The sequence below is a fragment of the Capricornis sumatraensis genome, chromosome 19, assembly GCF_032405125.1.
Source record: "Capricornis sumatraensis isolate serow.1 chromosome 19, serow.2, whole genome shotgun sequence".
NCBI classification, from domain to species: Eukaryota; Metazoa; Chordata; class Mammalia; order Artiodactyla; family Bovidae; genus Capricornis; species Capricornis sumatraensis.
In genome coordinates, this window is record NC_091087.1 from 33,362,705 (window position 1) to 33,506,883 (window position 144,179).

The 144,179-nt window shown below is 43.3% G+C and overlaps 3 protein-coding genes across 5 annotated transcripts; 2 read left to right on the forward strand and 1 right to left on the reverse strand.

Annotated features, from left to right (window-relative positions):
• Positions 1-9,738: 9,738 nt before the first annotated feature.
• On the forward strand, positions 9,739-65,728 carry ZFAND6 (zinc finger AN1-type containing 6). 3 transcript variants are annotated; one of them, XM_068991008.1, is made up of 7 exons: positions 9,745-9,873; positions 42,110-42,243; positions 56,024-56,194; positions 57,414-57,522; positions 58,426-58,526; positions 62,186-62,299; positions 64,542-65,728. In XM_068991008.1, the coding sequence occupies exons 3-7, from the start codon at positions 56,041-56,043 to the stop codon at positions 64,688-64,690; spliced, it is 627 nt and encodes a 208-aa protein (XP_068847109.1). In that variant the 5' UTR covers positions 9,745-9,873; positions 42,110-42,243; positions 56,024-56,040; the 3' UTR covers positions 64,691-65,728. The 3 variants fall into 3 exon arrangements, with proteins under 3 accessions (XP_068847108.1, XP_068847109.1, XP_068847110.1); XM_068991007.1 differs by lacking the exon at positions 42,110-42,243 and having other exon boundaries at positions 9,739-9,873; XM_068991009.1 differs by lacking the exons at positions 9,745-9,873; positions 42,110-42,243 and adding an exon at positions 49,150-49,168.
• An 11,632-nt stretch (positions 65,729-77,360) lies between these two features.
• Positions 77,361-109,823, forward strand: FAH (fumarylacetoacetate hydrolase). The gene is made up of 14 exons (XM_068991180.1): positions 77,361-77,482; positions 81,226-81,336; positions 83,016-83,137; positions 83,652-83,701; positions 90,842-90,932; positions 93,035-93,132; positions 93,237-93,289; positions 95,249-95,348; positions 96,887-97,017; positions 99,388-99,463; positions 99,894-99,940; positions 101,324-101,425; positions 102,201-102,318; positions 109,592-109,823. The coding sequence occupies exons 1-14, from the start codon at positions 77,402-77,404 to the stop codon at positions 109,669-109,671; spliced, it is 1,260 nt and encodes a 419-aa protein (XP_068847281.1). The 5' UTR covers positions 77,361-77,401; the 3' UTR covers positions 109,672-109,823.
• Positions 109,824-124,126: 14,303 nt separating this feature from the next.
• On the reverse strand, positions 124,127-124,306 carry CTXND1 (cortexin domain containing 1). The gene has a single exon (XM_068990861.1). The coding sequence runs from the start codon at positions 124,304-124,306 to the stop codon at positions 124,127-124,129; it is 180 nt and encodes a 59-aa protein (XP_068846962.1).
• Between the last annotated feature and the right edge of the window lie 19,873 nt (positions 124,307-144,179).

The following is a 144,179-nucleotide window of genomic DNA, read 5'->3' on the forward strand; positions in this document are numbered from 1 at the left end:
CAGACTCAGAGTTGGGCAGGAGGCAGGAATTGGTGCAGCAGGTGAACAAGAAGAGACGGCAGTGGGCTCCCTTGTGTGGTGGTCAACCTGGAGATGCTTTACTGACTGAGCTACTTGGGAAGCCCCTCAAGCTGGAGATGAACTTAATCATATTCCACAGCTGCATAGTCACCCACAGGATAGCTGTACAAAATGTAGTCAGCTGTTTCCTTATTGACAGATATTTAGGTGGTTTTATTTTTTTTTTTATATTTATTTTAAAAGATTTCTTTATTGGACTGAAAGGTGCTTTCCTGGTGGCTCAGATGGTAAAGAATCTGCCTGCAATGCAGGAGACTTAGGTTTGATCCCTGGGTCGGGAAGATCCGCTGGAGAAGGGAATAGCTACCCAGTCCAGTAGTCTTGCCTGAGAAATCCCACGGACAGAGGAGCCTGGTGGGCTACAGTCCATGGGGTCACAAAGAGTTGGACACAACTGAACAACTAACACTCATTGGACTGTGGTGGGTCTTAGTTGTGGCACGTAGGATCTTCTATCATCCTTGTGGTATGTGAAATCTTAACTGAGGCATGGGGAATCTAGTTCCCTGACCAGGAATGGAACCTGCGTTGGAAGCACTGAGTCTTAGCCACTGGACCACCAAGGAAGTCTTGCGTTTTAAATTGTGAAGACTATGGTGTTCTGGTATTGTGGAGGGCCCAAACTGCATGATTGAGAGTCTTGGTTATGTCCTTTTCCAGCTTTACATATTATGAAAGCAATGTCCTAATTTTGTAGGCAAGACAGAGTCTCTATTATTTGCATTTCTTCGCTTCCTGGTTAGGTTGCCTATGTTTACAGCTTTGCTGGCCAGTTCCTTCTAGTTGCTTGCTAACTGTCTGCAGGCTACTCATTTATCTATTCCAAGAGGCCGCATAATTTTAGCCATGATTGGATTTAGATAACTAATTAGACAATATTTACAACTACTGTTTACTGAATGTTTTTGTGCCAGACACTGTGCCAAGCACTTTGCATAAACTCTTTTTACATTTAATCGATGTAGTGAAGAAAATGGAATTATCTTCACTTTGAAGACAAGGAATTGAAGCTCAGAAAACTTAAATTACCCCACATCACTCAGCTGGTATGTGAAGGAGCCACAATTTAACCCCAACACTGAGTGCCCAGTGTTCTAAACACTGAGCTGCTTTTTGCCCAGGGTTTCTTATAACTTTAACACTCTGTGATTTACTGACCAATTCATTTGACAAACATATACTGAGCTTGGGGCTTACAAGGTGGCACTAGTGGTAAAGAATCTGCCTGCCCATGCAAGAGACTTAAGAGATGTGGGTTCAATCCCTGGGTGGGGAATATCCTCTGGAGGAGGAAATGCAACGCATTCCAGTATTCTTGCCTGGGAAATCCCATGCACAGAGATTACAGTCCACAGTGATGCAAACAGTCAGACAAGACTGAAGTGACTTAACAAGTACAAGCACAATATTGAGGGTGCACAAAGGGGCAAACACACATCTACCTGGTATCCAGGCACCGGAGGGGTTGCCAGGTGCTACCTCTCAGGAGAACACCCATAGTGCTGAGTGAAGGCTGTGCTACAGGCAGATAAGGGATCAGGGGATCCAGTGTTACTGGAACCTGGATAAGTAGCTGAATGGAAAAGGCCACGAGAACAGGAGCTGTGTAAGTTTCTGTGACCTGGCAGGACTAGGACCAAAAATGGGTAACCTAACTTCACGATCCTTCCTCCCTGCCACTTTCTGCCAGGGTTTCCCAAGGACCAACCCCAGATGGAAGCCGAAAGACAAGGATGCTCTCTGAGGCCATCTATGTGGGTCAGCTTCTCAGGGCACAGAGTTGGGGGTAAATAGGAAAAAAATGTATCCTAAGAGGCAGACGGAAAACAAAAATAGGAAAGGAAACTATCCAGCATCATCAATGGTGGGTTCTCAGCAACAGCTGGGCATCTGATTGTCTCACTCACTGAAGAGCACACATCGTAGAAGCGGCCAGGAGTGGGGCCTGTTGGTCCAGGGCCCGGCCAAGGCGGGTCACTGATGCGTGACAGAAAACAGGTTCTGATGGCTGTCAGGGGGGTTACAGAGAGGTGTTTTAAATAATTATTTTAGAATAGTTTTAATCTCTTTTTAAAACAATTTTTTGGAGTATAGTTGCTTTACAATGTTGTGTTAGAATAATTTTTAGATTTATAGAAAAGTTATAAAGCTAGAATGGAGCACCCAGTTTCCCCTACTATCAACTACTTACTGGACATTTGCCACAATTAATGAACCAATATTGGTACATTATTATTAACTGTAGTTCATAAATACTTTACTGAGATTTCAGTGTTGTTATGTGCTAAGTCGTGCCCGACTCTTGTGACCCTATGAACTACATGTAGCCTGTCAGGCTCCTCTGTCCACAGGGTTTCCCAGGCAAGAATACTGGAGTGGGCTACCATTTCCTTCTCCAGGGGATCTTCCCGACCCAGGGATTGAACTCACATCTCCTTCATCTCCTGCATTGGCAGGTGGATTCTTTACCACTGAACCACTTGGGAAGCCTAGTGGTTATATTCAGGTGAGAAATAACAAGGGGGTTGTATAGGACAGTGGGGGTGGAGTACATTTCAGAGATATTTCTAAGGAAGAATCAGTGAAATTTGTGACTCATTAGATGTTGGGTAAGGGAAGACTTAAGAAAAGGATGAGTCAAAATTTAAAACTTTAAAATGTTGCCACCATTAAGCAAGTGAAAGGACAATCCATAAAGGGCAGATGATATCTGCAAATTATGTTCCTGATAAAGGGTTTGTATTCAGAATATGTAAAGAACTCTCACAGCCAACAATGAGAAGATCAATAACTCAGTTTAAAAATGGGTAATGGATCTGAGTAGACTCTTTTTCGAAGATGATACACAAATGACCAATAAGTACATGGAATGATGCTCAGTAGCCACTAGGAAATGTAAATCAAAACCACAAGATATCACTTCATACTCACCAGGATGGTTACAATCAAGAAGATATGTGTTGTTAGGACTTCCCTGGTAGTCCAGTGACGAGGCCTCCACACTTCCACTGTCTGGGGCTCAAGGGTGATCCCTGGTCGAGGAATTAAGACCGCACATGATGCCCAGTGTGGCCAAATAATAACAACATTGTCAAGGGTATGGAGAAAGTGCAACTCACTCTTTGTTGATGGAAGTATAAAATGGTATAGCCCCTCTGAAAACAGTCTAGTACTTCTTCAAACGACTAGACAATAGAGTTACCATAATTCCACTCTTAGGTATATACTTAAGAGAAATGAACACATATGTCTCCATGAAAACTTGTATACAAATGCTCGGAGTAGCACCATTCAGAGCAGGCAAAAAGTAAAAACAACTCAAATATCCATGAACTGATAGATAAATAAAATAGGGTATGTCCATATAATAAAATATGATTCAGCAACAAAAAAGACTAAAGCATTGATACAACACAGATGAACCTCGAAAATACCATGCTAAGTTAAAGAAGCCAGTCATAGAAGGCCGTGTATTGTGTGATTCCATGCTGCTGCTGCTAAGTCACTTCAGTCGTGTCTGACTCTGTGTGACCCCATAGATGGCAGCCCACCAGGCTCCCCCATCCTTGGGATTCTCCAGGCAAGAACACTAGAGTGGGTTGCCCTGTCCTTTTCCAATGCATGAAAGGGAAAAGTGAAAGTGAAGTTGTTCAGTGGTGTCTGACCCTCAGCGACCCCATGGACTGCAGCTTACCAGGCTTCTCCGTCCATGGGATTTTCCAGGCAAGAGTACTGGAGTGGGGTGCCATTGCCTTATCCAGTGTGATTCCATATTTATGACTAAAATAGGCAGATCTATAGAGACACAGAATAAGTGCTTATATAGGGTTGTGGTGGGGGGGGGAGGGAAAGACAGTGACTGTTAATGGGTAGAGGGTTTTTTTGAAGGGTAATAAAATGTTCTAAAATTGATTATGGTGATATCAGTACAACTCTGTGAATATACTGAAAACTACTGTATTGTACCTTTAAAAAAAACTGGACTATAGTTGATTTACAATATTGTGTTAGGGTCAGGCGTACAGCAAAGTGATTCAGTTACCTGTAACTGAGTGTATAATATATATAACATTTCCATTATAGGTTATTCTGAGGTATTGAATAAAGTTCCCTGTGCTATACCGTAAATCTTTTTTATCTGTTTTATATATAGTCATGTTATCTGTGGATCCCATACTCCTAATTGATCCCTCCCCCTCTTCCCATCAATTTGTTTTCTATATCTGTGAGTCTGTTTCTGTTTTATAAGTTCATTTGTATTAATTTTTAGATTCCACATATAAGTGATATCATATAATATTTGTCATTCTTTAAATTGTGTCCTTTCAATGGGTGAATTCTATGGCATGTGTACTAGACCTCAATAAAGGTTTTCTTAATAAAGTTTTATAAAGACAGGAAAAGGATGAGGTTCTAGCTTTAATTACTGAAAATGAGGTATCGCCATTGGTCAAAACTGGGACCAAAAGTAAGAATGTGTTTCGAGGAAGAAAATGAACTTTGGACATATTGAATGCTTCTGATGAGCAGACACTAGATCTCATAGTCTGGAGCACAGGAAAGAGGAAGGACTGGAGACAATAAAGCAAATTATCATTTACTGAGCATCTATTAGGTGCCTGTGCTATAAAAGCTGCTTTATGTACTCCCTGCCAGTAAGTTTTATATAACCATGTCAATGAGAGGGGGGCCTTTAGCTCTCTTTCTTCCTGCTGTATCCTGGTACTTAACACAGGTTGGCAGAAAGTCAGCATACAAATGTAGTAGCTTTTAATCCACATAACAACCCTCTGAGATAGGTTTTTGACTATTTTACATGATTTGCACAAGACCACAAAGCTAATCAGCCTCCCTGGTGGTTCAGATGGTAAAGAATCTGTCTGCAATATGGGGGACCTATGTTTAATCCCTGAGTTGGAAAGATCCCTTGGAAAAGGGAATGGCTACTCACTCCAGTATTCTTTCTTGGAAAATCCCATGCACAGAGGAGCCTGGCGGGGTACAGTCCATGGGGTTGCAAAGAGTCGGATACGAACACTTTCACTTTCATAAAGCTAATTAGGGGTGGCGATCTATCTGAATTCCAAATCACTATGCAATGCTGTCATTTCTCAGTACAGATTTGGGACACAGGGGAGTGAACAGGCCACATAAACCAATTTCTGTAAATTCATAACAAATATACGTGAATACTCAACTGTGTTAGGTGCCAAGGTTAATACAAGATACACTGGGCAAGAAGTGTAATGAAATTTAAGACAAAATCCCTATGAACTTGCTCACGTCCTTGTTAGTTCACAAAGATCCTTCACAAATATTACTGTAAAAAAAGTGAAAAACTGCAAGTGTTAGTCACTCAGTCATGTCAGACTCTTTGTGACCCCATGGACTGTAGCCTACCAGGCTTCTCTGTGCATGGGATTTCCCAGGCAAGAATACTGGAGTGGCTCGCCATTCCCTTCTCCAGGGGATCTTCCCAACCCAAGTCTCTTGCATTGCAGGCAGATTCTTTACTGTTTGAATGGCCAGAGAAGCCCCAGTCCTCTACATAAACACAAGTTTCATTCTAAGAGTGAGCTGGTTAAGTCCAATTTGTTTTAAAGTCCAATAAAGTTAGCCTAGGTACCCAACAAACACAACTGGCTATATAATACTGTACTATCATAGGTTTATAGTATTTTTCACACAAATAATACAACAAACAGACACAAAAAATAAAGAAAACATTTTGAATCTTACAGTAAGATTGGAAAGTTTAGTATAACAGCTGGCACATGGGGTTGGCATGCACATTCACATCTTTGAAAGTTTGCAACATAAAGGTTCCCATGTAGGAGACTTACTGTGTTGCGTTAACTGCCTCCCCACCAAATTCCCAATAAGAAAATTTTATCACCACTCCCATCAGGTTTCTACCCTCCACCCAGGTGATATTCTCCAAGGTGAATTCCATGTCACAAAATGCAACAGTCAATTCTCAGTCCTCTTCATACTTGAATGATGAGCAGCTTTTGACACTCCCTATGTGACAATGTTTCAGTTGGCTTCCAGGACACCAAACTGTTTTCCTTCATCCTCTGATTCCTCCTTCTTGGTCTCCCCCATGAATTCCCACACTTCTCCGTGAACTCTGAGTTGTCAGAACCCCCAGGGCTCAGTCCTTGGTCTTCTGAGTACTCAATTCCTGATCCATCTCAAGGCTTTAAGTGCCATTTATGATGATGACTCCCTAACCTGTATCCCTCCGACACCCGTGCCACAAACTCCAGGGTTATACATCCAGCTGCCTGCCTGGTCCCCACTGGGATGTGTAAATAGAATCTCCAGTGCAGTGTTTGCAAGAAGAATCTCCTGATCTCCCCTCTGCCAGTTACACAAGCCCCAAACCTGGATATTACCTTTACCCCTTCTTTCTCCCATGCTCCATTCCATCTATGAGGAAATTGTTGGTTCTACCTTCAGATTATACTAGAATCTGACCACTTCTCACTGCTTCCACTATCACCTGGTCCAAGTAACCACTATCTTTCCCATTGATGCTAATGTGCGTGTGTGAGTGCTTGGTTGCTTCATTCATGTCTGACTCTGCGATCCCATAGACTGCAACCTGCCAGGCTCCTCTGTCTATGGGCTTCTTCAGGCAAAAATACTGGAGTGGGTTGCCATGCCCTTCTCCAGGGGATCTTCCTGATCTAGGGACCGAATCTGCGTCTCCTGTGTTTCTTGCATTGCAGGCGGATTCTTTACCAATGAACCAAGGGGGAAGCTGTGGATGCCGACACTCAGTCCTAAAAGATCCTGTTTCTACACTTTTTGCCATGTTGGTCTACTCTCAACACGACAGGCAGAATGATCCTTTAAAATCTAAGTCAGATCATGTGACCTTTCTGCTCAAAACCTTACAGTGGCTGCACTTCCACCTTTCACTCATAGTCAAAGCCCATGGCCCCCAAGGTCCTACGTGAGCAAGTCCTCTCAACCCCTAACTTCCTTTCCTACTCTCCCCAGTTTACCTGGTTTCAGGGTCACTTTCCTTGCCATTCCTGCCTGGGGCCCCGTGTTCTAGCAGTTCTGTTACAGGGAACACTGACTGAAACCACCCACCCTATCCAGGCACTGCAGTAACCATGTGCATGAGTTATTTCATGACAGGAGGTCCTGGTAAGAAACACAGAACAAGCCACTAGCAAACCAGAAGAATTTGGGAAAGGTCAAAAGGAGATGCCACATGTCCTGCCAACCTCCCAGAGTCCTCCACTGGAATCCATCTTGGCTGAGCGATGCACCCACCACCGGAAGGACCCTGAGTCACCAAAGACGGGCCAAGCAAGATGATTGACCAGAGACAACTCGGACTCTAACTCCATCACCATAAAACCCGAGACTGTGAGCCACACAGCAGAGCTGGTCTCCTCGGTTCCCTTACTCTTCTGCTTTCTACCTGGGTACCCCTTCCCAACAGTCTCTTGCTTTGTCAGCCTGTGTGTCTCCTCCGACAATTCATTTCCGAGTGTTAAAGAGCCTACTCTCGGGCCTGGAAGGGGGTCCCCATTCCTGCAACCGTTCTCTGTCTGGAATGTTCTTCTCCCAGGTTTTCATGACTATACCTTCATCTCTTACAATTCTGTTCAAACCTCACTTTCTCAGTGAAGCCCACCTGGACAACCCTGTTGAATATGGTGACCCACCCTCCCCCATCCACCACCCTGCTCTACTTTTTCTTCAAGCTATACTACTTACCATCTTCTTACTCACAGCAAAAAGACCTAACTGTGTTTTATATTTCCCCCATGAGAATGAAGAGTCTATAAAGGGAGTGATCATTGTTTGCTGAGGTTTCCCAAACTCATTAAAAAACTGAGACCCAAGGAGGTTATGAGTATTGATCAAGGTCACTGAGTGACCCATCTGGTTAGGAACCTGAATCCTGACCAAAATCCTAAGTTCTTTCCATATAGGAAAGAACTATTCACTGTGAATAGCAGTGAATAGCTGAAAGTACCCCAGGTGGCCCAGGCTGCAAAATTATTCCTAGTATCGGAAGAATCCACCAAATTGTTCTAATTCACCATTTTATGCTTTCTTATTTCCTACTGAGTCAAGGACTCAATGTGGCTTTGAAGATCTGTCAAATAACTGACTCTAAAATGATCCCTAATCTCCAGGTCTGCATTATCAAGGATGATGACCTTGGGCAAAATCCTCTTGTGCTGGGTGAGTCCATTGTTTGTATGTATGTTTTTACAATTAAATTTGAATGCCTTTTAAATCAACATTCCTGGGCAAGTCCCCCTTCTAATGCTCACACTAGGTTTAACTTTAATGCTCACACTAGGGGTCTTACTTGCCCCTGAAGCATGTTTGTCACCTCACAACCGTTCTCTGTCCTTCCAATTCCACACTGCATTTTCCAGCCTCTTTAGGAGAGCAAGAAAATGTTTCTCCAGGTTGCCAGCAGGCTGAGCCTTACAACACTCTCAGTGCCAAAAACCAATGCCACCTCCTCCTTGAAAACTTTCTGGCCCCTATCTCTCCTCTATAATTAACCTCTTCTTATCCCAAAGGCCTATTGCAAAATACTTTAGTCAGTCACATCAATATCTCTCTCCCCACAAGTGAGATCCAACTAGGGTGAGGATAGTGAGATTTTTGAAACGGAAAATTTTAAGGGGCACCAAAAAACCTCAGTAATCAAATAATATTTTTTACTCCATTTTTTTAACATGAAATTTTCTTCCAAAATATTCCTAAACAAAACATCAAATATAAAACTAAAAAGGACCCGCAGGACCCGGTCCACCTTCTACCTGCCAGCCCCATCTGAACCCCTCTAATTACGGCAGGACTGAATGACCTCGAACTTGTACTGCATCAGAGCCCAAGGGTGAGAAGCTGCGGGAGAGCCGTTCTGCTCAGCACGCCACGCCCCAGCGCAGTAGCTGGGAAGCCCACTCAGCTGGGAAGTGGACGTGCACTTCTGCAAAGAGTTTTGCAAAGGAGTCCGGGTGCCTGTGGGGGCGTGTGCGTCCATGCATGTGTGTGTGTTGGGGCGGGGGAGACACACCTGTGCATGCTCGCTTCTACTAGTTTTCCTTATCTTTCCAAGCAGTGGCTCAGGACCGGGCATAGTAGTGCCCCAGGCCTTGGATTCTGCGCTTGCAAAAATGGGGGGTGGGGGCACAATGTTGCACGTGGGGGAAAGCTAAGAATTCCTTCTTGCACAACTGGCAGGTGAAACGCAACTCTTTCTGGCTACTCGATCCGGCACAGGAACATGCAGCCCCCTTCGTGGTAGCAGAGGGACCTGAACCTACCGCCCCAGACTCGATGACTGCCCTCTAGACCCCAGGAAACGCCCTCCTGTTGTCGCCCCCACTACCGCCGGGAGGAAGCCCCGGCGGAGGAAGGACAGTGGAGGCGGAGAGGCTGGAGGAGAGACTCCCCTAGCTTGGCCCCGCCTCCTCTCACGCTCCAGCCAATCACCGCTTGCTCCGAGACCTGGCCCCGCCCCCCCAGCCGGCTCCGGCCTGCGGCTCCGCCCCGGCCGATAATAATTAGGTTGCGGGCGGGGGTTGCCGCGTCAGCGCCGGGCGCCGGTCAATCGCGGAGCTCTGCCCCCTAGTCGCGTCACAGGCCGAACAACCAAACAGAAAAGTTTAATAAACGGCGGACGGAGGGGCCGGCGGCGGTGGGGCCGGAGCGACCAGGGGTTTGGCGGCCTCACCTGTCCCCATTCACCGGCGGCGACCGGCGGCGGCAGGCAGCGCGTCAGGCGGAGGGAGCCGCCGCCAGGTGAGGAGCGGGGCCCGTGGGCCCCCGGCGACCGGCGCTTCCCCTCCCCCTCCCGCTCCCTTCCCCCACCGGCTCAGGCGACGCCAGGCCCGCCCCCGGCCCCTCCCGGCCCAGGGGAGCAGGAAGCGGAGGGCGGCCGGCGGGCGCAGCAGGTGGTGGGCCGGCCGCGGGCCCGGGCCGGGTATTTGCTGAGGGGTGAGGGGCTTCCTGGCCCCGGGGGTGGGGGCCGAGGTGCGGCGGAACTCCCGGACGCGCGGCGGGCCCTCGGGGTCCCGGGCTTCCCGCTGGGAGCGGGGGCGGGGGCGGCGCGCCGAGGTGAGACCCCCCCCCCCACTGCCCCCAGACCTCGGGGGGTGGGGAGCCGCTGTCCTCCCATTCCGAGTAGTTGGCGGGCGGGGGCCGGAGGGACCCCTGGCGCCCTCTGGCGCGTCCCTGTCACCGGCCCGGGTCAAGTTCCTCGCCTCACGCCTCCCAGCCCGAGCTCTTCTTGGAAGGGTTTTTCACCTGCCGTGTTTACAGCCACCGGCCAGGGGGAAAGTCTAGCAAGTCAAGACAAGGAAAGGGGGTCGGGGTGGGGGGGTGTCTCTTTCCTCCGCTTTTGTTGGGTGGACTCAGAATTTCTCAATTTTCCTCTGGAGTAGTATTTTCACGTTGCCGTCTAACTACGTAAACAAGGACAAAAGAATAATGCGTCTGAGACGATTTTAACTTTTATGTCGAAACTTTGTGCCAAACCAACCACCCGATTAAGACGCTGCGATGATTTATCTTCACACTCAGATTAGCTGTTCAGCAGTGTGAAGAAGTTACACACAGACCATGTATAAGTTGTTTGGTGGTTAAAAAACTGGTTCGTTATTAATGATTTAATGCTCCGAGCAAGAGGTTTAAAGTCCTCTGTCAAATCAAATTCGGAATTTGTTTTTTTTAATGTAAAATCCCATAGACTTTTAAGGTTAGTTACGTAATGTTTATGTTACCAATTTTAGGACATTTTGCCGAGTTACCCTTAGTCCAGGGCTTCAAGGGAAAATGTTTTCTTTCTGCAGAATATGCACATTTATATTTCCCAAACAGGCTATCTTTAAAAATTTTTTTCTTTTATGTTTTAAAATGTATTTAAGGGAAACAGGGATTGCAGAGGTGTACAGGAGGAGAATTTCGGTGTTGTTGGCTTATTGTCTCAACTGTGATAATTTCCTGTGTCAAAACAGATCACATTTTACACTTTTAAGTATATGCAGTTTATTGTATGTTAATTACAGCTTTTTAAGCGAAGTATTCAAAGTATATTTAATGCCACAAAGGTATGAACACAGACAACACTGTTAAAGTATGCTGTACACAATAGAGTATAAAGAGATAAAAATGTAATAAAAATCCATGCTTTCCATCTCTAAACCAAAAGTTGGAATATTACCAACACTTGCATATGTTTATGAGTTTCTTATCTGTCTTACACCTCTGCCTGTCCTTACCGAGGTAATCGTTTCAGTCTAGTGTATTTTGTTTACCATTCCCTTGCATTTTTTTTTAGAAGTTTGATAACATAACGTCTGAGTGCTCAAACTGTGTGTTTAGTATGTTTTTCTTTTGAGCTTTTTTATAAAAAGAATATATGGCTGTAGTTCATTCGTTTCATTGCTCTGTTAATGTAAAGATTAATATTGTGTTCATCTTCCACGACTCATGGGCCTTTAGCCCATGTCTTTGATTCTGTTTTGCTGTCACCAGCTGTGTCCCATGAACATTTCTTGTTTCCTGGCTCCTGGTACACAAGCGCAAGAGTTGCTTTAGGGTGAATGCAGATTTCACTGGGACATTTTAGGTACTCAGGGGTAAAATAGATTGAGATACTAGAAATAAATGAAAAACTTTAGGATTCTCTTTTATGTTTTAATGGCAAATTCATATCCATAGTAATTGGTTCATAGTTTTTGAACATCTGCATGAGAAACCAGGATTCCTGTCAGTCTGAATGAATGTTGTCCTTGGAAATCCCATGGTAAGAAGTCTGGCACTATTTGCTGTCAACTTTTTCACTGCAAAAATGTAAATACAGTAGAAAAAAACACTTGATTGGGTATAAAGTAAATCACTTTTCTGGGGTTCCCTTTCCCACTTTTTACTCTAGCAAGCTTCTTAAAACTTCTCTTTTGCCGTAGTACACATGTGTAAAAGAAACCTGTCCTGAGTTTATCCTATCAGTTACGCAGACTTTAGTTAAGTGAAGCACCTATCAAATGGCAGAGCTTCTAAGGAAAATGATTAGGGCCAAGGTATTATTCTCTGGAATTACATTGTATGTGTTCTTTGGAACATTTTTGAGAAAGGTGTGTGGTGAGTATTGATCAGGATATGTTAGCAACACATTTAAGTACTTTTTATGCCACCCCCCAACCCCCGCCTCAGATTTGGGATTTATTGTGTGAACAGCAACGCAAAGATAAATTATGAAGCAGTATTAACTCCCTGAAAATGGTGTGTGTATAAGTAATACGAGTTTATATATATCTTTGAGTAAACTTTTTTATAGGCATGAGAAGTGGTGTTTTTTGTTTTTTAAGGACAGTGCATGCAGCCTGCAGACAAGTGTCAGGAGGCTTTGTTTTGATAGGACTATTTTATCTTGCTTTAAAAAAACAAAAACAAACCTCAGTTTTGTATTTCATTATGAGGGCAACTTTTTTTTTCCCCTAAACCATCAGAAAAGTTAACAAAGAATGAGTAATTATTAATATTTTGGCAGGTATCCCACCAGTCTCTCTGTTTTTGTTTTTCTTATCCTAAACAATTAAACGTTGAATTCTAAACAGTACTAGGCTGCCTCTGTGTTCAAAACTTAAACCAAACATGATCCATCTCAACACCTTTGTTGTACATGGTATGGTGGTGGTAGTCACCTCACTGGTATCTTTGCTTCAAGGTTCTCTCCCTTTCCTGTGCAGAACAATCGTTCCAGTGTGTAAATTAGATTATCTTATTCTCAGACTCAAAACAAATCCAGATTTTTTTTATACTCTTGACCAACAGTGTCCAATGAAAATACAATAGGAGCTACAAATGGGAACCACATAAGTAGTTAAACATTTTCTAATAGCCACATTTACAAAGAAAAACAGGTGAAATATTTTTTAACCCAAAATACTGTGATTCAGCAAGTAGTCAGTATAAGAAATTAATGGGGTATATTTTACTTTTTTAAGACCGTCTTCACCATTGGTTGTGTGTTTTCCACTTAAGGTACCTCTTAGGCAGGACTTGTTGGTGGCTGATCTAGACTGTCGGGCCCATCAGCCTCACAGGCTTATCTTATGCTGCTCACCCTGACTCGTGTACCTCCAGCAGTGCTGTATGCCAAGCTTAGTTCTCTTAAAATTGTTCCTTCTGCCTGAACACCCAGTCGTGTTTTGCTCAAATGTCACTCCTTATGAAACGCCATCTCAGACCACTTTCCCTGTCAGCTGGCTGTGTTACGTTCTTTGTGTCCTTTGAGAACCTAACATCTGAAGTGATTTTCTGGTTATTGTCTGTATCCCCTGCTTGAAGTAAACTGCTTATGGGCAAGGATTTTCTCAGCTTTACTGTTCAGTTCAGTCCCTCAGTTGTGCCTGACTCTTGCAACCCCAAGGACTGCAGCACGCCAGGCCTCCCTGTCCATCACCAACTCCCGGAGTTTGCTCAAACTCATGTCCATTGAGTCGGTGATGCCATCCAACCATCTCATCCTCTGTCGTCCCCTTCTTCTGCTTTTTAAAAATCTTTCCCAGCATCAGGGTCTTTTCACATAGGTCAGTTCTTCACATCAGGTGGCCAAAGTATTGGAGTTTCAGCTTCAGCATCAGTCCTTCCAATGAATATTCAGGACTGATTTCTTTTAGGATGGACTGGTTGGATCTCCTTGTAGTCCAAGGGACTCTCCAGAGTCTTCTCCAACACCACACAGTTCAAAAGCATCAATTCTTTGGTGTTCAGCTTTCTTTATAGTCCAATTCTCACATCCATGCGTGACTACTGGAAAAAACAGCTTTACTGTTAGGTCCCTATATATTGAAAATAAGATTTTTAAAAGGTACATGCCATTTTGTCTTATGAAAGTACTGTTAATTTAACTAGTCACTTATTGTGTATAACTTACTTCTTTATCCTTTTTTTCACTATTACAATGTGGTGAAGAACATCTTAAGAGCTACATCTTACCATGTATTTCTTATTTCTTTAGGATTCAGCCAGTCTTAAAATTGTTTAAAGCATATGAACATTTTTTTTTACTCATGAATACTGACAAATCTTATCTTAAAAGTTTGGCTAACATTGCAGTATAAGTTGACCAAACCTGTATGAAGTTCGATGAAAAATATGAGTACACATTTCCTCCCTATCTTTACCAGAAATAATATTTTTTCTTTCTTTTTCTTTTCATAAGATTTGTAATTTATTTCTTAGATTAATGAGTTATGATAATAGAGGTATAGGTTCTGGACATCTTCTGGTTTGTCTTTGGCTCATTGGGGTGGTGTTTATATTTAGAATAGCCACCCTTTGACTCATCCTACTAACATTTTCCCTTGCTCTTCATTAGCCTTTTGTTTATTTACTTTTTTAATTAAAAATTTTTGTCTTTTAAGAAGTTTAGGTTAATAACATTGTTTTTACAGCTTCTGCTTTCATAGTTAATGCACTCTCCTACCCAGATAACTGTTTTCTTCTAGTTCTTTGTGGTTTCATTTTTCACATCTCTCTTCTGTTCATCGAAGATTTATTTTGACATAATACGTGAAGTGAAAGAATTGTCCTTAGTTTTCCTTAGTAGTTAATCAGTTATTTTAGCCCCATAAAAGAAAACTTTTTCTTTTGCCTTCAAATAAAGCTGCCTTTGTCATAAACTAAATACATTTATGTTTGGTTCTTTTTAGCTTTTATTCAGTACCAGCCAGTGCACATTGTTTTAGTAACTGGGAGTAATAATGTGTTTTCCTTTTGTTATTGTTAAGTCTTAGCATCCTCTTCCCCTCACTCCCCTTACAATTTTTAGTTGTTGCTTTGTTGGTCCTGGAGTTTTTAGTTGATTCCTCAGGGTCTTCGGGTTGTTTTTGGTCTTGAATTTTTTAATTTAGAAAATACTGTTATTTCTACTTAATGTTTTATGTTGTATAATGAAAAAAATTGAATGCCATTAAGTTTTCCTTTGAGCCTAGTTTAGGTATTTTTTTCCTTTAAATTTAACCTGTAATATCTTTATTAAAATCCCTGCTGTTGGAGTTTTCATTCAGCTGTTCTCTATGCTACTTGGGCATGGTGCTAAGTGTTGAGGAGACAGAGATGAATGATACAGGATCTTTGCTGTCATGGAGTTTACTGTCCGTTGGAAAAGCTAGGCTGTTAACAGACCACTGCATAGAGTTTTCAGATTTTGACAGCTGCTGGGAAGGAGAGAAGTAGGGTGTCCTGATAGAGATTGGAAGGTGCTAGTTGGGATGTTTGTTCTGAGAATGTAACGTTTAAAGTTAGTGATGGTGTGTGTGTTTGGGAAGTTTTCTTAACTTCCCCAGTCTTGTCACAACATTAAAAAAAAAAAAAGTGACACACTGAATTAGTTCTGTAAACATGTTTTGTAAAAATTGTTTTGCAAACAGGTTCAAGCCCCTGTCCCACCCCCTCCATGCCATATCCTCCAGTTGGATTATTGCCTCAAACCCTATCTGGAATAGAAATTTTGGAACTGTGATTCTGACTTCTAAGATCAGAAAAATACTGGGGCAAGTTTCCGGAGTAAAAGGGACAAAAAGAATCTGGCTCAATTTAGGTGACCGGAGATTGGAATGGCTGGAGTTTAGAGTGAAGAGAGTGGGGTTATTGCAAGACTTATTTCCAAGTGCTAAGGCTCCTTCTGCTTCACCACCTTCCTATCCTATTTATAGTCTGTGATCCAAATTGGTCACTAACAAATAACCTGGATTATTTTGCTCCTTGGTACTTTCCTTTATTATTTCTACTGTATTTTCACTTTCCTCCCACTCAGGATCTTTGCAAAGGCTGTCCGCATTTGCTAAATTGTGATTTCCTTTGATGAATTAACCCTTAATGCTGGCAAAACAGGTTAAGTTCTCTGTTAGCTATATTTACTCATTTCCCGTTTCCCATTGGACATTTCTTTTGTAAATACTTGTAACAACTGCAGTTCATTAAATGCATGTGATTTGTTTCAACAGTCTTTTTCTCCTAGAGCTGTGCTTTTCAGTCTTGTAGTTACTAGCCACTTGTGGCTATTTAAATTAATTAAAATTAAATAATGTAAAAATTCATATTCTCAGTTTTACTAGTCACATTTCAGGGGCTCTGTATCTATATGCAACTAGTGGCTATTACAGTGGACAGCAGAGATAGAGTCTTGTGCAGTAATGAAAATTTATCTTAATTTCTGAATAATCATGTGGCTAAAAGCTACAATATTTAAGTTTAAGTAGCCACATCTGGCTATTGAAATATGGCAAGTCTGAATTGAGATGTGCTGTAAGTATGAAATATAAGCTTGATTTCTAGCACAAAAAAGGGAAAAGAGCTCAATTTTTAAGATATTGATTACATATTGAAGTAATGCTACCTTACATATTTCCTGTTAAAGAAAATATTTATGACAGTTAATTTAACTTTATTGTAGTATTTTAATGTGGCTACCAGAAAGTTGAAGATTGCATGTGACTCGCATTATTTTCTAGGTGGTCAGCACTGGTCTGACTCTAGACCGTAAGTTTCTAGAATGGAGGGACAGTTCACTGTGGCGTTTACAGCAGCCAGTGGTGCCCAGCATATATATAGTAGGTGTTCAAAATGTTTGATGAATGAATAAGCTTTTCAATAGGTAGAACACATTACCTATTCAACTTTTGCTTTTTAAAATTGTTGGTTTTCTTCTGGACTATAATTTAAAATTTTTTCCTATGACTGTTGAGAAAAGAAGCTTTTCTTTTGATAGCTAAATAAAGAACTGTCCTTATTAAATAATTGCTGTGCATCATTCATCTTTTGGTTATGTTTTTCTGGCTTTAGGCTGCTAGCCAGAGAGGGAATTTAAAGTCTGCCAACCTGTTTTCTGTCATTTTTCTTTGTGTAGCAGCTTACTTAGATGATCAATGGTGTGTTGTTTGGCACATGAAAATTCATGACTATTAAATCTAAATAATTGGGGACTATGAATGCATTTCTTTTACTTATACTTTGGTCTCCATATTATGATCCCTGTTCCTTTTTAATTTACATTTATTGGTGACCTTGTCTGTTTCTTTAGACTTAGAACAATTTACTGTCTTACAGAAAGCTGTCTCTTTTTAAGCTTGGTTTATGCTTTTTTACCTGTTTACTTCCTAAATGTTTCCTTTGTGTTTGGTAGTCTGCTGAATGGGCCTTCAGTGCTCCCTCTTTCTCCCCCATGCTCACTTTGTATTTTTTTCTCTTAATGAGAAGATAGTCATCAGGAGTTGCAAACTCAAATACATACCTCACTTCTGTAGACACTGTGTATTTGTCAGGGAAATATTTCTTAAATATTTTTTCCCTCCATCAGTTGATGGTTTTCAGACTTTATCCTTAGTGACCTTAGTCTTATTTTGCTATTGTCACCAGCTACCTTTCACCAGCTGCTGCCTTAACTACCTGTAGCACTCAGGGATATTACTGCCAAGGAATAATTTCTGTTGTAGGAAGAATATTTTGAGCCATTCTCAGTCCCTAAAAATTCCATGGAAGTTTTCCCCCTGCTCTGAATGTACCGAAGGCTATTCCTAATAGTCTAGGTATTGCCTTTTTATATAGGGTCTTTTTAATAGTAAGTGAAATGAGACCAAGCTGTTTAGTGGCTTGGTCTCTTCTAAACTGTTTTCAGTTGATAGATTTGTGAAAACCTCTGAACTCTCACAAAGAGTACACCCTTTGAATATTTGATGTTGGAAAAGTGATGTCACAAGCAATCAGGGAGCCTTGAGGAAGCCTTGACCCTTTTGCCGCCTTCCTGTTCCCAGGAAGCAGAGTTACTTTCAGATAACTTCAGTTGTGGTATCGCTCTCTTTTTAGTTATTTTGTCTGTTGTTTTCTTCTATTGCAGATTTAGAAGAGGAATACAATACTTTTACTCTGTAAGCCACCTAAAATGATATTTGTCAACTTGCAGTTCTTTTAAATAGGTCCTAGTGATCTTTGAACCATCTGAATAGTTCAGTCTATATTTCAATCTATATTTTCTTTTGGTTATAAATGGAGAGGATTTTGGTGTTAGATTAGTGTATGTTCTGTGTCTTTGTTGTACACAAATAGTTAACTTTGATGTGAAAAATTGATGTTAGAACAAAGGTTCATTTGGTTCCCATAGCTGAAGACTAATTTTATGTTTGCCAAATTTTAAAAGTAGAATGTTCGCTGTCTCTTTTTCTATAACCCTGTAAAATTTTGGCCATCTAAAACTTGTTTTATGATGTAACTCAAGTTTGATGCTATAACTCAAATTGTGTATTTTTCCTATTGTCTGCTCCTGTACCTCTTCTCCTCCCAGGGTCTTTTTGCATGTGTCCACACAGTGGGAAGAAAACCTGAACTTGACTTGTGAAGTGCTGGGCATTCAAAGCTGTGAATCCTTGCAAAGGATCTTGGGACTGGACCTCTGTGAATTGGCTCTTTCAATTTGTCCACTTAAAAGGCATAATAGATTATGCAGCTGTTTGGGCTTCTGTGGGGTATTACTCCATATTCATGTCTAGTTGCAATTATGTGCATTTTCAGTTTCTTACAAAGACTTCCCTTTGTATTCAGAATAAGTTTGTTGGCTTTATGTTGTTTTAATGTATGAATTTTCTTTGAGGAAAAATGCTTGCAAGATTTTTAACTCAGAAAATGAAATTTAAATGAAAAATTCTTACGTAAAGTAACTGAAAGTATATTTTAAGAAGGAGCTACTCTGATTTGTTTAAATTTTGAATTTGTTTTTATAAGTTAATTTTTGGTAGAGGTGAATACTCTTTAAATTTGTCATTCAATCAGATAATGATGAATGTCAGAGTAACAGTTAACAGATCAAACTCCTAAAAACATAAATGGTTCTAATTTAAGCATACAGCAAATTTTAAAATACAGCCAATTTTGTAATGTCCAAAGTGACCAGAGATCTTTGTTCAAAAGTCAGAATCTCTTTAGAATCTCTGTAGTAAAAATAACATTTAATGTAACTTATATTTTAAGAGGAGGATACCCTTCAGCTCTCCCTTAGGGTTACTATGCCACCTTAGATTAATATCTCAGTAGGATGCAAAATAGTGTCCATTTTTCTTTTAAAAAAACTAAAAAAGAAAATGACTTGAACCATCCTGAAGTTCGTTAGAACGAGTTGTCTTTTGTTTTTGCAATGGATAAGGATTAACCTTGCAAAACATGACATCAAACCTGTAAGTGTGGTGACATAGAAATAATATTTGCCTCATTTTTCTTCAGTTTTAAATAGAAATATCAGTCTGATGTCACTGAAAATTTTACTCTATTCTTGTGATATTGTATTTGATATCTTAGAAATTTTTGCATTCAATATTTTAGTGCTATGTATTTTCATTTAAGATGTAGTTTTATGTTTTAAGTCTTAGAGAAAATACTATTTTGTTCTCATTAGCAAAATTTTTGTGGTGGATTTCTGTTGGTGTTTTAGATTTCATACCAAATGTGAACTCTATTGAAAAAGGAATCTTGTCTTTATAAAGCATAACTTCACTCTCAGGCTCTGTAAAAAAAATCAAATAATTTCGTTTAAAAGCATTGTATTTTAAATGCTTGGTCACTGAACTGCAAATTAACACTTCTTCTGTGAGATTTTCATTGCTGTTACTTGGTTTATTTATTTTTTACCTAGACAAAAGAGTAAGCAAATAGTATATGATGGGAAAACTGAAACATTACCTACTGTTTCTTTAAGAAACCAGCTTATCCAGGGGGTTTTAGTATGTTTAACCTAACCTGCTAGCAAGGAAAAGTTCTTTAAAATAATGGATATTAGCCGTATCCAATCACAATTATCAGTTTCACTAACAGGGAGGAGGTTTTACTCTTCAGCCACTAGAATTGGAGAAGGTGGAGCTTGGTATTCAGGTTTGGTTGCTTTGGAGTACAGCTTCAAGTGAAGTTAATCTGAGGTGAAGCAAACAGAAAATTGTGGAGGTTTTGTTGGTAGGATTTTTGTTCTAATCTTTCAATGATCCTTTATTTTACACTTTTGCTCCTTCGTGCTTCTGTGTATGCCAGCTTTTGTCATTGTTGCTATTTTCTGATGCAAACTGAACATTAAAATTAAGCAGGGAAGCAGAACAAAAGGGCTGTTTGGACAGGAAATAGGTGTTCAGAGAATCAAACTTGACTTTCTTTTATCATTATCTTTAGTTCAGAATTTAAGTGTCATTAAAAAATACTTGCATAAAAATCATCTCCAGTAACAGTCTTTTCTCTCAGATTGGATGTTTGAAGAGTCATTTGTCAGTTTTTATAAATGACATCTTGAGGAGGAGGTCTGTTTATGTCATTTTCCTTAAACTTAAGATGTGAAGTTGCTAAAAGACAGATATATGTGGTAGGTTTAAAGGTGTCCTTTTTAAAGAATTGAAATGCCAGCTGTTAATTTTTTTTTACCCCCCAGCATACATCCCCCCTTTTTAAACTTCAGTGTATTTTAAATCTACCAATGTGTTGGCTCTTTTTAGTATGCTCATAATTTTAGTTTTGCTTTTTTAAAAGATCATAGATTCATTTTATATAGAACAAGGTAAAACTTTGTCCTCCTTTCAAACTTCATTTCTTTCAAGGTGGACATAAAGCAATCAACACCCTTTTGAAACAGGAAATGAATGAATTTATATTTTTAAGAAGTATAAATAGGCTGCCAAAACTTAAAAAGTGTCTATAAATCTATTGACATTTCTTACTTAAGAAATAATTTTACTATGTTTCAGTACCAGAAGTTTCCCTTAGAGGCCCTTGTTTTTGTATTATTGCTCTTTGATCTCATAGAAATTAAGGTTTAGAATAATTTGAATAATTGGTCCAAATGCCACCTAAGCATTTCAGTCAGTATACTTGTATTTACTATGCTGCTGCTTTCAGATCACGCAAAAGGTTTTAAATTAATGCTTTCTGTTCCATCTATTGCATAAGCAATACTATAATAGTAATAAAATCAAGGAAAGTCACCCAGATATCCACAAGATTGTTGTGAGGTGGTCTTCTTTCCCTGTTCTATTCTGTACCTTACCATATTCTTATATTTTCCCCATGATTGTTAATAAAGACAGTTTTCTATTTTTTATCAAAATGTATCATCTATTATTAAAATTGTTTTCGTTTCATTTGCTATAGAATTCCCTTAGGTTAATGGGACCTTAATCTACCTAGTTTTTTGCCTGTTTTACATTTAGATTGTTCCTAATTTTTCACCATTTTAAATGGTATTGCTAAACAAACCTCTTTCTGTAAATTTTAAGATATTTTCTTCTATATTTCTTTTGGGAAAATCCCCTAGAGTGGGCTTACCTAGATCAAAGGCTATAAAGACTTCAGTAGCCAAATTGCTTTTGAAAAAGGTTATTCCAGTTTATATTGCCATCAGAAAAATGTGCTTTAAAATTTCTCTAATGGGTAGCCCCTAAGTGTTCTCATTAAAGTGTGCCTCTGAAGGTGTCTGACTTGTTGATTAGTTTTTGCCTAAACTAATAGGCTGTTTTAAATTCCGTTTTCCACGATGTAGATGAATCTGAATCCATTTTCTGGACATTAAAATCAGCTGAAGGAAATTGGGAGAATTTTTACCGACTTAAGTGAGCAATTATATCTTTGTTGGTTGTATTGTATGTGAAGCTATCAGTTAAGTACAGGGCTTGATGTTTTACATTGGAATTGTTGCTCACACAAATTTTCCTTAGTACATGTCTCTTCTGGTAGCACGTATCAGAGGATTTTCTTCTAAGAAAAACATCAGAAACATTTTTAGAGAGGGAGCTGTAAGTCTGAACAGATATGAATAGCCTTTGTCACTTTGTGCATTTCTGATTTTTTAAGTACAATGTAGAAACATAGATCTATGTTACAGATCTAGGTTTTAAAGTACTAGCACTTTCCTAGTGTTCCTTAGGTTTTCAGTTGAAGGTAAGATGACCATTTACACATAGTGTGTTACTAGTCCTGTGCTCTTCCTGTCTGTCTTTAAGAGTGTTCTTTGGCAGTAACTGCTGCATTGTGTATAAGCTTGGCACCTAGTCTGTTAAATAGAATAGGCTAGGATTGTCAGGATGTGACCTTGTTAACTAATGTTCCAGAATAAACTTAAAAAGTTGTTTTAAAGCAAAATTCTATAAGACATTTAAAAAATCTAATTTATAAATAGGAGTCAGTGATAAGTCATGAGTTAAGTTCTAATTCACTAGTGGAGCCAGTAGTTAAGCATGTATGTATAATCTTGAACTAAATAGTTCAGCTCATTTTTCAGTTCAAATAATTTAGTAAATAATTTAGTAAATAATTTCTGTAAATTTTTGCTGATAAACTTAAATCTTTGGCTTTTTGTATATATCTGGGGGAAGTTTCTTTTCATGGCTGTTGTGTTTGTTGTGGCTTAGGAGTGATTTTTTTTTCCCAGATATTTTGGTTTTCTTAACATTTGAAATGGAAGAGAAAAAAATTAAACCTGATGACTTTTAATTAATGAAGCAGTTGTTGTGAAATACATTTTCTCTGCATTTAAATTTGCTAGGTGTGTCAGGATTTTATACAGATAATCTAAATACTTGATTCATGAGTAGAACAATTGTTTCACCTAAATATTTAAGATTTATGTTGGTGCTTAAACATTTGTATCATATTTCCTTTGTTCTGAATTTAAGAAAATGTATTTAATTTTGTTCTTAACCGATTCATCTTATTGCTGCCAGATAGAGATGAAAGTAATTGTAAATATAACAGTTTTAGTGAAAGTCATTTCAAATTTGGCTCTAGATTATATTTTAGTGAGTAGGCAAGATACAGGTTTACCTCCTCTCCTAGAACTCTGGTAACATTAGAACTTCGGGCTTCCTTGGTGGCTCAGACAGTGGAGAATCTGCCTGCAGTGCTTTTGAGAACAGATAACCTTCCATTGTTTCTCTTCTGTACCCCTACTACTGATTTCTGGTCCACAGTTTTTGAACTAAGGAGTATCCTTTTAGTACATTAGTTTCATTCCGAGGGTAGAGGCCAATTTTCTAGAGGGAGAAGAATCTTTAAATGACTTAATATTGAGACAAGATAACAGTAGCAATAATTCTATTTTATTCTTTTAAAGTGAAGGAAAAAAGTGATCTAGAGGAAGGATAGTAAATGCATTCAGTGTCTGATGCTAGTCTTCATTCAAGGAGAATGCATTGATTTCTTTTTCTTAATGACAGAGGAAAAGGTTAATGGACAGAAAGTTGGTAAAATGTGAAAGAGCCTTGAAACTGTGGCTTAGTAGTTACAATATCTCTTTGTGTAAAAGGGGACTTTACAGTTTTGCAATGGTTTCCCTTTATGGCTTCTTAATAAAAGTAGGTAAATGTTTTAGGAGGTGTTTGTTTTTTTTTTTTTTGGTAACTTGAAAATGCTTATTTATTAACTGATAATGTATATTAACCTCTTTGGCTGAATCTGATTTTCTGTGTTTTTGTATATTGTTAGAAAAAAAATGAACTCAAAACATTATGGTTAGTACTGTTTTTGTAGAAGCGCACAGATCTTTCTATCCTTATACCCATTTTTTTCCTCCACAAATAAGCATCTTGGTTACTTCCCCTACTCCCACATTTTTTGTAGGTACGTGATTTCTTAGCAGAGCTTAGTATATTGACTGCGCCTTACTTCTCGAGACTCCTCCCCTAAGTTTAGTGATGTGCCTGGGCTTCCTTCTGTTTCTGATCTCTATCCTTGCTGTTTCCTCATTACAGCTTTTAAGTATTGGAATTTCATAGGATTCTGACCTTAACACTCTTCTCACTCTATACTTCTTGGATAATCTCCAGTCCCATATCATCAGTTAACATCTTTATATATTAATGGTTCTGAGATTAGTGTCTTAAATACGGATTTTTTGTTTGCACTTAAGACTCCTGTTCACTGAACTCTCCTTGAGCGTTTCTTCCACACCTGTGTTAAACTCACCAAAGCTAAGTGGCTTATTTTGTCCTCCCTAGCAGTGTCCTTCAAGTCCTTTTCCCCTACCCTCACAGTAAACGTGCGGTGGTGTTACCATTCATGTCAGAACCCAGGTGCCACTCTGAGTCTTCCTTCTCTTCTTCCCCAGTTAGCCACAACTTCCCATTGATTTAAAATCCATAGTAACTCTGGAATCAATCCTTTTTTTCTTCACTGTTTTAGCACGCATGACAGTGTGGTTTCTTAGATTACTAAAACAGCACCCTGACCAATCTTCACTTTTAGTTTTGGCTCTCTATGATACATTCTTCACTATTCGTTCACGTCTGTCTCTGCTTAAAATTCTATAGTGATTTCTTATTGCCTTTTGAATTTTTTACCAGCTGATTCTGTCCTAAGGGTTCTCTGAGGTAGTTACCCAATAACCTTAAGAGGAGGAAGTATTGTTACCTTCATTTAACAAGCGAGATGATTTAGAAACACTTCCTATTAATAATTTGTCTAGGGTTGCCTTAGCTTGTGAGTGGCTAGCATACTTTGAACTGAAGTTTGCCATATCAAAGTCCCTTTTAACCACCCAGCCATGTGACTTCCTAGTCTAACCTCTGCTTACTAATACATCTCCCCGGCCCCAGCTCCCCGCCACACACACCATTCTGAGCTATTAGCAGTCCCTCCTTAAAAGACAAAATCATAACCTGTTGCCTGAGGGAATTCCCTGGTGGTCCAGTGGTTAGGACTCTGTACTTCAAGGGCAGGGGGGCATGGGTTCCATCCCTGGTTAGAGAACTAAGAATCTGCATGCCATGAGGTTCAGAAAAACAACAACAACAACTTACCAGAGCTTAAAGACAAATGTTTTCAAAGACGTATTTCTGACAGTTTTTTGGAACATGCCTAAAAAGATACAGAACATTTTAGCATCCCTAGAATGTAAGAAGGTAAAAGATTGAAATATAGGAAATCTTCAGGTAGTTTTCCATGTGTGGTTAGTTTTGAATTTCATAGCTGTTGAATTCCTCACATATAATAAAAGCATGAGACCTGGTTGTATAAGAGGAAGATTAGGCAAAGTGTGAACACACTTCATCTGAGCGATTAAAAATGCTAGTAACCTCCTAAAGTAGATGTTAGCCAGAACCTTGTGTTCATTTTTGCATCCAGGTGTATAAAGAATCTACCTGTGAACCCAAGTCATATAAGCTTCTGAGTAAGTTACAGATAAGGAAATGGGCTGCATGTATTCTTTAATATCAAATATTGTATCATCAAAAAAGTTAAATACTTCAGCTAATCTTGTCTAGATTAGCTGGACATTCCAGTTTTAGAACATTTCCATCACTCCAAAAAGATTCTTTGAGTGTTTTTAAACAGGTCTCATTTCCATCCCCCGTCCTGGGTAACCAACCAATAGCCCGCTCTCTTCTCTGTAGATTTGTTCTTTCTCAGCATTTGATATAAATGGAATCATTAAATACGTGGTCTTTTGAGTTTGGCTTCTTTCACCTAGGTTGTTTTTGTGAGGTATATCCATGTAGCAATGTCTGTCATTAGCTTGGTCCTTCCCTTCTTTTTTTCTTTTTTGCCTTTTCTTTTTTTCCCTTCTTGTTTTCTCCACCGTCCCCTCTCCCTTTTTTAATCTAAGTATAATCAAACAGTGTTAATCCTTTTGCGTCTGACCCATTTCACTTAGCATAATGCCTTCAAGGTTCATTCATCTAGTAGCATATATGAGAATTTCATTCCTTTTCAAGGCAGTAATATTCCATTGTATGTATGTTTATCACATTTTTGTTTTTTTATCCATCCATGGCCATTGGGTTGTTTCTGCCTTTTGGCTATTGTGTAATGCTGGTATAAACATTGTAAATATCTGTTCTAGGTCTTGATTTCAAATGTTTTGGGTATATACCTAGAAGTGGAATTGCTGGATCATAAGTAATCCTATATTTAACTTTTTGAGGAGCTGCCAAACTTTTCCACAGAGGCTGCACTATTTTACATTCCTATCACTAATGCAGAAGAGTTCCAGTTACTCCACATCCTCAGCAAAATGTACTGATTTTTTGAGAATAGCCATCTTAATGATATGAAGTGATATCTCATTCTGGTTTTGATTTGCATTTCTTAATGATTAGTGATGTTGAGCATCTTTTCATGTGCTTATTGGCCATGCTTGGGTATACCTTCTTTGGAAATAATGTCTATTCAAGTCCTTTGCCTATTTTTGGATTAAATTGTTTGTTGAGTTGTAGGAGTTCTTTATATATTCTAGATACTAAGTATTTATATCTTTTGCCACGTGTTTCCTCCTAGAAGTTTTGTAATTTTAGCTCTTATGTTTAGATCTTTGATCCATTTTCAGTTAATTTTTGCACGTGGTATAAGGTAAAGGGTTTAGCTTCATTATTTTGCATGGATATTCTATATTCCTGGCACTATTTGTTGAAAAGACTGTCCTTTCTCCCATTGAACTGTCTTGGCTTCTGTTCAGTTCAGTCGCTCAGTCATGTCTGACTCCTTGCAACCCCATGAATCGCAGCACACCAGGCCTCCCTGTCCATCACCAATTCCCGGAGTTCACTCAGACTTGGGTCCATCGAGTCCGTGATGCCGTCCAGCCATCTCATCCTCTGTCGTCCCCTTCTCCTCCTGCCCCCAACCCCTCCCAGCATCAGAGTCTTTTCCAGTGAGTCAACTCTTCATATGAGGTGGCCAAAGTACTGGAGTTTCAGCTTTAGCATCGTTCCTTCCAAAGAAATCCCAGGGCTGATCTCCTTCAGAATGGACTGGTTGGATCTCCTTGCAGTCCAAGGGACTCTCAAGAGTCTTCTCCAACACCACAGTTCAGACCCATCAATTCTTTGGCACTCAGCTTTCTTCACAGTCCAACTCTCAAATCCATACATGACCACTGGGAAAACCATAGCCTTGACTAGACGGACCTTAGTCGGCAAAGTAATGTCTCTGCTTTTGAATATGCTGTCTAGGTTGGTCATAACTTTCCTTCCAAGGAGTAAGCGTCTTTTAATTTCATGGCTGCAGTCACCATCTGCAGTGATTTTGGAGCCCGCCAAAATAAAGTCTGACACTGTTTCCATTGTTTCCCCGTCTATTTCCGATGAAGTTCCAGGCAAGAGTACTGGAGTGGGGTGCCATTGCCTTCTCCGAATGGATTGTTTCCAATTTTCAGCTAATTTGAATAATGGTGCCAAGAACATTTATGTGTAAGTTTTTGTGTGGCATACATTTTTGTTTCTCTTAAGTAGAAACCTAGAACTGGAATTACTGGGTCATGTGATAACTGCATGTGTAACTTTGTAAGAAGTGGTTTAACTGTATTCCTAAGTTTCTGTTGGGTTCTGTGTTCCCATCAGGAATGTGTGAGTTTTTCTCTTTAACCCTGCCAACACCAACACTTGATACAGTAGTAAGTCTTTTTAAATTTAACTGCTCTAGTAGACATTATGTAGAAGGCAATGGCACCCCACTCCAGTGCTCTTGCTGGGAAAATCCCATGGACAGAGGAGCCTAGTAGGCTGCAGTCCATGGGGACGCTAAGAGTCAGACACGACTGAGTGACTTCACTTTGACTTTTCACTTTCATGCATTGGAGAAGGAAATGGCAACCCACTCCAGTGTTCTTGCGTGGAGAATCCCAGGGATGGGGGAGCCTGGTGGGTTGCCGTCTATGGGGTCGCACAGAGTCGGACACAACTGAAGCAACTTAGCAGTGGACGTGAAGTGGCATCTCTTTGTGGGGTTAAATTATGTTTCCTAAATGACAGATGTTGAATGCTACCTACTGTTCCTCTGGCTTTAGCCTCCTGTCATTCCAATTCTCACTCCCCTTTTCCCCACCAAACTTAGTCTTAAGCTCTATCAAGACCTCACTCCCAGTAGTACTTCTTTGTTTTCCTTTGCTTCAGTTCCCTCTTCAGTCATTTTCCTTCCTAGTATTCTTAGCTTCTAGTCTTGGAGCAATTCTGCCGTTTATATACGCTGCTTTTAAACCTAAGCCACTGAATGCAACCAGAGAAAGTCACAAAATTTTTTGTTTTGATACCACTGTGAGTTTTTCTGTAGCTTTTTACTTGGATTTAGTTTCAAACTTACATAGAAGCTGCATGCACAGTACAAAAAGGTCCCATCCCCTCTTCAGAGATTCTCAGTTAATTGTTATGGTTTTTCCCATCTGCTTTATCATATTATCTCTCTCTCTCTCTCTTTCTGTGTAAAAATATAGGCATATATATGTTTTCTTTTCTGAGTCATTTGAGAGTAAAGCTGGAGATTTACCCTGGCTACATAGCTATTAAGTGATAAAGTGGGGAATTAAATTCAGATCTCTTTTTTTGGTCTCCTTTGTATCTGGCACATATTTGGTGCTCTGAGAATGCTTCTTGAATTGACCAATGACTACACCTTATCTGTTAGAAACTATATATATCTCGTCTCCTTTTGGGGTTTTAAAAGTATAGGTGCTTGGGCTTTGAAGCTGGATTCAGATCCTTACAAATAGCTGTGAAAAGAAGAGAATCGAAAAGCAAAGGAGAAAAGGAAAGATATAAGCATCTGAATGCAGAGTTCCAAAGAATAGCAAGAAGAGGTAAGAAAGCCTTCCTCAGCGAACAGTGCAAAGAAATAGAGGAAAACAACGGAATGGGAAAGACTAGAGATCTCTTCAAGAAAATTAGAGATACCAAGGGAACATTTCATGCAAAGATGGGCTTGATAAAGGACAGAAATGGTATGGACCTAACAGAAGCAGAAGATATTAAGAAGAGGTGGCAAGAATACACAGAAGAACTATACAAAAAAGATGTTCACGACCCGGATAATCTCAATCGTGTGATCACTCATCTAGAGCCAGACATCCTGGAATGTGAAGTCAAGTGGTCCTTAGAAAGCGTCAGTACAAACAAACCTAGTGGAGGTGATGGAATTCCAGTTGAGCTATTTCAAATCCTGAAAGATGCTGCTGTGAAAGTGCTGCACTCAATATGCCAGCAAATTTGGAAAACTCAGCAGCTGCCACAGGACTTGGAAAGGTCAGTTTTCATTCCAATCCCAAAGAAAGGAAATGCCAAAGAATGCTCAAACTACCGCACAATTGCACTCATCTCACATGCTAGTAAAGTAATGTCCAAAATTCTCCAAGCCAGGCTTCAGCAATACGTGAACCGTGAACTCCCTGATGTTCAAGCTGGTTTTAGAAAAGGCAGAGGAACCAGAGATCAAATTGCCAACATCTACTGGAACATGGAAAGAGCATGAGAGTTCCAGAAAAACATCTATTTCTGCTTTCTTGATTATGCCAAAGCCTTTGACTTTGTGGATCACAGTAAACTGTGGAAAACTCTGAAAGAGATGGGCATACCAGACCACCTGACCTGCCTCCTGAGAAACCTGTATGCAGGTCAGGAAGCAACAGTTAGAACTGGACATGGAACCACAGACTGGTTCCAAATAGGGAAAGGAGTATGTCAAGGCGGTATATTGTCACCTTGCTTATTTAACTTACATGCAGAGTACATCATGAGAATGCTGGGCTGGAAGAAACACAAGCTGGAATCAAGATTGCCGGGAGAAATATCAGTAACCTCAGATATGCAGATGACACCACCCTTATGGCAGAAAGTGAAGAGGTACTAAAAAGCCTCTTGATGAAAGTGAAAGAGGAGAGTGGAAAACGTTGGCTTAAAGCTCAACATTCAGAAAATGAAGATCATGGCATCTGGTCCCATCACTTCATGGGAAATAGATGGGGAAACAGTGGAAACAGTGTCAGACTTTATTTTTCTGGGCTCCAAAATCACTGCAGATGGTGACTGCAGCCATGAAATTAAAAGATGCTTACTCCTTGGAAGAAAAGTAAACGACCAACCTAGATAGCATATTCAAAAGCAGAGACATTACTTTGCCAACTAAGGTCGTCTTGTCAAGGCTATGGTTTTTCCAGTAGTCATGTATGGATGTGAGAGTTGGACTGTGAAGAAAGCTGAGTGCCAAAGAATTGATGGGTTTGAACTTGGTGTTGGAGAAGACTCTTGCGAGTCCCTTGGACTGCAAGGAGATCCAACCAGTCCATTCTGAAAGAGATTAGCCCTGGGATTTCTTTGGAAGGAATGATGCTAAAACTGAAACTCCAGTACTTTAGCCACCTCATATGAAGGGTTGACTCATTGGAGAAGACTCTGATGCTGGGAGGGGTTGGGGGCAGGAGAAGAAGGGGACGACCGAGGATGAGATGGCTGGATGGCATCACGGACTCGATGGACGTGAGTCTGAGTGAACTCCGGGAATTGGTGATGGACAGGGAGGCCTGGCGTGCTGCGATTCATGGGGTCGCAAAGAGTCAGACACGACTGAGCGACTGAACTGAACTGAACTAGCCGTTTGACCTGAGCAGATTCCATCATCTCTAAGCCTCAGTTCCCTCATTCCTGAAGTGGAGATGGTAATAGTCCTATTTGTAAGGGATATTATTGTGAAGATTGGGTGAGACATTGCAGGTAAAGAATTTATCATGGACTCTCTCATTTCTGTTCTTCTCTTGTCCTACTACTCTGTTTTAGCTACAAGCTTCTGGTTTCTCCTGGCACATGATCTTTTACTGGCAGAGTTGATGAGACATCTAAGTGAATTTCTAGACAATTAGCAAAGAGAGACCTTTTAGGAGAAAGGTCTGGGCTAGACTCATGTTTTGAAGACATTTGCGCAGAGCTGCTACTTAGAGATTTGAAACTTGAACTTTGTACATAAGGAGACAAATTGCAGGCGATGAGATACAGATCCAGGACCCACACAACTTTGGACATTTCAGTTTTCAAGTCTTTTTTTTATTGGCTTCTCAACTTGTGAAATATTTCAGAAATATCAACTTTTTGGCATCCATAAAATGCAGAGTCACATACCTGGAAGTAGTATAGAAATTTCAGGTAGTCTGATATTTCTGCCCATTTCCTGCACCCTTTTTTTTTTTTGAATAAAATATTCTATCTTGTTAGATCACATATCCTAGGTTTTGATTCAGAAGATAATGGTCATCAGAAGTGTGACCCCCATTTAACATGGAGGAGGAAGAGAAATCATCAAAGGAATTAATTCCAAAGTAAGATTTGATTAATGTTGTATAGTCTTTTTAGTCAGTAAGATGTCAGACACTATTTATTAGGTGGTTGATTTATCAGAGAAGATGGGTAAAGGGAGATGCACCTGAAATCAGAGGAGTGTAAATGAGGATGAGAGAAAATGTAGAAAAATCGCAAGAATCTGTGATGAATCTAGATGTTTAATTGCTGATTTGTATATAATTAAACTCCAAGCCATATTTTATCCTTTTAATGATTTGGATAATTTTCTCGGAATAATTATCCCTTTGAAGGAAATGGGTTGCCAGGACCTCTTGTCTGATTCCTTTAACAGAATGAGTTCCATGTAGATAAAAATTTTAATATTATTCTTTATGGTGCTATCTTCCTATGAAAATCAGGAGTAAAATATTCTAGAAAAATAGCACAGAACCTTGCTGATTTGTCACCAATTTCCTTGGTTTGGTTGTCTCTCATAAGGAACAGATTCTGGGACTTTTTCTGGTGGTTCAGTGGTTAGGACTCCCGCACTTGCACTGCAAAGGGCTAGGGTTCAGTCCCTGCCTGGTTAGGGAACTGAGATCATGCATGCTTTGTGGTACAGCCCAAAAGAAAGAAACGGTCCCAATTATAGGTATCTCTTAATACCTCACTCTTAACTGTGAGCGTTAGAATTTTACATTCTAGAAATTAAAATTTTACTGTCTGATAACAGTGAGGAAGCTTACCTCTCAAGACCAAATCAATTGCAGTGATTATTCAGTTGACACTTTGGGATGGAAGCTGTTTTATATTTTCAGTACCATAATTCTTAAAATGAGAGTGCTGCATAAGTTGAGGATGTGTGTTAATAAAGAGAGAACAATATCCTGGCTTGCTGCATGTGTTTGCTTGATTTCATATTTATGGTCCATCTTAAGAGGAAACAGGGGCTTCCCAGGTGGTGCTAGTGGTAAAGAACCTCCCTGTCAATGCCGGAGACATAAGTGACTCCGGTTTGATCCTTGGAGTGGTGGATTCCCTGGAGGAGGAAATGGCAAACCACTCCAGTAGTCCTGCTTGGAGAATCCCATGGACGAGGAGCCTGACAGGCTACGGTCCATGGAGTCGCAAAGAGTTGGATACAACTGAAGTGACGTAGCACAAAGACAAAACAAAAAAATGTATGAAATAAAAATGTATGAAAAAAATATGAATAACACAGAAACAAATATATTTCATACTAACCAGAAATCTTGCATGTAAAATGAGTCTAAAGTGGCTGTCAGTTTTTTTTTCTTTTTTAAGCTGAGGGGAAGGAAACTTGAGTGTTCATTAACAGGAAAAAGAATTATTTTGTATTGCAGGTAAAATATTTTTTTCATTACCTGTCATTTGTTAGACCTAGCTCCTTAAATAGTTAGAAGAGATAAAGAGGTATTAAGTAATGTTCAAAGTACATAGGTAGCAAGATAATTGTACCCCAGAGCTTCTGTAAGGTGTTAGCCACAGCTGAACATTTTTAAATGATCATAATCCCAGGAGGTCTAATTATTTCATAATTCACATTTGCTTAATTGGAATGTGTGTATTGAATGGACATTCCTTCTTTTCAAGGGAAACCTATATTGCACAGTTAGTTGGTTTTAGAAGTTTAGAAAAAGCAGGGAAAGAAACCACATTAACCACAGAAGTTATTCTCTGCAAAATACACCCACCTTGGAATAATACTGGCATAATGGCTTAATTTGTTCTATGAAATCAGACATTTGTATGCCTGTCGCATGTGTGTGCTAGGTCGCTTCATCCGTGTCCGACTCTTTGAGACTCTGTGGACTGTAGCCCACCAGGGCTCCTCTGTCCGTGGATTCTCCAAGCAACCGTGCTGGAGTGGGTTGCCGTTTCCTTGTCCAGGAGACCCTCGTGACCCAGGGGTTGAATGCACGGCTCCTGTGTCTCCCGCATTGCAGGTGGATCCTTTACAACTGAGCCGCTCACTGGGGAAGCCCCGCAGGTTGCATATGTTACCTTTTTTATTTAAAAGCAGAACAGAGAAAAGCTCATAAACTCCTTAGTTGTTGATGAGAAATAGACATGTTGAAGGACTTGTTTTGTCTCTTCCATTAGTACAGGAGGGTAACACTGACAGTATTCTCATGTGGTTTGTTTCTCACCCTCTGGAAAGGATTGAGGCAGAGTGTGATGCCAGAGTGCTTTTTTCTCTCCAAAATATTTGTTTTCTCATTGGGGTGCCTGTATCTTTTCGAATTAGTGTTTATATGTGTATATATCCTATATAGAGTGGAGTTGCTGGATCATAGGATAGTTCTATTTTTAGTTGTTTGAGAAACCACATGTCTTCCACAGTGGCTGCATCAATTTACATTCCCACCAACAGTGTATGTATGAGGGTTCCCTTTTCTCCACATCCTCTCCAGCATTTGTTATTTGTGTCCTTTTTGTTTGAAGATGGCCATTCCTGTTGACAGGTGTAAGGTGATAATCTCATTGTGCTTTTGATTTGTGTTTCCCTGGTGATTAGTTGTATTGAGCATTTTGTCGTGCGCCTGTTGGCCATCTGCATTTCCTCTTTGGAAAAATATGTATTCAAATCCTCTGCCCATTTTTTAATCTGGTTGCTTGTTTTTTTAATGTTGAGTCATATGAACTGTTTATATTATTTGCAAATATTTTCTCCCATTCAGTGCTCTGTCTTTTCATTTGGTCAATGGTTATTTTTCCTTTGCTATCCGTAAAAGCTTTTAAATTGAATTAGGTCCCGTTTGTTTATTTTCGCTTTTATTTCCTTGGTCTTAGGGGATGGATTAAAAAAGAATTGCTAAAATTTAGGTCAGAGAGTGTTCTGACTATGAGGAAAACTCAAAACTTTTTAAACTTGCTTATCTCTTGAAATTTTGAATCATACTTTCCTTGGTCTTGGGTTTTCCTGGTCACTCAGAGGTAGAGGATCCACCTGCCAATGCAAGAGATGCAGCTTCAATCCCTGAGTCAGGAAGATCCTCTGAAGAAGAAAATGGCAACCCACTCCAGTATTCCTTCCTGGAAAGTACCATGGACAGAGGGGCCTGGTGGGCTGCAGTCCATGGAGTTACAGAGTCGGACACAGCATAGCAACTAAACAACAAAAACAACAACAAATCCTTGGTTTTTGCTTCTATATGACTTAAAGCCAGGTTCTTGGGACTTTTAACTTTGCTGGCAGTATTTTGAGGCTAATATTGAAACTAGTTGGAATTCATCCAGCAGATTTGAGACAAATAAGGAGCTGTTATAGGGCCCATTGTTGATGAAGTAGATACAATTTCAGCTGAATGCTAAATGGCTTCAAAGAGTATGGTGCCTAGCAGTTTATTTTGTGTTTTATAACTGTGCATAGAAACAGAAGAGGAAAGTCTGATCTTGGAATGGCATGTATCCTAGTAGGAACTTAAAATTATCAAAATGATCTCTATGTATTATTGAAACAAGATCCAATGCAGATTCGTGTGTTGACTTAAGTAGTTTTAAAGTTAATATGCTGCTTTTTTTCTTAATTTAGGGAGACTTGAAAATTACTGGTGGTTTTTTCAGCTTTTGAAGTAGTGAAAAAATACACGTAGGATATTTTAATGGTGTGGGAAAGGGACTACTTTGATTTTACTTGAAAGGGAAAGTTGCTCAGTCATGTCCGACTTTTTGCAACCCCATGGACTAATACATAATACAGTCCATGGGGTTCTCCAGGCCAGAATACCGGAGTGGATAGCCTTTCCCTTCTCCAGGGGATCTTCCCAATGCAGGGATCGAACCCACGTCTCCTGCATTGCAGGCAGATTCTTTACCACCTGAGCCACAAGGGAAGCCCTTCATTTTACTTATGTATAGTAGTAATATCTTTGTTAAATGACCTGTCAGTTCGGTTCAGTCGTGTCTGACTCTTTGCGATCCCGTGAATTGCAGCATGCCAGGCCTCCCTGTCCATCAGCAACTCCCGGAGTTCACTCAAACTCATGTCCATCGAGTCCGTGATGCCATCCAGCCATCTCATCCTCTGTTGTCCCCTTCTCTTCCTGCCCCCAATCCCTCCCAGCATCCGAGTCTTTTCCAATGAGTCAGCTCTTCGCATGAGGTGGCCAAAGTATTGGAGTTACAGCGTTAGCATCATTCCTTTAGAATGGACTGGTTGGATCTCCTTGCAGTCCAAGGGACTCGCAAGAGTCTTCTCCCAACACCACAGTTCAAAACCATCAATTTTTCGGCCCTCAGCTTTCTTCACAGTCCAACTCTCACATCCATACATGACTACTGGAAAAACCATAGCCTTGACTAGATGGACCTTTGTTGGCAAAGTAATGTCTCTGCTTTTGAATATGCTGTCTAGGTTGGTCATAACTTTCCTTCCAAGGAGTTAAGTGTCTTTTAATTTCATGGCTGCAGTCACCATCTGCAGTGATTTTGGAGCCCAGAAAAAAAGTCTGACACTGTTTTCCACTGTTTCCCCATCTATCTGCCATGAAGTGATGGGACCAGATGCCATGATCTTCATTTTCTGAATGTTGAGCTTTAAGCCAATTTTTTCACTCTCCTCTTTCACTTTCATCAAGAGACTCCTTAGTTCCTCCTCACTTTCTGCCATAAGGGTGGTGTCATCTGTATATCTGAGGTTACTGATATTTCTCCCGGCAGTCTTGGTTCCAGCTTGTGTTTCTTCCAGCCCAGCGTTTCTCATGATGTACTCTGCGTATAAGTTAAATAAGCAAGGTGACAATATACAGCCTTGACGTACTCTTTTCCCTATTTGGAACCAGTCTGCTGTTCCATGTCCAGTTCTAACTGTTGCTTCCTGACCTGCATACAGGTTTCTCAAGAGGCAGGTCAGGTGGTCTGGTATGTCCATCTCTTTCAGAATTTTCCACAGTTTATTGTGATCCACACAGTCAAAGGCTTTGGCATAGTCAATAAAGCAGAAATAGATGTTTTGCTGGAACTCTCTTGCTTTTTCCATGATCCAGCAGATGTTGGCAATTTGATCTCTGGTTCCTCTGCCTTTTCTAAAACCAGCTTGAACATCAGGGAGTTCATGGTTCACATACTGTTGAAGCTTGGCTTGGAGAATTTTGGACATTACTTTTACTAGCATGTGAGATGAGTGCAATTGTGCGGTAGTTTGAGCATTCTTTGGCATTGCCTTTCTTTGGGATTGGAATGAAAATTGACCTTTTCTAGTCCTGTGGCCACTGCTGAGTTTTCCAAATTTGCTGGCATATTGAGTGCAGCACTTTCACAGCAGCATCTTTCAGGATTTGAAATAGCTCAACTGGAATTCCATCACCTCCACTAGGTTTGTTTGTACTGACGCTTTCTAAGGACCACTTGACTTCACATTCCAGGATGTCTGGCTCTAGATGAGTGATCACACGATCGAGATTATCCGGGTCGTGAACATCTTTTTTGTATAGTTCTTCTGTGTATTCTTGCCACCTCTTCTTAATATCTTCTGCTTCTGTTAGGTCCATACCATTTCTGTCCTTTATCAAGCCCATCTTTGCATGAAATGTTCCCTTGGTATCTCTAATTTTCTTGAAGAGATCTCTAGTCTTTCCCATTCCGTTGTTTTCCTCTATTTCTTTGCACTGTTCGCTGAGGAAGGCTTTCTTACCTCTTCTTGCTATTCTTTGGAACTCTGCATTCAGATGCTTATATCTTTCCTTTTCTCCTTTGCTTTTCGATTCTCTTCTTTTCACAGCTATTTGTGAGGCCTCTCCAGGCAGCCGTTTTGGTTTTTTGCATTTCTTTTCCATGGGAATGGTCTTGATCCCTGTCTCCTGTACAATGTCACGAACCTCCATCCATAGTTCATCAGTCACTCTATTAGATCTAGTCCCTTAAATCTATTTCTTACTTCCACTATGAGTTACATTAAATTCTTGAAAAGAATATTATACAAACTAGAAAGTTTTAAACACAGACTTGTCATCTGGCATACTATTTTTGGATTGTCATAGATTAATCTGCTGGTTGTTTAATGGCTTGGAAAGGGGAAAGGAACTAATTTAAACTGGATTAGTGTGTTCTACACTGTTAAAGCATTCCCAGATTCTAAAAATTAAAGATGGAGATACTGGTAATTTGATTTTCACATGGGTGATTGGATTTCATATAATTGATATATAAGGGTTCAGGGCTTGTTTTTGTGATGTGGGTAAATGCAAGTCAAGTGTTAATCCATTATATAAATATTTGAGTGCCTGGAACAGCTGTTCTATGTAGATGTGCCAAATACTAGAAATAACAGAGGTTAGCAAGACTGATGGCTCCTAAAATATATCATTACCAAAATATAGTGGGCTGAATTACATGGTCTAACTTTGACCACAAAAGTGACTTGTGTATTAACATGTCTTGGAGTCTTTTTTCATTTCTTTCTATAGCACTCCCTTTCTCTTCAAAGTTGGGACCTGTATAGTACAGAAGAGCTAAGGAAAATATGGCAAATACAGATAAAGGTTCATGATTTGCCATGTCCTGTATTAGGGGTTTGCTGGAAATTCATATGAAGACCATGTTGATCTGACTTAGTAAAGCCTCTGAAGTGAGCTGCATTTTCTGACTCACATGTGTATGTGTTACAGTCTCCTTGGCAGTGTAGGTTAAGAGTTGATTTAGAAGCAGGTAGGAAAATTTGCTCCCTGTCCTCCAAAATACATACATAGGTATACATACAGGTGCCCATGTGCATGTCCCATATTTGAGCTAGAGATTTTAGGTTTAAAATTGGATTAAATTTTTAGATTTGAGTTGGTCATATTTCATTCACAGTATGAGTTGTTCTGATCCTTTTATTATAACAGTGTTTACCTGCAGCATTTAGGGAATTGGAGTTTTGAATTTAGATCAGAGGAAAAGTTTGTAGAGCTAGCAGATAGGTTTGGTAGGGGAGAGTATTTGACACATGCTACCTGAGAAAAAGGGAGAGAAGGCAGGGTTTGGGATAAAATAATTTTGCCTGTTTTATAGTTGGGTAGAATCCATACTAGAAGGGTTAGATCCCTGGGTGGGGAAAATCCCCTGGAGAAGGAAATGGCTACCCATTCCAGTATTCTCACCTGGGAAATCCCATGGACAGAGGAGCATGGTGCTCTGCAGTCCCTGAGGTCACAGAGAGTCAGGCACAACTTAGCAACTAAACAACAACAGTTCTACAAGTGCCTATTCAAATGCCTTTTTTTAGACAAGGTAGTGTTTGGTGCTATATCAAAGATTAATCTGATACAGAGCTTGCCTGAAAGAAGGCCACGGTTCAGTAACAGTGCTCCTGACTTGGAATTAGCTTAAGTACCAGTGAATATTCTACCAGTTAGGTTGCTCATACCTGACAGAGTGTGTATCCAGATTAGTACAGGAGACTAAAATTCATCCCTTCTTCTTTGTGCTGGCCCTTCAGTTTTCCCTCCAGTTCCTGCCTTTGTCTCTTTTAGGCTGTGAGCGAGGTGATGTGTTTTTCTGTTCCTTTTTGAGATGAACTGTTTGTGAGATTTCCCGCTAGAGAGACTACTGTTCTGGGCCTCCTGACAAGTAAAACAAAAATGGAGTATGGGGGTAGGATGCAAATAATGATTGTATAGTCAAAGCTGTGCTCTTCATAGCTCTTGCCGTCTTACAGAGACTGACTCTTAGTTAGTAAAAGACAATTGAAGACGAGTTAAAGTGAGGGAGAGTGTGTTACACCATTGGAGAGGAACGAGAACATGAAATCAGTGAAGTGGTATGTTACTGTCAGGATTTTCTTCTTTCTTGCCTATGTTCCTTTATTTTCTCTTTTTTTTTTCTTGCCCCTTTCCTTTTTTCCTCCCTCTCTTATTTTGTGGATTTAGACCACTGAAATGTTGTATATTATCCATTTACACCTTGGCCTCAGTGATTAACATTCTCTTGTCTTTTCCAGGTGCTCTGCAGTCATTGTGGCGTTGTCTGCTTATTGTGCACAGTGCAGGATTTGCTTGGGTGGGACGTTTGTTTTATTAACGGTATTTCCCTTGTAGGTTACTGGTCACTGATTATCTCTTGGCTTTGGTAATGCTTTGCTACTTGGCATACCCAGAAATTAACTTAATTTGGAGTTTTTAGCAAGGACACACCCACTACTGCATATCCAGCTGAAGAATAGCTGTGCTTTCTTGGAGAAGTTTGTCTCTTTAACTGCATAGAGTAACAGGGTTGAGAAGAGGCAGACATTCACTTAATCTTCAGCTCTCACATCGATATTTTAAATGAGAGCACTGCTTCTTATAATTGATTAAAATGGATAGTCACAAATCAGCTTAGACTGCTGTTGGGTTGGATTTGAGGGTGCAGAGATGGCTATAGGAAATGATGCTTCTCTTGTTGTTCGGTATCTGGTTGAACTCCTTGAGAACATCAGGTCCAAATCTTTATTTTTCTCAGGTTTAATTTTGAAATTATAGAAAATTGCAGTAATAATACAAATAGTTCCCATCTATCCCCTGGCAAGATTCACTCATTGTTAACATTTTGCTACATTTGGGCTATCATTTTATTTTTTTCTGAACTTTTTGAGAAGTTGCATGCATCCTGTCCCTTTACCATGTAGTACTGAAAGACATAAATTATCTAAGAACAGCATTCTTATAGTTTCAAGGACATTCCAGTTATCAAGGAAATTGATAGGGTACTCTTCTCTAACATACAGCCCACATTCAGATTTCTCTAGTTTCCTCAGTAACGTTCTTTAATAATTTTTTTCCAGTCTAGGATCCAATCTTCAATCATTTATTGACTTGTCATGTCTCTAGTTTCCTTTAATCAGAACCCTATCCTTAGCCTTTCTTTGTCTTTTGTGACACTTACACTTCTGAAGAGTGACAGACCGTTGATTTACAGAATCTCCCTCGATTGGGGTCTGTCTGATGTGTCCTTGTGATTGAATGTAGGAGGTGAGCAGGAATCCTGCGTTACTGCGTGTGATTCTCAGGTCCTCTCATCAGGAATATGTTCCCTTGTACTCTTTGCAGTAATACCAGCTTTGATCTTCCCATTAGTGTGGGAAAGTTACTGTTTTCCTTTCTCCAGTAAGCAATTTCTGGGGAGATACTTTGAGATTTAATATATGCTCTTCATCATCAAACTTTCATTCTCAAAAAATTTAACGTTCTTTGGCAGTTTTGCCAGAATCTATTGTTAGTATGGTGGTTGAAGTTCAAATCTTTGATTTCACAAACCCAGTAGTATAGGAGGGAGTCTGTTCCAGCTGTTGGGTTCCTTGGCTTTATAAAGTATTTTGTGTTGAACTGGATTTTCTCTTCTGAGATTTTGACACATTATTTCAAATTTTGTACTTTTATGCCACTTGTGAGATAAGCCCGCTGTTTTCTTCTTTGTAACAGCCGCTCAGAATGCATTCCACTTTTGTCTTTTCTCTCAGTTACTATGCCCATTTCTAACAGTTGTTTCTTGTGAGAGAGAGCTTTCCTGAATTTATAACCGTACTCTTGGTTTCCTGCTGACATTCATAGATCTAGCACCAAATCCAGGTACCAGTTCCAGATACGATTTATATCAGTTCCAGATATGGTTTATATCACTTCCAGATACGGTTTATTCAACACAGTAAATTGCTGTTGCTTATACTCTAGCTTGAGCACGAGGCTTTGGAGTCAGATAAATCTGGAGTCAAGTCCTGTCTCTGCCACTTAATAGCTCTGTCCTCTTCAGCAAGTTCATAACGTCTCTGATCTTCAGTTCCATAATCTGAAAAGAGTTGGTAATAATTGCACCTACCTTTTAGGGGGGAATGAGGATTAAGTGTGCATGTAAAATTATGAGAATGGTGTCTGTTGCACTGTAATCACTCATCAAATGTTTATTGTTATTATATAGAAAGGATGCTTTTATTTTTACACCCAAGATTGGTGCAGTTTATTTTTAGCTGTTGTTTTTTATTGTAGGCTCATTTAAATCTGTGGTGAAAATGAGAAAGTTTTAATAAGTGCTACTGAAGCACAGTTAGACTCTTGAATAAATATTTTAACTTATGTGAATATTATTCTATCAGTGACAACTTTGATAAAGTTTAGAGTCATTTCTTAAATTATTTATATGTCCATTATAAGTAGATTATAAAGAAACAAACATTTGAGTTACTTTGACTGAATCCTAAAACCTTTAGCCTTTTCGTGCATAGCAAATGCACAGTTTTTCAGCATTAAATAATATTTTAAAAATTAGCCAGTGAATTTTGAATGTTTGTATGCTATTTCTTACGGCATTTTAAAACCATGTTGTTAATATAAATAGTAAATTTACTTTGTGAAATCCTAAAACTTTTCTTAAAATTTACTATGGAAACTGAGTTTATTAACACACACATATTGGGGGAACATAGTTATCCAGGTATTTTAGGACATATTGATTGAACGCAATTTTATTTTCCAGATAAGCTATCTAGAACACTTGGAGAACCTGTTTCAATAATGATACTATAGGAATTTGAGTCTGTGGGGAAATGTGCTGTAACCCTTCATTGTAATGTTAGAAGTATAGCTCCTCTTTCTGTTACAACAGAACCAAGAGTCTTATTCTCCTTAGTCAGAGGGTCCCCAGGAATATTCTTGGTACACTCAGGGTACCCCATTGACTGTCTCTTTATAAAAAAAGTTCTTTCATTGGTGGCTATTTATGCTAAAGAAATAAGGTAAACTTTAGGAAAAAAAGAAAGGCCTAGTTTTGCTTACTTTGGGTATAAATGATTATAAAAGGTAGAAAAATCTATATGTTACAGTTACATATTGTTCTGTTACATACATTGGTGTCAGATACCAAGTGAGATGTTATTCTTAATTTTACGTTGCAACCCTTTTTATGTAGCTGTAAGAGTGAAAACACCTCTTAAACTTTTAGACAATTAAAGTGTGCATAGTTAATTTGAACTGTCTCAACTCTCTTTGATGTTAAATGTGTTACAGGAATGAATCTGAAGTCTGCTGTTTTCTTGCATAAAACTCAAACTTTAAGTAGCTGCTTATGAGGATAGGGAAGGGAGGAAGCTAATGTCTGTCTCAAGATACAGGACAGCTGTTTGCTCATCAACCTCAACTGTGTGAGTAGACTTAAGCCTGTAACACTGTGTACTTAGGCATAATAATAACTTACAGTTTTTAAATCTAAAGTACTTAAAGATACACTTAAGTCAGCATGATGAGGTATTTTTTAGGGTCTGTTTTTTTCTGGTGGGTAGAATGTTGAGGGTGGAGTGGGTGATAGGTTTTTATTTATAAAGTGTTTCTGAGAATAAAACTTAACAACCAAGTATCATTAGTGACCATGCATCTTTTTTCATTATTCTATTGTTGTGAAGCAAAAGAAGAAAATTCTGTAGATCACTCTATTTTATAGTTGATTTCGTCTTTTAAAAAGTAATATTTTAATCAATCATAAAATGTATTTTGAAAGTACGTTAGATACTAATATAGAAAATAGCTCTTGGAAATAATTTAATAATTTATTAAATTATAATTAATAATTTTTATAATAGTTGTGTTTATTCAGAGAGAGTATGTACTTCAAAATAAAGGAACTGTAGTTTACTGAATGCAGTTAGAAGTCTTTTACACTTGCCAACTTTGTTTTTAAAAGTGCCTTAATATAAATACCTGTGGAAAGAAGATTCTCCTTTTTCTCTTACTAAAAGCTATCACCTTAAGAAATATTTTGGGATAGAGGGGTCTGATTTTTTTTTCTACTTTCTTTTTTGTTTTTGTTTTGGGTTTTTTCCTCCTCCTCCATGGATTTAGGAGTAAGACTCTTAATTGAATGTTTCCCGCAGTAGAGAAATGCATGGTTTTATAGAAAAGATAATTAAAATATAAGACATTACCATGAGCAGTGTGATGAATGTGTAGGTTAAGATTCATCAAATCTTATTAACTATTTAGGGAAGTATGAAATAAAAGAAATGCTGTTTGCAGTAAGATGAGCTTACTTTCTCTTTCACATCAGAATGTGTTGACTGAAGGAAAATAAAAATTGACTGATTTTAGAATCAGTGAGTGAGGAGGCTCTTAGAAAGCATAATGAAGAACATGTAGTGAATATGGATATTCTTATGAAAGTAGTCAAAGAGTGCATGCCAGAAATGAGAGGAATATGGGTGCATTCAAAAGCAGTTAAAAAACTTCAAGTTTCAGTCTGGTCGATTTTTTTTCTTTTCTGGGCTGGTCAGTAAATGGGCAGTACTGTATGAATCCCCAGGGGTTACCTTAGTACTAATTGTTCAGTAGCTCTAAAGAAATCATGTTTAATGATGACAAGTCTCACTTTAGTGAGGTTTTAAGGTCTATAATATGATGTTTAACTCCAGTTTACAGTCATTTGGTATTTCCCCCATAAAGGATGAGTTTAATTTGGTACTATTTTGTGCAGTACTCTAGCACTCTATGCCCTTCTCTTTAATTAGTGTTTCTTTATTGTTGAATAAAGAAAATGTAGGTGAAGGAAGCCTTTAGTACATATTTTTTTATTGAAGGATAATTGCTTTACAGAATTTTGTTGTTTTCTGTCAGACTTCAACATGAATCAGCCATAGGCAAAAGTTTGATTTTTAAAGATGAAATTAGGCAGAAAGGACATGCAGTAGGAAATGAGAAGCTTGTATATAACTGTGGAGGGTTTGGGGGAAACTATGCCAGTAGATTGGTCCTGTTTCCATTTCTCTTTCTGTCGCTCTCAGATGATTCTTTGTGTCTGTGTTATTCTGCTGAGCAGGTAGAGCAGAGTGCTGAGAAGCTAATTAAGTTTCCTGGGCTAGGAAGTGTTTGCAGGAGAGTGTGAGCACCATTTGTAAACTCTGCTTTTGCTCTGTCCCTGGCCTGCCGCACCCTTAGCATACGACATAGGCTTCTTGTTGATCTTGCACTCACGTCTGTGACAGAGTTTTGCCTAGATCATATGCACATTTTAACTTCTTATGTTGTTGTGTCTTGCAATATTCAGTAGCATGGAGTTCCTGAGTTACACTGAAAGCCATGTAACGTGCATGGTTAAGGGCCCAGGGTGTACAGTCTGGCTGCCTGATTCAGATCCTAACGTGATAGTGAACAAATGACTTAAACCTTTCTGTGACTCACTTTTCTAATCTGTAGAATAGATACAGTAATAATTTGTTACCTGATATGGGGTATTGTGAGGTTTAAGTGAGTCATTGATTTTATTATTAATCTTTTGTTTCTTCTTTGAGAAGACTAATAGTAAATGGCCTATTCCAAGTCCTTAAAGTAATCAATTGTAAGGCTTTAGGATCTAGAATTGGAAACTCAAAAAGGAGGGTATTTTCAGTTGGGTATCATGGAAGATCTCTCTTGACCAGTAGCATAGAGAACCTTACTCTCTTGCCTTCTGTTCTCATTCTGCTGTATTAGCTAGCCAGGTTTCAGTTTTCAGTAGACATATGTGGCTAAGTGTATTGGACAGTGAGCGCTCTTCTAGATGGTTGGATTTGAATCTGTAATGTATTTACTTTAAACATGGCATGTCAGCCGTATTTGTCTAGAACATGAAAGATTGGTCTTGGCTTTAGATGTAACTCCACACAAGAGGAAGAAAGGAAGGAAAAATACTTACTGAAGAATATTGGTTAAAGTTAGGGATATTTTCTCTGAGTGTTAGGTCAAGTGATTTTTAGGCACATCAGCAAAGTCAGTATCAGTTCAGTCACTCAGTCGTGTCTGACTCTGCGACCCATGGACTGCAGCACACCAGGCTTCCCTGTCCATAATCAGCTCCTGGAGCTTGCTCAAACTCATGTCCATCGAGTCGGTGATACCATCCAACCATCTCATCCTCTGTTATCCCTTTCCCTTCCTGCCTTCAGTCTTTCCCAGTATCAGAGTCTTTTCCAGTAAATTGGTTCTTGGCATCAGGTGGCCAGAGTACTGGAGCTTCAGCATCAGTGCTTCCAATGAATATTCAGGACTGATTTCCTTTCGGATGGACTGGTTGGATCTCCTTGCAGTCCAAGGGACTCTCAAGAGTCTTCTCCAACACCACAGTTCAGAAGCATCAATTCTTTGGCACTCAGCTTTCTTTATGGTCCAGCTGTCACATCCATACATGACTACTGGAAAAATCATAGCTTTGACTAGAGTCATTATAATGATTTTTTAAAATACAGGCATGGATGGATGAACTAAGCAGTGTTGAAGGTCTTGAGTTCTGTCAGTAGAGATTGCTTCCTGGATTAAAGTGAACTACTTTTTACATTTAATGCTGGAAGAGTGCTTTCTAATATAGAAGCACCTTTGAAAGCTTGGCAGTGTAATGGATGGCAAACTTAGGTCTTTCAGGAAGGACTCAGTACCAGTGTTTTATTATAAGAGAATCTTCCTCTGTTGGAGATGGTCCTGCTAAACCTTAAAGTAGTCTGGAGTCAGCACTGGTCATCACTCATTGTGTGTGTAGAAATGTGGTGTGTGTGTGTGTGTTTCTGCTTCTTCTAATAGCAAGAAGTAGAAACGTGGTTTTATGTTCTGTAAGATCTTGCTGTTTTCTGGAATCTAATCGGGGGTCAGAACACATTGGAACAGATACCCATTCTGACTGAAAAAGGGAAATGGGGAGATTATTTTAAAAGAGATGTGAAAAATCTACGGAATTGGCTAGAGGTTTACAGCTCTGGTACCTTTTTCTGTGTTAGGTGTTCTTCCTCTTCACCACCACCTTTTCAGATTGGGTCATTGGGTCAGGTTTTCACCCCTCTCTACTTAACTTTTCTGGAAATATCCTATGGTACCAGCGGGGCAATTATAGAGTTAAGACCTGTAGGTTGTACATACTGTATTAAAAGAGAATTGAAGGAGTCAATTGGCATGCCTAACTTCAGTTTCTTTAACTGATTAAAAAGAAGGGAGAAACTCTATGAAAGTAGAGTGTTTTGGGAGCATTTTATAGTTTTGTGGCTCATAGGGATTTTTGAGATTAAAAGTGACATCTGTGTATATACATGAAAGTCACACATCTGTATTCCTGTCCTAACACTTGCACTGATCCTTACAAGCAGAGCCGTCTGTCATAACTTTCTTCTTTTATGGTACCTCGGAGAGCAGCAGGCAGCACAAGTGTATAAGCAAGGCACCTTAAATGAAGAACTGGGGTAAAAGAAAGAAAAACCTACCTATAGCCATTTAATTTTGCTGTATCTTTTCTGATCACACTCTAGATTGCATAGTTTTGAAGGCGTTTTTTTCATCTGTCTTATATTTGAGTGCCTCTTGTGTACCTGCCATTGCTCTGGAACAGAAATTGGCAAACTGAAGCCCATTACCACCTCTTTTTCTTAATAAAAGTTTTATTGGAACACAGTTACGCCCATTTATTTAGTTGTTTGGAGAAGAAAAGTAAATGAAAACACATAAATATGGGAACCAATGGGAAAATTTGAGTGGGTTCCCTATTTTGCCAAAAAAAAAAAAAAAAGGATATTGAATTGTTTTGTGCAGATAGTGACTATGTCAAATTCTTTAAGATATGCAATATGGAACCTGCAAAAAATTGAGAATATAAAATTGACTACAACTTTCATTATAACAACATGGTGTGCCAGCTTAAGCACATTGCTAAGTGAAGCCCTCTCTGAGTGAACTGAATTAGAAAAAAAATATCCTGAAGCTCAAGAGCGTGAGGCTAAGCATCTTTGTTCAGGGCACAAACTGTATAACATGTAGTGGTCCTTGCTGGCAAACCTAGATCCTGTCTTGAATAGCAAATTCAGTTTCTTTAGAAGGAGCCTATTGCAGCCTATTTGCTTTGGTGCAAATGCTTGGTTATTGCAGGTTGTAGTACAAGGCTGCTACTTTGCAACACAGTTTCATTCACGCATTCAGCAAATACTGAATATCTACCATGTGCCAAGCATTTTTGTGTTATCAGTGGACAAAATGGACAGAATTGCTGCTGTTACAGAGGTAACATTTTAGTAGAGGGAAGATAGATGAAATAAGTGTAATTTAATAGTAAAGATTAAGATAAGGGTACTGAAGAAAAATAAAACTGGATAGGGTAATAAAGGATGCTGGTGGTTATTTCAAATAGGAGGATGAGGGAAACCCTCGTTCAGAAAATGACAGGTGAGCAAAGACGTGAAGTAGATGAGGAACTCCTGTCCTCCTAGTGACTTCTGGAGGGTAGAAGTTGTAGCAGTTAAAAGGCCTTAAGACTGGAGCATACCTGGCAGTGTTATGTGATCTGGAGGAGTGGGAGGGGAGGTCAGGTAATGGGGGAACAGATGATAAAGTGCCTTTATGTCGGTAGGGAGTTTGGCTTTTACTTGGTCAGCTGGAGGATTTTGAGCAAGCATGCAGTGTGCTTTGTTTTAGATTTAACATGATCACTGGCTGCTGTGTTGAAAATACACCATAGGAAGGTAGTAAGAGAAGCAGGGAGACAGATGTATCAATAATTGTATTGGTTATCAATAGCCATATAGCACATTACCCCAAAACTTAATGGCTTAAAACAACAACATTTATTGTCTCGCATGGTTTCTGTGAAGAATAGAGAAGCTGCTTAGCTGTGTAATTTTGACTCAGGGTCTCTCATGAGGTTGCAGCTCAGATGTCAGCAGAGGTTGCAGTCATCTGAAGACTTCACCAGGACTGAAGGGTCTGCTTCCAGATTCACTCAGATGCCTCATGGCCTGAGGCCTCAGTGACTGAGCAGGTGGGGCCCTCCCTACAGCATCGTAGGGCTTTCCCGAGAGCGAGCAATCCACGAGAGAGAGCAGGGCAGCAGCCACAGTGTGCAGCGTCTGTCTTGACTAGACTCAGATACAGACCGTCACGTGCACAGCATTCTGTTGTTATCCAGACCAACACCCAGACAGTGCGGGTGGGGACTACCAAGGGCCTGAATGCCAGGAATCCTGGGGCTCTCTGGGGGTCTCCTTGGAGGCTGGCGCCTGGTTTACATGGTATTGTCTCAGTGTCATCACAGAGCAAAGCCTGCCTCTCTCCCAGCAGTACCAGTGAGATCCAGGGAGGAGTGACTGAGTCATAGGCCAGACTCGGATCACATGCCCCCCCTGAGACAGGTCCGGCTCTGAGGAGGCAGGGTTAGACCTATCTCAGCAAGTGAGAGAGAGGTTCTGCTATCTGAAAGGGTAAGGAGGAAGATGTACCAGGCAGACAGAAACTGTCAGTTCAGGATTATGATATCTTCATGTCCAGCTATTGAATGCTTTTATAATTATTAAGACACCATGGATGTTATTTATAGCCTTGGTGAATAGAAAGCAGTGTGCTAAATAGAGGACAGTTTGTACCAAGAGCATTGCTGTCATTTTTCCCATCATAGCTACAACTCTCTGTGTAAACTATACCTGCTGTTAAAGATTTGTGTGAAATACTGCCTTTCATAGTTTTTTCCCCTTATTGGGTGATGAACATATACTTAATTAAGAGATGAAGCTTAGGGAGCAAATAATACTTTAAATTTACATTGTCTGGATTAGAGAGAGTCCCACAGTTAGTAGGACCTCTGCCCCTGGGAGTCCCAGGCCCACCTAGACTCCCCACATTCTCTCCGGTGATGATTACATTAACACCATTTGCTTATTTAATCCAGGAGTTGGCACTTTTCGTTCGTCACCTATTTTTGTTCAGCACATGACCCAAGATTGGCTTTTGTATATTTAAGTGGTGAAGGTAAAAATCAAGAGGAACATTTTATAGTGTGAAAATTCTAGGAAATTCAAATTTTGGTGGTCATTAACTACAGTCTATTGGAACATTGTCGGTGGCTGCTTTGATGTGACAGTAGTGAATTGAATAATTGTAACAGGTTGCATGGCCTTGAAATCTAAAATATTTACTATTTGGTCATTTACAGAAAGCTTGCTGGCCCCTGATTTACCCATTTTTGGGTGCAGCAGAGTAGAGTCATCTAAGGTGGGAATGTCAATCAATTTTCCTGAAGCCTGTCTTCTTAACCTGGAAGAACCATAGTGGCCTCAATTTGTGAGACCTGTTGTGCTGGTCAGTGAAAACTTTATGTCAATAACCAGGGAAGTGAGGTTTGAGTATACTAGAATTGGCTCAGGGGTGTCTTATCCTTGTATAACTTAGTATGTTGAAACTGATGGATTAATTATTTGCCGGGAAGGAATATATGGTATCCCCCAAGATGTCATCCTCTTGTTAGCTGGACTCAAGCCATTTTGTCCTTCAGCCCACACAGTGGCAGGAAAGACAAGCTAACATAGGGACCTAGGAACTCCTGTACAGAGAGAGAGCTGCAGGGCACCCTCAGTACAGTAGGAACCCTAACTCAGAGTGAACAGGGTAACTCTAGACTGTCAGAGTGAACAGCATCATCACCACATCTTCTACTCTTTCATCTGTTCACTTTATGAATGTCCCTAGGTTTTCTATAACCTTTGCAGAGGTTCTGGACCCCCAGAACATATGTCTCTTGCCTACATGATAGCTGATGGAGCCAAATGCTGAGAACTCTGGGAGATTACTATATGCTCCCAGGAGACATTAATCTCAAACACCTGTGACAGAATGGGTATTCTTTTGATCAATTATTATTAATAAAACAAATTATAGAAGAATGTTCTACTTTGCTCTTTTCTGAGGTCTCCATTTGGTAAAATTGCAGAGGATTAGCCAGTTTTGAGTGGCCTGCAGTATTAGTTCAAAGTTTAGTAGGCATTCTTATGTAACTCAGCATGTGTATTTCTTTCTTCTCCTGAAATAAATAGTAATGATTCCAAGTTGAAAAGGTTGTAGGTGTTAACCTAAGAATTAAAACTCTGATGCTTATGAGTCAGGTAACTGAAAGTTAAGATAGCGTTGAGTTGGAGAGTATAGGCTCTCTCTGAGAAGGATCCCAGCTGATAGGTTTAATTTTGGGAACATCAGTCTATTGTTGTCAGGTTTTGCTATTTTCAAGAGGAGCTGAAAATCTGGGATTTTTTGTTTGACATTTCCCCAACTTTTGAAAGTTAACAACTAATTTAAAAAAATTAATATGTGCTGGCTAACCAAACATGCCTGTGGGTCAGATTTCACTTGTTTGCCAGTTCACAACTTCTGTATTTAACTCATCATTGTAAACCATAGATCCTCCCTATTTATTTCAGAAGGAGGGAGAACAATGAAATGAAAAATTATATGTGCCTTCTATAACTGGTTTGGATTACCAATCATTCTTGCTGAGTGACTGTTTCAATATATGAATCATGGGTGCTGTGGTTGAAACATTTTTCACCGGTCAGTTTTCTCCCCCTTTCAGTGGAAGATAACCCTTTTGGGGGGCCTGATGTGAATAGTCCAACAAAAATGAAATGTGTGTATTCAACAAAATACTTTGTAGTATTCATATTAGGCAAAAAGGGAATTTGAAAAAGAAACCATTTACCTGGGAAATGACTTGTATACCTGTAAAGCATTTGAGTAACAGGTGAGCTTAAGTGCCCCCAAAAGGTGATACAGAGTGTGTCTGTTGGAATTCAAAACAGGAGGATCGAGGTGGACAGAAACGAAACCAGAAGAGGTAGAATTTAAGCTGATTCCTGAATAGGATTGTTGTAGGCAAAGTGAAGCGGACAGCATTTATGAAGGAAGGAGCAGTATGAGTTAGGTTTTTGTTTCCAGCAATGAGCATGATTTGTTTCAAACAGATGGGAGCAAAGGACCCTCTACTTTTAGGCAAAGCAGAGATAGAGCAGTTACTGAGTTTCCACTGTGTGCCAGGCACTCTATGGATGCCTTCTGTATACATTGTATTACTTAATCTAGTTATATAAATATGAACACCCTTTTAAGGAGTTGAAACCTAGGGAAGTCTAGTAACATGTTCAGGCTCTTATAGGCAATAAAAACGGCAAAGCTGAGCTCTGACCCCAAGCCTATTCACTTTGCACTCAGCATTTACTTTGCAGGGAAATTGGACTGGTTACGGTAAGTTATAGGTCTAGTACTCCTTCCTGGGGCAAATATAGAGTAACTAAACTGGAAGAAATAATGATGAGAACTTGGTGTTCTAGGAGAATTTAAATAAGTGGATTTTGAGGAGAGGTAGTAAAACAGAAGGAAAAATACTATATTAAAATAACCCAGATATGAAATGATGAGAATCAGAATTGGGATGCAAAAGAAAAGAGCATGAGATATTTCCAAATGAAAATTATTGGAACTTGGTGACTGAACTCTAGGGAATGAAGCAGAGTGAAATAGGTTTGCCGTGTATTTGCAGTTATAATTGAGTCTATGTTGCATTCATTCATTGCTGTTCTTTTGTCAGAATTTTAATAATTAGTAATGAACTTTCTTTGTAGTCTTAAAAGTATTTGATCTTGAATTTTGTATGCTAATGAAAATTTCTTAGGTTAAAAGACATAAAGAAAAAAGCTTCTCAAGAACTTAGTTAAGCTAATTAAAGCTGCATAATGAAAAAATTTAAAAAGCTGCATATTCAACCTTAAAGTTGAGTAAATGAATGAAATTTTAAATTACCTTTAAATGAAAAGAATAAGAATTAATGAATGTTCACAAATTTGTAGGTTTGGCAGGACAGGATGGACTTTGAAAGTCATTCTCTTTTAATTTTGTTTTTGATTTTTTAAAAAAAGGACATTGACCTCAAAGCTTATAGATATGTGGCCTTGGGCAAGTTACTAACTTTCTTTGAATATCAATTTTCTCATTTAAAATGGGGATATCACTAATACTGACATCCTAGGGTTTTGGAGAGAATTAAGTGAGATAATACAAATAAAACAATAAAAGTGGTTTGTGGCCCATAGTAAGCTCTGAGTAACTAAGTATCCGAGGAAGGTAGAGAGGACAGTCAGATGTGGGTTTGATTATGAATGTTATTAAGAGTCAAATCACATTTTCTGAATTCTCTTTTAATTCCTACTTTTTTTTTCAATTCCACCGTGCTGATCCATTTTTCTCTGGCAATCTCAGTCTTTACCTCCTTGGATTTGTGGTTCTATAATCCCACAATACCTAGAGCAATCAAAGAATTGTTCTGCTTTCTCCTTTTCTTTCCTCTTTTCCTTCCTGAATGCCAGGTTTGTGGGCCCTTCATAGTTACCTACCAAAAAGGTACCGGAGTATGGGGACACCAGACTTTCAGTTTCTCCAGAGCCACCCCATCTTTGCCACTACACATAAAGATAAACTAGGACACCCTTTTATGGCTCTTGGTCTCTTTTTTAATCTTCATGGAAAGTTACATTTTGTGACCTAACCATGAATAAATAAAACGGATTTTTTTCCTTTTATTTCTCTCTTCTTTTCCTGTGAAATCCTTTGTGCTTTTTATCTGCCATGATAATAGTTGTTTTTGAAAGCTTTTGACTTACAAAATTACTGCTAATTTGCTACTGTGCAGGGTATTTTGGCTTGGGGAAATGGTTAACGTTTTGAATTTTAGTCTTACTGTTCAAAAGCAGAGGTTGTGATACAAAAAGCTTCGTGGTCATGTTGTGCTTCTTACCTGTGACTCTCTGCTTGAGTTTTTATAGAAATAAGATAGTTCGCTTTTCTGGATGCTTGTAATTGGCCAGCATATACTGAAAAATTTGTCAGTACTGGTAGGGAAAGTTTTTAATTCTTATATAATTTTAATGTCATTAATATGCAGTATAGAATAGTTGGTGATTTAGAACAGTGTTTCTTGGGAATTCCCTGGCTGTCCAGTGGTTAGAACCTGGCACTTTCACTGCCCGGGCCCAGGTTCGATCTGTGGTTAGGGAACTAAGATCCAGCAAGCCGTGAAAATAAATAAGGACACTGTGTCTCAATCTTTTTCCTTTATTGCCCCCTACCCCACTCCCAGGAGTCTTTTGAAATAGTTTTTTCCTTATTGGCTTCCTACCTCCATAAAATTTTAATTCCACAGATGCAGTTATCTATATATGTATTATCTGTACATCTGTTTTATACATACAGAGTAAGGGGATTTTGTATTCCCATCTCCAGGGTCAGTCTGTCTTCTTGAGCTGGTGCTGCTTGCCATGCTGGTTACAGCAGCAGGTTCTCAGAATTTTTGGTTTCAGGACCTTTGAGTTCTCAAAAGTTATTGAGTACGTTGAAGACCTTTAGCCTGTGTCTGTCATATCTTGTGAAAATTTTATCGTATTACAAATTAAAGTGAGACAGTCACAAATATTTATTAGTTATTAATTTATTTAAAAGTTATTGTGAAAAATAACTCCCCCTTCAAAGGGTTCAGTAAGAAACATGACATTGTTATGCATTTTTGCAAGTTCTTTAAGGTCTGACTTAGAACAAACAGCTGGATTCTCACAGTTGCCTCCGTATTCAGTCTGTCGGTTCATGGTGTCGCAAAGACTCGGACACGACTGAGCAACTGAACTGAACAATGTTTAAAAAAAAAAGAAGCTAGTGTCATACAGATATGTAGTTGGAAAAGGAAGGAGTATTTTGATAACCTTTTCAGATAGCAGATGTCTCTCTTCTTTGATATTACACCAAAATGTGACAATTTGTAGTTTCTTAAAGGGAAAAGTTACAGTGTAGAATCTCATACTGTGTAAAAATGTTTTGTCCTGTTACTCTGAAACCCATGGGTCTATCTTTGCCTTTGAGAGAGTGTTTTGTTCATAAATAATTTTGTACCATAGTACATTGGTCATTTTGAAAATACTGATTTCCTGGCTTATGCACATCTCCCAAATGTTGATAATAGAACCAGTACTCACATGTCATTAATATCACTACTAGTCAGCTTCCCTGGTGGCTCAGATGGTAAAGAATGCCTGCAGTGCAGGAGACACGGGCTTGATCCCTGGCTTGGGAAGATCCCCTGGAGAAAGAAGGCAACCCACTCCAGTACTCTAGCCTGGAGAATCCCATGGACAGAGGAGCCTGGTGGGCTACAGTCCATGGGCTCACGAAGACTCCAACATGGCCGAGCGATTAACGCTTTCACTTTTTTCACTAATTTCAGACACTATCTAAAAATTACTTGTCAAGCTTTTATATTTTATTATTTAAATATTGTCCTTGGCAATAAATACTATTAGTTATTTTTCTTGAAGTAACAGGCTTCATTCATTTCTGAGAAAATATCTGATATAATCAAGTCTGAATAATCAGTTTGTCAGTTCTTTGAAACAAAAAACCTGTTCTGTGAAGATGACTCAGCTTGTAACTCAGACAATTGTTCAAGTGCTTTTTCTTCACTCACCATACCTCTGTATGCAGCAGGAATGCTTTATGTGTATTTCCCAGTTTGTCACACAAAATATTAACAAGTTGTGTGTGTTCCGTCTCAGGATTTAATAAATTAAGAATTTTGCTGTGACAGTATGGTGATCAAGAATATAATGGTGCTGTACGTCATGGTTTGACTCCTTGATGAGGCTCCAGGTTCTTAACCACCTTTGCTGTTTACTCATCATTGGATTCTGAGATGACTTGGCTTCATAAAGTAAAAAAGATGTTTTTCAAAATCTCAGATTCTATTCCTAGGCCTAAAGATTATCAACAGTTTTAGGTTTTTCTTTTTAAAGGTAAATGCTAAACCTAAACCTGCTTTGTTTTATAATCCAGTCAAATGCATTATTGCTCTTGGTTCTGAAGTTTGCATTAAACTCACCCCATTCACCCCTCAATCCACAACAGTGTTTGCAAATAATTTAGGTGGAAAAAAAAAATCTGTTAGTGGTAAACAGTGAAGGTTTCTTTCATTGTTTATCAATTCGAGAAAACTTCAGTGGCAAAACACTGTCCTTCATTGTTAGTCTTATCATTTATGATGTTTGAACATAGACTTCTTTGTAAAGACACCTACACCCATTTTGGAGTAACCTTCATTTCATTTGGGAGGCTTTTTGTTGTTGTTTTTTTTTAATATGATAGAACCTGTTATTACCTTCTGTCACGTTATTCATGCCAAAGAACCACTTGCTCCATGGGAAAAATGGCACACAGGGTTCTTCTGTCTGCTGTAATTGATTATTGCCCTGGGGTTCCCAAACAATTCCTCTGCCTGTTAGTTTTAAAATTTTAAGTACTTTAAATATTTTGTCCCCAATTATATAGTAGTATCTTCATTTAAGAGGATTTTAAAAGTACAGAGAAGATATACATCAGAAAAAAAAATCCGTTAGCTTTCCTAACCTTAAGATTTAGTCTTTCTGATCCTTATTGATGAGTAATAGGTTTGTCAGCATTATAAATAAGCTATGAAATACATGCCTTGTGTATATGTGTGTATATATTCATATGTATTTTTAATTTTTTTCTGATTCTACCCAAATTATTCTGTTGACGGAGATGATGGGTTCAAAAGGGCAGTCTTTCACAAGGCTCTTAAGATGAATTGTCAATGTAGCTTTCTAAAATGGCTGACTTACTTTCTCATTTTAGCAGTGTTAAATTTCTCCACATCTTCACCAGCATTGATAATATGTTAAATGCTTTTTAAACAGAAAACATTATGCAAGTTAAAACATGAACTTTTTTAAGCGAAGGTGAAGTGAGTAGGCCTTACTAATACAACAAAGAACAAACTGTATTTCTCATTCCTAGGTGTCCAAGCTGAACTAGACTTAAAGGATTTTTCTTAACATTCTGATGGTGTAGTGTCTTTAGATCAGATACTTTTGTCTAGTTCATAACATTGTTTGAGCCAGTACAATCCGCCTTTTGTACAGTGAGGGTTGGAGATAAAAGTTCAGTTTTTGTATCCTTTCGATATATTTTTTTCTCTCTCTACGCCAGACAGCTATAGAGTGGTTTGGGGAGGAGTATATGTGCATTTTCCTTTATTACATAAAGCAGATTTGGATAATATATGATTGTAGTATGTATCAGAGTTCTCAGCTTATTCTGTGTAAATTTCAGGTGTGCAACAGAGGAACATGGCTCAAGAAACTAATCACAGCCAAGTGCCTATGCTTTGTTCCACTGGCTGCGGATTTTATGGAAACCCTCGTACGAATGGCATGTGTTCAGTGTGCTATAAAGAACATCTTCAAAGACAGAATAGTAGTAATGGTAGAATAAGCCCACCTGGTAAGTAGTTCTTACCTGGTAAGTAAAACACAGCGCTGTTCATAACTGAGATACACCTGAATAGCACAGGCTACCCAGCACCTCTTCCTGCTTTCACACTGTACTTGGCATTACTACATTTACATCAGGAAAATGTCTCATTACATATTGTAATGATCAGTGGTAGGGCAAGAGAAAGAGGAGTGTCTCCACTCATTGAAAAGAACTGCTGTAGATCCATCTCAGTCTTACATGCTGCGCTCGAGAACTCTTATCTTACTAATTAATAAAATAGATGCGCACTCCAAGTATGTAGAGCTGTCTTGGAAAATAAGCTCTGAAGGAGTGGGGGCTGTATGAGGACCTTGGTTCTTTTCTCTAGGATGACTTCTGAGGCCAAGGTAGTTGGAGGAGAGACTTCCAGATAGATAGCCACAGATGACTTCAGAGAAACCCTTCCTCCCTTCTGCATAGGAAGGAGAGGTGGGGCAGTTTGACTCAGAGAAAAAGGTGTTCATCCCCAGTTCACTTGCATTATTTATGCGTTTTTATGTCAGAGGATTCTCCTGGAATTGATGTGGCTTTTGCTTCAGTGATTGTGTAAAAAGGGATATTGAACATGAGCTTTACTTATCTAGGATAGTTCTCATGTAGGTTAATGCCTGAATGTATAGGTTTCTGTGGTTAATGAAAGTGCAGGCTGTTACTTAAGTTCATTTAAAATTGCTTGTGAAGTCTATTTCATCATTTGCTTCCTGTTCAAGCCGGACTTGTTTAAATTTTCTTAAGGCTAAAATCAAGTGAATATAAGTTACCATATTGTTTTGTAAAATCATTATCTACATTTTTGCCTTATGAAGAACAGGTAAAATAATATAACCTGAGTGCAGATTTTAATTCTGAACTTATATTTGCCTTACTGCTGAATTCTTTTTTATTTTAAAGATCTCATTGTGCACTGTTATTTGGAAGACATTTATGAATTAAAGAGTTAGTGCGATAATTCTAAAAAATAGTAGTTTAGGTCTTGACTACATATATTTTGTATGTGGTAAAATTAGCATCCTTTTCATAGGAAAAGTATTGAAAACTTTTAGCTAAAGTAATGAACCGGCATATTACATAGTAAAACAAAACCCATGTACTGTATTTCGTGGGAAACTGGTCTTGGTTTTTTTAGATAAGATGCCGGCCCGCCCAGGGCACAGAGTCACTAATGTGTGATGTGGTCCTGTTGCAGCGCCTTCTGTCACAAGTCTGTCTGAGTCCTTACCAGTCCAGTGCACAGATGGTAGTGTCCCAGAGGCTCAGTCGGCGCTCGACTCAGCAGCTTCATCTATGCAGCCAAGGTAAGAGGCCGCCTCTGAACTGTTCGATAGCCAGAGAGCTATCGAAAAGTAAGGCATTTTTTCCGTATCTGGTCAGTTCTGTTATTTAAGGAAAACTATTTAAAGTCACTTTAGGATTAACTAGCAGAAAATTGTATCTGTCTCATTATTATTGCTGACTAGTCAAAAAAATCTTTTTATTGGTATTACATTACAGTGAGAGTAGGGAGTTGTCTTAAAATTTAATGAAGAGATTTTGTTTTTCAGACGGCTTTTTTTCTTTATTTTTCTCCATAATGTATCCTGACCAACCCCTGAAGTCCTTTTGAAGCATGTTAAGTTCTAGTCATAGGCCTTTGATGCAAATACTAGTGCTTTGTATTAAAAAATGGTCTTGTCACAGGTTCTCTGTTTAATATCGTGTGATCCTGTTCTCTGTTTAATATCATGATGTCATCCTGATACCTGTTTGTATTGTAGTGTATTTTCTTTTTAACTGAAGTCTTTTAGAAGCTGGAAACACAGAAATATTTGTTTCATTCTTACCCTGCTGTTAGGAAATATATACTAAATTTCTGCTCTGAAGTTTTTTCCAATTCTTCTGTGTCCATCAGTGCATCATATACAACTTTGTGTTAGGGTTCCTGAAGCATGTCTTTATCATACTAGTGTTCATTTAGTGAATTCATACACAGTGGACATGTACAATTGCTTTATTTCAAAATCAAAAAATTTCTGGTCCAAATTGGTCTCAAGTTTCAAAATTCTGTAGTTATATGGAAGTTATTTTTTTAAAAAAAGCATTTCTGGTTAATTCCTGTCTTAATGATCTGCTTAGATATGTTGAACTCTTATTTATTAATCGCTTAGTTTCTAGTCATGAAGAGATTATCTTTTAAAACCTAAATATTTTTGCTTTTCTAGCCCTGTGTCAAATCAGTCACTTTTATCAGAATCTGTAGCATCTTCCCAAGTGGACAGTGCATCTGTGGACAAAGCAATACCTGAAACAGAAGCCCTCCAAGGTTTGCACATGATCTAGCACGTGTTGGTCATTAAATGTTTTGAGTCTTCTTAGCCAGGCACTCTCCTAGATGCATGTGTTTTTTAAATTACCTGCCTAATACGTATTTTTTATATTTGTTTTCTTTATGAGCAGGGTGTTTTACATTCTTAAGTACTCAATTGACTGAAATGTAGGGAACCTTTTCCCACTTATATGTAATTAGGTCATCAGCATCAACATAGAAATTTAAAATCTGTTTTGTTTGAGAAATATAATTACATGAATGAGTAGTTGTGTTATACTGTTCTCTTTTACTGTTTTGTCTGTTTTAACCTAAATATTCTTTCCTCTCCCATGAATCGGGGCTGCTGGTTTAAGAGGAATCTCTTGCTTTGGACTTGGATTATCTATTTACTTTGACTGGCACCCCCCACCCCCACCCCCCCGCAGCGCAACAGTCACGCTCAGTTACTCTTATTTATAGCATGGCATCTCAAGTTCTTGCCCATGCTCTTCGTATCCCCATTATGTGAACCAAAGTGAAGTGGATCTAGGAAGACTGGAATATGTGTATGAAGGCTTTCTTCGTGGGCAGAGCTATTAGAGGAGGCATTTAGGATGCTGTGAGAAATCTGTGCTTGGTTAATTATATTCTACAGTGTGTGGAAACGATGTATGTATTGAGGAGGATACTCTGGAAAGAAGCCTGAAGATGAGCTTGTGTCATTTGACCTGTGCCATGATTTAAACAGACACGATGCTGTACCCATTGAAGCCTTCCACTGTACATGGTGTTCACAGGGTGACGACAGATACACCTGGCGATCTTAGCTGAAGTTTGCTGAAGTTTAAGTTTAGTTAAGCTAGCTAATTCCCCTTCCTCTGATTTCATGCCCAACAAATGATTGGCATAATTTGCCTCCTTACACATTTTGCTGTAGGAAGAGAATGTAACTGTCTGATTAGGATAAATAGTCCATGCAATTACAAATATTGTAAATATGATTATTATAAGTGAATAATTTTTATTTTTAGTTAAATAGAAAAGTTTAAGGATAGGCAGAAACAAAGGATGTTTTTTAAAGCAGAAATAGAAAAATTCCCCAAGTTTAGTTATCCATTAGACATGGGAAGTAAGACAAGAGTGATGTTAAAGCTTTCAGTTGGATGACAGTTGAAACAGCAGTGATGTGTTTGTTCTCAACAGGGAGGTTGAAAGAAGTGATTGTGAGACAAGATTTTAGATAGAGCAGATTGGAAGTGGTCACGTTTCAAAACTTAAAGACTCAATTGGAGGTAGTAGATGGGTAAATGGGTATTTAAATGTATGAGCAGTCTTCTGTCTGAGGTTTGGAAGTCCTTGGCCCAGCTTGGAAGATGAGAGGCAGAATGGAGAAGAGCAGGTAGGGTACCAAGTCTGCACCAGGGAGAGGATACATTATCTGGATCCTGGTTACTTTCAGGACCCACATGCAGAGAATTGAGAAACAGGGGTTGCTTGGCAGTCTCCAGAGAGAGCTAAGGATGGAAGAATGAAAACAGGCTGCTAACTGTGAAGGTGTTATTTTACATCTTAAAGTTGAACAAGTTTTAGAATGTTGATAGTGGGAAATTATATGGTGCTTAAGAATAAAACAGCGGTTGTTTTACAAGTTTGACAAAAAAAAAAGATTTTAAGTTGGTAAACTATTATAATACGAAGACCCATTTATGGTATATGGATAATAATAACAGTTTTCTTCACCTAGTGCTGAGTACATTAATGCAAAAGATGGTCTTGATGCTATGTTAGGAGAAATTGTGCATGCCGAGTTGCTTTAGTTGTGTCCAAACTCTTTGCGACCCCATGGACTGTAGCCTGCCAGGCTTCTCTGTCTGTAGGATTCTCCAGGAAAGAATACTGGACTGGGTTACCATGCTCTCCTCCAGGAGATCTTCCTGATGAGGAATTGAACCCATGTCTCTTATGTCTTCTGCATTGGCAAGTGCGTTCTGTACCACTGTTGGGGTTTTATATTGTATAGACTCCTTTTTTTTTTTCACATGTAATTTCAGTGACTTAAGTTAAACCAGTATTAACTTAAGTACCTTTCAAGAACTTAGCATGCATAATTTCAGCATAGCAGAATCATTGAATAATCAGGTATAAATTTCATATGAGTTTGAGAGGGTTAGTTTTCCATGTGTAAAAGCTCTTAGGCTAGTTTTTTTCTTTTTTTAAAGTCTTGCTTATACTGTTGAAAATGTCCTATTATAAACCCTCATACAACTGTGTATCTATACAGATACACACACTCATGACACACAGTATACCTGTGATTTCCCTATTTGGTAGGAATAAATGCAGAGAACATTTTTTATTTGATAGGAATAAATGCAGAGAATGTTTTTTTCCATCTACTTAATAGATGGACGAAAAGATGTCTTTGACTCAAGTGCTGTAGTCATTTGAGCTGGAACTGGAACCTGGGCACCTGACTCCAGGCCATTATTCTTTCCACTAGACAGCTGTGGTGCTTCCTGGAGTAGGCTGTCTGTGTGTGTGTTCCTGCTGCCAGCTCCAGCCTCCCTCAGTTCCCAGGGTAGGGTCAGCTGGTTTGGTGACTTGCCCAGGTATCTGTTCTCTCTCTTGCCTTATTGTTCCACTTGTATCCCTCAAGCAGAATTTATTGGATAGGAAAATCATCCCAGATGGAAGAAGGCACACAAGTAGCTGCTGTGTGCCTAAACCAGAATTCCCTAACATTGTTTATTGGAGTTTTCAGAGTGGTGTCCTTGAAACAGATTTTTTAGGTATTTTGCTTCTGTAGGTGTTTTGCTCATAATCAGGATATGTTGCTACCAGGTTGCTTCCATTTGGTCCTCATGGCTCTGAAGAATTTTTTTCATGTTTAATTGAGAATTTACTATATTAAAACATCTTTCTCTTTTAATTATGCCTTGTTTAATAAATAGCAGTATCTCACTTATACAGTGAGGAATGTGTATCAGTTAGGAATGACAGGTTTCCAGTTTATTAAACCCATAAGTTAGGGTGTAGGGGCAATAATTTGACCTGAATTTTGGTGGAGATGGCCTTGGGTTCACTACTTAATTTACTATCTTAATTGTAATGTTGTAATCAATATATATTATTCCCCATATTTTAAAGGTTTTATATGAAATATTCTGAGAATTTTGAACATACTTAGTATTCCACTGAATCTTGGTTTTAGGATTTCTTTCCCTTGTACTTTTTGAAATCTACATAGTTCTTACTCAGCAATATTTAGAAGTTTGCATGTGACCGTTTTCTTACACATTTTCTTTCTTTCTCCCGTAGAATACCCAAGTAGTGTTTGTGTGTTGTATGTCTTTTATAGGTCAAATATATAATTACCAGAAAGTTTTGAAAATATAGCACTTTCTAGAGTTATGTTAACATCTCAATGTATAGTTTAGCTTTTCTGCATATGTGTATACATACATACTTAGCATATATCTATGCATTTAACAAAAAGGGGGTCATACTATATAAACTACTTTGTAACTTAACTGTGGGCATCTTTCCATGCTAATAAATAAACACTCAATTATCCTCTGAATAAACAGATCAGTGGGGGCAAGTGGGGGTAGCAGCCACCTCACCTCAGAATCTCATTGCACAGTTGAGTTTCACTACTTTCATATTTTTGTCAGCTTCAGTATCAGAAACGGCACAGCAGGCATCTGAAGAGCAAAGCAAGTCTCTTGAAAAACCAAAACAGAAAAAGAATCGCTGTTTCATGTGCAGAAAGAAAGTGGGACTTACTGGTAAGGGCCTGAGTCACAGGTTTAAATTAAGATTTTATTTAAGATAATGTTTACTTATTATTAATGGCTTCAGTTAAGATTATTTCTGTTTCCATGTGAGTTAATAATGGATATGCTTCACCTCCTGAATATTCTTAAGTAAAAGTAGCTTTAATTACATACCTAATACTGAAATAAGTAGCTTTTCTTTTAAAATTCATTTTAACTGCATTTGAGAATGTTAGACAAGTAAAGTCAGTATGCCAGGCTCTGTGAAAGGGCAGGGGTGTGTCTCCTGCCTTTAGAAAGCCAGAGATGGTTGTGTGAGAGAGGGTGTTTAAGTACTTGGTGGGCCGTGTGTAAAACGGCCAATCATTGGTTGGTGGTGCGGGCTCACAGAGTTCATACATATAAGGTGATAGACCTGTCCTGCCACCCAATAAGTAATCAGTACGTGCTGACTGCTGTAACAGAGGTATTAGATGGTATTAAGAGAGGGGGAAATGTTCGAAATACTACTTGGCTATTTGGCAAAGCAAGTACATTTAAATGCAAATAGATAGCTTTGGGAGTTCAGAGATGTGTGTAATTATTGATAATTCATAGGAGAGGAGCAGAGGCCCATCAGAGAATCCGGAAAGTAGGATGTTTCAGCTGAGTCCTGAAAAGTGAGTAGGACTTATAACTGATGGACATAGGAGCATTTCAGGCAGAAAAAAAGAGCTTGAATGAAAGCTCAGAGAAAGGAAAGAATAGGGCATGTTGAGGGACCATAAATAGGGAATGTAGCACAAAATAGGTGCAGAAGGGTGTTTGAGACCGTCAGATGAGGCTGATGATGTGCACTGTGGGTAACTGATGAAGAAGAGTGGCAGCTGTACTGCCTAAGAAACTGACTTAAAAATAGATAGGATTTTGAGCAAAATTATGTTTTAGGAAGGTTATGTGGCTAAGGAGTAGATAAAAGAGGAAAGGAGATTTATAGTCTGATATCAAAGATATTTTAAGACTGGCTCATGCCTTGGCAAGTGTATTTATTTAAAGAATACAAACATGAACAAATAAGGCATTTTAAAGTGTGTGTATATATATTATATAATAAATATGTATAGTATCAAATACTGTCTTTCTAAATCTCAGAAACTTAGACTTCATGAATAGAAGACTGCGGCTTAGTAATTTCTGTCTTGTCCAGTCTTGTTAGTCTGGTGTTACTTTTGGCTTCATTTTTCATTCATTATTACGAAGTCACAGGAGACTTCCTGGTGGTCCAGGAGTTAGGACTGCACACTTTCACTCCTGGGTTCAATCCCTGGCTGGGGAACTAAGATCCCACAAGATGTGTAGTACAGCCAAAATAATAACAATAAAATTTTAAAAATAAAATGTTATGAAGTTACAGGATATCTTTTGGAAGTTTTTAAAAAAATGTGGTAAAGGAAGTTTGCATCAAATGTCAACATTTAAAATATTGATTCCTGTGTTCTAACAATTCTGTCATACAGTAAAAATCTTTTTAGGGGTGCAGGACTAGTTTTATTTAAAGACTATTTACCCTGCTTATTTCTCTCTTTTGGCTTCAACTCTTGGGGCATTTCCCTAAAATAAATAGCATTTATTGCATCTTCACTGTATGTTAGGCAGGTAATACTTCCTCATTTAATTCTTACTATAACTGATTTCCAGAATTAGAGGTGCAGAAACTGGGGCTCAGGGAGGCTTGGTAATTTGCCTGTGTTAGTAAATAGATTCATGCTTAGGCAACTGCAACTGGATCTCATGCTCTTAGTCACTGAGCCAGATTACAGTTCATATTTCCATTAGAGATTGGCCAAGGAAAGCTAGTGTACTGTTTTATTTGTTAACAGTTCTGTACCAAGTTTCATCTTTCTTAACTAAATCTCAAGGTTGTCTTCTGACAGTATGCTTATTTTTTCACATTGTAGTATTTGAGAAATGTCTTACATTTTCATTTTATCAGTCCTGTTTTTGATAGGAAGCAGTTGTGTTTCAGGTGAAGAAACTTGAGCTCAGAGAAGTGGCTGTGACTTGGGCTGGCACAGACCTGTGTTTGTAGGTGGTAACAAGAACTGAAGCCATCAGCTGGTGAATTTGAGAGTATACTAGGTTGTACAACTGCTAGTTTGGAATGATTCTTTAGATTGCTGCCCTACAGACATGATCTTTTTAACATTAATTATGTAGAGAGTTTAATATTTAGACCTTGCACTCAACTCATGTACATGTATTAATCCATTTTCAGGGTTTGAATGCCGGTGTGGAAATGTTTACTGTGGTGTACACCGTTACTCAGATGTACACAATTGCTCTTACAATTACAAAGCTGATGCTGCTGAGAAAATCAGAAAAGAAAATCCAGTAGTTGTTGGTGAAAAGATCCAGAAGATTTGAACTCCTGATGGAATACAAAATCCTTTGACCATCTGCAAACTAAAAACTGACTTGAGGTTTTTTTTTTCCTAGTCATTGGGAATGTAGAGCAATGTATCTTGCATAGACCTTTAATCATACATGTCATCAGAAGAATAGATTTTTGTTTTTGTTTTGAAAATGACTCTGAACATCTATTTCCATTGCAGTTTCTGTGGCTGAAAAAAGTAAACTTTACGAGTATTATCCTTTTAAGATCATTTAAATTTTAGTTGAGTGCAGAGGGCTTTTATAACAAATACAGAGAAATTTTGGAGGGCTGTGATTTTTCCCAGTATTAAACATGCATGCTTTAATCTTGCAGTTTATTTTCTCATTGTGTATGTATATATAGCTTTTCTCTGCAGCACGATTTCTGTTTTGATAATGTCCTTTAGGGCACAGCTAGTTATCAGTAACTGAATGTATCTTAATCATTATGGCTGCTTCTGTTTTTCCTTAACAAAGGTTATACATATGTTAGCATATAGTTTCTTTGCACCCACTATTTATGTCTGAATCATTTGTCACAGGAGAGTGTGTGCTGATGAGATTCTAAGTTTGTGTGTTTTTAAGTTTTTTTGAGCGAAGGAAGGAAAAGCTGTACGCATTTCTTTGCTGACTGCAGGTTTCTTTCAGATGATGTTCCTCGGTCTGTGTGTATACAATATGAAGAATGATCTGAAGTAATTGTGCTGTATTTATGTTTATCCACCAGTCTTTGATTAAATAAAAAGGAAAACCATAACGTTCCCTTGTATTACTTTTTCTCCATTACTCTTGCTGGTAGTTCATTTTGACTTCTGGTTTTCTGCTTTACTGATTTTGTGAGATGAGCTCTCACGTCTATCTGTGACTGATAACTTAACGATGATAAATTGTGATCTTACATTCCCGTGAGTTGAATGTGTCATATTTTCTAGCTCTTGTTTGTTTCTCTGTTCTGAACTCTGTCACAGCGAATTAGTAGAAGCTTCTTTTTCTAGTAGGATTAGAGAAACTGAAAGAGCATAACTCAGACATGGAGAGCTGGAGAACTGTGGAGTAGAAAGATCTCCAAGAAGCCATTTGTTCTGTGGTTTTTAAACTTACCTGGCAGCCAGCCTTTTAAAAACTTGAAATAGTGTGTAAAACAGATTAAATAGTATTTTACAATACAGATTTCTAAGTTTATATTTGTTTACTTAATACTTGTGTATTCCATCTTGGTTTGTGTATTCTCCCTCCATATGTAATGATGACTTAGCATTGGAATCTGTAAATATTAAATAAGAGAAAACCATTATGACTATCTTAGTAGATCTGATTAAAGTGTATAATAGGATTTAACACCACCCAGTCATAATAAAAACTTGATAAATTAGGACTGGAAAGGAATTTCCTTAAGGTGATAGCTTCTGTGTAAATCTGTAAAACAGAAAACAAGCATCTGCCACAAAGAGGAAATTTCACACCCCTTTAAATTCAGAAACAAAGGGCTAGTTTTCCACTATCACTGCTTATATTCAAAATTGTGTTGGAGATCCTAGTCAATAGAATAAAAAATGTTATAAGAAATAAAAAGTAGGAAACATTATTTGTACATTACACATTCTTTTTTTGTAGAAAACTCAAATCTAAAGAGAAAAATACCAGAAATACCAGGGTTTCTTTACAGTGGTAGGTGTAACATTAATTTTCTGAAGCCAGTTGCATTTCTTTCTATCAGTAACAATCAGAAAACTGGAGGACACATTTTACAATTGTATTAACACCAGTTCAGTTCAGTTCAGTCGCTCAGTTGTGTCCGACTCTTTGCGACCCCATGAATCGCAGCATGCCAGGCCTCCCTGTCCATCACCATCTCTTGGAGTTCACTCAGACTCACATCCATCGAGTCCGTGATGCCATCCAGCCATCTCATCCCTGGTCGTCCCCTTCTCCTCCTGCCCCCAATCCCTCCCAGCATCAGAGTCTTTTCCAGTGAGTCAACTCTTCGCATGAGGTGGCCAAAGTACTGGAGCTTCAGCTTTAGCATCATTCCTTCCAAAGAAATCCCAGGGTTGATCTCCTTCAGAATGGACTGGTTGGATCTCCTTGCAGTCCAAGGGACTCTCAAGAGTCTTCTCCAACACCACAGTTCAAAAGCATCAGTTCTTCAGCGCTCAGCCTTCTTCACAGTCCAACTCTCACATCCATACATGACCACAGGAAAAACCATAGCCTTGACTAGACGGACCTTAGTCGGCAAAGTAATGTCTCTGCTTTTGAATATGCTATCTAGGTTGGTCATAACTTTTCTTCCAAGAAGTAAGCGTCTTTTAATTTCATGGCTGCAGTCACCATCTGCAGTGATTTTGGAGCCCCAAAAAATAAAGTCTGACACTGTTTCTACTGTTTCCCCATCTATTTCCCATGAAGTGATGGGACCAGATGCCATGATCTTCATTTTCTGAATGTTGAGCTTTAAGCCAACTTTTTCACTCTCCTCTTTCACTTTCATCAAGAGGCTTTTTAGCTCCTCTTCACTTTCTGCCATAAGGGTGGTGTCATCTGTATATCTGAGGTTACTGATATTTCTCCAGGCAGTCTTGATTCCATCTTGTGCTTCTTCCAGTCCAGCGTTTCTCATGATGTACTCTGCATATAAGTTAAATAAGCAGGGTGACAATATACAGCCTTGATGAACTTTTCCTATTAGGAACCAGTCTGTTGTTCCATGTCCCATTCTAACTGTTGCTTCCTGACCTGCATACAGATTTCTCAAGAGGCAGGTCAGGTGGTCTGGTATTCCCATCTCTTTCAGAATTTTCCACAGTTTATTGTGAACAATACATGTTGAAGACCTCTTTTAAGAAAAAATTTTCAAACATTATTGAGATAATAGCTAAGACCTGACAAAGTAGGGAGAGAGAGAAGTTTGCAGCTAGGCAGACAATGTCAAGAAGATGTATTTTGTACCCAAATAGACCTATAGATTCAAAGCAGTCCCTATCAGAGTCCCACCAAGTTTCCTCCTGAAACTTGTTAAGGTGGTTCTAAATTAAAAGATAAAGGTGAGCCCAAGGCTAGGACATTTCAATAAAGAAAAATCTGGGAGATGGGCATTTTTCCACTCTATGTAAGACTCATCATGAAGCCACGTTCGTTAAAATAGCATGGTATTCACTAAAGGTCGTACAGAATCCTAATAGATTAGACCAAAATACCCCCAGAAAAGCCATGCATGAAATGAACTGGGTGTAAGAGATACAGCACATCACATTGAGGGAAGGAGACTGTGATCATGACAGCTAGCCCAACTAGTCAGCATAGAAAAGAGGTGAAAATTGCTCCCTATCATGCCACAGGGAAAAAATTCATGAATTAAATGCAAAACACAAACTTTAATTCTCAAAAAAACATGATTACTGCTTCGACCTTGGATATAGAAGGACTGTTTAAGACACAAAGCATTGACTGTAAGAGTTACTGATGAATTTGTCTATTAAAATGAGGCATTTAAAACCAAAAATACCATATGGTAAAACCATCAAAGAAAGTGAAAGCCAAGTTACAAACCAGGAAAAGTTAAAATGCAAATCAAGACCACAATAAGATACTATTTTATACCCATTCAGCTAGCAAAGCTTTAAAAGTGTTTGGCAGTATCTAGTGTTTGAAGGGTTGCTGACATTAACCAAAAGTGTGGTTCAGTCCTTAGGACGGTTTGGAATCTAGTACCTTTTAAAATTGGACTTTTAAACATCCTATAATCCACAAATTTTACTTCTCTAAGTGTGTGCCCCAGAAAAACTTGCATATAGAGAACAGTACACATGTACAGCAATTTTCAAAGCCTTGTTTACAGAAAGCAAAAATCCAGAAACCGCTCAGTTCCCCTTTGAAGAACAGATAAAATGTGACATATTCTTAAAATGGAGTATAAATAGTGATCAAAACTAGTGGGCCCTAGAGACAACAAAATAGAAATACCCGAAGTCCACAGTCTTAATTACAAAGATTTTTAAGTGACCACATGTTAAAGTTGGGAGTCTGGGTGATGTTTTTTTGTTTTGATGTTTTTCCCACATACACGATTTACTCCTTAAAATTTTATTTAGGAAAAAGCCCCAGATACTTAAATTCAAAAGAGGTCATCGTTTTTAAAGATTATTATACAAATTGCTTAATTGAGACTTTAGTTCTAAGTAACTCAGCTTACTAGTATGCCCACCATTTCTAATGTAGCCTGTTGTCTAATGTTTGATGTTTTTTTAAATGAAACACCAAAACCAGGATTCATGGAAATAAAAAAATGAGTAAGTTGAACTTCAAAGTTAAAAATTTCTCTGCAAAAGGCATTGCCAAGAGAACAGAAAGACAAGCCACAGACTGGGAGAAAATATTAGCAAAACACAGTGACAAAAGTCTTACCTTAAATAAAAAATAGAAAACAAACCCAGTTAAAAAATGGTCAGAATATCTAGACATCTCATCAAAGAAGATACACAGATGGCAAATAAAACTAAAAGGTGGTCAATATGTCATTGGAGAAGAGCAAATTAAAATGAGATGACACTAATACCTATAAGAATAGCTAAAATCCAAAAGACAACACCAAATGCTATCGAGGATGTGGAGCAACAGGAATTTGAGTTCATTGATGATGGGAACGCAACATAGGACAGAAGGAAGAAGTTGAGGAGTCTCTTAAATTTAACCATAGTCTTAAGGACAAGCAGTTAGTTGTATTCCTAGGTATCTGTCCAAATGAATTAAAGACCATGTCCACACCAAAACCTGCACCCAAATGTTTTTAGCAGCTTTATTTATCCATAATTGCCAAAAATTAGCCAAGATGTCCTTCATAGGTACCGATAAACGGTGGTACATCTGTATAATCAAATGGTATTTAACAATAAGAAAAAAATGACCCATCAAGGCACAAGAAGACATGAAGGAACCTTATATATTGCTCGGTGAAGCAGTCCAAAAAGACTCGCTAATAGATGACATTCTGGAAAAGGCAAAACTATAGTCAAGAGGTGGTCTGTGTTTAGGTAGAAAAAGGGATGAAAAGGTGAAGCACGGGGTTTTAAGGCAGGGAAACAGCTTCCATGACACTGTAATGGTGGATACCTAACTATGCATCTGTCCAAACTTGTAGAATCCTACAACACAAAAAGCAAAAACCCTGGGACTTCCCTGGCGGTCAGGGGTTTAGACCACCTTTCAACGCAGAGGGTGCAGGTTTGATTCCTGGTCAGGGAGCTAATCCCACGGTGCCTCCAGGCCTAAAAACCAAAACAAATCAGAAGTAATATTGTAACAAACGCAATAAAGACTTTAAAAATGGTCCAGTTGAAAAAAGGCCGACTCAGCTGGCATATGTTTTAAAAAACAATGAAAAATAGCTTTGAGGTGGTATTCCATTAAAACATGGATGAACAGCACCTGCAACAAAAAGCAGGCTAAAGACAAAAAAAGGGGGGGGGCAGGAAAGAAAATTTGCAGAAAACCCAGCCCTTGTTGAGCTGGTTCATTTAGCTCTGTTCAGAATAGTCGAGAAAAAGAGGGAACTATGATAAAAGACAACGCACTTCAATGAAGCAAATGTCTTTTCTTCTCAAGGCTCAAGCTCAGAAATGCTTATAGTACATACTTTAGAGGGCACAGTGTTTGTCGGGCTTCCCAGGTGGCGCTAGTGGTAAAGAATCCACCTGCCAATGCAGGAGATGCAAGAGACCTGGAGAAGGAAATGGCAACCCACTCCAGTATTCTTGCATGGAAACTTCCGTGGACAGGATCCTGGTGGGCTACAGTCCATGGGATCCCAAAGAGTCGGACACAGCTGAGCAGAGCAGCACATGTTTTCAAGGGTACACCGTGTATTTGGTGTGTATACCATACACTTTAACATCAGAAGGATATATATTGTGCAAACGCGAGTGACATTCAGTTCTCTGCAAGGAGTTCAACATTTAGAGGACCTTGGAGATGAGCTCAGGTAATTCATGTGCAAGTGAAGTTTGTAGGGTGGGGAGAAGGGGAATGGATGGACTCCTGAGTGTTGCCCAAAAAGGCTGCTCCCCTGCTCCCAGTGCAGGCAGCTCCACATCCTAGGAATCTGAATGGCAGGGGCCAGCCTCTGGCAAGACTTTCTCTCTCTGTATTCAGAAAGCTCTCCAGTTCTCAGAGTCAGGGGCAGCTGCTGGAGTCTCCTGTGCCGCATTTTCGCATCCGAGGGAGACACTGAGCTTAGTGCTACAGAGGCTCAAACCAGCCCGTCATGACGGAGGTGCCAGACTCGCCTCCAGTCCTGAAAGCATCCAGACCCTGCCACCCAGGAATTTACACTCCAGTAGCAGAGTAGGAAAAGGAAAACATTTTATGCGTGCAGATCTCCATAGCTCCAGTACTACAACAGTCTCAAGCACTACAATTTCTTCAGCCGATGAAAATAATAACGAAGCTGATTTGGCCACAAGGAAAAGTGTTCAGGAGAAAAGTCTAAGGAAAGACTGAAAATTGGCCTTTCTGTAAAGATGGAAAAAATCATGCACATACAAACAGAATGAGCAAATAACATGAAAACTGCAGGATGGCAGGATTACAGGCAGCATTTTTTTCCTTAAAATTCTTTTTTATGATTGTACGTGCTCAACACACTCCCTCCCAGAAGAGGAGAAAGAAAATATAGTGTACTTGCAAGTTATTTACTTCAACTTTTTTTCCAAATGGAGAACAGCTTTGGTACCTTTCAGACACTATATATAATTAGTGGGTTGGTAAGTCTATTTTAAAACTATGAAATCTTACTCTCCCTACAGCCATCTCACGCCCACACCCTTTTTCACACATCAGCCCCATGCCCTTCCCCCAAAAGGTTGATTTTCTCTCTACATGGCTTTTATCAGAGAAGGAAATGGCAATCCACTCCAGTATTCTTGCCTGGAGAATCTCATGGACAGAGGAGCCTGGTGGACTACAGTCCATGGGGTCACAAAGAGTCAAACAACTGAAGCTTTGTAATCTAGGCTTTCACTAGCTTGTGTGTTCAGTGGAAGTTCCTGGCCCATCACTCATACAGCACACGCTCAGTAAATAAGGAAGCAGTTGTGCACTATTCCCAATGCCTGGATGAGGTGGGGGTGCTCATTGGTTATTGATTAATTGCCATTCAACAGTTTTGTATTATTTACTTAAGTATTAATGGAGGACCTATTCTGTGCCAGACATTTTTGCTGGGCATTAACAAAGCTACAGAAAGAGTAGGATAGTACCTGTCCCTAAGGGGAGAGACCAGGCCAGTACGGAACAAGCAAATAGTTCACTGTGTGTGCTTCGTCACGTAGTCATGTCCAACTCTTGGCCACTCTATGGACTATAGCCCACGAAGCTCCTCTGTCTATGGGATTCTCCAGGCAAGACTACTGGAGTGGGTTGCCATGCCTTCCTCCAGGGAATTGTTCCAACACAGGGATCTAACCCAAGTCTCCTGTGTTTCTTGCATTGGCAGGTGGAATCTTTACCACTGAGCCATCCTAGGAAGCCCAAAGAGTTCATTGCCTTGCAGCTAGAGTCACTAGAATTCGGTAGGTATTAGGTGGTACCTGGAAGGGGAACCAAAAATAAAGAGTCTGACTGCTCCTCACTCAAAAGCCAGTGGAGATGCCAGGTTGGTGGAAAGGAAAGTTTGCTTTATTTTGGATGCCAGCAGGGAGTGGGGTGGGGTAGGCAGATTCCTGTCCAAAGGCTGGCTGCCCCCCACGGACAGTCAGTGGGCAGGGCCTCATAGACGGAGGGAGGGGGCTCCATGCAGAAATAACACAGTCAGCTCCACAGTCATCTTCAAATCGGTCATGGGTGGTCTGACCAGAGTCATCTTGATTGTTTTAGGTACAGTTATTTCATTTCCAGGGTCGATTTGTTTCCATTTCTTTGAGGCCAGTTCTTGGAAGTGTGTGGCAGCTTATGCCATGCCTACAGTCTGATCATCGTGCAGCTAACTTCTTCCACCTGGTACCAGTTTCAGCATCTATCAGTACAAGAGAGCTCACACGATATGGCTCAGAATATTATCTGTATCCCTTGAGAAGGAAGGAAAGGCCCTTGACTTTGCCTACTGATTAAATAATTATTGTTTTGTCCTATTTGACTCCTTTTCTTTGCTTCTGCATTTTCTCACTTCTCTGATTAAACTGACTCTTTGGCTAAGAGAGAAAAGGCAGGCTGCGGACAGGGGAGTGGAGGGGAAGAGGCCTTCTGCTCCGTTACTCCATTGCAGAAGGCCTCTGACAAAGCCACAGAGCAGAGCTGGGACCCTTTCCTCTTTCTTTTCCCTCTTTCTGGAACCTGTGGAGAGGTTCCAGATCCAGAGCCCTGTGCCAGGGTCCTCTCAGAACTGACCGACCCCCACAGCACTTGTTGCCATGAGCCCCCCTGACCTAAACCAACCAGCTCCCTGACTCCAAATTAGGTAAAATACCCACTATATAGGGTTTCCCCAGTGGCTCAGTAGTAAAGAATCTGCCTGTAGTGCAGGAACCACAGGAGACATGGGTTCAATCCCTGATTGGGAAGATCCCCTGGAGGAGGGCATGGTAACCCACGCCAGTATTCTTGCCTGGAGAATCCGCATGGACAGAGGAACCTGGCAGGTTACAGTCCATAGGGTCTCAAAGAGTCAGACACAACTGAAGTGACTTGGCACGCACGCACACCCCCACGCTATAGCATCCTAACCAATCACCTACTTAATGCAACCCTCCCAGCAGGAATTTTCTTCATCTTGAGGCTATAAAAATTGGTTGCTAGCCCATGAAAAGTGTCAGCTCTCCCTTGAGCCTGCCCGCTGTTCCAACAGGGCCTCTACTGTAATAAACTGTTCTCCTCTCATTCCACCTTATGTCTGAAAATTCTTTTCCAGCCTGCACAGGGACCACGACAGAAAATGAGTCGACCACCTACCATTGCCAGAGACTGCCCTTCATTCCTTCTTTCCCAGGGCAGACTTAACCAAAACCAAGGTCCAGCTTTGGCAGAGGTACTCAGAACAGGAGATGAGAACCAAGAAGAGGCTGAGGCAGACTGAGCCTCTTACAGGGTAATCACTGGTCAGCCTCAATCATTGCTGGGCCTAGGGAAGGGGGTCAGCAGCTAGCCCCTCTTGTAACATCCCCTCATCCCAGGCCTTCTGATTCCAGGCCATCTTATCTCACATATTCCTACCGACCCAGCCCCTCCTCCTTCCAAGCCAACCTGCAGGACAGCCTTCCTAACTCTGAAAATAATTTTTAAAAATTGAAGTATAGTTATGTACAATATGTTATAAGTGATATAATGATATAATTTTAAAGCTTATATTCCATTTATAGTTATTATAAAATATTGGCTATATTCCCCGTCTAACTGCAGAGTTTACCCTTGCCTGACTACTGACTACTTTTTAACTGTGCTAGGATCTGACAGCATCCTGGATGGTTAAGTGTGCCTGAACATTTTTTGTGTACCTTTTGGCCATCTATATGTCTTCTTTGCAGAAATGTCTATTTAGGTCTTCTGCGCATTTGTGGATTGGTTTGTTTGGGTTTTTTGATATTGAGTTTCATGACCTGTTTGTAAAACAGATAGCTAGCGGGAAGCTGCTGTATAGCACAGGGGGCTCAGTTCAATGCTCTGTGATGACATAGAGCGGTGGGATGGGGGCGTGGGAGGGAGGCTCAAGAAGGACGGGATATGCGTATACATACAGCTCAAACATGAATTTGAGCAAAGTCTGGGAGATTAGTGAAGGACAGCGTGGCAGGCTGCTGTCCAGGGGATCACAGAGAGTCGGTGGACTGAGCAACTGAACAATAGCTGATTCGCTTTCCTTGTGCAGCAGAAGCCAAGGCAACATTGTAAAGCAACTAAACCCCAATTTTAAAAAAGTGTGTCTGAAGCGCCCACACAGATAACCTTCTCCTGCTGTGTTCTCAGAGCCCTGGATGTACCTTTGTTTCTGAAAACTTCTAGCTGACCAGACAAGAGTGATGACAAACAAAACCTTGAACTCTCCCTAACATTCTTTTCCTCCCTCCCTCCTCTCCCCTTTCCCTCCCTCCCCTTCCCTTTGATCCCCTCCCAGCTTCCCTCTTTACCTGTCACTCACAATTTTAGTACTTGATTTTAACAGCAAGATACGTGGTACGCACATTACTGCTGATCTTATTCAAATGGCAGCATTGTTTTAGAGGTGAGGACAGAGGCAGGAAGACAGGGAAGAACTGCTGGGGGATTTGGAACTGGCTGTTGACAAATGCATGCTTCAATAATGAAGATAATTGAATCTGATTTAGGGAGCTGGACAGTGGATGACAGGAGATATAGGGCAAGATGTGGGAAAAGGAGGTGCAACTTCTTATTTACTTTCTGATCTTTCTATTCATTATGAAATGTTTTTGAAGGGAAAGGGTTATATTTACAAACCTGAGGATGATTCTTCAATCTTTAAAATGCTCTTTTAAAATAATTTCTAGGGGACTTCCCTGGTGGCCCAGTGGCTAAAACTCTGCACTCCCGAAGCAGAGGGCCCAGGTTTGATCCCTGGTAGTAGGACTAGATCCCACATGCTGGAACTAAGAGTTCAAATGCTACAACTAAAGATTCCACGTGCCACAGCTAACACCTGGCACAGCCAAATAAATAAATACTAAATAAATTGTTTTCAAATAATAATTTGTAGGATTTTGGCTTAAATTTGTTTTCAAATGTATTCAGTCAGCTCTGCTTGCATATCAATTAATTCATTAACTTTTGCCTCTAATGTTGTGAGAATTGCCAAGCAAATTAATCAAAAGCCAGTGTTTCAAATACTCGTTTGTGTGTTGATATGTATTGTGCAGCCTATACTTTAATAATTTTAACTCACCCAAAAAATACTTTGTGAAGTTTGTGAGAAATTTGCATTCCTATTATAAACATCAGTGCTGACCACTTTACCTTAACAGCTGTATTCTCTCCTTTTTTGATTGTCTTCTAAAGAAGAAAAGCAAAACTCAGATACTAAGAAATGGTTACCTTTCTGGTTGGATGTCCCTTGGGAGGAAGAAGTAGTTAATTGATAACCAAGTCTGTGCCAGGCATTATTTGACTGTCACAGAAATCCAATCTCTTTTTGGAGAAAACTCTTGAGAGTCCCTTGGACAACAAGGAGATCAATCCAGTCAATCCTAAAGGAAATCAACCCTGAATATGCATGGGAAGGACTGATGCTGAAGGTGAAGCTCTAATACCTTGACCATCTGATGCAAAGAATCAATTCATTGGAAATGACCATAATGTTGGGAAAGACTGAAGGCAGGAGGAGAAGGGAGCGACAGAGGATGAGATGGTTGGATGGCATCACCAGCTCAATGGACAGGAGTTTGAGCAAACTCTGGGAGATAGTGAAGGATAGGGAAGCTTGGTGTGCTGCAGAGTCAGACAGGACTGAGCAACTGAACAATTCTTTAACAGATGATTGGAGAGGGTACTCTCAGAGGTGGCTCTCAAGTCTTCATCCTTTTAGCTTCATCCTTTCCAGAACTGGAAAGAGTATTACCATGTAAATTTGTTCTTCTCTCCCTCCCTCCCTTCTTTTTTCCTCCCTCATTCCCTTTCCTTCTCTTCCTTTTCTTTCTGTATTTTTCCCCTTCAGTCTCTCTTTTCAACCTTTACACACAAACAGGTAGAGCTACTGTATGCCAGAAGCTCCACAGGTGCTCCACGATTCATTCAGTTCTGTCAACTTTGTGAAATAGGAACCATTATCATCAACCTCATTCAGAGAAGAGAGCTGAGACAGAAAGGGGTTCAGTAACTTGCCCAAGGTCAAACAGCTTATCAATGTCATTTAAACTCTGGAATGTGAAATAAACAGGTGACATATTTTCTAGAATATTAAATTTCATTAGTTTAGGCCTTCCAAACAGGCGTGCCTGTTCCTTTCACCGATAAAGTGGAAATGCCATAGCTGACAGACGAGCATAGCTGACGAAGGCAGAAAAGATGCGACTGGAAACATAGCTCCAGCCCCGGAAGCGCCGTCTGGCTGATGTGACCAGGACACCCGACTAGGCTCGTGCTGAGCTCGTGCTGAGCTGAAGATCGGGCCATGCAGCAGGGGGCGGGGCGGGGTGGGGTGGGGTGCGAGGTGGGGGGTGCGGGATGAGGCTGAAGTCACCCGGGGCAGAGCCTTAAATGCCAAGATGGGTGTTGCTCTCGGTAGGAACAAGGGCCCTGCCCCCGGCAGCTGGACCGAGGTCGGAGGGCCCTCAAAGAGGAGGCTGGGCTGCGCAGAGGCAAGCTGTAGTGGGAGGGACAGGATGGATATTGCGGGGCTGGAATTTGCTGAGGCACAGGCCTCGTGGAGGGGCGGGGCCCCAGGGGAGGCGGGGCTCTAGAAGGGGAGGTCTTGTGGTGGGCGGGGCCCCGGGAGGGGCGTTCTCTTGGTGGGCGGGGCCCGGAAAGGCGCGGTCCCTTAGTGGGCGGGGGCCCGTGAGGGACGTCTCTTGTGGGAGGGGCTCTTGGAGGGGCGGGGCCCTCGAAAGGGGCGGGCCGGGCCCTGCTATGTCACCGGGTCAGCTCTGGCGGGAGGCGGGGGGTCTGAGGGGGCGGAGTCCGCAGGGGGCGTGGCCCTGCCTGCCAGTCTCAGCGAGTCCTGTCCCGCAGGCCGCGCGCACCCTGTCTCCCTGTTCCGTGCTCGCCAGCATGTCCTTCGTCCCGGTGGCCGAGGATTCTGACTTCCCCATCCACAACCTGCCCTACGGCGTCTTCTCCACCCGAGGCAACGTGAGCTGCTGCGCTCGCTTCCGGGAGCGGGGAGGGAGGGCGTCCCCTCCGCTCGGGACCCCCACCCTCCTGCCCCGCCCCTGGCCTCAGTCCAGCCTTGCCCCCTCTTGCCGGCACCCGACCGAGCTGGATGTGGGGCCCGTCGTTTCCTGGCTCGTCGTCCCTGGCGAAGACCCCCGGGATCGCTGGGGCGCCATGAGCGGTGCCTCTCCTCCTGGGAGTGCGATGGGAGGGGGCTGGAGGCTGGGGCTGATCGCCGAGGGTGAATGTTGGTTCGGATTCCTCCTGCTGTTGGTTCAGATCCCTCCAGGTAGCTTTCCAGATGTGAGTTGAAACCGGCAGCCTGTTTCTGCACATTTGCAAGAAAATTAAATGCAGAATGAAGCATGGCTCTCCCTCTCAGGCAAGCAGAGCAAGTTATATTAAATATTATTATTACAGAGAAGTTGAAGCGCAGTCATACTGTCTACTCCGAAGTCATTTCGCTTTGTTTTCTTCCCTGGAGACACCACATTATGGCCGGTTGTTCATCCTCCATGTTAGCCCCTAACCCTAGACATATTCATTGACCCGGTATATTTAGTAACTCAGAAGGATGAATTCATTCACATCAGAGCCCTGGGATCCAAGAGGTTAATTTCTTTTTCTCCAGCTGGCCTTCTTTCAGCTTCTTGGGCTCCCTGGCATTCCCTGCTGATCAAAAGAAGCCCTTTGTGGGTAGGGAAATGAAATTTCACTTAGTGTAGTCTGATGGGCAGAAAGAAATCTTGAAAACTGTGGGGTTTATCATCAAATATATAAAAATTTCCGTGGGTGGGGAAAGCAGATTCCCTTGGATTTATTCATGGCATTTTTGACTTAGCTTTCTGCTCCTAGCTCTCTTGATTAGCTCTGAGAAGCCTCGAACTCCCAAACCTGCTTGGACCCAACAGTGTTCAGGAACCGTTTGCTAAACAGAGCCTGTGGCAGTTAGCATCTTCTGGAAAGTGGTTTCCCACCCCCATGACTGATCCTTGTCCCCATGTGCAGCAAATGCTTGGATCTAGAAGAGTCAGCATGTGGTTTCACAACTGCCAAGCCTGACTAGATGTCGCAAGGATGCCAAAGGTTAAGTCCCCTGAAGGGCCTGAGGCATGTTAAACCTTAACCTATGTTGGCCAAGCACACTCTGCTGGCCAGCCTTCCCTCTGCACTCCTCTGACATTCTGCTCTCAGCCAAGGGTCTGCACTTCTCAGGGTGCAAATCTGGAGGCCAAATCGCTTGGGTAGAAGCCTTTGCAAGAGGCAGGGGACGTGCTCTGACTTGCTATCCTAGAGAACTCTAGAATGAATGCTCCTTAGAGTGTGGCCAGTGGCTTGCAGACTCCATACCCCAGCTGTTTTCATATTAGACTGTGCAAGGACAGCCACTGTACAGAGGTTCACTGCTTCTGAAAAGAATGCTGAGGGTTGTGAGTTGGCTCCCTTGGCATTCCAGAAGGCTGAGGCCCTTCAAGTGGAACTGGCTGTGTCGACGCTCTGGCTGCAGGCGCTGGACATTCCAGAGGTGGTGACCGCCTCTTCAGACTGGTCAGGTCGCCAAGGCAGAGTCCTCTTTCTCCTCTATGCCAGAGGCCAACCATGCATCATTTGGGTGGAACAGTAGTGAACAAGGGTTCCCACGTGGCGCTAGTGGTAAAGAACCTGCCTGCCAATGCAGGAGATGTAAGAGGCGTGGGTTTGATCCCTGGGTTGGGAAGATCCTCTGGAGGAGGAAATGGCAACCCACTCCAGTATTCTTGACATATGTACACTACTAGTGGAAAGCTGTTTTATAGCTTAGGAAGCTCAGCTTGGTGCTCTGTGATGACTTAGAGGGGTGGGATGGAGATATATGTACAAATGGCTGATTCACTTCGCTGTATAGCAGAAGCTAAACAAAATTGTAGAGCAAGTATACTGCCATAAAAAAAAGAGAAGTTCCAACAATTAATGGAGGGACTCGATATCTTGAGTCCTAGGGTCAGTGCTGGGACATATGGGCCACGTCTCACCTTTACTTAGAGCTGAGGAAGCAGGCAGCCACCCTTATGATTAGGTCTTGGCTACTGCTAGTGGCCTCAGATCCCTTCTTCCTCCAGCAGAGTGTGAGTGCCAGGGTCAGAGAAATGGCTCAAGGGTCTATCTGCAGATCCCCTTACGGGGCATCCCCCAGGGTCCAGGTGGCCCAGCTCATTGTCCAGGGAGCCTGAGGCCCAGGGAGCTAGCAATGGAGCTGGAAATGAGGCGCTTGGTTCTCCAGGCAGCCTCTTCCCTGTTGGCCTGGAGCCTCAGGGCCAGGTAAGGATGTGGCTCTGGTCTACACCTGTCCCAGGGGCTAACGTGCATGGAGAGGTAACCATCTTTTCTTAGTCCTTGACAATGAGCAGCCAGTAGAGATAAAGCCAACCATTAGCCCAACCTCTTAAACTCACTGGACCTGAGGTGGCAAAGCTGGTAGTTCAGGAGAACTGGAAGCTCAACTCAGGACGAGCCCAGCTGGTTGAGTCTGTAGACATGCTCTCAGGTTCCTTCTTTGTTTGTTTGTTTTTTTTAAAGCTTCACCAAGAGTCAAACACTTTCTATTTATTTATTTGGCTGTGCCGGATCTTAGTTGTGGCTCGTGGGATCTTCATTGTGTCATATGAGGTATTTAGTTGCTGCACACTGGCATGTGGGCTCAGTATTCGTGGCATGTGGGTTTAGATGCTCCTTGGCATGAGGGATCCTAGTTCCCTGTCTAGGGATCAAACCTATGTCCCCTGCATTGCAAGGCAGATTCTTAACGACTGGACCACCAGGGAAGTCCCTCTTGGATTCCTCGTTGATAAACCAAGTTCAGCGCTGTGGGGACAAAGGCCAGGCTTTGCCAAACACTTGAGACATCTTCATACTCAGGCTTGAAGCCTGAATCTGATGGTGCAGAAAGGAACTTCCCTCGAATGTTCTGAACAGTCTGGCTTCCTGCTCCCTCGTGACCTGAACTCTGCTCTGATTGAGCCATAACAGAGTACATTAGCCCAAGTCCCTGACCTTCCTCTGTGCCTGGGACACTCTCTGCTCTGCTGTGCAGAGGAGTTGCCCTAAGAGAAGGCCTAGGTTTAACCTAAGAAATAAAACAGTTGACTGGTGAGGTGGTGAGCTGTCTGTCACCAGAGGCATTTAAGTGACACCTGAGAAACTTTGTTGGGGACTTTGTCTGGATAAGGGTCTTGGATTATGCAGGAAACAGATTCTTTCCTCTTTGTGTCCTCGAGGCAGAGATGGTGCCAGGCTCTGCCCAGACAGAGATGACAAGGTCAATTTCAGCCCTCTGAGAGGCACAAGCAGCTGGGGTATGGTGCTAAGGATTCAATTCCTCAGCCCCTCTCCACAGTGTGCATGCACGCATAGTCGTTTCAGTTGTGTTGGACTCTTTGCAACCCCTTGGATTGAGCCCCCCAGGCCTCTCTGTCCATAGGATTCTCCAGGCAAGAATACTGGAGTGGGTTGCCATGCCCTCCTCCAAGGGATCTTCCTGACCTGGCAGTAGAACCTGAATCTCCTGCATCTGCTACATTGCAAGCAGGTTCTTTATCCATTGAGCCACCTGGGAAGCCCTTCCTCTCCACAGAGGCCCATCTATAAAGCAGGGCCCTTGGGCTCTTAGATAGACAGACTTGCTGGGTAAGTGAGCCCAGCCTGGCCAACTGCTTCCAGTACTGACCATGCCATCTTCCTTCCAGCCAAGACCAAGGATCGGCGTGGCCATTGGGGACCAGATCCTGGACCTCAGTGTCATCAAGCACCTCTTCACTGGGCCGATTCTCTCCCCACACCAGGATGTCTTCAATAAGGTAGAACACTGGGATGTGGCTTGCCCTGGATCTCAGTGGCCATTTGTTGCAAATGCCACTAAGAAAATGGTCTTTACCTTCCATTTCTTTCCTTTTTAAAAATCTATTTAGCTGTGCCAGGCCTTAGATATGGCAGGCAGGATCTTTGTTGCGTAATGGGGATCTAGTTCCCTGACCAGAGATCGAATCCAGGCCCCCTGTATTGGGAGTGTGCAGTCTTGGACCACCAGAGAAGTCCCTGCCTTGCATTTCTGACAGTGGTGGTGCCTTGAGATCTCAGGGATTTTCTGTGGATAGTCAGTAATTCAGTTGTGTCCAGCTCTTTTCAATCCCATGGACTATAGCTGGCCAGGCTCCTTTGTCCATGGGATTCTCCAGGCAAGAATACTGGAGTGGGTTGCCATGCCCTCCTCCAGGGGATCTTCCTGGCCCAGGGATCAAACCTGGGTGTCATACGTTGCAGGTAGACTCCTGGGATAAGTTTGAGGTTGTTATGAGATGGACAGGTTGTCAGGAGGCAGCCTTGGGACCCTGTAGGGTGAGTTCCGAGGTGAGATGACTATCAGTCTCTCCACAGGCCTGGGCCCTCCCCAGTTGTCCCTGACATGAAGCTCTCCAATCCTCATTTTAAGATGCTTGAGTCTCTGCTTGTTCCAGGCTGGTGCTGGGCCCTCTGAGGGAGGGAGCCAGGAGCTCTGCTCTCTAGGTTTAAATACAGCCTAGGAGGAATGGACAGCTGGCCCCAAGTGTCCTCTGTGTTGCCACCACTGTAGAAGTCAGCCTGAAGGACATGTACATGGTCAATGGATGTGAATGTACTTCCCTGTGAATGGTCAAATGCTTTTTTTAAAAAAAATATTTATTTACTTATTTGCACAGGTCTTAGTTGCAGCATGGGGTGTCTTTGTTGCTGTGTGTAGAGTCTTTGCAGCATGTGGGATCTATTTCCCTGACCAGGGATCAAACTCAGGCCCTCTCTACTGGAAGTGCAGAATCTTAGCCACTGGAACACCAGGGAAGTCCCTGTCTAAGTGCTTTGATGCGCATCCTCTCCTTCCACGGAAGGAAGGTGATATTTATTGAGTACCTCCCTATGCATCAGGAGTTTTACACATACCTCTCATTCAGTGCTCACAACGACCCTCTGGCATAGGAATGGCATCCTCATTAGATTTGATGAGGGTCTAATTTGAAACAAGACAAATTTTCCCAGGTCACATGGCTGCAAGGATTGGAGCCAGGACTGGAACTCTGGCCTTGAAAATCCACAAGTGCCTTTTAGGCTGCACCTCAGTGGCTTGGAAACCTCTTCTTAGCTTATGTGAGGGGGGGTTGGTGCAAGACCCCTGCAGACTGAAGGCCTCCGCTGGAGGAACGAGCCATTTTCATTGCAGGCTGGGCCAAGCTTAACGGGGCAGCCATCCCAGAAGGCAGCTCTTGTGGTTGGCCAATTGCCTATAAGGCCATGTGGGGATGAAACCCCAATAGGAACAATGACACATCTCCTCCACTTGATGAATAAATGATGGAACTAAGAACTAAAGTCCTGAGGGTTTGAACTGGAAATAAGTGACAGGGGCCCCAGAGAGCTGCTAGGCTGGCTCCTGTCAACAGGAGGGGTAGTGCAAGGGGCTTTCCCACCGGTGATCTCCTTTTCTTCTTCCCCATCTTGGTCCTAGCCAACTCTCAACAGCTTCATGGGCCTGGGTCAGGCTGCCTGGAAGGAGGCGAGAGCATTCTTGCAGAACCTGCTGTCTGCCGGCCAAGCCAGGCTCAGAGATGACGTGGAGCTTCGGCAGCGGTGAGGAGTCGGTGGTCCTTGGTGGGCAGGGACGAGGAGATCTGCCTGGGCAGAGGGGGACATTGTGGTCATTAGGGAATTCTGAGTCATGGCCCGGCTGTTTTGGCCTCATCTGGCTCCCACCTGGGGTACATTTTGGTGGGAGGGCTCTGGGTCAATGGGAATTACCTCTCTGGATGGACTGGGGTGTCCAGGCCATGTCTGGCCCCCCGCCCCTGGCCCCCTCCCTTTTCACTCAACTATTCCTCATCAGCATCATTCATGTGCTTGTCTGGTCTCTAAACTAGGGGTAGTTGGTTCGTTTCCTAGAATGGAACACAGAAGCAGGAGGGAGGCCCCTTGCCTTTAGCAGGTGAATGTCCATCCTGGTGAGGCGCCAGGCCCGCCTGGAAGTGCTCGCTGCAGAGTATGAGCAGGGTTTGGGGAATGATCCAGGCTGAGTCTGCAGATGGCCAGAGCAGGGACCCTGCTTTGCTGCATGCTTGACCTTGAAGCCCCTTCTTTTGTGTTTCAGTGCCTTCACATCTCAGGCTTCCGCTACGATGTATCTTCCGGCCGCCATTGGTAAGTCTAGTCTCTCTAACAGGATGTGCGTGGAGCAGCCTGCCCAGGGCCCTGTCCCTGCTTCCTGTGGGGAAGGTCCCGGAGGAGGGGCTCTGGGGCTGTCAACGCCTCCCCATCAGGGACCCAGGCCCAGCGTTGACCCAGGCTTCTCTAAAATCCAGCACTTTCGCCGAGGGTAGTTGCTAACTGCTTAGATTTGTAGCTGGCTCCCTGGCTCCCTGTGTATGCAGGAACTCACTCTCCTTTCCCAAAGGGCTGTGATGGGGGTGCTCAGAGCTCAGTCCATGAGTCAGCAGCTTTGAGGAGAGAGGCTGGAGGGTCCTGGAGGGCCCCAGGTGGTGCTCAGAGCTCAGTCCATGAGTCAGCAGCTTTGAGGAGAGAGGCCGGAGGGTCCTGGAGGGCCCCAGGTTGAGCCGTGGGTTGGATGTCTAATTGGAGTTTCAGTCTGAAATTTGCAGCTGTCCAGGGACTTTCCTGGGGGTCCAGTGGCTAGGACTCCATGCTCCCAATGCAGGGGGCCCAGGTTCCATCCCTGATCAGGGAGCTAGGTCCCACAAGCCGTAAGACCAGGCACAGCCTAATAAATTTTATATATATGATGCTGCTGCTGCTGCTGCTGCTGCTGATACTGTCATATCTGACCCTGATACCCCTTGGGCTGTAGCCCACCAGGCTCCTCTGTCTGTGGAATTATCCGGGCCAGAATACTGGAGTGGGTTGCCAATTCCTCTTCCACGGGATCTTCCTGACCCAGGGATCAAACCCGCATCTCCTATACTGCAGGCAGATTCTTTACCCACTGAGCCATTCTGGAGAATTTCTACACACACACACACACAAACACACACACACACATACACACACACACACACACACACACAATTACAGTTGTCCAAACCCTCTTGGCCCAAAGCAGAGAGTTACAATCAGGCAGAAGGCTGAGCCCTTCCTCCTTGTCCACCAGCCCGGGGGGGTGGGCGCCTGCCTGCTAAGTCAGCCTGGGCTCCTGGGTGCTGAGAGGCCAGGTGGTCCTGCTAGTCCTTCTGGGAAGATGTGCCTTCTGCCTCTGCCCCCGTTTCTGTGGCCCCTTGGGGTCTGTCAAGGCAGACCCCAAGGCCTACCTTGAGGATAATCTTCCAGAAGACAGGCACACACAGGTGCAGTATATTTGCTGCCCCTCATCTGAGGGTTTGAGGATGAAAGGCAGTTGAGATGCTGTGCTCAGAAGCTCATAGCTCAAACCTGAGTGTAGTGAGAATGGAATTGTTTCCCTTCTAATCGTCACCGCTGGGCTCCCCGCTTCTCCTCCCATACCCCCTTCATGCCCTTTCTCCTGGTTCTTCCCTTTTTTGACTTCTTTCTAAATGCTCTGCCTTTGCAGCAGCTTTCCTGAGGTATGACTTTCACAGCCCACAATCCTCCCATTGTCAGTGTGCAGTTTAATGAGTTTTAGACAATATATGCCGCTGTGCAGTCATTCCCACCGTCACACTGGGAAACACTCAGTCAGCACAAAGTGTCTGTTTGTAGTCAGTCCCTGCTGTCACTCCAGGCAACCGTGGCCTGTCCCGTTTTACCTCTAGTAATTTCATATAAATAACATCACCCCATATGCAGGTCTACTGTGTCTATCTCAGCTGGTATTCCCCCTCATTCTTTCCCTCATATTATTTTTTCGTAACATGTATTCTTTTATTAAATGAAAATCAGAGACTTCCCAAGTCGTTCAGTGCTTAAGATTCGATGCTTCCAATGCAGGGGGCACGGGTTCGATCCCCGGTCAGGGAACTAGAATCTCATATGCCATGTGGCGCACACACACATAAAACAAACCACTCAGCTTTGTGGTCTAAGAGGTCTTTAAAAAAATGTTTTAAAAATTGTGGTAAAATACACATTACACAGCATTTACCATCTTCATGATTTTTAAGTGTATCACTGGGTATCCAGTACATGACATTGTCCCCCCTATTATTTTCAGCTTTTTGGAACAGGAGGTCCTGCCCACTAAACCGGGCTGTAAGCACCACTGGCTGGGGTGTGGAGTGAGTGGGTGTGTGGCTGGGGTTCTTCCTCTCTCACTGTTTTATAACCTGGCCTGGACACCATTTTTCCAGTCCTTTTTAAGTGATCATGAAATGGATTTTGTGTATAGATAATTCTCCAAGCCAGGCTTCAGCAATACATGAACTGTGAACTTCCAGATGTTCAAGCTGGTTTTAGAAAAGGCAGAGGAACCAGAGATCAAATTGCCAACATCTGCTGGATCACTGGAAAAGAGAGAGAGTTCCAGAAAAACATCTATTTCTGCTTTATTAACCATGCCAGAGCCTTTGACTGTGTTGATCACAATAAACTGTGGAAAATTCTGAAGGAGATGGGAATACCAGACCGCCTGACCTGCGTCTTGAGAAACCTGTGTGCAGGTCAGGAAGCAACAGTAAGAACTGGACATTGAACAGGTTCCAAATAGGAAAAGGAGTACATCAAGGCTGTATATTGTCACCCTGCTTATTTAACATATATGCAGAATACATCATAAGAAACGCTGGGCTGGAAGAAGCACAAGATGGAATCAAGATTGCCGGGAGAAATATCAATAACCTCAGATATGCAGATGACACCACCCTTATGGCAGAAAGTGAAGAGGAGCTAAAAAGCCTCTTGATGAAAGTGAAAGAGGAGAGTGAAAAAGTTGGCTTAAAGCTCAACATTCAGAAAATGAAGATCATGGCATCTGGTCCCATCACTTCATGGGAAATAGATGGGGAAACAGTGGAAAACAGTGTCAGACTTTATTTTTCTGGGCTCCAAAATCACCGCAGATGGTGATTGCAGCCATGAAATTAAAAGACGCTTACTCCTTGGAAGGAAAGTTATGACCAACCGAGATAGCATATTCAAAAGCAGAGACATTTCTTTGCTAACAAAGGTCCATCTAGTCAAGGCTATGGTTTTTCCTGTGGTCATGTATGGATGTGAGAGTTGGACTGTGAACAAAGCCGAGCGCCGAAGAACTGATGCTTTTGAACTGTGGTGTTAGAGAAGACTCTTGAGAGTCCCTTGGACTGCAAGGAGATCAGCCCTGGGTGTTTTTTGGAAGGAATGATGCTAAAGCTGAAACTCCAGTACTTTGGCCACCTCATGTGAAGAGTTGACTCACTGGAAAAGACTCTGATGCTGGGAGGGATTGGGGGCAGGAGGAGAAGGGGACGAAAGAGGATGAGATGGCTGGATGGCATCACGGACTCGATGGACATGAGTTTGAGTGAACTCCGGGAGTTGGTGATGGACAGGGAGGCCTGCATGCTGCGATTCATGGGGTTGCAAAGAGTCAGACACGACTAAGCGACTGAACTGGACTGAACTGAGAACAAACAAGGAAGTAGAAGCTGTTAATTTTCTTTGGCAGGAATGCTCTGAAATGGTGTGCTGGTTCTACCCTGGGCTCCTACCTTGGCAGGTCTTATTGCAAAATTCAGCACCGTGTTGTTCTAAAGTAAATGCTGGAGTGACATATACTTCTACTACACTTCATAGTGTGTCAGACAAGTTTTTATAATTTTTTGGAAAGATTATGATTTAAAAAAAGATTCAGTCTTTGAGTCTGCCTGGATTCTCTCAAAGGAGAAATTGAAAGTGGAATAATGGCAGCAGTGACTCCCAGTGGGGTAAGGGAAGGTATTTTGTTTGGGGCCTGCTATGTGCCAAGGATGGGCTTCCCCGATGGCTCAGTGGTAAAGACTTAGCCTGGGTTGGGAAGATTCTCTGGAGAAGGAAATGGCAACCCACTCCAGTATTCTTGCCTGGAGAATCTCATGGAAAGAGGAGCCTGGTGCGCTGTAGTCCATGGGGTTGCAAAGAGTTGGACATGACTGAGCACAGCAAAAGCAACATTGTGCCAAGCACTATGATAACATATATTGTATAGATGTATCATTGCCTTTACTGTATCGATATGCCTGTGATTGGCATTATTACTCCCAATGGAGAAACTGAGTTCTAAAGCATCAAAGGGACTTTCTTAAGGCCACACATAGCCAAGAAACAGCAGAGTCAGAATTCACAGGGAGGTTTGGGCATGTTGTCTACTGTGTGGGCCTTGCTCATCTATGAAATGACAATAGAATGATCTACCTGAAGGCATTGTTTTAAAGCAGGTTCCTTCTGGCCCTGAGACCTATGATTTTATGAAATAAAAGGCACTTGTTTCCATGTTTCTGTTACTAAGAGAAGAGCTATAATGTTGAGTTTTGTTTTTCTGTAAGTGATTTTCTGTGTCTTACATGCTTTCCATCATGCGAGAGGGTTCCGCATATCCAGCAACAAATGGTAGGAACCTAGCCAGGGTTCCCCAGGGAGGGAGGAGGGCAGGCAGGAGCCCAGGACCCCCTCCCTGACTCTGAGGTGGGTGCAGTCCAGCCACTTTTCATTTTTAAGATCCCAGATTATTTTTTTCCCCCAAAGACCTCTTCTTTAAAAAAAATTTTTTTAATTATTTTTTTGGCCACACATCTGGGATCTCAGTTCCCTGACCAGGGTCTGAACCTGCACCCAGCGCACTCCCTGCATTGGAAGCACGGAGTCTGAACCACTGGACTGCCAGGGAAGTCCCCCGAAGACCCCTTCTTGATTTGTGGATGTGACATCCATTTTTATTATATATATTAAAGGATTCTTCTTTTTTTTTTCCTGCCCTGTCATAAGGCATATGGGATCTTAGTTTCCTGGCCAGGGATCAAACCTGTGCCCCCTGCCCTGGAAGCATGGAGTCTTAACCACTGGACTCGCGGGAGGCCCGCTAAAGGATGCTTCTTTTTCAGTCTCCTGGTGTCTCTATTAATCCTGCTTCCTCTCTCATTTCTTTTGTGAGTTGAATTAGTACCTCTCTCATGGTGAGGATTCTTCTGGATGTTTGGTGAGTCTGGGTTTTTTGTGCTCATCTTTTTTGGGGTTGCACTGGGTCTTCTTTGCAACATGCAGGCTTAGTTGCCCTGTAGCATGGGAGATCTTAGTTCTTTGACCCGGGATTGAACCCACATCCTCTGCATTGGAAGGCAAATTCTTAACCACTGGACCACCAGGGAAGTCCTTTGTGCTCATCTTTATTTGTGTAGGAAACTCTCCCCCTTCAGGTGCTGGTGAATGCAGCTCTTCCTGTAACCAGCCCCAAGGAAAGGGGCGTGGTCTACTTCTGATGGGGAGCTCTGGTTTTGTTTCATGGTTGTGAGGAGGCTGCCCTGCTTCTCCCTAGTGCTGAAGTCTCTGGGGGCATGACCTCAGCTCCCTTAGCCCAGGCACAGTCTCCTGCTATTGGCTGCTTGGGCGAAGCTGGGTAAAGATGGGAATGGCCAACAGGGACTCAATCCCCTGCAGTCTCTTCAGCCCCCGCCCTGCCTTCCCATCTCTGCGGGGGGGTGGGGGGGGGCTCTGGATTTTGGCTCAGTGCTTGACTTCCAGGATCCCTTGAGACTTCCAGTTGGCCAGTGGTGCCTTCTTGTTATGGGTCTATGCTTCTAACAAATATCTCAGCTGTTCTGTCTGTGCTATGGGACTGAAGATGGAAAGCAGCCATGAAAGCTCAGGGTGCCCCCGCTCTAACGGACCCTCGTAGACTTTTCTCTCTTCTCATCCTTCATCCGGTGGCTCAGCGGTAAAGGATCCACCTGCAATGCAGGAGACTCAGGAGACCTGGGTTAGATCCCTGGGTCAGGAAGATCTCCTGGAGGAGGAAATGGCAACCCACTGCAGTATTCTTTCTTGGAAAATCCCATGGACAGAGGAGCCTGGTGGGCTACAGTCCGTGGGGTCCGAAAGGAGTCAGACACGCCTGAGTGACTAAGCACACACTAAGCATGCATCCTTCACCACCGCCTCCACCACCACCGCCTTTTCTAGCCTAGGCTGTTGGTACTGGCCCTATCCAACTCTTTATTTATCTACTAGAAATAAATTTTTTTTGAAGAGAGGTTGTGGAGGATTAAGAGGCAGACTGCCCCAACTTACTGCTTCTGCATATTTGAGCAGTTCCCTGTCTTCTGGGAGCCTGTGCCTATAGCGTGCAGTCCGCCTAGTCTGTTCCAGTCTTCATCACCAGGCCCCACTGAGACCTTGTTCTTGGCGCTATGTGTGTGTTAGTTACTCAGTCATGTGCAACTCTTTGCAACCCCAGTAGACCATAGCCCAGCAGGCTCCTCTGTCCATTGGATTCTCCAGGCAAGAATACTGAAGTGGGTTGCCATTCCCTTCTCTAGGGGATATTCTTGATCCAGGGATTGAACCCGGGTCTCCTGCATTGCAGGCAGATTCTTTACTGTCTGAGCCACCAAGGAAGTCTCTTGTTCTTGGCACTAAGAGAGAGTCAAACAAAATGCGGCCTGTGCTGGGCTGCTCTGAAATGACTTCAGTCTTGCAGAGGGATAAGACCTGCACACACATGACTGGGGCACAAGTGGGACATGGAGCCCTCCGGCGGGGAGAAGGGCTGGCTTGGACGCTGAGTGAACTTGGAGGAGGGGTGATCCAGCTAGGGAGAGTGGGTGTGGCTTAATGGTCTAGGGGGCGGGGCCTAAACTGAGCTGCCAGGATCTGGACACACAGACACAAGGAAGACGCCAGTCCACCCAGGGGTAGTCACAGCTTGAGCAAAGGCCTGGTAATGGGAGCTGGTGGGTGGGAGGGATAGCAGCTATTCATTTGCAAATTTCATTGTTTCAGGAAATCTATTTTATTATTATCTTTACAAATTTAAGAACTTATTTTTTATTATTAACTTTGAACTATTTTTGATACCCTTTATTTATTTATTATTATTAGGCCACGAAGTGTGGCTTATAGGATCTTAGTTCCCGGACCAGGGATCGAACCCATGCCCCTGAAGTGGGAAGCTTGAAGTCTTAACCACTGAACCTCCAGGGAAATCCCCTAATTTGTTTCTGATTTTTCAATTGGGAGTTCTCAAAACAAATTTTCAGTGGTGTGAATAGCTTTTGGATGTGCCAGTGTTGCTGGGCATGTGCCTTCAGCCCCTGCTGGCTAGCCTGCCTTGCTCAACCGCCCCGACCCTGACCCTTGGAAGTGGCCCTTCCCCGTCCTTCAGCATCCAAGTCGCTGACAGCGTCTCCGTCCTTTCCCCTGCAGGTGACTATACGGACTTCTATTCCTCTCGGCATCACGCCACCAATGTCGGGGTCATGTTCAGGGGCAAGGAGAATGCATTGATGCCAAACTGGTATGTCCCGTATCCTGGTGTGGCTGAGCTCCAAGTCTGTCTTTCTGTGTCAAGCAGCCTGCGGTTCTGGGAGCTGCCGGTCCTCTCAGGTTAAAGGAACCAGGGAGGAAAGCCCACAAGGGTCATGAAATCACCACACTTGGAAACAGTGACCCCAGCTTCTGGTTCTCCTCTCAGCTCAGCCTCGGACCTGCTGTGGAATCGTGGGGCAGTCCCTTGAGGCTTGATCTAGAGAACATGGGTTGGAATTAGATACTGAGTCACCAACATCTTTCCAGCTCCTTTGATTTGTAAGCTGTGAATTACAGTTCTATTGGTGAATTCTAATGCTGGTTCCTCTGGGAGGCTCTAGGGGAAGAATCTATTTCCTTGTCTATTCTGGCTTCCAGAGGCTGCTTGCACTGTTTAGCTTGGGACCCCTTCCTCAGATGACTGCAGCCTCTAGGTTCCATCTGCAACAGTTCTAATTCCTCCTTTGACCTTCTTCCCTTTATAAGGATCCTTCCAGGTGGCTCAGTGGCAAAGAACCCACCTGCTAATGCAGGAGACATAAGAGACTCCACTCCAGTGTTCTTGCCTGGGAAATCCCATGGAGAGAGGAGCCTGATGGGCTATAGTCCAAAGGGTCGCAAAGAGCAGTGACACACACACACGGTTACCTGTAGGGACCACCTGATAATTCAGAGTAATCTCCATAATCTCATGATCATTGACTTAAGTCACATCTGCAAGTCCCTTTTACTATAGAAGGTGATATTCACAGCTTCCAGAGGTTAAGACCTGGATATCTTTTTTTTTTTTTTTTAACTTTTTATGTTGGAGTATAGTCGACTCACAATGGTGTGATAGTTTCAGGTGGACAGAAAAGGGACTCAGCCATACATACACATGTATCCATTCTTTCCCAAACTCCCCTCTCATCCAGGTTGTCACATAACACTGAGCAGAATTCCCTGTGCTGGACATGGATATCTTTGGAGGGGCTATTATTTGGCCTCACACACATACATGCACACTCATACACGTACACACATACATACATACATATACCTACATACATACAGGCTTCTCATTGCGGTGGCTTCTTGTTGTGGAGCACAGGCTCTTAGGCGCATGGGCTTAGTTGCCCCATGGTATCTGGTATCTGGCATGTTGTATCTTCCTGGAGGAGGGATTGAACCTGTGTCTCCTGCATTGGCAGGCAGTTTATTAACCACTGGACCACCAAGGAAATCCTTTCTTTTTAATGTTGAGCAATGGCCACCTGAAGCGAAGAGCTGACCATTGGAAAAGACCCTGATGCTGGGAAAGATTGAAGGCAGGAGAAGAAGGGGATGACAGAGGATGAGATGGTTGGATGGCATCATTGACTCAATGGACATGAGTTTGAGCAAAATCTGGGAGATGGTGAAGGACAGGGAGGCCTGACCGACTGAACACCAACAGAAAGTATTCCATTGTCTTATCGAGACCACATTCTTGCTCATCCATTTATTCGTTTCTGGATACTTGGGAGATCTTTTCGATATTTGAACCATGTATGTGTTGACTCACTTTCATTTTTATTTCGAAAGCATTTTGAAATTTAGTCACTCAGTCGTGTCCGACTCTTTGCCACCCCATGGACTTGTAGCCCACCAAGCTCCTCTGCCCATGGGATTTCTCAAGCAAGAATACTGGAATGGGTTGCCATTTTCTACTCCAGGGGATCTTCCCAACCCAGGGACTGAACCTGCATCTCTTGCATCTCCTGCATTGGCCACTGTGCCACCTGGGAAGTCCCAGGTCCTTATTACTCATCTGTTTTATATATTGGCATGCATGCTAAGTTGCTTCAGTTGTGTCAGACTCACTGTGACCCTGTGGACCGTAGCCCACCAAGCTGCTTTGTCCAGGGGATTCTCCAGGCAAGAATACTGAAGTAGGTAGCCATTCCCTTCTCCAGGGGATCTTCCCAGATCTCCCACATTCTTTACCATCCGAGCCACCAGGGAAGCTCATGTATATATATGTTGACTCCCTTTCATTTCATCTGAAAGCATTTTGAAATTTCATTTGTACATGTAACAGCAGCAAGGCTTCCTCTCATCTTCCTTCCTCAGGCTCCACCTGCCAGTGGGCTACCACGGGCGCGCTTCCTCCGTGGTGGTGTCTGGCACCCCGATCCACAGGCCCCTGGGGCAGATGCGACCCGACGACTGTAAGTGCCCCCAGTGCCCAGGCCTTGCCAGGCTCTGCTCTTTGTCCCCACACGCCCAAGTCCATGCCTGGCATCCACTAACCTCTCTTTCTGCTGTTATCCAGCTAAGCCTCCCATTTATGGTGCCTGCAAACTCCTGGACTTCGAGTTGGAGATGGTAAGCCTTGTCTCGGTGTTTTACTGGCGTCGGGTCTGTATACACGCTAGGGCAGGAGGGCTCTCCCGGTGGCTGCCCTGGACAATGGGCCGTTCCCTCATCTCAACCATGTTAATGGCAGTTCCGGGTCCCCACCTGGCCATCGGAAGTACCGTCCAGCCTCATTACTCACTGATTCTGTATGTGTAAGTTCACTAACAGTTCATTTGTAACCTCCAAATGAGTAGTCGGAGAGGTTTTGAAGGGTCATCTGAGGACATGCAGGGTGGCAGAAAATTTGAGTCTCAGGTTTAGGTGGTCCTCGGAGTGTCTCCTGGTGCAGGTCCCCTGGTGTACGCTTTGGGGTCCCCTGGTTGCACTATGAGCGTGGGCCTCTAGGTTGATTGGAGGCAGGCTGGATCTCCCTGTATTTCTGGTCCTGCCTGGTGATATCTTTGGATTCCATCCAGAGGAGACAAATAGTCACTAGTCCCAGGAGGGTGTGCTGAGCCAGCCCTCTGCCTCTCACTGCCTTTGTGAGGCTGCCACGTGGCCCCTAAGAGACGGTCTCCCTAAGCCAGATGCCCCAGAGCAGGGCACAGAGCCCCAGTTTAAATTGGACTTTGCAGGCAGCTGCTTTCCCTATGTTGGTTCCTGTCGGGGGGCGGAAGGGGTGGGCAGAAGGTAAATGGAAAGTCAGAGTGTGAAGAAACGGTGTATTGGTGGGTAGCGAGCACAGATCATCTTGACGATGGTGGTGAGATTCTCTATAAGACGGCATCTTTCTTTTTATAATCTCGATGAAAAATGTGCACTGCTTAAACACCATCACAGAACGAATATAACTGGGACTTGGGTCTTGCAAACATCATAGTTGATTCTGTGCGCTTCTGGTAGTTATTTTCCCAACATGTTCCCCCAGTGATGTCTAGACGCTCTCTTGTTTCCTGGGTGTTGTGTTAGCAATGCTTTCCTTTCACAGATATTCTTGGCTACTCTCTGCCAGTTTTCTGCACAGTGCTCTCTTATTAATTTGAAAGTCTGTTTTGTATTTAAGTGCTTCCCCGGGGGCTCAGATGGACAAGAACCCGCCTGCCAGTGCAGGAGGTATAAGAGATGCGGGTTCGATCCCTGGTTCAGGAAGATCCCTTGGAGAAGGAAATAGCTATCCATTCCACTATTCTTGCCTGTAGAACCCTGTGGACAAGGGAGCCTGGTGGGCTATAGACTATGGGGTCACAAAGAGTTGGAAATGACTGAGCGACTAACACACTTTTGTATTTAATAGAAATTAACCCTTCACTGTAATACATTGTAAATATGTTCTCCCAGTGTGGTATCATTTTGCCTTTATTTGTTGTCTTTCTTTATCCAGAAATTTTACAGTTTTATAAAGTCAAACATGTCAATCTCTTCCTTTATGGCATTTCCTTTTATGTCATCTTAGACTCTCTGCCTGAAGAATTTGAAGATTTGGGGGGTGTTTTGTTTTTCTAGTACTTGTTAGAGCCTTACTCTGCAAAAATTTAGATCTCTCATCCTCTTGGAATTGTATGATGGGTTAAGGGGTGGAGTTTGCCCCCATGGGCTCTCTTTGCCACATCATGGAGTCAGCCTTCTGATTTTTTATGACATGAATACAAACCCTGGTATTTTCACTTTTCACAAGCCTTGTGTAGCTGTGAAATCTGAAAATGCAGTGTGGGAAAAGGCAGAGGTGTGGGCTGAAGGAGATGAAGAGGGCTGCCGTGGTGATCAGGGACCATGTGCAGGGGTCTTGGGTGGGCACTGGCCCACTGCTGCTCACCATGGCCCCGGGGTGGCTGTCTGTCAACTCAGGTGCAGTATAGATGTATGGTGAATTTGTACATAGCAGTCCAGGTATCAGCCAGGGTTTGGAAATGCCTGACCTTTGCCTTCCAGGCAAGTGCTCCAGGGCAGCAGGTCAGAGCCAGATTCTCATCAGCTTTCCCATGTCAGGCTTTCTTTGTAGGCCCTGGTAACAAACTCGGAGAGCCGATCCCCATTTCCAAGGCCCACGAGCACATTTTTGGAATGGTCCTTATGAACGACTGGAGTGGTAATTATGGAGAGCTGGGGATTCTGGTATTGAGCATCCTATGCACTCTTGGGTCTGGGGGAAGGCTGGGTGTTTGGGACACTTTTTGCAGAAGCCAAGGTGGTCTCCTGGGTCTGGTGTGGTCAGAGGCAGCAGATGGTCAGTGGTTGAGAGCATAGGCTTGGGTATCCAACAGACCTCTCGGCTCTGAGCTTTTGGCCAGTCACTTGACCTCTCTGAGCTCCAGTGTTCTTGTAAGTTGAACAGAGGGACATGGCTAATATGTTTGAGCAGTTTTGTGCCAGGCCCCAGGGCTGAACTCCTCCCGTGGACTCTCCTGCCAGATCCCAATTGGGGACTGATAATATTGTTGTTGTTTAGTCACTAAGTCATGTCTGACTCTTGAGACCCGGTGGACTGTAGCCCACTAGGCTCCTCCATGGGATTCTCCAGGCAAGAATACTGGAGTGGGTTGCCGTGCCCTTCTCCAGGGGATCTTCCCAACCCAGGGGTTGAATCTATGTCTCTAATGTCTGCTGCACTGGCAGGCACTTTACCACTAGTGCCAGCTGGGAAGCCCAATGATAATATTACTATTCCCATTTTACAGGGGTGAGGAATGAGGCAGAGTGATTTCAGCTGGTTGCTGAGCTAAGATTTCAAATGAAACAGCTCCATTTCTGAGTTCGTCTCAACCCCTCTGCCTTATATAGGAGGAAACTGGTGCCAGGTGTCCCAGGAACTATGAGGTTAAGATTCCAGACCCTTCATGGGGAAATATCCTGCCTGCTCCCCGCTTTCGGAGAAGGCAGTGGCACCCCACTCCAGTACTCTTGCCTCGAAAATCCCATGGATGGAGGAGCCTGGTAGGCTGCAGTCCATGGGGTTGCTAAGAGTCGGACACGACTGAGCGACTTCACTTTCACTTTTCACTTTCATGCATTGGAGAAGGAAATGGCAACCCACTCCCGTGTTCTTGCCTGGAGAATCCCAGGGACGGGGGAGCCTGGTGGGCTGCCGTCTGTGGGGTCGCACAGAGTTGGACACAACTGAAGCAGCAGCAGCACCCCCCTTTTATTTAAACAGCAGAGGAGCAAATATAATTTGTAAATACAGGAGTGCACAGAAGAAAATTAAGGAAGTGAACAAAGCAGGCAGCTTTTATATCTTTTTTCAAACAAATAATAAATTTGTAAACAACGGACAAAGCACAGAATTTTGGGTCTGGGGTGCTAAATTATTGAAGTAACAAGATTTGTTTGCAGACTCTGCTTGGCCTTGAATTCCTGTCTCTTGTGACAAATATGTCTCTCTCCCTCCTGGTACTGGATACTTTTCTTTCTCCTGCCCTTTGGTCATCTCGCTCTTGGCCGCAGCCTGGCACGGTGACCTCAGAGGACCTCGGTCCTTGGTCCTGGGGCAACCAGCTCGTCGAGGTTGGAGCACCAAGGGTGGGGCAAGGCTGAGCCAAGCGTCTGTTCCTTCATCAAGGGGAGAGGGGAGACTTGGCCGGTGGCCCCGTCGGCTTCTGTCAGCCCTGCTTGTCCCCTCTCCTGTAGCTCGAGACATCCAGAAATGGGAGTACGTCCCCCTTGGGCCGTTCCTCGGGAAGAGTTTTGGAACCACCATCTCTCCGTGGGTGGTGCCCATGGATGCCCTCATGCCCTTTGCTGTGGCCAACCCGGAGCAGGTAAGACGCCCTCCGTCAGAAGTCCCAAACCCGGGCCCCTCTGCCTCCCAGCTGTTTACCCATCCAGCTTGGAGAGGGTCTGGAGGGTAAGCTCTCTGTCCCCAGCATGCCCACGTGCTGAGGGGTCTTGACTGCACGGACCTCTAGGCAAGCATGGAGCCAGTCATTCTGCCTTGTGTTTTCCCTGTTCCTTGCACAGTTCTGGGAAAAAAAACATGGAGTTTTGTAATCTTTAGAATCCTTTGAGGCTACAGGAATTGGCCAGTTGGCAGGAGAAGGGGTCCTTTCTAGTATCACCACATTGCACAACCTCCCGGGTCGCCAAGTTGTGTTCTGTGTGATGGCGCCCCCTGGAGGCCGTCTGACAGACTGCAGCGTGGAGTCAGACCACAGGGCCTCCTGGTGCCGAGCCTCCTGGTCCCTGTACCACTGTCCTGGCCCGACTCCCGATCTTGGTCCTCACTCCTCAGGCTGTCACAGTCTGCTGCTGCCTCCATCCCATCACCCCCAGTGACCTCCACCAAAGTGCGCTTGACCTTGACTGACGCCATGGCCTTGTGCCCTCTTCAATATGGACCTCTTTGATGTTGTCCAGTCGCTCAGTTGTGTCCGACTCTGCGACCCCGTGGACTGCCGCACACCAGACTTCCCTGTCCTTCACCATCTCCCGGAGTTTGCTCAAACTCATGCCCATCGAGTCTGTAATGCCATCCAACCATCTCATCCTCTGTCGTCCCCTTCTCCTCCTGCCTTCAACCTTTCCCAGCATCGGGGTCTTTTTCAATGAGTCAGTTCTTTGCATCAGGTTGCCAAAGTGTTGGAGCTTCAGCTTTGGCATCGGTCCTTCCAGTGAGTATTCCCAGGGTTGATTTCCTTTAGGATCGACTGGTTTGATCTTCTTTTGACCCCTTGGCAGCCCCCTACTCTTCCTAGACACTCTGCCCCTGGCTTCTGGCGTGTGACCGGTCTCAGTCCTCATCTCCTGCAGTGCTCCAGTGGACTCTGTCGTCCATGTGGGGGCAGCCTGGGCTGAGCTCTCAGCCTCGCTCTTCCCTCATTCCCGTTCCTGCTCCCCTGAACATCTGACCCTGCTCACTCATGGCCTCTGCTCCCACCCTGGACATGTCCCAGCCTGCTGTCTTCTCACGGAGCTGTACTGAAACACTGGGAGTCTTTCCCTGCAGACCAGCTCCTCGTGAGGCTCTCTGGGCTCTCTGGCAGGACCCCCTACTCCCTTCTGCACTGCTCCTGCCAGCATCTCCTTCCCCATCCTTTTCAGTCTCTGAGACCTGTCTCCTCCCTCCTCAGTGAGTACTACCCTCCAAGGACCGCCTGGCCCGCAGTCACATCCCTGGCTTGTCCCCTCCAGGCTTTATCCCTGGTCCAGCTCTTTGCTCACAGGCACCGCTCACCCTCACCAAAGACCTTTGGGCTCTATCTCCTTATATACCAGTCCTTCCCAAATACTGTTAAAGTGCAACCTTCAGGATTCTTTCCACTTGTGAATGATGACTTACTGAATGCTTTTCTTTTTCTTTTGTTTTATTTTCCCATCCTTGCAATGGTTCTTTGGGCTTCCCTGGTGGCTCAGCGGTGAATCTCCCCACCAATGCAAGAGATGTGGGTTCAATCCCTGGGTTGGAAAGATCCCCTGGAGAAGGAAATGGCAACCCACTCCAGTATTCTTACCTGGGATATTCCATGGACAGAGGAGCCTAGTGGGCTATAGTCCATGGGGTTGCAAAAGAGTTGGTCATGACTTAGCAATTAAACGACAACAAGGGTTCTTTATATTGACGTTTTATGGTTGCAACCCAAATAGTGCTAAAAAAGAATACATCCATACACTGCAAAAATAGCCACAGAATTGTCTTAGATATAAATGTATGCAAGCATCTACAAAGGATGCAGGCTGAATGCTTTTCTTTAAAGCAGCTACCATTTGAAAACATAATATATTTAGAAAAGGAACTTCTAGGTCCCTATCCATGTCACTAGCCACCAAGTCAATCATGAAAAGAAACCCATAATCATGAAAATAAAGTCACCCCATGTTAGCTCATGGATCACTAGGGAGTCACAGATGGCTCTTGGGGAAGACACTGCTTTTGGACAAAGTGCAGACCTTCCGGCCTGGCTGTCACAGTGGCCTGTGTCGCTGAGCCAGGAGCACCAGGGGGACTGTGCACCTTTTGCTGGCCACCCTGTCTTCTGCTACCCTCACCCCCAGTGTCCAGGGACACGGCACTGTCCTGGAAAGAGGGGACGCACCTTCTTCTCAGGGCCTCCTGCCCAGCTGCTCTGCTGTGGGGACAGCCTGGCCAGCTCGGCCAGCCAACCCAGCCCCTCTGTGTTCCTCTGCCCTCACAGGACCCCAAGCCCCTGCCGTATCTCTGCCATGACCAGCCCTACACGTTCGACATCAACCTCTCTGTTGCCCTGAAAGGTACTGCCCTGGGGTCAGAGGCTGTGTCCAGCTGGGTGTACCCCTGAGGCTGCTCGGCTGGGCTGAGTTAAAGGCCAGTGGATCAGTAGTGAGAGAGCCCAGCTTTGCAGGCTACAGCTGAAGTTCAAGTCTTGGTTCTTCCCCTGACCAGCTCTGGGACTTTGGGTGTGTTACTGAATCTGTCTGCTACTAAATCTGTCCGATTTGTCACCTGGCAAGTGGGATAATGATGGTATTGACTTCTCTGTGAAAGTCCCCCAGCTCTGAGACCCTACCCTATGAGCTTATTGGTTCATAGACTCTTTAGGCGGAGTCATATTAGACAATGGAAAGCCTAAGCCACAAAACAGTGCCCCTTACAAGGTGGGATCCCCACTCCTTGATTAATGGAATTAAGTCTTCTTGTCAATGTTACTTGTCTTCCCAACAGGAGAAGGAATGAGCCAGGCAGCTACCATATGCAGGTCTAATTTTAAGGTAAGCTTTGAGGCTGGGCACACTGCTTCTGGAGGCGAGGGAGGCCTTTCTTCCTGGCAGGACCAGGAGAAAAACATCCATGTCGGGATGTGATGATGGATCAGCGTGTGCTGGGTTGTTTCCAGTTTTTTGGTAGAGCTACCGGGAACAGTCTAGTCCATGTCTCTGGGTGCATGAATGTGCATATGTCTGGATACCCAGGGATAGAAGTGCTGGGTCATAGAGGGTGTATATCCATACTTGGCTGAGGAGTCCTTCCAGACACTTTTCCAAAGGGCTTGTTACAATTTGCACTCACCACGAGCAGCAATCTGAGCATTTCGGCTGCTCCACATCCTGGTCAACAGGTGAGCCACCGGCATTTTCATTTCAGCTGTTCTGGGGATTGTGATTTCTCTTTGCACCTCCCTAAAGAGGAATGCTAGGAAAGACCAAGGGCAGGAGGAGAAGGGGGCGGCAGAGGATGAGAGGTTGGATGGCATCACCGACTCAAAGCACATGAGTCTGAGCAAACTCCAGGAGATAGTGAAGGACAGGGAAGCCTTGGCGTGCTGCAGTCCCTGGGGTTGCAAAGAATCAGACATGACTGAGTGACTGAACAACGACAAGGACGAATGCAGCTGGGCATCCTGTCATATGCTTGCTGACCATTTGAACATCCTCTGATTCAATGTATTCCTGTTTCTTCTAGTCTCCCTCTTAATTTAACTTTATTCTGGGCTCCTTAGGCTGCTAAGAAGGAATGGGGGGGGGCCTGCTTAAGGGGGCTTTTGTGCAAAAATCCATTTCTGAGGTCTCCTTTTCCTGGGTCTGTAGCTTTAGGAGGGGCAGACCTGAAGAGCTGTGGGCTTGAGGCGCAGGAGTGCAGCCCCTGAGATGCTTGGTGGGCACGTGGTCCTTGGTCCCTTCCCACCAGGCCTGACCTCCCGTAGTGCTCCTCATCCTTTAGGCTGCTCTGAGGTTCTGTTTGAGTTGTTCAGCTCTGTTGCCCAGTGTCTGTTCCAATGAGACACTTTTGCTCTAGTGAGGACCTAGACCTTGTCAACTCAGGACTCGGGTGATTGCAGGGCAAAGTGGGGTTATGGACTCCTGAGCATGCTGCACACTGAGGGTCTGAGCAGTGAGGTTTGCAACTCCAGGAGTGCTTCTTGGAGAAGGTGGGTTAGGGTTGGGCTAGAAGGAGCCTAGGAGCTGGAGCTCTAGCTGGTGAAGGGGGGGTAGAGAACTGGGTAGGTCACAGGGTGAGTGCAGGAGGACAGCTTGTCCTTGCTCTAGGGACTGGGAGAGAGCCTGGGGCGGGCTGCTGTGAGTGGGGCTGGCTGCTCCGGGCAGCTCAGGAGAAGCCTGTCCTGCCCGTCCCCATCTCTGTGTCCTCGCCTGCAGTACATGTACTGGACAGTGCTGCAGCAGCTCACCCACCACTCTGCCAATGGCTGCAACCTGCAGCCGGGTGACCTCTTGGCTTCTGGAACCATCAGCGGGCCGGTGAGTATGTGATTGGTTCCCCTGGGAGCTGCCTGCGTGGAGCATCCCTATTCCCTGTACAGACTGGAGGGTTCTCCCTCGAGAGGGGAGTCCAGCTTGAGCGGGGATATCTTACAACCCTGTCCACCTCATAGCTTCATCCGTCTCTGGGTGCAGAAGGGGCTCCTTTTTCAAATGCAGAAGAGATCGGGATAGGGGTGAGAGGCTGCCTCTGTCTACTGTGGGGAGTGAGAATGACACAGGGGGCCACTGTTGTATCTGGTTGTCACCACGTCCCAGCACATCCTTCCAGGATGAGGTGGCCCCACTGCTAACCGCCCCCACTGTGAACATTTGGTGATGACTTTGGTTGGTGCATGGACTAGCCACTTCCTGCAAGGTCCAGACCTCAGGCTCTTTTTGATGGAACGTCTCTTCCTACTGGGGGTGGGGTTGGGGGGCCAAGTGTAACAGCATCTGGGTAAGCCCCAGCCTCCAGAGTGGGCAGGGGCCTGGCACAATGGGCCTGGGCAGGTTGGTCCAGCATCCCCCCAACACCCAAGTCCTGAATGAAGTGGGCAGGGCACGTAGGGTACCCAGGCTTGAGGACATTTCCAGGGTGATTCCCACCAAGGCAGGGTCTCTGGGGGCTGTGGGGTCCCTTGCTCCTTCCCAGGCCTCACCCCTACCCCTCGCCTTGCTAACCATTGTCTGCACTAGCTCTGACCCACCCACCGTAATGGAAATACCATGATGTAAATGCCTGTGACAACTTCTTCCCCTTCTTGCTATGAAGGAGCCAGAGAGCTTCGGCTGCATGCTGGAGCTGTCGTGGAAGGGCACAAGGGCTGTAGAGCTGGGGAACGGCCACACCAGGAAGTTCCTGCTGGATGGGGATGAAGTCATCATGACAGGTGAGGGTTGGCGCCAGGCCCACGGTGGCATCTCCTCCTCGCCGTCCTCACCGTCTGCTGGGAAGCCATCTGTCCCATCTGTCCCCACTCCAGCCTTCCCGGCTCTGTCTGCTTCTTCTGGCCTTCACCCCAGCCCTGCATGACGGGGACTGAAATGAAGTGAATTGAAAGTCGCTCAGTCGTGTGCAACTCTTTATGACCCCATGGACTATACAGTCCATGGACTTCTGCAGGCCAGAATACTGGAGTGAGTAGCCATTCCCTTCTCCAAGGGATCTTCCCAACCCAGGGATCAAACCCAGGTCTCCCACCTTACAGGCAGATTCTTTACCAACTGAGCCACCAGGGAAGCCCAAGAATACTGGAATGGGTAGCCTATCCCTTCTCCAGTGGCTCTTCCTGACTCAGGAATCATACTGGGGTCTTCTGCATTGCAGATGGATTCTTTACCAGCTGAACTACCAGGGAAGTCCCAGCTCTGTGTCTGCTTGTTCTGGGCTTCACCTCAGCCCTGCCTGCCAGGGACTGGCTTTATTTACTTTTAATCTTTTAGCCAAGCCATGTGGCATGCGAGATCTTAGTTCCCTGACCAGGAATCAAACCTGTGTCCCCTGCAGTAAAAGTGCAAAATCTTAACCATTGGTCCACCAGGGAAGTCCCTGCCTAGAACTTTAAATCAGAGTCTTCCTGGAGCAAAAAGACCAAGGAAGTCCAGCTCAGTGTCTCCTTCCTCCCAGATCAAAGTGATAAAATAATGGCAGGTTTCACATTCTGAACTTTGCAGTGCAGAGACCCTGTGCCTTCTGACCTTGTGCCCTTTGACCCTGTGCCTATTACCTGACTGAGTTAGTGACAAGAATTGTAGCAGCCCACTCTGAGGGGCTTCCCAGGTGGCATTAGTAGTGAAGAGCCTGCCTGCTAATGCAGCAGATGTAGGAGATGCAGGTTCGATCCCTTGGTTGGGAAGATGCCCTGGAGGAGGGCATCGCAACCCATGCCAGCATTCTTGCCTGGAGAATCCCTAAGGAGAGAGGAGCCTGGAGGGCTACAGTCCACGGAGATACAAAAGAGTTGGGCATGACTGAGCATATGAGCACGCACATTCCAAGCAGGTTAGGGCACCCTTACCCCTGGAGGGGCCGTTATGCCTATCATTTAATATTGCTGGAGAGGAAGGCGCCACCGTGGTCAGAGTCACACAGATTCAGGTTGGACTCCCACATCCCCAGCAGCCCTGGGACAAACCTCAGTTTATTGAATCTTTTCTGAGACTCAGTTTCCTCATCTTTAAAATAGAGCTAAGGATACAGTGCCTAGTCTCACAGCATGGTTGTAAAGATGAGTTCAGTTCAGTCACTCAGTCGTGTCCGACTCTTTGCGACCCCATGAACCGCAGCACACCAGGCCTTCCTGTCCATCACCAACTCCCAGAGTTCACCCAAATCCATGTCCATTGAGTTGGTGATGCCATGCAACCATCTTATCTTCTGTCGTCCCCTTCTCCTGCCCTCAATCTTTCCCAGCATCAGGGTCTTTTCCAATGAGTCAACTCTTCACATCAGGTAACCAAAGTATTGGAGTTTCAGCTTCAACATCAGTCCTTCCAATGAATATCCAGGACTGATCTCCTTTAGGATGGACTGATTGGATCTCCCTGCAATCCAAGGGACTCAAGAGTCTTCTCCAACACCACAGTTCAAAAGCATCAATTCTTCAGCGCTCAGCTTTCTTTATAGTCCAACTCTCACATCCATACATGACCACTGGAAAAACCATAGCCTTGACTAGACAGACCTTTGTTGGCAAAGAAATGTCTCTGCTTTCTAATATGCTATCTTGGTTGGTCATAACTTTCCTTCCAAGGAGTAAGCGTCTTTTAATTTCATGGCTGCAATCACCATCTGCAGTGATTTTGGAGCCCCCCAAAATAAAGTCTGACACTGTTTCCACTGTTTCCCCATCTGTTTGCCCTGAAGCGATGGGACCAGATGCCATGATCTTCGTTTTCTGAATGTTGAGCTTTAAGCCAACATTTTCACTCTCCTCTTTCACTTTCAAGAGGCTCTTTAGTTCTTCTTCACTTTCTGCCATAAGGGTGGTGTCATCTGCATATCTGAAGTTATTGATATTTCTCCCAGCAATCTTGATTCCAGCTTGTGCTTCCTCCAGCCCAGCATTTCTCATGATGTACTCTGCATATAAGTTAAATAAGCAGGGTGACAATATACAGCCTCGATGTACTCCTCTTCCTATTTGGAACCAGTCTGTTGTTCCATGTCCAGTTCTAGCTGTTGCTTCCTGACCTGCACACAGGTTTCTCAAGAGGCAGGTCAGGTGGTCTGGTATTCCCATCTCTTTCAGAATTTTCCACAGTTTATTGTGATCCACAGTCAAAGGCTTTGGCATAGTCAATAAAGCAGAAATAGATGTTTTTCTGGAATTCTTTCTTTTTCCATGATCCAGCGGATGTTGGCAATTTGATCTCTGGTTCCTCTGCCTTTTCTAAAACCAGCTTGAACATCTGGAAGTTCACAGTTCACATATTGCTGAAGCCTGGCTTGGAGAATTTCAAGCATTGCTTTACTAGTGTGTGAGATGAGTGCAATTGTGTGGTAGTTGAGCCATTCTGTGGCATTGCCTTTCTTTGGGATTGGAATGAAAACTGACCTTTTCCAGTCCTGTGACCACTGCTGAGTTTTCCATATTTGCTGACATGACCCAGTTTAATCCCTCAGGGGCAGGGGCTATGGATCCCGCTGGGGTTCCCATGGTGAACCAAGGTACAGGGCCCACCCACCTGGGGTTGTGCTCCACCACCACGGCAGCACCATTTTACAGGTGTGAAAACAAAGGCCCAGCAATGGGTAAATGACTTGCCTCGGATCTTGCAACCAGTACGTCAGGAAGAGATTTCCCATATAGGTAGCTGGTTTTCAGAACCCCGGTTCTTCACCCTTTTGGTAACATCTAAAGAGCCTCACAAGGCACACGTTACTTTGTGAGCACTTAAAATTGGCAACAGTTGGCACCGCTGTCCTCATCATTATTGATGTTTTTTCCAGAACCCACTCTTGAGAAGGCCCAGCATCCTGACCCCTTCTTTTTTTTTTTTTTTTTAAAATGCATATTATTTTCAAATTTTTATTTATTTATTTATTTTAATGACTGCACTGGGTCTTTGCTCCTGTGCACAAGCTTTCTCTAGTTTCTGCAAACTGGAGCTACTCTCTAATTGCAGTACCCTGTACTCCACAAAAGAGAAGCCCCTGCAATGAGACTCCCTGGCACCCCAACTAGAGAATAGCCCCTGCCCACCACAACTAGAGAAAGCCCTCATGTAGCAGCAAAGATCCAGTGCAGCCAAAAATAAATAAATAAAATTTTTAAAAAATGTAAAAAAAAGAAGATGAAAATGGAGATAGATGGATGGAAGTCTTAGGAACAAGAATAAAAATTATACTTTGGCAGGTGGGGCATTTTGGGAAGCTGGAAAACTGAGCTGTCACTATGGACACTCGTTCCCCTTGGGATGCAGTGGGGAGCAGACAGAGGGTCTATGCTGTGCTTAGCCACTCAGTCGTATCCAACTCTTTGCAACCCCGTGGACTATAGCCCACCAGGCTCCTCTGTCCATGGGATTCTCCAGGCAAGAATACTGGAGTGGGTTGCCATTTCCTTCTCCAAGGGATCTTCCCAACTCAGGGATCAAACCCAGGTCTCCTGCATTGCAGGTGGATTCTTTACTATCTGGGCCACCAGGGAAGCCCCAGGCAGAGGGTCAGTCTCCAGGAAAAAGCCAGTGAGATCAGCATGACTGGGCTGATATCCCAGAGGAGATGAGTACACTTTTCCCTTCCGTGTCCACGGTTGATGGAACCTAACTCAGTGAGGTCAGGGAGCTGCCTTCCCGCTCTGCCCAGGTCTTGGTGACACGCTCTGACTTGGGTGTCGACTCCTCACTCTCTGGCCTCTCTGGGCCCCTGGTCCCTGCCTGGATACACCTGCCCCCAGCTTCTCCTCCCTGGCCTGGAGAGTAGCAGCCTGAGGGCCCAGAAAGACGGTCCTGGGTGCAGAGCATCACTTCCATCCTCAGGGCCATGGTCTTTCGGGGACATTTGGCATCATCTGGAGCCAGTTCTGGCCGACTCTGAAGGGCAGCCAGGGATGCTGCTAGACATCCCAAGTGCACAGGACAGCCTGCCTTGAGAATCACCCATCCAGCTCAAACTGTCACTGGTCACTAAGGTTCAGAAACCCTGCTCAGCATCTGCCCTCCAGCTATAAGATGGGGAGGAAGTGGCTGGCTCTCCTACCAGGGTGTCATTGTGCATCTGTGCTTAAGGAAGCAGGCAGTGCCATTTGCTGGGAGGGTTGGTGCTGTTGTGCCCGGGGCAAGAAGGAGCCATGTGACTGACAGCGCCCAGCGTTGAGGGTGGGGAGGAGAAAGACACTCCATCAGTGTCTGCAGCTCTCCAGGAAGAAGGCTCTTCAAGAATACTGCCTCTTGGAGTGACTTGTCTTGATAGATGATTGATGCACTTCTGCCAGGTTTTGCTTTAATAGGCTTTTTTCCACCCCCTGGGGACACAAATGTTTCTGAGCATCAAGATTCAAAAGTGACTGATGGAAAAATAATGAAACTGAGCAACAGAATAGGCAAGGATATTGCTCTGGACCAAAAGTGACCCTGAGTATTAGGGGTTAGTGCTGGGGTGGCCAGGATGTCCTCAGGGATGCCAGGGACAGTGAGGAACAGGTTTCGGGGTGTTGCTGTGGGTCCACTTGTCCACCTTCCCAGAGAAGGCCAGCAGTGGGAGTAGCCCACACAGGGAGGATGAGGTGGCTGGCCAGGCAGGAGGGGGGAGGTGGGAGGAGACAGGCTGGGTCAGCAGGGCACAGGTGGCTGTGCGGACTGTGCCCAGACTCACTGGGAGGGCTTTTTGGGGATGTCCTTTCATTCCAATCCCAAAGAAAGGCAATGCCAAAGAATGCTCAAACTACTGTACAATTGCACTCATCTCACACGCTAGTAAAGTAATGCTTGAAATTCTCCAAGCCAGGCTTCAGCAATACGTGAACTGTGAACTTCCAGATGTTCAAGCTGGTTTTAGAAAAGGCAGAGGAACCAGAGATCAAATTGCCAACATCCACTGGATCATTGAAAAAGCAAGAGAGTTCCAGAAAAACATCTATTTCTGCTTTACTGACTATGCCAAAGCCTTGACTGTGTGGATCACAATAAACTGTGGAAAATTCTGAAAGAGATGGGAATACCAGACCACCTGACCTGCCTCTTGAGAAACCTGTGTGCAGGTCAGGAAGCAACAGCTAGAACTGGACATGGAACAACAGACTGGTTCCAAATAGGAAAAGAAGTACATCGAGGCTGTATATTGTCACTCTGCTTATTTAACTTATATGCAGAGTACATTATAAGAAATGCTGGGCTGGAGGAAGCACAAGCTGGAATCAAGATTGCTGGGAGAAATATCAATAACTTCAGATATGCAGATGACACCACCCTTATGGCAGAAAGTGAAGAGGAACTAAAAAGCCTCTTGATGGAAGTGAAAGAGGAGAGTGAAAAAGTTGGCTTAAAGCTCAACATTCAGAAAACGAAGATCATGGCATCTGGTCCCATCACTTCAGGGCAAATAGATGGGGAAACAGTGGAAACAGTGTCAGACTTTATTTTTGGGGGCTCCAAAATCACTGCAGATGGTGATTGCAGCCATGAAATTAAAAGACGCTTACTCCTTGGAAGGAAAGTTATAACCAACCGAGATAGCATATTAAAAAGCAGAGACATTTCTTTGCCAACAAAGGTCTGTCTAGTCAAGGCTATGGTTTTTCCAGTGGTCATGTATGGATGTGAGAGTTGGACTATGAAGAAAGCTGAGCGCCGAAGAATTGATGCTTTTGAACTGTGGTGTTGGAGAAGACTCTTGAGAGTCCCTTGGACTTCAAGGAGATCCAACCAGTCCATTCTAATGGAGATCAGTCCTGGGTGTTTGTTGGAAGGACTGATGTTGAAGCTGAAACTTCAATACTTTGGTCACCTGATGCAAAGAACTGACTCATTGGAAAAGACTCTGATGCTGGGAAAGATTGAGGGCAGGAGGAGAAGGGAACGGCAGAGGATGAGATGGTTGGATGGCATCACTGACTTGATGGACATGAGTTCGGGTGGACTCCGGGAGTTGGTGATGGACAGGGAGGCCTGGCGTGCTGCGGTTCATGGGGTTGCAGAGAGTCGGACATGACTGAGCAGCTGAACTGAACTGAGCTGACCCATCTCCCAAGGCTGCCTGCGATCTCATGCTGTTTCCTCTGTTGAGCATGTCCTTGACATTGTCCCCCTCCTGGCGAACTCCTACCCACGCATCAAGTCCCCACTCAGGTGGGGTTCCCATCAGCAGCAAGCTCCCTCTTTTCTTCTCTGTGCCCTGCACACTGCTCTCCCAGCACCTCATAGAGTTTTCTACTCTAAGTCATATTAGTTGGGCAGCTCCTGCTGAATGGACCTTTCTCAGGTACAGGGATAAAGGCCTCCTGCTGTCTGCCTTTCTGGAATTGATTGGATTTGTTAAACATCTGCTCTGGGAGAGGTGTCATGCTGGGGCTTCACCCAAGTGCGTCATTAAATCGTCACCACCCCGAGAGGAAAGGATTGCTGTTCCCATTTGTAGACAAGGGAGTAGCTGAGCTCAGAGGTTAAACACCTGCCCCCAGACCCCAGCTTATAATTCTCCTAGTAGCTGACATTGAGCATTCGCCCTGGGCCAAGTACTTCTGGGAGTTCTCTGTGTATTAACTCACATCATCTTTGGAATAGTCTTGCTCAGTGGGTACTATCATTAGATCCATTTCACAGATGCGGAAACTGAGTTCCCAGGAGACCCACGTAGGTGGAGGAGCCAGACTTTGAACCCTGGCCTCAGGCTAATTAGCAGACCTAATTAGGATTTGAACTCAGACTCACGTAGGGCGAGTTGACCTCTGTTTCTTCCTTCACCTCTCAGGAGAGCCATCGCTCCATCCTTGCACTACTTTCTGGGGTCCCTGACAGTGGGATGGGCCTGGAGTTCCATCCTGGTGTTCTGCCCAGGTCCTGGGGAGGGTAGTTTTCTGTCGAATATACCTATTTATCATCCTGATGGTGCCTTTCTGCCCTGGGCCCAGCCGTGTGCTGACCGGTGCTGTGGCTGCCTGGGCATTGGTTCCCTGAGCTTGGTGGCTCTGTGGCTGACCCCCTGTCGTCTCTCTGTTGCAGGGCACTGCCAGGGGGATGGGTACCGCATTGGCTTTGGCCAGTGTGCGGGGAAAGTGCTGCCTGCCCTCTCGGTCGCCTGAGGTCCTCTCTGCTCTCCCAGAAACACCAGACTGGCATGCCGCCCCCTCCACCTCCCTGGGGGGACCAGGGGCCCCCACTGTGGCTGCGGGCCTGGTTCTTCACTCAGTAATAAAGCTGTCGTGCTCCGTCTTCATGCTCTGAGCCTGGCATGGCTGTGCACAACGCCTACTCGTGTTCTTGGTTTGTTTTTGTTCTGTTATTTTGTTTGTTTGCTTTTTTTTTTTTTTTACAGCCACACCGTAGGCATGCAGAATTTCCCATCCCAGGGACTGAACCCATGCCCCCTGCATTGGAAGCTTGGAGTCTTAACCACTGGACTACCAGGAAGTCCTTGTGTTCTTGGTTTGACTTGGTGGGTCAAGGTGTGTACTGCTTCCTTGAGAGGCATTCTTTAACCTGTTTTTCGGTTTTCATTAGTGAGAGTGAGGTTCTGATGTTTTTCATCAGACATCCTGGGCCTCCTGGTATTTTCCGGAATATGGGAAAAGAATGACACTTGTATTGGTGAAGAGTTCTCCAAAGAAACAGAACCTACAGGAGATTTATAGGGAGAGAGGTTTATTTCAAGGAACTGGCTCAGGTGATTGGGCTTCCCAGGTGGCACTATTGGTAAAGCACCTGCGTACCAACGCAGGCGACATAAGAGACATGGGTTTGATCCCTGGGTCATGAAGATGCCCTGGAGTAGGGCATGACAACCCACTCCAGGATTCTTGCCTGGAGAATCCCATGGACAGAGAAGCCTAGTGGGTCCATAGGATCGCAAAGAGTTGGGCACAACTGAAGCAACTTAGCGTGCACATGTGTGATTGTGGAAAGTCCAAAATCTGCAGGGTAAGGGTGGGCTGGGCAGCCCAAGCCTCAGGGAAGAGCTGCAGTGTGAGTCTGAAGGTATCCCCTGCAGAGTCCCTCCTCTTCCAGGGAGAGCAGGCCTTCTTCTCTTAAGGCTTCAGCTGACTAGATGAGGCCCACCCATATTAGAGAGGATAATCTGCTTTACTCAAAAGTCACTGACTTCCCTGTTAATCTCATATGAAAAATACGTTCACAGCCACATCTAGACTAATACTGGACCAAATTTCTGGGTACTATGGCTCAGCCAAGTTGACACACAGAACATTTGTGGAGTCCTATCCCAAGGTCACAGGTGCGAGGCCTCGTACCAAGGCCACAGACATGGAGCCCAGCACCAAGGGCATCTCTGGAACTGACTGAAGCCCCTAGCCAAGGTTGCCGGGAGCCACCCTGATCCTTACCAGCTAGCTCCCTGTCTGGTAAAAATGCCCAGCCTAACCAACCACCGAATGCCACCCTTCCAGCAGGAATTTTCCTTGTCTTGAGACGATAAAAGTTGGCTACTGACCCATGAAAATGGCCTGCTCTCCCTTGAGCCAGCCCGCCGTTCTAACAGCATCCCGTGGGGTCTCCCTGGCCTGTCAGGAGGTCAGCCTGCTGTGCCTGCAGAGCTCACATCATCTCTGCTCTTTGTTCTTAATAAACTCGCTTCTTTCTGAAATGCTCTGTGTCTGGAAATTCTTTTCTGACCTAAGCTTAGACAGATTGTATTCATAGGTCCACCTCTGCCTGGCCAAGAATATACATGGAGATTCACTTATGTCTCAATATTTAAGAGAAATGAGTGAAGCCACAAACTATTAAATACTCTTTATTCTTCTCCCTTGGCCTACATGTTTTCATAATTACAAAACAAAAATATTTGCAAAGCTATGGTTTTTATATGATTGAAAATTCACCAAATATCAACTATAAATGAATATAATTATCATTGCCCTTGAAGAATATTAATGAGATGGCGACTGTGGGATGAGCATTAAAGATGTATGAATTCATGAATTGCTATATCAATATTTTTAAAATAAAATTTTATTATCTAAGTTAGTTTTTCTTGCCTTTATTTCATTAGAATCACTAATTATACTCTCTTAAGCTATTCACATAATTTGAGTTTTATTGACAGACTAATATAAATGATGATAAAGTAAATTGAGTTACACTCAAAGTGTATGAAATATAAATATTTTCAACACCTTAATGTTAAAAATTGAAACATTTATATTAATTTCCAGTTATTCTTTTTTAAAAAAGAGTTTTTGATGGGGACCATTTTTAAAGTCTTTATTGAATTTGTTACAATATTGCGTGTGTTTCATGCTTTGGTTTTTTGGCCCTGAGGCATGTGGAATCTTAGCTCCCTGACCAGGGATTGAACCCACAGCTCCTGCATTGGAAGAAGTCTTAACCACTGGACCACCAGGGAAGTCTTCAATAATTTTTCTTTGACATTCAAAATTATCTATTAAAATTAAAAGGTAAGATACAAATTATAATTAAAGAACATTAACATCAAATTTATTTAAATCAAGTTGAAATGTTTAAATTTATTTTTAATTCAATTAAATCCTACTAAATACCTGTTATAAAAATAAAACTATTTTCAATTCTAGTGTTCAGGGTCACCTGGTTGTGAAGAATTAGTATCACTCTCTGTTTATTTTATATAAATATAAGTTAACATGAATTAGTTGACATTGCAAAATGGGCCCTAATTGCCATGTGCAACTGTTGTGGATGCCACGTCAGAACCACACATTGAAAAACAAGGAAATGAATTTAGGGTAAGACTGAGAAATGACGCTGGGGCAATCATCAGCTGCGTTCATGCTGTAGGAAGTCGTTAATGACCATCAGATTCTCTTTCCACAGTGCTTCTGCTGCCCTGCGCCCCCTGCAGGAGGGCGGAAGTGTCCATCGAGAGCGCAGGCGCTGACCCACCACACAGCTGTGTGGCATTCACACGGCGCTCTTGTTTTGAGGGCATAACCCAGAGGTGTGAAGAGATGTTTTCCTGGGGCTTGAGTCCCAAGGAGATAGGGGCCCATGTGTTCTTTTTTTCTTTTTTTCCACTTTTTGGCCACACCGCTTGGCATGTGAAATCAGTTCCCCGACCAGGGATGGAACTATTGCCCCCTGCAGTGAAAGCGCAGAGCCTTAACCACTGGACCACCAGTGGAGTGCCCCCATGTGCTCTTGAGTACATTCATGTGTGTGTGTGTTTGTGAGAGGCCCTCTGGAGCATGGATCCCCGGGAAAGCCCACCTCCTCCCCAGGCCTGCCGGCAATATTGGGCCTTAACCTCTAGCTCTGGACCCACACTGTCTCAGATATATATATATATTTTTTTGTCACTAGATTACAGATTTATTACAAAGGCTATTAAAGGATATAAGTCAACAGCTGCTGCTGCTGCTAAGTCGCTTCAGTCGTGTCTGACTCTGTGTGACCCCATGGACTGCAGCCCACCAGGCTCCCCCGTCCCTGGGATTCTCCAGGCAAGAACACTGGAGTGGGTTGCCATTTCCTTCTCCAATTCAGATATCTTTTTGTATAAATGAAGACACTTGAGGACTTCCCTGGTGGTCTGTGGTTAAGACTTCTTCCAATGCAGGGCTGTGGGTTTGATTCCTGGTCGGGGAATGAGGATCCCACATGCCTTATGGCCAAAAAGACAAAAACATGAAACAGAAGCAATATTACAGCAAATTCACCGAAGCCCTTGAAAATGGTCCACATCAAAAAACCTTTAAATGAAGAGACTTGTTCATTTCACATAACTTAGAGAGCAGGAGAACGGAGACGACTCCACAGGTTTGGACTTCTAGGGCTAATTTTGAAACAGTGGTTGGAACCTTGATTTTGATCCTTGGAAGTGAACTTCTCAAGGCAGGGTTGTGCTTGACTTTGTGTTCAAACTCCTTTACACAGGTTGTTGTTTAATGACTTCAGTCATGTCAGACTCTTTGCGGCCCCATGGACTATAGCCCACCGCTCCTCTGTTGATGGGATTTCCCAGGCAAGAATACTGGAATGGGTTGCCATGCCCTCCTCCAGGGGATCTTCCTGACCCAGGATTCAGGCCTGCATCTTCTGCATTGGCAGGCGGGTTCTTTATCACTGAGCCACCAGGGAAACCCAGCACAGTAGCTGCTCATAAACATGTGTGGCATTGCATCACAGAGTTGCCTATCTCATCACTATGAGCTCAATATGAAGCTCTTCCAAGTTATATTACAGCTGCATTTGGTAATTCAAGAGAAGGAAAAGGGCTTCCCAGGTGGTGCAGTGGTAAAGAATCCAGCTGCCAATGCAGGAGATGAGATTTGGGTTCGATCTCTGGGTCAAGAAGATCTTCTGGAGAAGGGAATGGCAACTCACTCCAGTATTCTTGTCTGGGAAATCCCATGGACAGAGGAGCCTGTTGGGCTACAGTCCATGAGGTCACAGAGAGCTGGACACAACTGAGTGAGCAGAGCAGAGAAAGAAAAAATCGTGTGTTTAAGGATGGTCATTGCAGCACTCCTGATGTAGGCCAAGTTTCAGCCCTGTGGGTGTCATCCCATCACAGCCCTCTGGAGTCATGCCTTCCTTAGTGTCTATTCATAGGAAGCCAGAGTCCCCATTCCATCTTCAAGGTGACACCCAGTGTTTCCCCACTTAATGGACTGACTGATATGAAATGGGGCTGACTTGTAATATTTGTTGTTGTTTAGTTGCTCAGTCATGCTGACTCATTTGTGATGCCATAAACTGTAGCCTGCCAGGCTCCTCTGTCCATGGGATTTCCCTTGCAAGAATACTGGAATGGGTAGCCATTCCCCTTTCCAGGGGATCTTCCCGACCCAGGGATCAAACACTCATCTCCTGCATTTGCAGGTGGATTCTTTACCACTGAGCCGCCTGGGAAGCCTTCACAGAAACAATACAAGAATGCAAAAACCAGATTTAGCACTACAATATTTTATGACAGTAGAAGGTAGCTGGAGATTCTACATGCTATCAAACAATATGATACATGACCCCTAGGGGAGGAGTATAATTACTGGGAGGAGGCGTGGATTAATCAGCTGCTTCTCTGTGTAGTCAGGCTGAAGGATTCTGAGTTCCCCGGTCCCTCTTAATGACTGTATTAGGCCAGAGGACACCCCTTTCCTTGGAGAAGTGAGCACAACAGAACCTAGTGAGGTCACCCTGTTCTTGGTGCAGAAGGGAGGAGAGAGAGTGGACCAAACCTCATAAGAAGCCCAGAGGCATCAGTGACTGGCACTGATCCCCTCTCCCAGATAGTTACAGTTTGAAAGTCGGTTCAGAAGCTCTCGCTGGGCCGTGCCTAAGATCTGCTGGCAGGAAGAGCATCCGGGGCTCCATGCAGGTTCCTCTCCCTCTGTTCCTCCAGCCCTGCTGGTCATCCTTCCCTGTCCTGCTGTGTCTTGGGAGGAGGAAGACCTCCATGGATGACGTCACCCAGGCTCCCGCCCTCTGGCTTCTGCCTGGGCTTCGGTAAAGGGGGCACAGGCTGAGGGTGGAATGTAAGAGGAGAACGAAGGCAGGGGTATCCACGCTCCTCACTCCTTCCCTGCTGGGCTAGGGTTTGGGTGGCTCTGTGCCAGCATCTCCCTGCCCACCTGTGGCTCAATAACATTTGCTTGTTTCTGGTTCCACTGTTCCCTCCCTAAGCAAGAGCTGCCAGTGGCTTCTCATGGTCATCAACCCTGAACTAGCCACCATCCTTTCTCTCTCTCTCTTTTATTTATATTTTAACAGTTTTTATTGAAAAATAGTTGGTTTACCAGGTTGTGTTTAATTTCTGCTGTATGGCAAAGTGACTGTTACACATATACATGTGTGTATATATATATATATATATAGTTTTTCATTCTGATTTATTACAATCTACTGAGTATAGTTCCCTGTGCTATACAGTAGGACCTTTTTGCTCTTCCATCCTATAGATATTAGTTTGCACCTGCTAATCCCAAACTCCCAATTCTTCCCTCCCCTATTCTCTCTCCCACAAGAGAGATTCACAAGAGAGATTCTTGGCAACCACAAGCCTGTTCTCTATGTCTGCAAGTCTGTTTCTGTTTTGTAGATATGTTCATTTGTGTTGCATTTTAAAACCCTGCCTACATTTTCAAAAATAGTCCCTAAATTAGACCCTCTTCAATCAATCAAACCCTCTTCAGTTGCTTCCTGACTAAGAAAGCCATTGGTACCAGGAGTGGCATCAGGAAACAGGCTCTGAAAATAACATGCTGGAACTGGGTTTCTTGCATATTAGATGACCACAGAGTAACCTCCTGACTGGAGGGGCAGGACATGAATATTCTATATTGTGTAATGCTATCAGTTATTGGAGTGTTATCAGTGTTGGCATAGTATGGAGTGCAGGTTGAGAGTAAAACACTAGGAGAAGAGTTATTGGTGGGACTTCCCTAGTGGTCCCCTGGCTAAGGCTCTGTGCTCCAAATGCAGGGAGCCCGCGTTCGATCCCTGGTCAGGGAACCAGATCACACAAGCCACAACTAAAGATTCCACACGCCACAGTGAAGACTGAAGACCCCGTGTGCAGCACTAAGACCTGGCACAGATAAATAGATGAACAGATATTTTTTTAAAAAAATCACTGGCCCTTAGTTGCTAGGGGAATAGTGATGACTACATGGATTCTAGGATGGTGGGCTGCTCTTGATTGCCCTGGAGAGTTTGCATAAAGAGGAAGATAAACTCCAAGTCTTGAATTCATAACTGGAGTGTCAGATGGAGAAGCAGAAGGCATGCATGCAGTGGTAGAGTGACTTTCCTCGGCTGTAGGACAGACGAAGGTCTGGCTTGCAGAGCTGCAGTGCCAGGGAACCGTGCAATGCCAGGTAATGGTGTGTGTTAATAAAGTCTCTTAGCTGAGGCAAGGACCTTGAAACTTGTTAAAAATACAAATTATAGGACTTGTATTTTGCTGTACAGCAGAAATGAACACAACATAGCAAATCAACTATACTTTAAAAAGTAAACAACCCCCCCCAAAAAAAAATTTATAGTACTTTGATCGACAAATTAAAGGACAGACAACAAGATCAACTGAATTAAACACTCTGGGGTGGGAGTCCAGAAACTGTGTTAGAACAAACTTTCCAAGTGATTCTGATGCATGCTAAAGTTTGAGAACCACTGTACCAGAAAGTACTTTCTGCTGCATCCCGATCAATAAAGATAATAGGAAGAGTCACCTTCGTCAGGCAGGAGGTGGTGGCACACCTTAATTGTATTCCCTCCAGGGTTTGCCCGCTCTTCTTTGTTGTATTGTGTGGGACCCTGATCATCTTGTCAACCCACCGCGCCTCACGAATGGCTGCTATACTGACGCTTGTGCTCAGTCGCGCTGTGCTGATGACATGGTGCTAACTGCCTCTGCTGAGTGGAGTGCACATGGGCGTGCCAGAAGGTGAGAGCAAACCCCTATGGACTGGCAGGAGGATTCTTTACCACGGAGCCCCTTGGGAAGCCCATTTCCAATGTATACTAATGATAATTAAAATGAACAAGTGAATATATCTCTTACTTCTTAAAATGAAAATTTTCGTTCCAAATAAAATTCGCTTTCGCCGCTTCCGTGGGGAAATGATTTGTTCGCACAGATCCTGCTGTCTCTTAAAGCCCACTCCCTGGAGCAATCTTTCAGGCCACATTCAACACTAGCCCTTCTGATCTGAATAGAAGATCTCCTTTCGGGTTTCTCATGACTTGGCTTCAAGTGCGTGCTCTAGTCTTAACGTGGAAAGTCTTCAGCAGCCATGTGTCTGTCTTTCTCTCCATCCCCCGTTTGAAGGCAGGGACCCCCAGGCACCTCTCTTCTCTGTTCTGGTGCAGAGGAGGTGCTCAGTGGCCGGGCAGTAAGGATGGCAGCCCTGTTTCTAGTTTCTACCATCATCCTGTGTCTGGAAGACTCGATGGGTAGCAGGCACCGCCAAGGTCAGTGTGGGGCCTCTGCATGTGCCCTCCATATTGCAGAAATTTTTTGGGTTCCAGCGGCTGGGGGCATGTTGGGATATCCCCTCTTAGGTGAGAAGCCTCGCTTCCTTGTGCCATCCACTATGAAGAAAGAGGCTCAGTGGTTTATGAACCTCTTTGGGTTTTTGAGCAATGTGTAGCATCTTCGTGTGTACCACTCTGCTGCATGTGCTGGGTGCATCCTAAGGTTGCTATGTTTTCTTATAATTTAATTTTTATTTTTTGGCTGGAGGATAATTGCTTTGCAATGTTATATTGGTTTCTGCTGTACAACGTGAATCAGTCCTAACTATATATGTGTGTGTATATATATATGTATTATATTCATATATATATATATCCTCCCTCTTGAGCCTCCCTCCCACCCCCCACCCCATGCTGAGATCATCCTGTAGGCATCTGGGTCTCCTCATCTTGTACTAGTTGGCAGAGAAGGGGACCACTGAGCTGTTCAGGGTGATTTATTCCAGCATCTGAGGGGAAATGGGGACAATGTAACACAATGGGGACGAGGAAGACTGGCTGTAGAACCCAGGGCTTCACTGGAGATTCTCTAGTTACTTCTCATCCCATATCCCTATTCTGTAGGTCTAGGCTGGGGGCATGAATTTATTTACTATCTTGGGGAATGAGGTAATTAATTAGCTATCTGGAGGCATGCATTTATTTAATATCTAGAGGCATGAATTCATTTACTTATTATCTGGGGCTTGAATTTATTTATTTACTTATTATCTGGGGGATTAATTAATTAATTAGTTAATTATCTGGGGGCATGGATTTATTTGCTATCTGGAGAGAAGAATTTATTTATTATCTGGAGGCATGAATTCATTTATTTATTATCTAGGAGCTTGATTTTATTTATTTATTTATTATCTAGAGACAGGAATTTATTTATTATTTGGGGCTTGAATTTATTATCTGGAGGCATTAATTAATCAATTATCTAGGGGGGCATGGATTTATTTACTTATTTATGGTCGAGCTGTGCAGCACATGGGATCTTAGTTCCCAAACCAGGGCTCGAACCCAAACCCCCTGCATTGGAAGCTCAGAGTCTTAACCTCTGGACCACCAGAGAAGTCCCAGTACTGGTTAGTTTCCATTTGCTCCGTTTCACTAATATATGTGAACCCTGTCACCCAGAGTTCCCTGTCCTTTTGCTTCTGTTGTTTTTGGCTGCTGGGACAGGAGACTAGAGGGCAGAGGGTGAGAATCTTATTCTCTTCCCACTGAGCTGCGCTTTGATTGGCTGCCTGTAGCCATGGCTTTGGTTGGGGGGGAGTCCTCTTCCAGTAGCTTCTGGGGACAACCTCTCCTTCTTTTTTCTGGCTAAAGTGGTGATGGACTTGCACTGTGGATCATCCATGGGTATTTTGTCCCCTTCTTTTGTTTCCCTTGACTCTGACAACCTCTAAATATTCCATCATTAAACTGTCTTCATGGAACGCTTTGGGGGTACATCTCTCTCCTGCTAGGATTCTGAGTGATACAGGTCCCCAAGACAAACTCCTCAGCATGGAGGAAGTATCTTAGCCGATGATGACCAAGGACCTGTGGATTCAGGGCTGACATGGCTGAGGCTGTCTGTCCTTTTGGACACAGCCAGCCTGGTGTACTGTTTGGACGGAATGACTGGGTATGTGAACATGGACCAGGGAGCTCAGCTCAAGTGCCTCTCAGCAGACTGGGCCATAAGCAAAGAGGGCACTGCAGGCTGTCCTCCTTCACACAACGCAGGACTGTGGATGTGGAAACACACTTGCGGACACGCTGGGCTTTGAAATCTCCCCACCTGATGTTTTGAAGCAGAACCAGCTCCTTTTGGATTGAGTTAGCCTCAAATTCTGTGGCAGTTTTATAGGAGAGGGAGTCATGGGTGTTTCAATTCCATAAGAAGGGACTTCCCTGGTGGTCCTGTGGCTAAAACTCTGCACATCCAGTGCAGCGGGGAAGGTTCCATCCCTGATCCTGCTTGCAGCATGGCATGGCCACCCCCACTGCCGCTAAAAAAAAAAGAGTAGCAATTCAATAAGAACATGTAGATATTTGAGCAACTAACTGGAAAAAACGAAACAGAGTTGATGGGAATTGATAGACCAGGCGGGTAAAACTAGTGTCCTCTTAGTCATACCAGCTTGTCTGAGCATTCTCAGGGCTCATGTTTCTGCTAGGGACTGTCACTGATTTCTTGCTTCTGCTGTTTTTCTCTACATCACCCTAGCATGACATCCCTTTCCAGATAACATTCCTTCACATCACCCACTTCCCAGATATCTTTTTCCCCAGATATCTTTATTCCCCCACAAACACCACGGCCACAAGGTGGATTGTGTATCAGACTTTACTGAAAGTTTGTGATAACAGGAAGGGACTGGAGCAGAGCACAGAACAGGCAACAACTTAAAATCAACCACCAAACACCACTGTCGGGAGACCCCATCACCTGTACCTTGCAAGGGGACTTTTTCTCTGATCATATTTTGCCTTAAATCCTGGGTTGAGGTCAACACCTCTTTCTCTCTGATGCTTTTCATTTTCTCTCTGCCAGCTTCCAGTCTTCAAAAATTCTCTCCATTTCTTTTGCTGAACAGTTTACCTCTCCATCCCAAGCCCTAACTTCATCTCAGCCAGCTACAAACCTGCTAAGATGCTCTGATGACAAAGGGCCATCTCCTCCATCCTTTAGCAGCTAAAGCAACAACGAAAGCTTGACTTTTCAGTTGGGTTTTCCCTTATTATGATCAAATATTTAGATGGCTTTCCTTCCCCCGTGTGTCTCTAAGGTGCGGCGGCTGTCATTTAAAATTTATTATCCACCATCCTGAGTAAGCCCCAGGGTTCATCATATCTATCTTAAGCTTTCTTTCTTTATTTTTATTTTGCAACATGTATACCAGGGAAAAATGAAAGCAATCCAAATACTTAACAACAGGATTCTGGATAACTATGCACGTGCACGAGATGGTATGGTTTATAGCCACTAACATGATAAACAGAAGACTGTAGCAGGAACATGCTTATGAAGAAATGTTATGAGATACTGATGAAAATGTTGTAACAGAAGGCTTTTATGAAAAAATATATTTTGCATGTGGACGAAGATGAGAAGGGAACACATGGACATACAATGGAAATCACTACTATCTGGAGGCTTAGAATAGGAGTGATTTTGAAATTTTCCATCTTTTGCTGAAATGTTATTATTTCCCTTTGCCACCAAAAAAGTCACAAGAGATAGGGTGGGAAATATTAGCAAGTCTAGGAGTGAGAAAGAAATAAGTGAGACCAGAGGACCCCCAGGGCAGTGCTTCTCAAACTAATTGATCATATCCTTCTCTAAAAACATATTGAAGCATTTAATTAATGTGTGTGCATGCTCAGTCACATCCGACTTTTTGTGACCCCCTGGAGTGTAGCCTTCGAGGCCTCTCTGTCCATGGGATTCTCCAGGCAAGAACACTGGAGTGGGTTGCCATTTCCTCTTCCAGGGGATCTTCCCAATTCAGGGAAAGAACTTGAGTTTCCTGCATTGGCAGGAGGATGCTTTACCACTGCGCCACCTGGGAAGCTCACGTTTGTGCATAGACATCACTCAGTGGATCTTGCTAAGAGATTTCTGGGCCCCACCTGCAGAGCTTAGAGTTCTGGAGGTCTGGAGTGGGGGTCCATGATTTTGGATTTCTAGCAAGTTCCTCATTGTTGCAGGTGCTATTTGTCCTTCATCAGGGTTTGAGTAGTACAGCCCTCAGGCACCTGTTGTTCACTCATTAGAGCTCTAAAATATCTCTAAGTGAGTCTTCAAGACCTCTTGTTCCTCAGGATCTTTGCCGATTGGGAGTTGGTTCTGATTGGCACTGTAAATCCATGCTGATGAGCTTTTCACAGAAGTGCTTGGTATCTCTGAGGTAGGCTGCAGAGTGAAGGCTGCTGCTGGGCCTGAGGCAATGCACAGGGTCCTGGCTCTAGATCGTTCCCTCAGACGGAGCCTCCAATGCGTTTCAGTCCACTGCCTTTGCCAGCTGTCCCTTACTGCATCCCACACAGTGGAGGGTGGCATGGGAAACAGCTGGAAATGCCCTGGAATGCCACCTGAACAGCGGTGCCCTTGTTCACTTTCAAGGTGGTCACCTAGTGGTGACGGTGCTTTTGAAAGCTATTTCCCAGGTGAGCCGGGATGGGGTGGTACTGATGGCGGGGATGCGGGTGACGGGAAGGGAGCCTTGAGCTTCTTCCCAGCTGCAGGTCACTTCTGAGGCAGACGGCAGGAATGCCTTAGAGGCAAAAAATAAATACCTTCAGAATCATGGGGTGTTCAGGTGGTCTCATTTAACTTTATATTGTGTTTGCAGGATTACTGATGACAATGATGATTACGTAAATTAGTAGACACCATATTCCTTGAGGTGAGGTGCTGGGTGGGAGAGGTTGCTGTGAACGTTCCTCTGACCAGGTCCTGGCTGGGAGGTCTGGCCTTTCAGAAGGGCCCTGGGAACTGAGGAAAACCCAGGGTTCCAGGTTCCTCTGAGATAGGGGAACCCAGACCCCTCATTCTCCCAGTTCAGACCCCTGGCTTCTCCTGGGGGTGGTAAAAATCAAGAAAAGACATGAATGTTTGCCCATGTTCTCTCATTTCATCCTCACAACAACCTTGCGAGGTAGATGTTATTCCCTCATTTTACAGATGAGGAAATTGGGGATCAGAGAGGCTGAGTTATTTGGGATCACAGGGCAAGAAAGTAGAGGAGTTGGGACTCGGGACCAGGTTTGTGGACTCTGGTCCAGTATTCTTGCTGCAAGGTCGTAGATTTAGGTGATGGAGTGTGAGGGGGGTGAGAAGGGTGGGAAAAGAGGGAAAGGAGTCATTATAATCAACAACTTATTCCTTGTCTCCCCCCACGGCACATTTACATTCAAAGCACTCCCCCTCCTGCCCTTTCATTCACATGAGGCTTACACAAAACAAAAAGGGCAAGGTTTTTCCTCCTCCTTTATACAACGAGGGGATGGAGGTGCAGAGAGGTAAGCTGACTTGCTCAAGGTCACACAGCCTTAGAGTGACAGACCAGAGTAGAAGCCAGGTCTTCCTGTCTGATATTCATCTCATATACTGTGTGCTCTGAAGAGGTCACTGGATGAAATAATTTCTCATGAAGAATAGTAGGGGAAAAAAAGAAACATATGACCAACAGAGATAATTATTACACCATGACCTATCCACCAATGGAATACTCTGCAGTCAGTAAAAATGACGGCTATAACCAGCCTAGACAGCATATTCAAAAGCAGAGACGTTACTTTGCCAACAAAGGTCCGTCTAGTCAAGGCTATGGTTTTTCAAGTAGCCATGTATGGATGTGAGAGTTGGACTGTGAAGAAGGCTGAGCGCTGAAGAATTGATGCTTTTGAACTGTGGTGTTGGAGAAGACTCTTGAGAGTCCCTTGGACTGCAAGGAGATCCAACCAGTCCATCCTAAAGGAGATCAGTCCTGGGTGTTCATTGGAAGGACTGATATTGAAGCTGAAACTCCAATATTTTGGCCACCTGATGCGAAGAACTGACTCACTTGAAAAGACCGTGATGCTGGGAAAGATTGAGGGCAAAAGGAGAAGGGGATGACAGAGGATGAGATGGTTGGATGGCATCACCGACTTGATGGACATGGGTTGGTTTGGGTAGACTCTGGGAGTTGGTGATGGACAGGGTGGCCTGGCGTGCTGTGGTTCATGGGGTCACAAAGAGTCGGACACAACTGAGCGACTGACCTGAACTGAAGAGAGTTTGATGACATGAGAAAGTGTTCATGCTCTAATATGAAGTGATGTAACACCATGCACAGTTTGACTATTGAAAAATATATGTAGAAATACTGAGAGAAAATATATCAAGATGGCAGCTTTGGGGAAGTGGAATTATGAGTATTATTTTCCCCTTCTATTATTTTTTTGTATTTTTCCAAACTTCTAAAATACACATTTCATTTATAACAGGAAAAAATATACCCTTCTATATTCTAGTTTTAAAAAAATATTGTTGGGAAGCAGCTCCTGTGCCTTTTGTGAATTTGAATCCATCTGTTTCCCTGGGTTACCACCCTGGCTCCACTGCCAGCCCACTGGGAAGGGGCTGGGTTTCAGGTGGATGTCCGTGCTGTGCAACCCTGGGGCTAGTATCTGTGCTACTTGGCATGATCAGGGCAAGGGTCTCCTCAAAACTGGACCACTGTTATATGATCTGTCCTGTGTCCAATGCCAAATGGGGTTTGGGATCCAGGGAAGGTGACCGCCCACAGTCTCACACTGAGTCCCCAGCCTGGAACCCGGGCCTACTGACTCACGGATCTCTCATCCCCAGACTGCCTGGCCATGGTACCACCCACAGCATCCCACGCATCTCAACCTGCTGCTCATGTGGGAGTGGACAAGGCTAAGGTGAACCTTCTCCATCCCCAGTAGCCAAATCTGTTCCCGCCTGCCTCCAGGCGCTGGCACGCTGGTGGCCAGGGGACGGAGGTGTGTCCCGGGGCAACCTCGTCCAGGGAGCGCCAGGGTCTCAGCCCCTCCGCACTGCCCCTGCCCGCCCCCGCCTCAGTCGTCCAGGTGCTGCTCCTCCCAGGTGGATGTGGGGATGGCGCTGTAAGGGTCCATGATGACCTTGGCGCAGCGGATGATCATCACGACGAGGAACAGGCAGAGGAAGACGAAGCAGGCCAAGGTCAGTCCTTTGTCCACATCCACGTAGACGGGCTCAGGCGTGGGGTCCTCCATCTCTCAGTGGCGGCTTCGGGCTCCTCCTCCGGCGCAGGGTTGACTGGTACCATCTTCCACCCCTGCAGAAAGCCAGGGCACTGCAGATCAGAGGGTCGTGCCCACTTGCCTGTGGTAGGGGTAGGGATTGGGAGCAGAGCACAACCCTGGGTTCTTATACGTCCCCCTGGAGTGGAAGTTGGCTCCTTCCCCTTCCCTCTTGCACATGAGAGCTGAGACCTCGTGCCTCGTTTTCAGATGCCCACTGAGGTCTCTTCCCAGAGGGCACTCACCTGCTAGTCAGAGTGATCACCACTTCATAAGGGCCACTGGGTGGGCATGCACCCTGGGCGTGGCTGCTTCAGGAGGGAGGCGGGGGTGACCAGACATCACAGCTGGAAGCCAGAGAGAGCAGGGACCGAAACTGGCAGCAGCTGAAACAGAACAGGACAGAAGAAGGCTGGTTACTTCCCACGACACCCAGACTTGGGCTGGACTGGCAGAAAAGTCTGGCCTGGAGAGTTCCTGCCTGGGCATCGTGGTGGGAACAGTCACACTTTACACCAATGCTTTTTTTCTTTCCGTCTCTCTTTTAAAAAATATAACATTAAAAATTGTGATAAAATAGACATAACATAAAATTTCCATGGTGACCATGGTTAAGTGCACAGTTCAGTGGCTTTAGGACATTCAAATTGTTGTGCAGCCACCACCACCATCCGTCTCCAGAGCTCTCTTCAACTTGCAAAGCTGAAACTGTGCCCATGAAACAACTGGGATGAGATTGGCATTGACATATATACACTATTGATTCTGTGTATAAAATAGACTACTGAGAACCTATTGCACAGCACAGGGAACTCTACTCAGTGCTCCGTGGTGACCTGAATGGGAAGGAAATACAGAACAGAGGGGATATGTGTATATCCAAGTCTGATTCTCTTAGCTGTAGAGCAGAAACTAACACAACATTGTAGAACTATATTCCAATAAAAATTAATTAAAGGTAAAATAAAAATACAACTGTAAAAAACTGTTGTAAAGTATACATAATATAAAATTTCCCAAAGTGACCACGGTGAGGTGCACAGCTCAGTGGCTTCAGGGCTGTGCTTCACAGCTGGACTCAGTCTGGCCTCTCAAACACAGACTGAAATCCTCGCCTCAGCGTCTGCCCTAAGCTAACATCAGAGACCCCGCACCGATGATAAAAGTCAGACCTTGGAAAAATTGGCTGGTGACTCTCCCCTGTCTTGTCTGGGGCCAGAACTGGGCCCTATAACCTGGCAACGTGCCCCAGAGGAAGGTTATCGGCATTTTCTGGATCCTTCGGCTGGGATGAAAGCCAAGAGCGGGGATGCAAAGAACAGATTCTTCCACCCTCCAGATGGTGTGCGTTGATTAACGTTAATTACAGGGCAGGCACACATCCCTTCCAGCCCCGCTTCCAGTGAGGACCTGATGCCCAGTGGTGATGCAGCTGAACTCAGCTACCGTTCCCTGGGAGCTGAGGGGCTAGCCTTCCCAGGGGTCAGCTCAGTGGTCCCCAGCAGAATGTTACCGTCCTTCAGCATGGAGCCTGCACAGGCCAGACACTCCATCTGCCACCTTCTTGGGGTGGCTGGAGGGAAACTTACTCCAGAATCAGGGTTTCTGATCTGGGCCAGTGAGCACCCCTGAGGGACAGCTGGTGGCACAATTGTGAAAGCGAGCAGTTTTAGGGTTTGGGTGTAGTAGATCCAAATGGGGGCTTCCCAGGTGGCGCTAGTGGTAATGAATCCAGTGCAGGAAATGCAGGAGACATGGGTTTGACTCCTGGGTCGGGATGATCCCCTGGAGGAGGGCGTGGCAACCCACTCCAGTATTCTTGCCTGGAGAACCCCTGGACAGAGGAGCCCGGTGGGCTGCAGTCCATGGGGTTGCAAAGAGTTGGACATGAGACTGAGCACGTACTCTCCTAAATGCCTTATCTCCAACTGCAATCCTGTTGAGTGTCAGGACTTCAGCATATGGATTTGGGGGTACAGAATGCAGTCAGAGCAGCATGTCAGTTTCTCAAGGGCAGGGTCCTAGTCTGACCAAGGGCCAACCTGCACCAAGGACAGGCCCCCACCTTGTGGGTTCACAAGAAATGCCAGAGAAGATGCAAACTTGCTTAGCTTCTGCCCTCTGGACACTAATGGTAGGAAGGCAAGGAGACTGAAAAAGCACGTCACTTATTACTTCGGGGATAAACAACCGGCCGTACCGACAGCGTGAATTCAATCAGGTAACAAAGACCAGAGCTGATCACGTGCAGTAATCTGCTGGTTCTATAAATAGTGGCGGAGTCATTATGAAAGGTGACCCGTCAGAATGGGTTAAGTGGAAGGCATTTGCTCAGGACACAGAAGAGGCCCAGTGTCGTAACCCAACACAGATTGTGTTGTCCTGTGGGACTGCACTTGGTGGCCCCACTCCTTCATTGGAGCAGTTAACAGGCTTGCCAGAGGGAGATGACGAGTCTGTGCTAAGAGATGATTAAGACCAAAAACAACTTAGGAATTTGTTTGGAAATCAGCGATTTTTAGAAGACGGCTGCTCTCGTCTCCCTATTCTAGGCTTCAGCTGTCACAGTTCCGGCCTCCAGGGCAACCCTGCTCGCTTCAGACTGGCCCCCACAACTGGAACTGGCTCTGCCCAATCTATCCTGTTACTGTTCTGAAGTCAATTTTTGTAGACTGAGTGGTATGTCTCAATCAAGTTTTGAATGTTCCGTGGTTTGTCTCAAGTTTGAAGTCGAGGGGAGATTCTGTAAGCAACCAAGGACCTCTGTTCAGACCTGAATGGTGGGTATTTCCTCCATTGGCAGGCCTTGTCCCTATACTTGTGTTCCTAAGTGGACAGTTAACTACCCCCTACATAGTCTAGTTGCTTAATATACTGGGAATGTGTGTTCAGTTGTGTCTGACTTTTTTGGGACTCCATGGACTGCAGCCCTCCAGGCTCCTCTGTTCATGGGATTCTCCAGGCAAGAATATGAGAGTGAGCTGCCGTTTCCTCCTCCAGGGGATCTTTCTGACCCAGGGATCAAACCTATGTCTCCTGCATCTCCTAGACTGGCAGGCAGATTCTTTACCACTGAGCCACCTGAGAATCCCAAGTGAATATATTGTGCAGTGTTAAACACATTTTATCTTCATTTCAAAAATCTGAACATAAAGCTAGCATATACTTGAACTCTTGGTGAAATTTAAATATTAATAAAATGGTAAATCCACAAATACAGACCATAACTACTACCAGGGCTGGAAAGATGCATGGAGAGGATGGAATTCATGCAGTATTGTGGAGAGAATTTGTTATTTTCTAATATTTAAATATTTTGATTCTTATGTTTGATTTATAAAAAACATGGGCTATTTCTGTTCTATTTCCCCAGGTATGGAAAAATGCAAACAAATCAATCAAAGGTGCACAAGAACACACTGTCCAGCTACTAGAGAAGAAGCGACTCACTGGGAGGCTGTTGGAAAAATGCATCTTAGAAGGGAAAGGTAAACTAAAATGAAGGTGGAATAAGAGTATACCAGCTTTGGGCACTTCTGCAGTCAGACAGGGCTTCCCTTGTGGCTCAGATGGTAAAGAATCTGCCTCAATGCAGGATACCTGGGTTTGATCCCAGGGTTGGGAAGATACCCTGGAAAAGGGAATGGGTACCCACTCCAGTATCCTTGCCTAGAGAATTCCATGGACAAAAGTAGCCATATAGGGAGGGGAAAGAAACTGCACAAAGATATGGAGGGTTTCATCAGCAGTCTTGCTGAGACAGTAACATCAAGATCTGAGGCATGGGACTTCCCTGGTGGCCCAATGGTTAAGCCTCTGTTCTTCCAATGCAGGGCGCACAGGTTCGATCCCTGACTGGGGAAGTTCTGCATGTGGTGTGGTATGACAGAAAAAAATAAGAGAGTCTGGTGCCCTTCCCAGTCTGCTGATCCACCAGGTGTGGCAGTCATAGCCTTGGTGGTGGCAAAAACAACAAGAACAGTCAGAGGAAGGGCGTCACTAAGAGACCATGAGAGGCAATGAGAGGAGAACAGAATCAAGGCTCTTCCTGTCCTTACACTAAAAGATTCGGTATTTGTGGTAACCTTAGTGAACTTCTGTTCCTTATAGAATCATTCTCAAATAGAAAACACTACTTTCTAGTGACTCTAGATGATTCTCAAAAAGAAATCTTCAGTTTTGAAAGGCAGTAACTTGAATAGTGCCAAGAAGGGCACTAGCTTTCTACTGGTTATGAGGAGCAGGTTTTTTTTTTTTTTAATATAAAACACTACATTGTTAAAGTGTACATGTTGTTTGTTAGTCCTAAATTTTTTATGAAATAAAAAGATGCTTACTCCTTGGAAGGAAAGTTATGACCAACCTAGACAGCATATTAAAAAGCAGAGACATTACTGTGCCAACAAAGGTCTGTCTAGTCAAGACTATGGTTTTTCCAGTGGTCATGTATGGATGTGAGAGTTGGACTATGAAGAAAGCTGAGCGCCGAAGAATTGATGCTTTTGAACTGTGGTGTTGGAGAAGACTCTTGAGAGTCCCTTGGACTGGAGGGAGATCCAACCAGTCCTTCCTAGAGGAAATCAGTCCTGGGTGTTCATTCGAAGGAATGATGCTAAAGCTGAAACTCCAGTACTTTGGCCACCTTATGCGAAGAGCTGACTCATTGGAAAAGACCGTGATGCTGGGAAAGATTGAGAGCAGGAGGAGAAGGGGACGACAGAGGATAAGATGGTTGGATGGCATTATTGACTCAATGGACATGAGTTTGAGTAAATTCCCGGAGTTGGTGATGGACAGGGAGGCCTGGCGTGCTACAGTCTGTGGGATCGCAAAGAGCTGGACATGAGTGAGCAATTGAATTGAACTGAACTGAGTCATAAATTGTATCCCAGTCTTTTGTGACCTTATGGAGTATAGTTCGACAGGCTCCTCTGTCCATCGGATTTCCCAGGCAAGAATACTGGAGTGAGCTGCCATTTCCTTCTCCAGGGAATCTTCCCCACCCAGGGATTAAACCTGTGTCTCCTGCATTGGCAGGTGGATTCTTTATCACTGAGCCACCTGGGAAGCCCAAATATAGCTATAAAACAATGTAAATGTTAAAAAAAGAATTTAAAAAATAAAAGTTACGTAACAGAAAAACTTCATAAAGATAACTTGTATCTAAAATTCTGCATTATTTCAATAAAAACTAGTAGAGGGAAAGTGGAACTAAATAAAAATGTAATAAAATTTTTATATCATTTGGGTAGTGTAAATATTTTAATAATTTTAATTAATTCAATAATTTGATGCAAATTTTATTTTCATACTGATAGAACAGTGTAGATTAAGATACGTGTTTGAACATTTAAAGATAACACTAGGAGAATGATATAAAATAATTGACTATTAAATTAGTTCGCTGAATAGACATTTTCATTGCCTATAGGGAATACACACTGATTTCAAATGTTTATGGAACATTTACAAAAATTGATTTGGTGTTTATTTACAAAGAAAACATCTATACATTTTAAAAAGTAGAAATTTTACAGGCTATGCTTTCTGACCACAAAAGATTAAACAAACTAACAAACCAACAAGCTATTTGATTTTAATAACATTAAAAAATAATGATTGAGCTAATGAGAAAATTAAGCATAATTACAGAATATTTAGAAAATCACTCTAATGAGAATACTACATATTAGAAGTTATGGAGTGAGGTGAGTAACAGGTGTTTATTATACTCAGGGCCCAAACCATAGCATTCATGACTGAACAAGAATTAAATGCAGGGAAAGAAGAAATAAACTGAGAACGTTATAAAAACAGCATCAAGAAATCTGGAAGATGAAATAAGTCAAATTAAAAGCAGAATTTAACAATTCACAAAACAGAGCACCAGTAGAATTAAAAATAAATCACAGAGAAAGGTCTTTATAATAGTTTGAACCTGGATAAACCTCTGGCAAAATTAATCTAGAAAAAAAGAGAAAAGACAAGTATACACCTTTAAGAATGAGAAGAGCCAACTGACTGGAAAAGAACCAGCCGCTGGGAAAGATCGAGGGCAGGAGATGAAGGGGGCGGAGGATGAGATGGTTGGATGCCATCACCAACTCAATCAGCGTGAGTTTGAGCAAACTCTGGGAGATGGTGAAGGACAGAGAAGCCTGGCGTGCTGCATTTCACGGGGTCGCCAGGAGTCGGACATGACTGAGCGACTGAACAACAGGAGTGAGAAAGAGGCTATAACCACGGATACTAAGGAGATTAAAAACACAAGGGGTGGTGCTGTGTAAAACCCATCAGTACATTTGAAAAACTCAATAATATGGATGTGTTCTAGAATGTAAATGGTCAAAATGGACTAAAACCGTACTGGAACATAAAATTAAGCAATCTCCATGAGGTGTTTGTCAAGAGGGTCTAAGTAATCCAAGTTGGGCTGGGGCACAGCAGCCAGATCAAGCCAAGTCCTGAAGTTGCATGAAGTCCTCCAGTGCGTCATGGTCTACCTGGAGTGCCCCTGGACTGAAGGGCGTGCCTCCTTGTTCTCAGAACTGGAGACAGCCTGGGAGCCACCACTCGGGTTCCTCTCCGCTCGTACATGTGTGCTCCCCTTTGCCACTCTGAGATCACAAAACAACAAGAACACGTTCCTTGCCAATATTTCTACTGAACAGCTCAAGCTCCAATGTCACCAAGTTTGAATACATTTCCTGGGACTAAGAAGTCCCCAAGGTGCTTGTTGCTGCTGCTGCTAAGTCACTTCAGTCGTGTCCGACTCTGTGCGACCCCAGAGACGGCAGCTCACCAGGCTCCCCTGTCCCGGGGGTTCTCCAGGCAAGAACACTGGAGTGGGTTGCCATTTCCTTCTCCAATGCATGAAAGTGAAAAGTGAAAGTGAAGTCGCTCAGTCAGGTCTGACTCTTAGCAACCCCATGGACTGCAGCCTACCAGGCTCCCCCGTCCATGGGATTTTCCAGGCAAGAGGACTGGAGTGGGGTGCCATTGCCTTCTCCACCCAAGGTGCTTATTTATGACCAAAGGGCCAGCTGGCTCATGCCTTCCAGATGGAGTGTCCTCCTAGTACCCAAAGGATGCCACATCACCTGGGGAAGATGGTTGATATTAACAGCTAGGAAGTTTTTACTTTACAGCATAGGTGGTTCTTCCAGGTGTCGGCTCTTCCAGCCTTCCCAAAAGCTCTGTCAAGAGACCCCATGTCACAGCTTCTTAGCTTTGCTGTCATACACCAACCATATTCCTGGGCCTCTAGTTAGCCTCCAGGATGGCTGATTGCCATCCATCCCAGGATCCACAGCCTCAGAGGTTCAATCCATTTCTCTCCTGGGTCTTCCCTTCTGGTCCAGTGGTTAAGAATCCACCTTGCAATGTGGGGGATGCAGGTTCAATCCCTGGTTGGGGAACTAAGATCCTACATGGCTTGGGGAAGCTAAGCTCATGTGCCACAACTAGAGGACCCAAGCACCACAACAAAGATCCCGTGTGCCTCAACTAAGATCTAATGCAGCCAAATAAATACTAAAATGCTACTCTCTCAATTCATCCCACCCTCTCCTTCCCCTTCAAGAGGGAGGGGATATATGTATACCTATGGCTGATTCACTTTGTTGGTACTGCAGAAACCAACAGAACAATTACCATTCAAATTAAAAAAGAAAAGAAAAAGCAAAAAAAAAAAAAAAGCATTCCTCTTGTACAATGGAAACCAACACAACAATTATCATCCAATTAAAAAATAAAAATAAAAACCCAAAAACCAACCCATTCCTTTCTTAAGAGACCCTCAATTCCAGGCAGGGACCCGCCCCAAAGTCTAATGCTTTTATCCTCACGATGCCTTTATTTCAGAGGCTGTGTTGCTCTTTCCTCCCTCTGGATATTGTTTAGGCAAGGCATGAGCTACTGAGGCAGATTTCCAGAACGTGAATCTCAGGGGCAAAGGGTTAGAGTCTCAATCAGTATCCATTCATGAGGCTCTCAGACGACTCATGCAAATATGCCCGCCTCTCCCAGCTTTTCTGTAGGCCTGTGCATCAGCAGTTTATCTCCCAGAAAGAAATATCAGATTTCCACCTCTTTGAATATTCTGCCACACAGAACCAACATGACATTTAAAAAATGTGTCTTCATCTCCTCTAGCGATAGAAAACTTTGAAGACCGTCTCCCTGTTTGAGGGGCTGGGGCTCCGTGAACTGCTCGGCACATATGTTTTCTGCCTCTGTTTGTGTCACACATATGGCAAAAGAGAACACTTTCTGTTGACAGTATTTCCCCCAAATTCACACAAACCCCCTCTGCAGAGCTCCACAAATTGCCTTCCTGCATTTGAAGGGTAAATTAACAAGAGCCCAAAGTTTTGCAAACTGGCAAGAGAGGTTTCTTTTCTGAAGAACATAATTCATTTCCAGCCATGAGTTGAGATGTTCTCACTTCCTTCTTACAAATTTTACAAGTGTTATCTAGCAGCAGGGGGGCCAACAAGCTGACATTTCCTATGCTTCAATTCTCAAAAGTAATTTGAGCCTTGTTTTGGGTAATCAGTCTTTCAGTGTAAAGTCAGAAGCAATGAACTTGGACATCATCCAACCCAGTGCCATGATTTTAGAGTTAGGGAGACTGAGGCTTAGAGAGGGCAAATGATGGGACTAAGGATCCCTTTATAGGACCAGTACTCTTCTTTCTTTTTTTCGGCCATACCATGCAGCATGTGGGACCTTAATTCCCCAACCAAGGATCAAACTCATGCCCCTTGCACTGGAAGCGTAGAGTCTTAACCACCAGACCTCCATGGGAATGCTGGTTGCTGGAGAGGACAGTGACGTGACACTTTCCATGATCTCTCCAACAAACATCTCTGGTTTTCCTGAATTCCTTCCAGTGACAGAAGGTAGGTGCTAGTGCCAGGACCAGAGGCAGAAAATTCATCCTGTGTTTTCTGTCCGTGCCAGTGATAAGCTGGGCCTCTGTCCTACTATGGATCGCATAGCAACACAGCTCTAAAAAGAAAAATCTAGGAAATTGAGACAAAACTGCCAAAGATGAGGGCTGGGGGAGATTCAAGCAGGCAAGGGGTTGGAGTCCTATTTCAATGATGATGGTATTTGCTCACTACTGTATTTTAAATGGATAACCAACAAGGACCTACTGTATAGCACAGGGAACTCTGCTCAGTGTATGTGGCAATCTGGAAGGGAAGGGAATTTGGGCAGGGTGGGGTGGGGGAGAATGGATACATGTATACCCATGGCTGAGTCCCTTTGCTGTGAACCTGAAACTATCAGAACATAGTTAATCAGCTACACTGCCATACAAAATAAAAAGTTCAAAAAAAGAAGACTGTGGTGTTGGCTATTGGTTCCTGGTAAATGATGTCCACCAAGTTAAGCAAGTTTTATTTCTCTAAGTTTTAATTCGCTTACATAGAAAAAAGGGGGATGATAGGATTATTGTGAGGATTAAATAAAACATGGGAAATTCTCAACACAGAAACTGGCACCTAGTAAATGCTGAATAAATGCTGTTCCTATTAATTCTAGTATTCTAACAATTTTCAGGATCTTTCAAGATGAACATGTGGATTTTTCAATGTCTATGAATAAATACCTTAATGTTGAACCAAATTTACATCCTGGAATAAATTCTACTTGGTATACTATTTTTAAAACACTGCTGGATTCAAACATTAATATTTTATCTAGGGGATATTACAACCATCGGAGAAGGCGATGGCACCCCACTCCAGTACTCTTGCCTGGAAAATCCCATGGACGGAGAAGCCTGGTGGGCTGCAGTCCATGGGGTCGCGAAGAGTCGGACATGACTGAGTGACTTCCCTTTCACTTTTCACTTTCATGCATTGGAGAAAGAAACGGCAACCCACTCCAGTGTTCTTGCCTGGAGAATCCCAGGGACGGGGGAGCCTGGTGGGTTCCGTCTATGGGGTCACACAGAGTCGGACGTGACTGAGGTGACTTGGCAGCATTACAGCCATGACTAAGTAAAGTGGATCTATTGATTCTTTTGTGTGCTATTCTGTTAGATTTTTGTATCAAGGTTATGCTAATTTCTAAGCACAAAAGGAAGATTTCTATATAATTCTGTCTCCAGTAGTTCATACCTGTTCCTTAGAAGTTTTTTTAACTCAACTTGCGTGGTCTTTTTTGGAAATGGGTGATGAAGAATACTTTTCAATTAAAAAAATGTTTACTTATGTTGGCTGTGCTGGGTCTTCGTTGCTGCACGCAGGCTTTCTCTAATTGAAGCGAGCAGGGGCTGCTCTCTAGTTGCAGACTGCAGTGGCTTCTTTCTGTGGAGCACAGGCTCTAGGGCTCAAAAGCTTCAGTAGTTGTGGTGCAGGGGCTCATGGGAATCTTGCCAAACCAGGAATCAAACCCGCATCCTCTGCATTGACATGGGGATTCTTAACCACAAGACCACCGGGGAAGCCTCTTTTTCAATTTTTTAATGGATGTTGGCATATTTAGATTTTCTTCTTCTTCTTCTTATAGCAATTAGGAAACAATTTTCTGCAGGAAGACATTGTCCATATTATGTAGATATTCAACTTCAGTGACATAAAACTGTAATGGTCTTCTCTTACTGGGGCTTCCGTGGTGGCTCAGACAGTAAGGAATCTGCCTGCAATGCAAGAGATCTGGGTTCTATCCCTGGGTTGGGAAGACACCCTGGAGAAGAAAATAGCAACCCACTCCAGTATTCTTGCCTGGAAAATCCCATGGACAAGGGAGCCTGGAGAGCTACAGTGCCCGGGGTCGCAAGGGGTCAGACATGACTGAGCCACGCACACGTTTCATTTCCCATAGTGATACACGCTAGTTCATACCTTTTCTCTGTTGCATAGAATTCTGTGGTTGGACCACGATTTGTTCATTTCCCCTCCAAATGATGAACACTTGTATTATTTCAAATTTTTAATGATGAAAATAATGTTTCAATGAGCTTTCTTATGAATATACCATTGGGCCTGTTTTTGTTTTTTTTGTTCGTTTGTTTTGTTTTTTTGCTACGGTGTGTTAACTGGACTGCAATTCTTTAGTCCTATAATTAGACTATCTCTAACTTTCTTGTGCTCAGTAGCTCAGTGGTGTCTGACTCTCTGCTACCCTTTGGACTGTAGCCTGCCAAGCTTCTCTGTCTATGGATTTTTCAGGCCAGAATACTGGAGTGGGTTGCCATTTTCAAATCCAGGGGATCTTCCCAATCCAGGGATCAAACCCATATCTTCTGTTTCTCCTGCCTTGCAGGCGGATTCTTTACCTGATGAGCAATTGGGAAAGCCCCTTGTGCTGTGCTTAGTCATTCAGTAGTGTCCGACTCTTTGTGACCCCATCTCTGTCCATGGGATCCTCCAGGCAAGAATGCTGGAGTGGGTTGCCATGCCCTTCTCCAGGGGATCTTCCCAACCCAGGGATCAAACCCAGGTTTCCTGCACTGCAGGCATATTCTTTACTGTCTGAGCCACCAGGGAAGCCCCTTGTATATTGCCAATTTTTCGTCCAAAGTGGTTGTTCCAATCCACACTTTCTCCAGCATTCTTTAGAAGCTGCTACCATTCATATCCTTTGTAGGACTTGGTATTGTCAGACTTGCATTACTGCTGTTCTGGTGGCGTGAATATATGTCATTGTGGATTTAACTTGCATTCCCCTTATTTCTAATGATGTTGGGTATATTTTTTACATTTACTGGGCATTTCATTTTTCTCTCTTTGAATTGTTGGGTTACTTTTCTTTTTCTTGTTCGTTTCTTCATTTTAGACATCATTCCTTTATTGGTCCTGTGCTTTGCAAAATCTCCCCACCCTTTGTCTGTGGCTTGTCCTTTAACTTTGTTCAGAGAATTGTATTTATACTTGCTCAAATTGTTTTAAATTTTAATATAGTCAGCCTCATTCATCTTTTCCTTTATAATTTATACTTTCTGTAACTTTTTTTAAGGCCACGCTATACAGTATGTGGTTGTGAGATGTGATGTGATGGATATGATGGATGTGATGTGATGGATATGGATATGAGAGCTGGACTATAAAGAAAGCTGAGCATCAAAGAATTGATGCTTTTGAATTGTGGTGAGTTGAGGTTCCCTTGGACTGCAAGAGATCAATCCAGTCCATCCTAAAGGAAATCAGCCCTGAATATTCATTGGAAGGACTGATGCTGAAGCTGAACTCAAATACTTTGGCCACCTGATGTAAAGAACTGACTCATTGGAAAAGGACTCGATGGATATGAGTTTGGGCAAGTTCCTGGAGTTGGTGATGGACACAGGGAAGCCTGGTGTGCTGCAGTCCATGGGGTCGCAATGAGTTGGACATGACTGAGCAACTGAACTAAACTGATACAGCACGTGAGATCTTAGTTCCCCAACCAGGGATCGAACTCTTGCCCCCTGCACTGGAAGTGTGGAGTTTTAACCACTGGATCACCAGGCAAGTCCCATTTGTGACTTCTTAAATCCTTTCCTGTCCTGATGTCTTGGATATATTCTCCTATATATTTTCTGTAAGTTTGAAATTCTGTTCTTCTTACTTAGATTTTCATCCATCTGAAACTGATTTTCATGTTATCTGATATCGAGTTTAGAGCTATGTCTCCCCCTATGGATAAACTATCATCTTATCCCCATGTATTGCCAGTCTGTCCTTTCCCCAGTGATTGGTAACACAACCATAAGCTTCCATCTACACACTGCTGGGCTCTCTAGCCTTTTTAAATTTGTTTACTGTCCCTCCTTGTGCCAGTAATGCTGTCTTCAATTCCATTATAAAAACTTTATAGTACATCTTGATATGCACTACTCCAAGTCCTCCATCTTATAATTTTATTCAAGAGCCCCTTGGCTCCTCATGTATGTTAGAATCATTTTGCTGGGATGGTGACTTGCAATCCACTGAATTCATACATTAGTAATGAACTGCCATCTAGATGGCATGGAGTCTCTCCACTCATGACAAAGGTACTCAGGCTATCATACATGTCCATAGATCATCTTTCATCATTTTCTCTATGTGAAAATACTTATTTTCTGCTTATTTCTGAGTACTTAATATATGATTTTCTTTGACATAATTGGGGAAAATTGAACACAGATTGAATATTGTATAATATTAGGGTTAATTAGCAGAGAAGGCAATGGCACCCCACTCCAGTACTCTTGCCTGGAAAATCTCATGGATGGAGAAGCTTGGTGGGCTGCAGTCCATGGGGTCGCTAGGAGTCAGACATGACTGAGCGACTTCACTTTCACTTTTCACTTTCATGCATTGGAGAAGGAAATGGCAACCCACTCCAGTGTTCTTGCCTGGAGAATCCCCGGGACGGGGGAGCCTGGTGGGCTGCCGTCTCTGGGGTCGCACAGAGTCGGACACAACTGAAGCGACTTAGTAGCAGCAGCAGCAGGGTTAATTAGAGTTAGAGTTAATTTTTGTTGGTTATGATAGAGGTACTGTGGTTATGACTGTATACTGTAACTTCTTAGGCCTATTTGTTACACATACACACAACACACACACACACACATGCATGTATCCTGTTCCTCAGCAGAAATCACTATTCTGATATCACCATGCATTAGTTTTACCTGTTTATAAACTTCATATAAATGAAACCAAGGGTGTACTTTTCTGTGTCTGACTTCTTTTGCTCAAATACGTTCTATGACTTTTTAACCACATTTCTGCATCTATCAATAGATCTTTTTTTATTGCTGTGAAGTGTTCCATTGTGTGACCACAGCACAATTTATTTATTCACTCCACAGCTGTTGGCCATTTGTGTTATTTCCAGCTTGGGCCTCTTATGAACTGTGCTGATAAGAAATTGTTGTACTTCTTTGCTTATCTTTTGGTGAACGTATGCACTCATTACTGTTGACTGTATTCCTTGAGGTCAGGTGGTTGGTCTGTATAGTAGTTGTATGCTCAGCTTCTGCAGATATCGCCAAAGAGTTTTCCAAGTTAGATGCACACAGGCATGCCTTTCAGCAATTCCAGTCCCTCTGTGTCCTCATCAGCATCTGGTATTTTTAGACTTTTACATTTCAGCCATTTGGATGGGTATATTGTGGGTCATTTCCTTAATGTGAAAGTTTGTTTTTTTTTTAGCTATTTGTCTAGCCTCCCCTATGAAATGCCTATTCACATCTTTTGAGCATTTACTTATTGGGCTATGTGTCTTTTTCTTTTTGATTCGTAGGCATGACATATATTCTAGATAAGACTATTTTGTCAGATCCAGGTATTGCAAATATCTTCTCTCAGCCTTTGTGTTTCCTTTCCCTCCCCTTACTGATGTCTTTAGTGAACAGAAGGTCTACATTTTAATAAAATACAGTCATTAATTTTTCCTTTTATGGTTAGTGCTTTCTACATCCGATGTAAGAATTTTTTTCCTACCCCCAATCATGAAGCTCTCCTATGTTTGCTCCCTAAAATTATATATGATATCCCAGAATTAGAAAATATATAATTTCTAGGAGCAAATGAATGTCCATGTTTGGTGTTAAGTAAGGTTCACGTTTTTTTCCCCCAACATCGATCTCTCTTGCACCATCTATTGATAGCACCATGTTTTCTCTTATTGTATTACAAGTCAAGCGATCCACATAAGTGGGTTGATGTAGTGATTTAAAAATACGTCCCCAAATCCTTCCAAAAGGGGCAGTCCATGGTCCCGCCCCCTGAATGTGGATGGGCCTCTGTGGCTGCCTCAAGGAATAAAACGAGGTGGAAGTGATGTCGTATCACTTCCAGGGCGGAGTTAGAAAGGATCACACAACCTTTGTGGTCTCTCTTGGACACTGGCTCTAGGAGCCTTTTGTCATCATGCCAGGAACTGACTGGGGTTGCCACCTGGAGAGACTGCCTGAGGCTGCCCGTGGGCGAGGCTGCTCCCCTTCCAGTTGTGTGAGTCTCCCCAGCCCACGTGCCAGACAAGCGAGTGAGGAGGCTGGGAGACCCCAGCCCCAACCAGCCATCTGGCTGCCATGGGCCGAGAGATGCAGAACTGCCTGGCGGAGCCTCTTCAGCTCCCAGATACGTGATCAAAACAAATGATTACTATTTTTAAAATTATTTTTAAGTGGCAGATAATTGCTTTACAATGTAGTGCTGGTTTCTGTTGTACAACAAAGTGAATCAGCTATACATATACATATATATCCCCTCCCTCTGGAGGTTCCCTCCCACTCACCCCCAGCCCACTCCCCTAGGTTAAATAGTTACCATTAAGTCAAGATTTGGGTAGTTGATTACACAGTAATAGATGACCAGAACCATCTATTTTTGGACTTCTTTATCCTGATTCTGTTGTCTTTCTTTTACCAAAACCGCAGTTTCTTATGCTAGCTTTATCCTAAGTCGTGCTCAGCTTGTTGGGATGTTGGATATCCTCATATTTCTGTCTGCTCACTTCTAGCAAAAGAGCTGTAGAAACGATATTGGAAGCCCCTGTGGCTCCTTCAGCAATTACTTGGGTTTGCCACCCCCAGTCATCTGCTCTAAGAGCTGCGGGGTTCCACCCTGGGCACAGTGACTGAAGCGGGGAGCAGTGGGTGAGTTTTATCTCAGAGAACTTGGGCCAGACACAGAGGGAAGAGTTTAGTCCTTCCCTCCTCCCCGGAAAAGGTGGGCAGCTCAAAATCCACTCTGAGAAGCAAATCCCCAGTCGCAGCCAATAAAGAAAGAAGAGGGCAAATAACCAGCAAGGACCTACCGTGCAGCACTGGGAACTCTGCTCAGTGTCATGCGGCAGCCTGGATGGGAGGGGAGTTTGGGGGAAAATGGATACACACGTATGCAAGGCTGAGTCCCTTCACTGTCCACCTGAAATTATCACAACATTGTTAATCAGGTAGACCCCAATGTAAAATAAAAGTTAAAAAAAGAGAAAGAACAGGGCATCTTCCTGGTTTGGCTCCTCTGTGATGGGTTGAGGGCAGAGCCTTATACGTGTTTCTCTAACATCCATCCGCCTAACCTGGTTTCTCCTCCAACTCCGGCAGTGAGGTCTTTTTTTTTTTTTTTAAGATTTTTTTTGGTATGGATCATTTTAAAAGTCTTTATGGAAATTTGTTACAACATTAGTTCCATTTTTATGTTTTGTTTTTTGGCCCCAAGGCATGTGGGATCTCAGTTTACTGAGCAGGGATTGAACCGGAACCCAGGAACTGGAAGATGAAGTCTTAACCACTGGACCACAGGGGAAATCCAAGAGTTATCCTCCCCCTCAGTATTTGCTGGTGGGGAGGGGCGCCAAGTGTCCCCTCCCCCTGCTCTTCTCCCTGGCTCTCCTGCTTGGGTTAGCAAGTCTCCAAGAGCATATTCTCTGCCTCATTTAGGAAGCAGTCCATGCACCAGGCCCTGGGGGCAAATGGCAAGCTTCTCCTGCAGGAGCCTCTGGCATGGTTCTCAGATTGGAGTTTTTCAGTTTTTCCTGCTCCCTGGAGCTGAGTGCTCCAGCGTTCCTGCTGCCCATGCCTGTTGCTCTGGCCTTGAGCCTTCTGCTGCTGCTGGACACAGACCCCACTCCTGTCTTGTGGGAGTCAGCCTCTGACATAAGAGTTGAGCATTCAGTCATTGGTATCAATCTGATTCTGTCTGCTTCACAGCTTCCAGAAATTTTTATACCCTCTGCTCCACTGAGGACACCCTAACTCCTTTCCCAGCACTGCTACAGATGTCTGTGTCTACATTTTGTCAGCTTTTAAAAAAAATTGATTTGTTTATTGATTTGTTTATTTGGTTGCATTGGGTCTTAGTTGTAGCGCAGCATGTGGGATCTTAGTTCCCGGACCAGGGATCAAACCCGTGTCCCCTGCATTACAAGGCAGATTCTTAACCAGTGGACCACAAGAGAAGTAACCGTTTGGTCTACATTTTATTTCTTTGGTAATTTTAGTGGATGTAAAGAACCAAGAGAAGGAAAAATGTAATCAGTTCTTCATTTTGAAATGAGCAAGATTTGTCCCCCTCCCACCCATACCTTTTTTTGAGAGCTTCCCTGGTGGCTTAGGTAGTAAAGAATCTGCCTGCAATATTGGAGACCCAGGTTCAATTCCTGGTTGGGAAGATCCCCTGGAGAAGGGAATGGCTACCCATTCCAGTATTCTTGCCTGAAAAATTCCATGGAGAGAGCAGCCTGGCGGGCTACAGCCCATGGGGTGGCAAAGAGTCAGACACAACTGAGTGACTAACACTTTCACTTTCACCCATATCTTTGCTCTTTTGTCTATTAACCAGTCTAGTCTTCGTATCTTATTTCTGGGGATCATGGTTTACTGAGTTTTATTGAGTGAGCATAGCACATTCTATTTAAATTTTACCTCTGTTTGGTGAAGTACATAATCTCCTTCGTGCTTCCCCCGAATCTTGAATTCCAGCTCCTTTCTTAATGTTACAAAGAGAAACAAATCAAACACAGTAAACTTGACATGCAAAGAAAATGTCCCTGCGTTTCTGATAGCAGATTGAATGTGCTTCACAGGCACCCACCTTGGTGAGCAGTCGGGGCCTGACTCATCAACAATATCACAGTCTTCCACTGTAAATATCACAGTCTTCTACTTCAGCTTTTCGGTTTCCTTTATTCATTATCTGTCAGTCAACTGTCCACTTGCACGGAGGCTGACTTCAATGGTCTGTTGTTGTTGATGCTGTCCAACTTTTTGCAACCCCATGGACTGCAGCATGCCAGGCTCTCCTGCCCTTCACTATCTCCTGGCGTTTGCTCAAATTCATTACCATTGAGTCGGTGATGCTCAATGGCCCGCATCTTTATGTAAACGAGCAGGCTCTCTGAGTTCTCTCTTCTCCCTCCTCTTCCTCCAGCTGATTCTGGCTATATGAGAGGTAAGGACGTCCTAGTGGTGGAAAAGAAGGATCTTCAGATCCGAGCATCCCCCTCTGGATCCTTGCTGGCTTCTGTTCCTGGAAGGGCGACTGCTGGAGTGTTCCTGGTCCCTTCTGGACCTTTGGAACAACGGGCTTTGCCTGTTTCCAGGTCATCCTCCAGGGTCTCACTTCCTCCCACCCCTGGGGTCTTGCCCCTCTCACACGTCACACCCCAGGATGTTTAGTGATGTCTGGGTGCCCTGCCCATTGTGCACAGGCAGTGGGGAGCCAGGAGCACCACCTCAGCCGGGGGGCCTCTACTGGGTCCACTCCTTACTTATTCATTGATTAGACTGTTTTACAGATCTGAAGAGTGGATGTAACTTGTGGAAAACTGATAGCAGTGCAGATGATTCTTGCCCGGTAGCAAGGCAAAGAATTTTGCCTGGAAGAAAAATCACCCCAAAGTTTACAGTTTATTGCTCTGCAGCATGTTAGAAATTTTGCCTGTAAATCAGCAATTGTATTCAAGCAGTCATGCTTTTGGGGACTTGGAACAATTTACTTTTTCCAGTTCTCTTGGAGTCAGCTTTACCAGCCTGATAGTCCCTTCATTAATGAACTGAATAAATCATTGCTCGGTTTTTATACTGGGCTTCCCAGGTGGTTCAGTGGTAAAGAATCCACCTGCCAATATAGGAGATGCAAGTTCGATCCCTGGGTCAGGAAGATCTCCTGGAAGAGGAAATGGTAACCCACTCCAGTATTCTTGCCTGGAGAATCCCACGGACAGAGGAGTCTGGCAGATTGTAGTCCGTGGGGTTGCAAAAGAGTTGGACTGGACTGAGCTAATGAGCACACACAGAAGGTGGTACCAGGGTTCCAGGGAGGTAGAGGTATGGGTTCTGTGTCTCCTGGTCTTCCTGGTTTCTGTGACCCCCAGCTCTTCTCTGTTCAAGCTGTCGGCTTGGTAACTTGAGGCTGGTGCTTCAGTTCTTTGGTTGACATGGCTTCTCAGCAGTTGGCCCAGGCTGAAGAATCTCTGAGCCCTCTTCTCTACTCCATCTGCCTGACGGCTGTGCAGCTCCGGAAGAGGGTGGTGAGCCTCAGCACTAGCTCCAAGGACACACAAAAACCAAGGAGCTGGAAAAAGCCAAACTCCACAGCCGCCTCACTGGGACCACTACATTTGGTAAGCTGTGTTTTTAAACAAGTCCACTTCATCCAAGTTGTTAAATTGACTGCAAGTTGTTTGTTTATACCCCTCTCTTACTATTCTGTAGTATCTGTGGGAGCTATTGTAATGCAGCCCTTTAATCCCACCCTCACTTTTTTAAACAAATGTGTATTGGAGAATAGTCACTTTACAGTGTTGCGTTAGTTTCTGCTACTCAGCAGAGTGAATCAATCACACAAATACATACGCTCCCTCCTTTTTGGATTTCTTCCCCATTTAGGTCACCACAGAGCACTGAGTAGAGTTCCCTGTGCTATACAGTAGGTTCTCATTAGTGATCTACTTTATACGTAGTATAAAAATGCAGGGCTTCCCTTGTGGCTCAGCTGGTAAAGAATCTGCTTCCAATGTGGGAGACCTGGGTTCAATCCCTGGGTTGGGAATACATATATATGTACATATATATGTGTATATATACGTATCTATTATATACATAGAGTATTGATACTATGGGTCAGTAGTATTGATATGATGGGTCAGTAGTATCAGTCAATAATATCATTCCCAATCTCCCAGTTCGTCCCATCCACTCCCCACCACCCTTAGTATCCATACGTTTTCAATGTCTGTGTCTCTATTTCTGCTTTGCAAATAAGATCATCTATACTATTTTTCTAGATTCCACATTCATTCCTGTTATCAGTAATTAGCATTTTCTTTCTGTTTCTTTACCACTTTATCAATTCTATGAATCTCTTCAAAATGCATGTTTGAGTTTGATGGTTTGGGTGCATGTTTGCTATCT

Coding starts and splice junctions, on each gene's coding strand:
- ZFAND6 (XM_068991007.1), top strand. CDS start 56,041: ATGGCTCAAGAAACTAATCACAGCCAAGTGCCTATGCTTTGTTCCACT. Junction 56,195..57,413: donor TGGTAGAATAAGCCCACCTG/GTAAGTAGTTCT, acceptor GTCCTGTTGCAG/CGCCTTCTGTCACAAGTCTG. Junction 57,523..58,425: donor GCTTCATCTATGCAGCCAAG/GTAAGAGGCCGC, acceptor TTGCTTTTCTAG/CCCTGTGTCAAATCAGTCAC.
- FAH (XM_068991180.1), top strand. CDS start 77,402: ATGTCCTTCGTCCCGGTGGCCGAGGATTCTGACTTCCCCATCCACAAC. Junction 81,337..83,015: donor ACCAGGATGTCTTCAATAAG/GTAGAACACTGG, acceptor TCTTGGTCCTAG/CCAACTCTCAACAGCTTCAT. Junction 93,133..93,236: donor GCAGATGCGACCCGACGACT/GTAAGTGCCCCC, acceptor GCTGTTATCCAG/CTAAGCCTCCCATTTATGGT.
- CTXND1 (XM_068990861.1), bottom strand. CDS start 124,306: ATGGAGGACCCCACGCCTGAGCCCGTCTACGTGGATGTGGACAAAGGA.